Raw genomic sequence first — 142,196 nt, 5'->3', positions numbered from 1 at the left:
TAGATTAGGCAACAGTAGACTGGCTTTTACTTCTCCAAGTCGTAAGGTACCCTCCAAGAAATGTACAATAACCTGTAGTAGACCAACGGTCAACTGTAGATCCTGTCCAATCTTCATTAGAGAAGGCAACCAATTCTATAATCCAATTAAGACGATAAATGAGTTCCTTACCAGGAGCACTCTTGGGATACCGAAGCACTCTCATTGTTGCATCCCAATGGGCTTTCTTAGGAGACTGCATAAATTTGCTGAGCACTCCTACAGAATAAGAGGTATCAGGCTGTTTAACTATGAGATAGATAAGTTTTCCAACAAAACTTCTGTAACAATGGATATCATCCAACAATTCACCATCAACCAGTCCAAATTTTAATTGAGGGTCCATGGGGATGGCAATAGGTTGGAGGCAAGCATTCCAGACTTTCAGTCGTTGTCAAAAGATCTAAAACATACTTTCTCTATGGTAGGCTAATTTCTTTTTTACTACGGATTGCCTCAATTCGAAGAAAGTATTGTAGGCTATCGAATTCTTTAGTCTGGAATTGCTTATGTAATTGTGTCTTTACTACATTAATGGCATCAACATCATTCCATGAAAGAATTATATCGTCAACATACATAGCCATAATAATCATATTGTTGTCTTGCCGTCGAACAAAAATAGAATGGTCAGAATAACATTGAACAAACCCATAAGACTCCATAGTACTACTAAATTTCTCAAACCAAGCCTGCGGAGACTAATTGAGACCTTCAATTGCTTTATGTAACTTGCAAGCATGAGTGCGATCCTCCCCCTAAGCAATATATCCAAGAGGTTGCTCCATAAAAGCCTCCCTATAGAGGTCACCATACAAAACATATTTTTTTATATCTAGCTGAAGAAGAATTTAGTCATGATTTACAAGTAGAGAAATTAGAACTCAAACACAATTGAGCCTAGCGACCGGAGAGAGAGTTTCAAATAGTCAACACCATAAGTTTGAGCATAGCTGGCTACCAAGTGAGCCTTGAGCCTTTCAACGATACCATCAAAGTGATACTTGACAGTGTACACCTAGAGACAACGAACCCAATCCTTTCCAGGGTGTAAATCTACCAGAGACCATGTATTTCGAGATTGTAAAGCATCCATTTTCACATTCATAGTGACTTTCCACCTAGGGATTTTAAGGGCCTTAGGGAAATGAGTTGGAATATGAGTGACAAAAAGGAAACAACAAGATGATGAAAAATAGGAGGTAAATGAGAGACATACACAGTTAGAAATAGGATAAAGGAGACAGTTGAAATGTAGGTATTAATATAGGAAGATGATTCCCCAAGTCTAGCGGGGTCTAGATGTTTAAATTGAAAGACATTAAGGTTATTGTTTTTAGGGTCTTAGGAAATATAAAAATTCAAGAAAATAATTATATTGAATCGGATGATTAGAATGGGGTCAAATTGAGATCCAAGGTCACTACGGTTGAGGGGATGAGGCACCTAAAATTTGGGACAGGCCTAACAGTTGGTTTGGTGTAGATTTGACCTTGAAATTTGGGTCTCAAGAGAAGTCCAAAAATTCAAGAAAGTAAAAGAGAAGGGTGTGAGGGATGGGGAAGGCTAGGGTTGGGGTTGGGAATGTTGTTTTCTTACTTGGGAATTAATGGATGCTGTTGGATTCAAGAACACTTGCTGCAATTGAAGAAGAAAACACTCTAATTCTGCCGTGGCCTTCCCAAGAAGACCACAACCTTACTTGCCTTCAAACTTAGAATTTTATTACTCAATTTCAACTTGTAGTTACATGGTTTGAGGGCTTTAATTATAGCCTCAAATAGTGAAATATAAAAGGACTTTTAAGTTGGAAAACCAATTAGAACTCTAACTAGTCATGCAATTCTAACTTTGATTATTTAATGTATCAAGACTTTCACTCAAACAAGAAAACTCAATAACTAACTCTACAGGACTCCAATCTAAATTCTAGGAGTAGATATGGGGTCCTAAAAATAAGGATAGTTAACATGAACTTAGATTAGGGCATCCCTATGACTAGGAATCTCATGTAGGCAAGGACTTTTAAATTGAAAAATAATAATCAGAAAAATAAATTAAAAATATATCTAAGGTCTAGATAACACCACTTGATGGGACCCAAACCCAGTTGTCACAATTTTGGGCAAAGTTATTAAAATACCCTTGGATCGAATTAGGGATCCTAGGTTTGGGGGATCAACCCTAGGCCTTGTGAACCCCTAGAAATAATTTACATCACATGGAAGCCTTTTAGACACTCGAGGAGGCCATGATGATGGTGTCGGTTGTAGCTATGCGTAATTTTAACAAGGATTTCTTGGTGGAGACCGACACCTTTGGACTTGGTTTAATGGCAGTACTTATGCAGGAAGGGCATCCCATAGCTTACTGGATTCGAGCTTTGTCCCTTCGACTTTACGCCAAATACGTTTATAAGAAGGAGCTGATGGTGATTGTTCTTCTAGTAATGAGACATTATCTACTTGGTTGCCGCTTCAAAGTTAGACCCGTGTAGTTTGAAGAACATCTTGGAGCCAAAAATGGGGGCTGGAGGTCAGCAAAAATGGGTTATGAAATATGGGGCTACTCCTTTGAGATTATATATAAAGCGGTACAGAAAACAAGGCCATCGACGCCTTATCACGGCAGTCCAAGGGGGAAATTCAGTTGGGTGCACTCACAACCATCGTTTGGTGGGAACCAGAGCAGTTGATTGAGGAAGTTAACATCTGTCTTCATTATTGGACCATCAATTAAGATTTATTACAGAGCTCATTGGACCACCTCAAGTACTAGCTAAAGAATGGGATTTTGTACTACAAAGAAAGGTTGGTAGTAGCAGCAGACTCCTTTGATTACCAAGCCATTGACTGAGTCTCACTCCACCCTATATGGAAGACATTTTGGCCTTCTTAGAACCTAAAGCACACATTGGCTGTGGTGTATTGGGTTGGCATGAAAAAAGCAATCTGTGAGTTTGTGGTTGCTTGTGATACTTGCCAGCAAAAAACATCAATCAATGAGTTCCACGGGACTTATCCAACCCTTACCACTCCTGGGCAAGTTTGGGAAGATATCAACATGGATTTCATTGGTGGAATGCCAAAGACTTGGGGAGAGGCGGGTTGATACCATACTAGTTGTGGTGGACTGTTTGATTAAGCATGGACATTTTGTAGCACTACCCTACACTGCCCAAGAAGTCACACTAAATCTTGGTAGAGAAGTTGTCAAGTTGCATGGTTTGCCTTCTTCAATAGTCTGTGATGTAGATTGACTCTTCTTGTGCAATTTTTGGTCCAAACTATTCAAGATTGCAAGTCCACCTTGAATACACTGTGCATATCATCCTCAAATGGATGGCCAAATTGAGGTGGTTAACAGTGCTTGGAAATTTATTGCACTTGTTTTTGCGCCCGACAGCCCAAGGACTGGCCCAATTGGCTCGTATGAGCCGAGTATTGGTACAATACCTGATTGTGTCGTTAAGGCTGCGTTTGTTTGCTGGAATAAAGGTGGGATGGGAAAAAAGGGGTGGGAAAATTCTTGAAAAAAACAAAATTTTCTTACTTTTCCTTTAAATCCTAAAAGTGTATATTGTTTGGTTGCTTGGGGTGGGAAAGTTAGGAAACTTGTCTAGTGAAGTGGCAACCCAACTTTCCCACCCCATCATGCCTTTTCAAAACCCCACAAAAAGTGTGGGATTTTGTGGAAAAGTATGGAAAAGTAAAATGTGGGACCCACAATTAATACTTTTCCACACTTTCTTTTCCTTTCCTTCTCTTCTCCCTCACCTCACTACACATGGGGCCCAAATGTTTTTTTTCCCACCCCTTTTTCCCTACCTCACATTTGCAAACAAATGCAGCCTAACGAACAAGAATAGAATCCTATACTAATCTAGCTAGCAGCAAGTATAGGGTCGAATTACGGGGAACTAGAAGGCTCACTTACCAAGATTGAATTGAGCAAAAAAAAAAGAAAAGAAAAGCAATAATAGTAAATAAGTCCAAGTTTATTTATTTATTTATTATTATTATTATTATTATTATTATTATTATTATTTTTAACTTTAAGGAAAACAAGGAAATTAACTATCAATTAATGCAAAATCTTAGACTATGAATGAAGGAGGTCTTTGGGATTTTGAATACCCACTGCCTTTCACTAACCGACTTCAGTTCTACACTTCAAAATAAAATATAGCCTTCCCTAGATAGGCCCCATCTTTGCAAGACTATTGTCCTTCGCTGAAGCTGGGCACACTTAGTTTGCTTAGGTATAGAGCATCATCGGTTAGACTCATACACAATTAGGAGCATCAACTAGAAGGTATGTAACTATTCTAATTAATGAAAAATAAGCAATGGTTCATCTACATCCCAAAGAGAAAAGAAACTTTGCTACGCATTACAACAAGACTCATACAGCAATTAATAATGGAAATTGAAACTCTGCAGGGACTGCTATTGCTCGTGGACAGCAACTCTGTCGAAGGCTTCAATTTGGGACTGAATACACTGCTGAACCGCTGGATAGAAATGGGGCGGGGCCTGGTTTGTGGGTCTTCTTCTTCAGCAATGAGAGAGAGAGTGATGGGGAGTGAATGTGGGTAATATAAAATCCAATGTCCCACCAAAATCCCCAAGTTTCCTTTTTATAAGGTCTCCCTCTCTGCCCAACAATTCCTATTCTACTACTCAAATTATCTTGTATTTTCATAAAAAGAAAAGGCATCAAATCAAACCAATTCTATATTGGTTCCCAACAAGTAAAGAAAGAGAGAAAAGTGAAAGAGATTGGTGTGTATTGTTTAGAGAAGGAATAAAAAAAATTGGAAAGAAAGAAATAGGAAAGAGACGAAATGAGGAAATGAGAAAATATGAAAGGGAGAAAAGAAATCAACAACTTGCTTTCCTAATACTAAAGGATAAAATCTTATGAAATAAGAAGGAAATTACTGGAGAAAGTTGGAGGAACTTAGGCTGTTAGAGAAGAACCTGGAAGGCAGAAACTAGTCAGGCAATCCACTCTCTCTCCATCGACTTTAGGTGCTTTTGCATCATACTTCCAATTCTGCCCTTGGACCTGAAGATAAACAAAAACAGTGATTTAGCTCATATAAATGGGGAGAGAATATGAAATAAAACCTATATCTATATGATCTTTATGCACTTGTCAATACCACCTGCCATGCTTCTACCAAGATGACTTCCTTGCAGGCCGTATATGGATGTGTGGCCTCCATCCTTACCTCACTGGGAGGGCATCATACCAAGGTTGATGAGGTTGTTCTGCTGGGATGGGCATCCTGCCAAGGTTTACGAGGTTGATTTCTACATTTGGGAGAGAGACAAAGTTTTTGACGAATCAAAAGCCAACATGCAGGTAGCTCAGGACCGAATGCAACATTCTGTAAACCAACACTGGTGAGATGTTGTTCACGGGGAAGGTGTTGATGGGCCTCTGGTTACACGAGTCTATACTCGAGGGGCCAGTAAAGGTTCTGGAAGTTAGGCCAGCAATTGATAGAAATCAAATAAGGAGAATAGATAAGAGAATGAAAAAATAAGAAGAATAAATGGAACACTTGGAGAGCAAAGAGGGGGCCAGTTATGCAAATCGGTTAGGGGTCTCCAGGAGGCTGTTCTGGGGGAGGAGATGGGATTCGAGTAAGGCAAGGAAGATCAGAGGTTTTTCGAGGTAGTGGGCTGCTGCTGGAGAGTACTGGACTCTAGGTTACTCAGACCTGTTTTTGCTGTTTTCATTCTATTTTTTCTGCTGTTGGGAATCATGCTGCTTGTGAGACCTTATCAACATGGAACTACCAGTATTTCTCCTTGCTAATATGTTTAAGATTAGAAGGGTTGTTGTCCTGACTTATGTTCATGGGAGGTACGCTTGTCCTATGTTCCTTTTCTCTTTTATACCATAAGTTACTTTTCAGTATATAAATCTATTTCCATTCAACAATGAACTCTGGTTGGTTGGTACTTCTTGTTTCTTCTGTCCATCTCTCTGTTGATTGTTTACAGCTTTGATACTGGTAGATGGTATTGGAGCTGTGGGCGTTCAATAGCTCTGGTTCTTACTTTTAATTTTGGTCTTTTGAAGATCTTTCCTTAGGGTTTACAGCAACCTATGCTGTCCGTGCTTTGTCTTGAAACCTGGTTTATGATTCATATGACTACGGTTTCCCATGGTGTTGATGACTACTAGAAGAGATGCTGTCACTGATATGGAGAGGAGATAAACTACTAGAAGATGTAACAACAGTTGTAGAAAAGGTGTCATGGTTGGGATAGAATTATATCCTTCTCACAGCATCTTTCAATTTTCTTCTTTTCTCAAAATCCTGGAAATACAGTAGGAAGGGTGGAAAATAATAGAATATGTTGGTTTCCTAGTGGTTTGACTAACTGATAATAAATTCAAGTGATGAATGAGATACATTCCGGACAGACAACAAAGACAATTAAAAATGAGTGAAAAGTACCATGACAAATCAGTTGGGTGGAAGACTCATTAGCAAGAATAACATTTGAGTGTTGGTGAGTTTTTCGAAAGGGAGGATAACAAATCAGGTTCACCGATTATATGATTGTAGCTACTAGAGTTAATAATCCAAGATGGATGAGATGAGGCACTCAAAAGTGCATTGTTACTAGAAGGGGAAAATGCAGCAGGAGAGGAGATGAATGACTTACTGCTGGACATACTTATGTGATTAACAGCATAATGAGATATGGGCTCAGGTTTTTGCTTTCTTTTCCCCCTTTCTTTTCCATGTAGTGGGTTTATATATTCCATTCTACCGAGAGGTCTGGTTTTTGCCTTTGCATAACTTCTTCATTTCTTCTTGTGCCCATCCCTCTTTGATTGTTTGCTCTTTCATATTGTTACAGTATTCACTGTAGCATCTGGGGAGATGTCATACTATTATGTGGCTCTGTGCTTGCTTGTCTCTGAATTCTCTTATTCAGTGATGGTTAAATTGGTTGAAGTTTCTCATGTGCTAAATCCTGGGTTGTTGAGGGAGAGCTTTGTGATCTGTCAGTGCCTTGTCATTTCTTTTTGTTTTTGTTTTTCTTTTCTTTTCTACTTTTAATTCATAATGGGATATTGAATCTAACCAGATTGGAAGGAAGAAAAAAAATGATACTCCAGAACCTGATCAACGGTAATCCTAAGGAAAAACTACCAATAACAGTGTAACCGTACAAGCTTCCACTGTTTGGCTTGGACTTTTCTTGCCTTCTTAACTCTATACAGTAAATTGCAGGTACTCATAAACTGAAAGGTGGTTTAAGTTCATTTGGACAATTCATGGGGAACAACCAGGATGAAAAAGTGGATTCCCTCATTTTATTGAAGCAGGGGGCAGAAGCTGTGAGTGAAGCTACTCAATTTACTTTACTAGTTTAAGCCTCATGTTTCTACATGGCAGTTCTGATGGTGGTTTTGGCATTCTTTCTTAGAGAGTGTTCGAGTCAACATTTGTGGGAAAGCGGTCTGTTGTAAAGGAACGTTTCTCAAAGAAATACAGGCACCCAACTCTAGATGCAAAATTGACCCTGAAACGCTTAAACACTGTCTGTTTCTCTTAGTAAAATTGCTCATTTTCTTTTGGATTCCTACTGCACATGATCCACTGGGATGCCCAGACATTCTTAACATGGTTTGACTTTGATGCAGGAAGCACGTTGTGTGGCAAAAGCAAGATGTCTTGGTGTTCCCACTCCAGTATTGTATGCTTTGGATACTGTGCTGCATACCCTAACATTTGAATATGTTGAGGGCCTGGCTATTAAAGACATTTTTCTAGAGTTTGGGTTGAATGGTGTTAACCAGGAACTAATGAATGACATTGCAGCACAGATTGGTTATACAATTGGAAAGTTGCATGATGGTGGTCTGATTCATGGTGATTTAACAACATCAAATATGTTGCTGCAAAATTCTTCCAACCAGCTGGTGACATCTTTTAGCCCACCTTCCAAATTAAGCTCGTTTCATGCTTTTAATTCTGTTAAACATTGACTTCCAACCATGTTGACTTTTCTCAGGTTCTAATAGATTTCGGTTTGAGCTTTATGTCAACCCTCCCTGAAGATAAAGCTGTTGACTTGTATGTACTCGAGAGAGCTTTACTTGCAATGCATTCTTCTTGTGGGAATGTGGTAAGTCAAGTAGGTACCAATTATTTTTGGTTTTTTTGTTCCTCATAGATCTTATATATATATATACATTTCGGCACAGATGGATCAGATACTAGCTGCATACAGGAAATCATCAAAGCAATGGTCTTCCACATGGAACAAGCTGGCTCAAGGTGCTGCACATACTTGATCCTTTCAGTTTTGTGGATGATTGGTTCTTATGCTCTGTGTAGCTAGTCATTTTCTTTAGAATAAATTACACATCCCTTCCCTCTACTGTGACCGAATGATGCATCCTCCCCCCGTTATTCGGTAATGACATTTACCTCCTCTACTGTTGATAAATACGGCCAAGTGCCAACCATACCCAGTACCCATTCTGTGGGGGAAAAATGGTGACATCAGCCTTAGTATATTCATTTAAACCCAAATATACTTGATCCCTAGCCTCATAGAGGTTGGTGAAGGCATACTCCTCTGCTCATCCCTGATCTCATCAAGGTGGGAGAAGAAACACCCCCTTCACTCAGTTCACCTCCCTATTTTCCAAAACAATGCTCAACCTTTCAGCACCCCTCCTTCCTAGCTCCACCTTGCCCTCATAACCCCCACCACTACCTACCCGGCTATCCCTGCAACCCCGCCTCCACAACCCCTTAAGCACACTACCTGATTTCATCTGGTGAAGGTGAAGCCGCAATCTTCTCCACAGTGACCTTTTTGACCTCTTCATATCCTTATGTGTGATCAAGTCTACTTCTAAATTTTTGTTCAAACTGGAAACTGGTTGTCAGGTTAGATCCAATAGTCACTTGCATCCAGAGTTTTGCAAATCTGCAACCAATTAGCCAAATTGGGTGATTCAGATCCATATTGACCTGGATATTTGATCGAAGCCATTTCTAGGGTTAGGGCAGAGTCTGGTGGATATCTGAATGATCCGAATCAGTCAGATCCCATCTGGATCCCAATTTCAAGTATTGCAACGAAAAATGAACTCGTCTGTGAGGACCATACCTGATTTAAGTCAGAAAATATGATGGGGGGGGGGGGTCTGTCTCCATGTACAAGGGTGGATGATCACTAATTGCGGGCAGGGATTATGAAAATAGGACTTGGATATCAAAGCAACAGATCCTAATCTTTTTAAATTGGTCTAGGAGACCCTAAACATCAAGAATCTGAAATCCGAGCAACTTTGTGAGGAAAGCCTTAAAATCAGCCCCTTCAGAATGTGCATAATTAATTCTATTTTTAAAAAAAATTGATGTTGGGTAGCCCTTTAATTTTGTTTTAGACGCTGAGTTAGGTATTCAATGATATTCAAGTTACAATACAAGATTTCATACATGAAACTCAGTTCACAAGCACCTGGCATGACTGTTCGGATGTTTAGGGGTGGCAGGACCAAAGTCCTGCTGTAATGCTCCGATGGTGAGCAAATTGGCAGGTATTAATCAAGTTTTAGGTTCATTTAACTCTTTCTTACTCCACATTTGGAAAACCTTTTAAGTGATGTGGAGTAAAAGCTTCATATGCTCTCCTAGGGACCAAAAATCACCAGAAAATTGTTCAAATAAAGCCCATTTGTAGGGATAAAAGACTGCAATGAGGTTTTCCTTTTGGATTTGTGTCCCAGGCTAAGAATAACAGCAAGGACTGATCAATAAATCACTAATTTAGAGGATGAATTACCCCTTTTCTGGTAGTCAGTGGCCAATTTGAACTCGCTGATGCTCCAAATGAGCTATCTGACACAGAGCTGGGAAGGGCTGATGGTGGAAGGTTCTGTATTTTGTTCCGGGAAGCAGGGGAAGATGGGTGAAAGCGTTATTTCTTCACCCACCTCTATGAAGTTAGGGATGGGCGTATTCTTAGATACCGTTAATATATTAAGGTTGTATTGCCAAAAAGAATATATTAAGATTGAGTTCATTACTTAAACCATGTTTCTTCATTGAATGGGTAATGGATATGGTTGGTGTCATCTCCGGAATTTTCTTGTCCTTAACGGGATGGTACTGACTTTCATACAGGTGCTGCATGGCTGTCATCAGCTTGTGTTGTGAGATGTTTGGTCCATACAGTTAGGACCTTGGCCAGGTACAACTAACCAACTAGCTGTTCCTATTGGTGGTTTCCAAGTAATAGGAGGTGCTACAGCCTTCATCTCTTTGAGCTGTATGCCCTTCATGAGCGCGCTTTGGAATGCAGAGGAGTTATTATTTCCCAGCTTCCTAACCTGATGCAGTGCTGGGTTGAGGATGTTTTTCTAGAACCGATTCGACAGCAAAGGCTGACATTTCGATTCTATAGATCAAAGGGGTTTCTGGCCTATCTACCTCTTCTCGGGAGGGAGGTAAAAGCTGAGCAAAAGATACACACACCCAGATAACCAATAACATGAAAGGGTTGTGTCATTCAGTCATAGTAGAGGGGTGGAATGAGTTACCTAATCTTTTTTTATTATCGGTTTTTATGTATTGAAATATTGTTTTGATCTTCTTTGCAGTACGACAGAGAGGTCGCAAGCGTACCATGGTTGGATGAGTCTTCTTCAGCAGTACAAGAACTTCCTTATGCAACATTTCAGATGAGATTCTTATAAGCTAGATATTGTTAGGTATGCAAGGATTCACGTCCAAGGGTGTCAATATCATATCGGTATTCTGTTATGTTTAGACACATTCAGATAATGTTTTATCATTTTCACACTGATAAAGTTGTATGGTATTCAGATATTCAGATTCAATTGCAAGTTCTCTCGACTGTCATTGATGTTATTATCATTTTATTGGGGAGTGTGGGTTAGAGTTGACCATTTTATTGGTGGAGTTTTTATCCTTTTATTGGTACATCTTATTGAATTCAGATGGTTTTGAATAATATCCTATTGGTTCTCTCGAGTTGAGAGTCATAGTTGACCATTTAAGTAGTGCAACCTATCTTATTCAGATAGATTGAATAATATCGTGTCGATTTCGGGGTGAGGGTCATAGTTGACATTTAACTAGTTAAGCTTTTACCATTTTATTGGTGCACTTTATTATGTAAAAAGTAAAATCATATTTGGATACTATCATATTGATTTTTGCATGGACTGAGTTACGAAATATTAAAACTTGTTGAGAATGGTGCAACGGGTAATATCTCATCTTACTAGTTTTTTCAAGTGAGGTTAAAGTTGACAATTCAATTAGTAATTTTTACCATTTTATTGATGCATTTTATTATATTCAAACAAATTCAAATATTATTTTATTGTTATAAAATAGAAAAGATATATTAAATATAAAGAAGAAAATTATGACAAGATGAGTTCAAATTTTTTTTTTGAGTTATTCATTAGAACTAGCATTTATATTAGAGTCTACAAAAAAATATAATATATGATTTTACACACAATAAGATGATCTTGATATGGATTGTTAAGATCTTCGGTTAATATGGGAATGTGGATTGTCAAGATGGTATGCTGAGATGTCTGACATCTTTATTTGGAAATTACATCTTTTGATGCGATTTCTTTGGGGGGGGAGGATAATGAATATCCATAAATAAATATTATTTATAACACTTATCTGTTTTTGGATGGAGGGTGCAAAAAATAGATCATGTTGAGAGCAAGGTACAATGTGCGATTTATACATAAAGTCGTCGATGTATCGCCCACGATCAATTTTTCAATAAGACTCGGTGATTAGATGCATAGTCGACGGCGGACCTTGGTTGTTTTGCAATCAACACTCCTCACCCATTCGGTGGGGATGGAATCAAAATCGGATGTTTATCCTCTTCACCCCGTTTTAGTCGCCTCCTTCGCTTCCAGTGTACCATAGCATACTTACCTCCTATTACTCACCCCTCCTTTCTTCAATCCTTACTAATGTTCTGTAGCTTCTGCTACAACACTGACGAAAGACGACAATAGCTCATGAAGGAAGCCATGGAGGATCAAGGAGCGCATGGCAATCCTCGACCTCATCAACGCCACCCAAATTTCCCTCACGGTAGCGGCAGCGGTTGCTGTGGTCTCGCCAGCCACCGATACGGCGACACGGAATAGATTCATCCTATTGTCATTTGGATGGAGAGTTAAAAAAAAATTTTAAGTTGAAAATATAAATTTAATTGTTGAGAGTGGGATTTGAACCCACGCCCTTTCGGACCAGAACCTTAATCTGGCGCCTTAGACCAACTCGGCCATCTCAACAGATGAATTTAAAACTGACCGTTTCATTAAATATTGATTATTTGTTGTTCTATTAACTTTACATGAGTTTAAATGATATCCCGTTGGTTTTCGCGGTGAGAGTCATGTTTGGCCACATCTTATCGATTCAAATAATATCATGTTAATTTGGTGGTGAGTGTCATAGTTGATATTTAACTGGTTAAGTTTCTACCATTTTATTAGTGCACAATGCACCCTATTATATTAGACATATTTGGATGATATCGATTTTCATATAGAAAGTGGTGCAACCTATATTATACTTATACAGATTCGTTTGATATCCTATCAGTTTTCCAAGCGAGAGGTAACATTAATTATTTAATTATTGAAGTTTTTACCATTTTATTGGTGCACTCTATTACATTCAAATATTATCTTCTCAGACTTTTGGATGAAGTGTAGGAAAAAAAAAAAATACAGTATCTTGAGGGTGGGATCTAAACCCACCTCTTTTCAGACCAAGTTAATCATATTGTATTTTTTGTTTTTTTTGTGAGGTTCATTTAGGCCAGTTTGCGCACACTTTGATTACATCCTTAGAGGAAGCTTTGTCGTCTACAATGGTCAAAAGACTCAAACCCATGACTTCTTTACTAAGAAGCATAGATCTTATCACTCTACTAACCTTGCTTTGATATATTGTTATTCAGATAGGGAGTCAAAAACAATTTATTAAGCTAACATAGCCTTTTGGATGAAAACCTTAATCTGGCTCCCTGGGCCAACTCAACGATTTCAACAAATGCTTATGTGGTTGGTTGATCATCAATAAGCTATAGAGGTTTGCTTAACATCATCGCACTAGAACTTGTAAAGGAGGTAATGTTTCAGCGTGCTACACAAACAGGGTATTCTTCTTATGTTCTTAAAAAACGCATCTAGTACAATGCTACAATTGTGGATGGGAAACTAGCCTAGTGACTTACCTAGTTTATTGAGGTGATTTTCGAGATCATTAACTATACCATGCAAAGAAAGAAATGATGGGGCTAAACAATATGCTAGTGTAAATTAAAGAAACAAACACAACTCAGGATGTGTTTTAGGTGTATCTTATTAATTATATCCAATATGGATGCATATCAGCTAATATTCTAACGATGGATACTTTAAACCTTGGTTATTGGTATACATTATTGTGATACCTATTAGGTTTATAGTGCATTTTGAAACCAGATGTTTTTTTTGGCTCAGGATGCATTTTAGGGTGTGGACTCATACAAAGCTATGATCATCTGCCAAGTCCATAAACATTTTGTTGATTTACACCGACCCCAGACAGTGAGTCCATCCATTGGGCAATCCAGCTCCAAGCACACGCTCAGGAACCGTGTGCAGAATATCTCCTAATATTGCAGAAATATTGCTCAGACCATAAGATTGGTAAATTTGACGATAGGTCTCACCCATTGATTGTTAAAATTCCATCTACATGGTGGGTCTGCTTCTCAAGCAGCCATGAACAAATTGTTGCTGCATCAACTACCAAACTCAAGACACTAACCACCTCATAATATGTGCTTCAACATACACCTGGTACCTAATAATTTTGGTCTAATACACAATACAATGATCTAAATACAGTTGCACTGAGAATTCAGTGTTGTTTTTCCACTTTCTTTATTGACTGCCTGAGAATGTGATTGACATGGATCAAATCACCTTTTGGAGGGAGAACCACATAAATAAATACAAGGTTAAACAACATAGAGAGAAAAATGATACAGAATCAACACCAGATAAATCTGGCGTATCCTTGAGAAATATTAAGAATGAATTCCCATGGGGAAGGTGTACATGTGTGTAAATGTTTCCTTCATGTGTTGGGGTTTGGAGATACTATCCTTCATAGATAATTCTTGATTTCTGGTGGAAGTAGCGGTCTTAATTTTTTATGATGGGGTAACCTTCTTGCCCTTGGTCTCTCCCATCCCAGTCTCTCCAAAAACTCTTCTATAAGCCTGTAGATTTGGAGAACACACAGAACTAATTAACTTCTCAAGCAGCATGAAACAAATAAACACCAAGAAAGGCTTTGTTTGCTACTCACAGATTACAAATGGATTTTTGTGACGATGCCAGTTCACTGTCTGGGAATGAATCGTCCAGTCGAAAACTCAACCAGACATAAAGCTCCAATACCTTTGTAGCAAATGCCATGCAAATCAAAATAGCATTAGTGAGATGTCCTACTATCGGGGAGGAAAAAAAAGAAAAAAAAAGTAAATCCCCAAATACATTAATTGCTTGGATGGTTCAAACATTGAGTATTCAAAATAAGATAACATATTCTGAGTCACAATGCTTATGAAGTCCCTAGGTTTATGTCATATAGTGAACTTTGCAATTTCTATCCCTAATTGTACCACTTTCAGTGTAATCAGTTCATATGCTGAAATTTGTTGATATTTTTGGGAGCAACTCCTAGATTACCGAATGCTCAAATCTGGAGATTGATAACAATTTGGAAATACAGCATCTTAGTTTGTTCCAGAGAACATGGATGGCTTAAATAGAAACTCATTACCTTGTGAATTGATTCAAGTTCCTTGAGTGCAGCTTGTGTTTTCGGCACCTGCAGTGTCCCGGGAGTAAATATTTCCCGAAGTCGAACAATGCCCTTCCTTGCATAGGTTTGTGCAAACTGGTCCAGTTTGACAGGCTAATCAAATTAATTCTCAATATAAAAACATTTAACAACCCCATCCCTCCCCCCACCCCACCCCAAAATAAAATAAAAAAGACACAAAAGAAGAAGAAAAAAATATATCACCAAAAGAAAAAGTGTGGGAAATTTAAGAATGTACTATACCTGTGTAAGGCCCTGAGATGAGATGTCATCGTTCATGTCAACTGGGCTGTGATCACGGAATTAAGATCTTAAGATTCAAAAAAAAAATCAAAATATATATTTCACTTGCTCATCATTTCATAGATCAGTTTGCAGTATGTCAATATTCTAGAAAACTTGTCAACCAAGTGTCACCCAGGCCTCAAAATTAGCCTATCTATTTGATAGCAGGACAATCAAATTTGAGACAAATTATGATTCATATATGTTACAGAAATTCACCACTAACAATTCCAGAAGGCCCATTATTCAATAATTGACCCAATGGGGGAAAAAATATGTTTTGTTTCTTGTCAGTTCCAACAATAAAATAAAGTCAACAAACCAATTTAATGTGTTTGAACACTAGTTTTGTGTCAAACAAAGAGATAGGACATTACCTTATGCAGAAAAGGTACTTATCATGCAATCCAAGAGGCAACTCATCAACTACAGCTGCAACTTTCTGTTTTCAGTGAACATGTAGAATTGATGAATATAAACCACCATATAAAAAAAAATGACAAGTAGGATAGGAAAAAAGTATAGGTGTGTATAACCAACAACAGAACTGACCATGAGGTGGTGATAATTGATGATTGAGAGATTAAGTGAATATTTTCAGTAACTAAGCAAAAAGGGAACTTTTAAAAAGTAAAAAAAGGAAGAAGAAAGAGAAGTAGAGGATGATGTTGCACAAAGAATTGAAGTAGGACAAATAAAGTGGAGAGATGCATCTGGAATGTTGTGTGATCGATGCATTCCCTTAGAATTAGAACAAGAATTTTATACAAACATGGAGTTAGAAGCAAAGAAAGAACATATAGATAAGTTTAGTGTAGCTGAGATGGATAACTGGTAAAACTAAGAAGGTTAAGATGAGGAATGAAAAATTAAGAGGTAATTTTGAAGAGGCTAAGCTACATACATGATAACCTATGAGAAAGCTGCCTACGGTGGCACAAACACGCGCAATGGGAGACTTTAGATGCTCTAGTACGGGAGAATGATTCGATTTAACTTGAGGGAGCTGAAAGAGCCAAGGGTAAGCCAAAATGACTCTGGGAGAAGTGAGGAAAGGCATGCATAATTTAGGCCAAGTATGGCTTTTAATAAGAGTTGATTGGAGGGAAATTATCCATGTAGCGACCCAAGCTGAGTTGAGTTGTATAAGAAAAATATAGTCCACCCTTGATTCAAGCAAATTTAAACTGCAACCTTTTAAGTATTTATACAGTATTCAGAAGCATTTGAAATACAAACCATGTGTTAATAGCTATTGCAGTGAACTATACATGGGATAATATTAAGACAAAGAAGAAGGGAGCAAGTCATACCAACATTTCTTCACAGTCAGCAATGAAATAGTTTGAAGATAACTTTGCATTGTCCAGAAACTGTTCCTACATATGGGGAAAAAACAAGAGCAGATAATAAAAGAAAAGCAATGGACCTTCTGACTGTTGCAGCCAGTCATTTGAAAATAGAAGGCTGAAATAGTCACCAAGGAGCATTTACATTTGATTTGGATTTGTCACATTATGGTGGAAGGACAACATTAGTTTTGCTGTGCATGTTAACACATCCCTAGTGTTGTAAGTCATGGATTAATGGGATCAATTAGAGTGGATGCTCCTGATAATCACCAATTAGAATCTATGGAGTCATATGTATTTTTATCTATGAGACTTCTGTCTTTATTACCACAGTAATGGGTAGTTAGGGTTACTGATTTATAAAGGGATATACTGTATACTTACAATTGTTTCTTTTCTTCATTATAAAATCATTTTCCTCATAATTCGGGCATTCAGTCTAACCATAAGCCCATTCTCCCCCTATGGGTTTCATGGTATTAGAGCAGTTACCTTCTTACTGTTGTGAGAAAAGCTTCTTGGGTTTCTTCTGAGGGGTTCAGCCATCTAATGCTGCACGTATGTGGTTCTGACTGATCTGTTGAGATCTGGTCTGCCCTCCTCTCAATTAATAGATCTGTTTTGCCTCAAAGTTCTTGCAAAAGCCTAATTTTGTAAAATTTTCAGGAACCCTGCTTTCACTGGTCAGATCTTTGTGAGATTTGGCGGACTTATTCTCTAGGGACTAGGGGTGCAGCTCAAGATTTTGGCCTTGAGGGCAGGTCAGGGCCAAAGGTGGGCCTGGGATTAGTACTTGTCCCGCTCAACCTATCCCTGATTTTGGCCCTAATCCTAATGGACACGAAATCAACTTGCAAAGAGATTACTAGAGGGATCATTGCCAATAGGTTACTTTGTTTTAGGGTTTATGCTATCTACATTTGTATTTTTTTTTTAGGTTCAAACAATTGACTTTCTATACCAGATTTATTAGGGCCAAATCATGAACAAGGCTAATCAAGGATAGGGACAGGGCCAATTAGGCATAAGGACAGGGCCAAATGGCCGATCACGAATAGGGACACAGCCAACCCGTCCCAACAAGGTCAAATCAGGGACAATTAGGGCCTGATCGAGCTTGGCTTTGGCCCGTCAGGATTTAGGGTCAGGGTTAAGATGGAAATGGGCTTACCTAAGAGCATTAAGGGCTGGGATTAGGTTTTGTAAAGCCCAACCCAGCTCGTCCATGATGCAGCCCTATTATTCTCTATATATTGCTAGCACTTCCAGTAAAGTTTTAGAATTATCCAGGTGCATATGTGATTTTAGGGTTAGTACATGCAATTCTTTATGATTCTTTCTTCTAGTGGATTGGTTGCACTCACTGTTAACAACATTAGATTACGTTAGAGGGGCACTATATCATAGTCCACATGCCTCTTTCCCTTTAGGTGTACTTTCTCTTATAAGATAAACCATAGGTATGCTCAGTGAATATCCACACCGATTTATGCTAGGAACTCAAAAGATAAAGGATCTCTCAGAATATACAAAAGAAAGAAAGTGTTTTTCACTTAGGGAACTGCACATGGGAAGGAGCAAAAAATAACCTACCAGCATCTGGTGGAAGCCCATTGTTGGATATAAACGTGAGTATAAGAACAAGAGATCAAAGGTAGGAAATAAGCCAGCATGCTGCATGGTACACAATTTGGAAGTTTAGAACAGAAGGAAGGAATTTGGGATTAATAAAAAATCAAAGATCAAAAGTAGCAGGTATGATTAATTAGTGACCAACCAATAAAACATTAAAATCAAAGTCGAGAAATTTGACTTGTCAATTGTCATCCCTCTTTTTCCAAAGATAACTACATTTAATAGTGCATGATAATCAAGAGACATGCTTTATGACTCTCACACATTGACAATCACCTCTATTGTTGGAGAAGGTGACTCCAGCGATGAATGAAGTAAAGGTAGGTCATCTGCGTCAATGCACGTCACTTCACCAGAAGGATATTTGGATCCATATCTGCCAGCCCTTCCTAAAAAATTAAAACAAGCAAATCAATCCTACGTACCAGTAAGCTACACGTGTGGAATATCTTCCAATGGAAGGAGGGAAAAATAATAGAATAACCATATAATCCAAATCAGAGCAGGGAGAGGAGCAGACCTATATACAGCAGATCACGTAACTAGCTGAGCTTCAGTATTTTATCACATTGTCAATTACAAAATTGTGCAGTGGCCATCATTATCAAACATAGCTCAAAAACTTGGTGAGATCTTGGAACACAAGAATCTCAACCATCTTGATGAGATGACGTATAGACAAGAAAAATGCAAAATGTCAAATAACACAACCAAATTTTTTTCAAGAATCACGATGATATCTCCGCCTCCTTAGTACACAGTTCAGAGTAATATACTCATAGTATTGTATAGTTAGAATAGGGAATTAAGATGTGGAAGTTTAGAGTAGTAAGGTGTCTAACACTTCTATATTAGTCAATGTACTTGGATTGGTTTCTATGTAATATGCATTGTGAACACTGTATCTTGTGGTTTGTGGTAGAAATTTTTAAGTCTCTAACTACTTCTGAAGTAATTAGCTATCTTTATCTGCACAAATTTTGGCGGCCGAAATTTCACCCTTGGGAAAAACAAGACGAAATGTCCCAACTAAAATAAATGTAACATATCTTGGTTTGTCTCAATTAAAATGGGGACCGAGATTGAACCGATGACTGGAATGGACCATTTCGGTCCATCCTTTAAGTTAGAACTCACTGGCTTCAATGAGATCTGCAGAAAATCGTAAATCTTGTCTCAGTACTGCTGTGGAGATTTTGAACATCTTGCCCTTTTGTTTGATTTTCGCCTCCAAATTCTCAATCTCCCCCCCCCCCCCACCTTCAAATCACTACACTCCTTTGTCAACAAATATCTCCCTTACTGGTTCTTTGGGGATTAAACACACCTTGAAGTTAGGTATTGTTCATTCATCCCAAAATCTTTGATTCCTTAATGGTCGATGGCTTAAAACATGTTTGTTTGTTTTCAAATCAATATATGTTCAGTTTAGAAGCATGATCTATAAATGTGTCTTGCTAAATTTTTTTTTGGTAGTGCTAGTATTTTTTTAATTTTCTGGTTTCAATAAACAGTTTGATTATGCACTTTGAAAGAAGAAAAATAATGAGTATACATCAGATATGACATTTTGAATCTAATATATGTGACCACCATCACCCATGATGGCATTGAATAATTTTTCTGTTTTATTTATTAAAATAAAATTATTTGAAAATTATAAAAGATTTTCTGTAATTATTAAAAAATTGAGAAAAATACCAATTAGTTTCTGTTTTATACTTAAAATAGTGGAATACTAGTACAAGTATTTATCTAATTACTGTTGTGGCTTCTTATAATGATGTTTATGTAATTAGTGGCAGACACATGTCTCTCATGTTGTAGGATATGAATGAGTACTTTCCATTGATTTTTACACAAAATACCTCTCCCATTGTGTTGTTTGTGCTTTAAATAGGGTGTATGCAAAAACCTAGGTCAAAACCATCAACATCAGGCCAAAACTGGCCATCGAAATGGAAAAGAAAAGGTTTCGGCCAAGATGGCCAAAGTTTCGCTGCCATCCAGGTCTCAAGGCTGGCTGAAACCAGCCTCGACCCTGAGATTCTGAACCTTGGTCCTTATATGTGTTGCACGACTATCTCTCGTAGCACTCAAGCAAGGTGTAGAACAAGCAATTTTGGGGACAGACAATTACTACTAACCAAGGATGCAAAACTAAAACACCTAAAACAAAAAAAACAAATTGAATTAAGCCTAAACAAGTTTTCCTTATGGTTTTGGAGCCAACTATAAACTACTGCCATTTGCCCATCAAAACATCATTCCAAAATGAGAGCAAAAAAAATGCACAAAATTGCCAAGATCTCAAAGAACTCGACTTTTCAAGATGAGTTTTGAACCTTGGTATAAGAAAAAACCTAAATACAAGAGGGTCTTGGTAATAGAGTAACTATTACACAAGAAGGGGACCTATGCAACCTACCATAACTAAGAAATGTCAACAATTCCCCATGATGTAACCCTGGTTCTACGGCTTGGGGAGTAGATATTAAACCTTAAAATTTGGGTTCACTCAGGATACTCTTTTTATGAACCAGCTAACAGACAAAATAATTCCTGGGAAACTTTCTTGGTTATGGGAACCCTCCAGGGAAGGAAATTGAGTCAAATAGGGTATAGGAGGGGTGGGAGAATTAAGGTTTCAATCAACTAAGATGGGATAGATTTTGGATGGATTTGGGTACTAACAATTTAGGAAAGGGTTGGGAAAAGTTAGTGTTTTAACTATAGGCAAGATGGGGAGGGACAGGGAAAATCAAGGTTTAACAAAACATAAATGGGAAGGAAGAACTTTGAGGATCAAGATTCACACTCGAAGCTGTAGTGGAAATAGGGTAAAGGTGTCGGAAGGGAAGGGAAGAGTTGGGGGAAGTTTGCAGTTGGTCTTGGGAAGGTTTGGGGGCTTTCTTGATGGATCTTGACTTCTTTCTTGGCTTTTTTTATTTTCTTTCTCTTTCTTTTCCTTTTTTCTTGTTCTTTCTTGATTTTCTTTCCTTCTTCTTTTCTTTTCTTTCTTCCTAAGATGCCGCAAGATCAAGAAAAGGGAAAGAAAAAGAAAAAAGAAAAAAAAGACGAACCCCCCCCCCCCCGGCGCGGGGGGGGGGGGGGGGGGGGGGGCCCCCCCCCCCCCCCCGAGGGGGGGGGGGGGGGGGGGGCCCCCCGGGGGGTGGGGGGGGGGGGGGGGGGGGGGGGGGGGGCGGGGGGTTTTTTGGGGGGGGGGGCCTAAACTGCAGAATATCCTTGAATTTCAGAGCTTTCGCAAGTGTAAGAGAGGGAGAGAAAAGCTTGAAATTGCTGAAAATTGCAGAAACAGTAGCAAGATTTGGGAATCCATGACTACTCTCAAGTCTTCCTTCAATTCAGTTTTTGTATTCATCAAGTCTGATTTACATGAGGGTGTGGCTCTGTTTTATAGCCTTACATCGAAGGAAAATTAACTAAGACTCTAACAACTTGAACTCAAACTAGGGGATCGACTTTGGATTAGGATATCCTTTACAACTCAACACTTATCAACCAATTAAAAGGAATTTTCTAACTAACTAGCAAAAATAAATAAGTTATTATCCAGAAGGAATCTTCTTTAAAATTGATTCCAACTAGGACTTCAATATGGATATTGATTCTTTAATAACTTGACCAAAACAGCACCAAACTCAAAAATAAAAGCAGATACAATACCCCCGGACAGAATTTAGACAGCCCTTGGTGTGCCAATTGGGTCTGGTTATAGGGTCCATCTTCAAGGGATTTTTTTCCTTTTTCCGGGGGGGGGGGGGGGGGGGGGGGGCCTGGGCCTGGTTACATCACCTTATGTCTTACATGACTCACAAATCCACCTGAATCATACTGCTAGTTTCCTGGATGTATCATGTTACTTAATGTTGGCATCTTCTTTTCTAAGCGAAAATGCTACCAAATAAACATACATTCTACGATAGAAATAATAAAAGAATAGTTCCTTTCTCATGCACATGCTATTAACTAAAGGGACTACAAAAATAATATTAGAAGGAAAAAAAAATCTAACAAAATTGTCAAAGTAATAAAAAATTCTCATTCGAAAAGATACTGAAATACCTGCGATTTGTTTGATTTCCGGTATTGTTAGATCCCGCATTTCTATTCCATCGAACTTCTTCAATTTTGAAAATATAATTCTGGAAATGTTTAAGTTTAGCCCCATTCCAATGGCATCACTTGCCACAAGAACATCAAATTCACTACTTTCATCATTGAACATTGTTGCCTGCAGTCCTAAAGAACAGATTTACTCAGCCAGTAGCCAGAACCCATATTTACTGATCCCAAAAAAAATTACTGAAGCTCAACAACCAGAATAGTCTAAGTAATAGCACCAAAAAAATCCAAATATGGGTGTTTACAACCATGGTGGGAGATCTCGCCGAGATCTCGCGAGATATCTTGCCTTTTTAGAAAGGCGAGACGAGATCTCTGGCGAGATCTGCGAGATTGCAAATCTCTCGCCAATATCTCGGCGAGATCTCGCCAACGGGACTTTTTTGGCTGCTTTAGGGGCTTTTTAAAGCCCCTGTCTCGCTCGAGAGAGGCATCTCTCGCCTCTCTCTCCCCTCTATCTCGCTGGAAGCCCATATTTGGCCGGAAAACTTCATTTTTGGCCGGAATTTGTTGGGGATTCAACATAGCAACATCATCAACTCATCTACAACAACAAATTGAAGCATATTTGTAGTGATTCAAGCATATTTCAAGGGATCTTCAAGAAATGTAAGATTTTCCCCCAAATTTGATTTTTTCCAAATACAAGGTTCTACAATGATTGTATGAGTGTGATATAAATATATGTTGATGTTCAAGCTTAGATCTACACTTTCATGGAAAAAAATTTAATTTTCTGTTATTAATTTTTTTTTTTTGAATTTTCGTATTTAAAAAATATATTATCTGAAAAATTAAAATTAAAGATTATAAATAAATACTTATGATATGAATGTGATTATTATTTATGTTAAACTACATTTAGAGGGCTACAATCTCATGTATTAATATTTTGATTATCATGCTTGCTGTATTTTTTTATATTTAAATAGTTAAATAAAATAATTATGAAAAATAATATTTTATTAAAAAATTATCTTTTTTTTTTAAAATGATGCTTATATTATGTAGTTTATTTTAAAAATACAAACATGTCTTATTGAGCATTGTATATATGTTATCTTAGAACAAAGTGTGTGTTTTGTTGTTTTATAAATTATTTTTACATAAAATAATTATAAAAAATAATATGTAATTAAAAATTTATCTGTTTTTTTTTTTAAATGATGCTCATATTATGTAGTTTATTTTAAAAATACTAACATGTTTGTTTGAGCAGTGTATATATGTTATCTTAGAACAAAGTGTGTGTTTTGTTGTTTTATAAATTGTTTTTACATGTTTTTATGTATCTAAAATTATTCTAATGATTATTTGGGAATATTCATGATTCATGTATGTATTTTAGACTTTCAATGCTGTCATTTGAATCTTAAATGGCAACTAGTGGGGTGGCGGCCTGGTAGTGGGACTCAAGACATTGCTTGGCAACATGGGGATTCACCTGACAAGAAGAAATCCCGTGCAGTATTGCCTCAGCTTTGAATTCGTGGTTCAACGTTAAAGCAACATTTGGCTGGTGGTTATAAAGATGTTGCAAGTGTCCCGGGTTCCTTATGAGTCCAAAAAACAATTGCAGCAACTTTAAGGGGAGGGAAACAAAAAAGGAAGAGATGGCAAAAAGCAAAGGGAATTTGAGGATATAGTGCTATCTAGACCTACTCTTGATGTTGATGAGGAATCAAGCGATGATGAGAGAGGAGGGGGTTATGGGTGTTGAGTCACGAGCCGAATGGAAACAGATGAGGCTGCAATGGAAGCTAGCGAGGCATCCTTACATGCATAGTGTGAGGCAATATGAACAAACAAGGGAGCGGTGGTTCGGGGTCGGGGGCATCCATGCCACCTAGACATAGTTTTCGAACCTGAAGGATCGAAAGGAGGAGGAGGAAGACTACACATTATGATTCCACATTTGACCAAGACCCCTCCCTCTTCAACCAACAAGACATCTATCAAAGAAGCATTCCCTATATGTTTTTGGAGGTAGAAGCGTATTGAGGAGGAAACTAGGTTATCAATCAGCAAATTCATGCTCTATAACAACATTGCACCCAATGTAGCCAAAACACCATACTATCGGGGGATGTCAATGCAGTTGCTAGGGCGTGTGGGGTTAAAGGCCCAACGCTTGGGAAGTAATGAATAAATATTTACCCAGATAAAGCGGGAGGTGGATGAATACATTGAATCATTAAAAGAACAATGGGTACATATGGTGTTCTTGATGGTGATGGATGGTGGTCCTACTAGACAGTCCATCATTAATTTCATGGTGAGCTGCATGGAAAGACATCCTTCCTCAAGTCGGTGGATGCCTCGGATAAGATCAAAGATCCACTACCTTTACAAGCTTCTTAGGGAGGTGGTCCTCGAGGTAGGGCCAAAGAATGTTGTCCAAATTGTCACGGATAATGGTGCAAACTTCAAAAAGCTGGTGAAATGTTTATGAGGAAGAAGAGCAGCGGGGATCCACCTCTTTTGGACACCATGTGCTGCTCATTCAATTGATCTTATGTTGAAGGACTTGGGGAAAGAATCAATCATCTTGTGGTTGAGAGGGCTAAGGTAAGTAATTTTATTTATAACCATGGTTATGTTTGAAGATGATGGGAACCCTGGGTGATCTAGTCGATGGATTGACTGATTGCCACCAACTATGTAGCTCAAAGCTTCGAGAAGTGGTGGGTCTTCGGCACATGTTTGCAAGTGGAGTGGTTTGGTTGGCGTGGATCTAGCCATCCCGATGCGTACTAGCCCAACAAACCATTGCTGATGATTCCTTTTGGAGGCGTGAATAAGACACGGGCATTATAGGCCTATTGTGTTTGTTTTAACGATGGTGGATTCGGAGAAGAAGCCCACAATGCCCCACATATATGCTGCCCTCCACAAATGAAAGAGTTAGTTGAGCGCTGCCCCTAGCACCTTCAAATCCTACGAGAGGATCATCGATAATAGATGGGAGATGCACTTGATGCATCCTTTGCACTTGGCTGGTGAGTCACTTTTAAGTCTTTAAGTTTTTGTTGTATACTTTAATTTAGATTCTTTCTTTGTTATAACTTATAACTTATAATTTATAAACAAGTAAGTTAGTAAACAACCAAATCACTAAGTCACTAACCAAATTTTTTATTTCCACAATGCAAGCTTACTACCTCAACCCAAAGTACCATTCAGAATGATCTGGGGCTTGATGTAAAGTTGATGATCACGGTGCAAGAGGTGGTGGGAGCTTGTGTCAAATCCCATCATGCAAGGGACAATTAATGGAGAGGTGAGAACTTATTCAATTGTTTCTTCAACTTCTTGCATTAGTGCATTAGCCATTAAGCATATACATAATACAATAATTGAAGAATTGGTGTACGGTCGGGGGTTCGGGGATGCCTCTGGGAGTTTTGGAAAGCCTTTTGCGGTTGCACTAGGAAAAAACTGATCCTGGTAAATAGTTCACTACTCTATAAGTCATTAAGTCTATAAGTCTATAGACTATAAGTCTATAACTTTATAAATGATAACCGATAAGTTATATAAATATAAAGATTTGCTTGCCTAATGCATTCTTATTTTTGGTTATGCGTGATGGTGGTTTCTATTGGAATTAGTGCGCCAAATCTCGCATAGCAATTAAAGTACTCTCACACTTGCTCATCCTCCGGTTGCGAGAGGCTGGAGCACCTTCTCGCTCATCCATGTAAGGTGCATTGGGGAGTAAGAGGCTCGAGAACTTGGTGTATGTGCATTACAACATGAGATTGAGAGTAGGGCACATACAAGATAATATAGATGACGACAATCGTGACCGATTGAGTTGATCGATATATTCCACGGCCCCCGGAAGATGAGGAAGATGATGTCATATATCGGTGGGTTAGGGATCGGGTGGCCATGATGGGCCGAGGCGCCTGATCCTACCATTTCTGCTCTGTGGGCCTAGATCTTGGGTGAGCACCTATCTTCGATGAGGTCGGTGCTGTAGCGGCATCGGAAGGATCATCTGTACCATTTGTGGAGCCACCCGTCGACTTCAACAACGAGGTGACAACTAGTGTGGGGATTCGGATGATGATGCCGATGATACCACTCATACCAGGCCAAGTGGCCCAATCACATCGAGTTCGAGTCGTGGAGGCGATCGGGCTGTCGTGTTTCGGTGGAAGTCGGCGTCGACAAAGGGAGTCACCCGACTCACCTCCACCAGTCCGAGTCATCCGACACATGTGAGCCACAATTCCCCTATCTCTCGGACTTATAGTAGGAGTCGGAAGAGCGGATCAAGCAGGGCGGGGGCAACCGATGATGATGCGAGCATGCATGATCTTGAATTGAACATGGGAAGCATGAGCCTAGATCGAGTGATTCACAACAGCGAGCCTATCATCGGGGTACCAATACGGGGATCACAACACCGGGTCGATTACATGGGTATTCTTCTTATGGAGGTCATACTATTCCTCAAGACCCTTCACCGGAGAGGTATGCATATGGGGTGAGGTGGGTTGTTAAATGAGTGGTTTAGAAACCCGTACCCAAATACTCAACAACTATATGAACAACAACAACAACAATGGCTCTTTCACCCACCCACGATTGACGGTTATCCCGATCGCTATTCCTCCAAAGATTCGACATGCAAACATATAATGATCATATAAACCGATATGTAACATACTTCAGTGATCAATTGACTTGGGAGTCATATGTGGCCACCGTTCAGAATCAATTGATGCGGAATGTTGAGTGATACTCTTAGTCTTGTAACTTGTAAGTTGTAAGTTGTAATCTTCTTAATTCTTATGGAGTTATGGTTGTAAAATTTTGAAGACATTTAAGTGTTTAACAATTTATTACTTTGAATCTTTGATAGTTTGAAGTTTGAACTTTGATCACTTGTTGACTTGATTCTTGAATACTTGATGTGTAATGTTATTGTATATTTGTATTTGATACTTGATGGTTGATAAATGATAACTCATTAACTTGAAGTCTTGAATTACTTGATATCTTTACATAATTACATTACATGTTGTCTCTAACTCTCTAAGACTCTAACTCTATATCTATAATCTCTATTCTCTAAGACTCTAACTTTGCATTTCACAGAATTTCAGTTTTACACATAGGGTCGACGTAGGAGACATAGTTAGGGTTATTTTCTCACAAATCTAAGGCCACCAATGTGTTCAAAAGGCCTTAAATAGGCTAAATACCAAGTTTCAGCCTAACCAGAGCCCTAAAACTCACCGAGATGGGCTACCGAGACTACCGCCAATTTTCTGGCATATCTCGACCGAGATCTCGCCATCTAGGTCGAGATCTCGGTATTTCTGAGTGGCGAGATCTCGAGCGAGATCTCCCACCATGTTTACAACTACTGCACTAACACGACCTTATCCCAGCCCAATGGTGTTGGCTACATGGATCCTTTCAAAACAAAGTAGGGAAAACTGAGATTCACACAGACATGCAAAATGAGATAAGAAATGTCGAAATGGAAAATGAAAAATGAAAGTGACAGCCCAAGAAATCAGGAAATTTTCAGCTACTTGGGAGTCAACAATATGGATCATTACGCTCCAATGGGCTGTATCTGCGAGCATACTCATCAAAAGACCAGATTATGCATGTTCTTCAAAGCCTAACCTATGGTCATTTCAGGCCTGCCCTTAGCACTTTTAGTTCCTTCATTTGGAAACAGATCACTCTTCCCTGCTGCCTCCATTGGCCTCCAGGATTTAAATGCATTCTACCTTTAATCCATACACAAACATCATGCATATACACAATGGGAGCTTCAAAGCCATTTAAACAAGCACTGATTACTACTGAAGTTGAGTGTATTTGCAGCCCTAACAAAATGAAATACCCATTTGACCATTGCATGGTTACCAAAAGGCGACCTTGACTTGCAAACAACAAACAAATTGAGTATTTATGTCCTCATGAAATGGTGCATATATAAATCATAAAATGTGAAAAGATATTGATGAATTTAACCCTCTAATTATTACTAGTTGATCGCATATGGATAGTGAACCCGATTAGAACTTCAAAAGCTACAAATAGAACTAGACAATCAACAAAAGAAAGCAACAGATAAGAAAAAGATAAACAAAAGCAATCTGTCAGTCTGTTCAGAAAAAGTAAAATCACAAGATTACCATCATCACAACCATAGAGAGGACCATACCATAAACTGAACCAAAACTTGTAAGTCTAAATTACATGCATGCTATGGGCCACAATTAGACTTACAGGAGTTCGAATCAAATTTAAATAACTCTAAAAGAGAGGGGGGGGGGGGAGAGAAAAAGCTACTGCCAAGACTCTCTCTTTATGACTCTATGCAGACACTTAGCAGAAGTAGTCAAATGGACTCATTTATATTTTTTATTTTCGGATGCCTTATGAAAGAAAACTCAGCAATATCTATAAACAGTGAATACAAGATTACTTAAAGAAGAAAATTCCACAATTACTAAACTAGAAAACAAATGAGTTCACCGCTTTTCATAAATTAACAACATTCAAATAAATAATTTTCTTTAATGTTTGAGCCTTGGCACAACAACTAGGTTCTGAATTGCAACCTGTTGGTTATGGGGTTGAAACTTGGACACAACCTCTCCTGCAAATTAGGGGGTAAGGCTGCATATATTTGCCCCTCTACTCTGAAGTAGAGGGAGCCTTGTGAACTGGAACTCTCTTCTTTAATAATAAATGCTCCTGCAGCTCTGCGTTCACTACATTAATTGAAACTTACAGGAAGTAGTAAGCCTGTACTTAGCATACTTTTTACACTTCCTATCAAAAGTTAAATCAGGAATAGAAAAGAGAATTGGATTGCCAAAAATTCTATAACCACAGACATAGCAGAAAACAAATTTATAGAAGAGCATAACTTCACAGTATCAGAATACTGGAAATGGAAATGGACCACCATGAAACTGCACTCTCAATGTAGAATGGAACAAAAGTCATATTTTTCAAAAGGAAACTGTTAAACATTCAAACAACCACATATTATTTTTCTAAGTGTGCAACTAACATTTATGCAATGAAAAGTTGATGAATTTAACTACCTGTCTTGACCGTGTCTCTGGGGGCAGTGAACCATAGACCACGGAGCAGAGATGTCTTCCCCCGCTCTCAATTTCTCTCTAGCGACACAACAGATTAGGAAGATAAATAATCAAAATATATATAAGACAATTTACTAATTGAAGAGATGATATCACTACGAGAAAGATGAACAAAAAAACAACCAAGCACACAGAAAAGCATAAGAAGCATGATAACTTTAAATTGTGGAACAAAACTAGAATTTTGATTAGGAGTAAAACAACAGAACAAAAGCACCCCAACCGCTCTGCTTTCCACCCCGAACCCCCCGTGCGTACATATGGAGGAAAAGCAAAAGTAGTAATTACCTACCTTTTGATTGTATATCTCATGCCTTGAAAAGGATACTATACAATCACCCGTGCGTATATTGGAGAAGGATCCCAAAGGAACCTTTGATGGAACCAAAGGTGATAGCCTCTCATAGGATTGAACCTTAAAAAAAAAAAAAACCACTCATCAGCAAAATGTTATAAGATCACCGTAGAAACAAAATAAGAATCCAAAGTCTTTATTATTGAATAAGAAACAAAAGTATAGCTCCAGTGACAGGATTGGCGACACAAACATTGATCCAGAATTCTAAATTTGACAAATTCATCAAAAAATATTCAGGGGCATTTTATCTGTTACTTGTAAACTACAGCTACCAAATTTACTTGTTTTGGCACAAGGAGAACTCTAACCCTCCACCCATGTCCCTCTCAGAACTCAACAAAGCATCTATTATTAGAAATGACATTTTTAGCAATCCATAGATGAAGGCGAAAATATGTCAAAGAGAAGACCAGCCCTGTTTATCAGAAGATGGGAAGATCTAGTAGGAAAATATTAAAACACTATAATGTAGAGTCTTAAACCCCAAGCAATTAATACCTTGACAACATCTCCAGTTACTTCGAGTATTTCCTGAATAAGAGGGACAGCAGCAGCATCTCCACAAAGGTGAAGTTCATCTGCAGATATCCCTAACAGTGCACGAGTGAATGCAAAACCTCTTGTTCTACATCCTATCATCTGGAGAGAAAAGAGCAAATACAATAATGAAAACAATGACAACATAATCTAATGGAGGGAAACAAAGATAGTCAGGTCATTATTAGTTGACTTTCATCAAGAACACAAACTTGTGAACCACAAAGAAAAGGTAGGGAGAAAGCCTCCTAGCATTGAAGGTAGATAATTATATAGGTGGAGGATAAGGATGACATATCACTGTAGGGATGCGTTGTCAACGGTGTCAACGTACTGTGTATGTGTTGCAATTAATCCATGCCCCCACCCAAAAAAAAACCCCACCCACATACAGAAGCATAATGAAACAGAACCAAAAACCTTGGTTAACACTCCTAATTGTGCTACATACCTTGTTTTAAACATTAAAAAAAAAAAAATTTTTAAAAAAATTAAAATCCCTCTAGTATAGGAACCAAGAAACCCCATCTAATTCCTCAATGTCTCTGCTGCAAGAACCTCAGAATATCACAGAGGTTGACATAGCATAAAAACCAGTACTTTACGTAGCACATAGTGCATGAGGCACCTCATAATGTATCAGCATGTGCATGTGTTTGACTGCACAATATGGTTTAAGAAATTTAAAATGTGTCTTTAATGATCTAATACATTGTCAAGACGCTTAGGTTACTAACTCAAACAGCTCAACTGCTTTAATTGCACTCAGACGTCTGGACCAACATACAGAGGTGAGGCATAAATTATTTGGTATGACTTTGACAAAGTAGGGATTGGAGAATCCTACATAAAACATTCAAAAACAAGTTATGAGCCTTTGAATCAACTGCAGTAGCAAAAGAAAGGCAGTGCATACCAAGATTTTTCCCAACTAAAAAGAAAAAAGGTAAAAGCAGCAAAACTTAAACGCCAATGAGTTGCTCATTCAAAATCCATGAGCTCGATTATTCATGCAAATTTCCATCCTGTGTGCACTGAGAGTACTATGAAGCTTTTTGTTTAACATCCACACCTAAACTTTTCATGTTACTTCTCAGAAGAGTGGGAGGAGAGATGTACTAAGTCTCACACAGCTCAACAGATACGAATTGATTAACTAAGGCTCAAAAGTGACCAATGACATGCCTGAATTTCATCAATAACAGCACAACCGTAATCAGCGGAAACATCAGCCATTTCAACCGTCACAGCCTTGTGCTTTGCACCATCAACCTCCTCTTTCTCTTGTCCTGTAATCAGGTCACATGGAACATTGGCTTTATTTAACCTTTTTGACACCTCCCATGCCAATAGTCTTAAAGGACCACAGTATATTCCTGCAATAGAATAAAAGACTAACATCATAGTAAACACATAGCAATCTGAGTTTTCTAAATCATCTAGATGGTCATATGATTTATTTTTTTTTAAATGTTAGCAGTTATAAGACCTGTTAAGCTTGATTCTAATTGCTTAAGCGCATGGTATGTTTTTCCACTGTTTGTGGGACCCACATGAAGGAAGACATTGCGCTTCTTTTTTCGAGCATTTGGGTACCATGTATGAGGTCGACTGCAATAAAATACAGACTGTAAGGAAAATACTCAAATTTGAAGCAATTCAACTAGACAGCACTGTAACTTAAGGTTTTAATACAAAATGTCAATTATTGAGTACCTGGATTTGCATCCGAAAACAAAAATTAATAAGTGACGGATTGTAATACTCAAACAAATTAAAAACCGCTGCAAATAATAGATAAACCAATCCAGTTCATTTAAACTACTACTGGATCAGAATACTAAATACACAATGGAATGTCTTCATACGTTAAGTCGGTGAAGTCGAACTTTTTTGTACCAGCACTGGAGCTACTAAATCTCCTTGAGCTTGAGCCAAAGCTATCAAACACGAAGCGTACGTGCAGTTTCATCTGCGGCCGAAAAGGCTTCATATTATCTGCGAATATAAACAATGAAATAATAACTCGTTGCAGAATCAAATATTCTATCACTGTAGTTAAAATGAGTACAAGAACAAGAACGAATTTGAAACCTTAACGGATGAAAAGAAAGAGGGCAAACTATAGAACCAAAAGCAAAACTCTCAACTACTCATCTAATCCCCAAAACCAAAAGAACAGACACTGAATGAGAAAAATAACGCCATATGAAATAGAAATAGGATTAAAAGATATTCGACTGACCAAAGAAGATAACCAAGATAATTAACGGAGGGAATTTCCCGGAGAAAAAGCGGAGGCGTCATGTGAGTGATAATGGTCGCCGCCACAGAAAGACATGAATTGCGGCTTCGAAGCGAAACGAATGGATGATTATTGCTGTTCAAAGTGGCGAAATCCAATACAAAAGTTCTGTATCATCATCATTTACTATTGCAGATCGCTTCTCATGCCAAGAATTTCGACTAGTGAAGCAAAGAATCGTGTCCTAAGGAATCATGGATATTCATGCCACAGATTGGCCCGGCCATACTAGGATTGATGAATTCGATTACCGACCCGGGTCGACCGGTATCAACTCAGCTCAGTCAAATATTTTTTGGTAAACCAGGTCAATCAATTTTATCCTTTTTTTTCAGTGAGAAAGAAGAAAATAAATTTAAATCACACAGCAACAGTATCATACATTAGTTGTCGATCTTGGGATTGAACCAAAAAAGAAAAAGAAAAAAAAGTTGTTGATCTTGAGATACAATCGAAGATTGACCCTTTTATATTGCCCGACGGATGGTTTAAGGAAAATTATAAATGGGGAGTTAGAACCAAATTTTATATTCTAATTAAATAGACTAATATAGCTAAGCCTTTATATACATGATTTTAAGTACCTCATGATACAATACAATAGTCAATATATGTCAACATTAGATATAGCCAATACGTTATATATTGATACATATCTCCCTCTTTTTAAAAGATATATAATAGATTGAAATGAAATGTATTGGTTTCGATATATATTTTCTAGAAAATCACATAATTGATACAATATTCCATGTTAATACTTTAAGCCTTGGTATCCACGTGCTTTTTTTTCGAGGGGGTGGGAGATGGGGTTGCGTCTCTACATAGTTTTTTTTGGTCAAACGTCTCTACATAGTTAAGAAAACCATAACGTGGACTTTGCAAAAAAAATTATTTATTGTGAAATAGGGAAGGGATTTTTTTTTGGTTCATAGAGTAACCAAGGGGATCACATACAATGAACTGTCTTAAATTATGTTAATTTTATTTTATTAATAAAATAATATTAGTTTAAACCTTAAGAATGGTGATTTCGAAAAAAATGATTCAATGCTAACTCTAGAAATTGTAGGACCAAATGCAATCTTAAGCGTCCATCATTAGAATCCTGCAGGCTGCATCACACTCCAAAAGAAATTGATATTTTCTAACCCTAAGCATGGAATCGTTTGGGCCTAACTGAACAATACAATGGGCCTCAGATTGGCCTATTCTTAAATTTAAATGTCCATGTCCTTAGAAAATATCACTTTTAAGGATTTTTCCTTCTTCCCACATAGATTTTCCAAAAAAAAATTGGCAAATATTATTTACCATCTCCCTTAGTTGACCAAATGATACTTTACCCCTTTTCAATTGAATTGTATCATTTTACCTCTCATCTTACATCATAAAGATATCAAACACCTTCCTTTTTAATTAATTTATTTCATTTAAATTTAGTATTTTTCTAAAACCCAAAATTTCCTTTAACTGAAAAGATATTTTAGTTTAAACTCCAAAATTACCCTCAATCACCTTAGTAATTAATATAAAAAATTACCCTTAATTATTATTATTGTTAAATTTTTAAAATACCCTCAATTACCTTAGTAATTAAATCCTAAATTATCCTCAATTAATTTTATCCTTATAACCCAAAATACCCATATGCTTTTAAGTCTAGCCATATTTCTTTCGATAAGGGGAAGAAAAATAGAAATTAATTAAAAAACCTAAACGTCTTTCTTATATTTCTTTTTCTTTATTTTATTTATTATTATTTTTATCTATTGTAATGAAAAAAAAAAAAGACAGGATTAAAGAACATAAGGGTATTTTGGGGTTTTAAGGATAAAAATAGTTGAGGGTAATTTGGGTTTTTAAATAATAAGATAATTGTGGGTATTTTGATATTTTAATATAATATTAATTGAAGGTAATTTAGGATTTTAACTACTTGGGTAATTCAAAGCTTAAACTAAAGCATCTTTTCAGTTAAGGATAATTTGGGTTTTAAAAAAATATTAACAGTACAAATAAAATTTAAGTGAAAAAATTAATAGAATAGAAGTGTTCTTTGTCAAATGTCAAGTAAAAGGGAGATATGTGATATTATCCAACTAAAAAGAGGCTAAAAGGGATTTGTCATTGGTCAACTAAGAAGCAAGGTAAGTGACATTTACCCAAGAAAAAAGATTTCGGATATTTCTTGCATTTGATTGTTCCAATGACCATGTCCAAAATAATGGTCTCATAAGCTTTGCTAGAGTAAAACTTTTGATGTCAGGATTTATCCACTTATATTTATATTTTCTTGAACACTAGTCTGTCTATGAAACAAAGTTAATATTAGCTAGAGTTGGAACACACTACTAGGTAGAGCCGGAGGCAAAATCAGGATTTAAAATTTGGGAAGAGGGCATGGGGTGGATTTCATATATGGAAAGAGTGCCAAATGACCAAAATGCAAAAGAAAAAGGAAAACTTTAATAAAATTTGGTGGGCCGGGGGGGGGGGGGGTTCATTGCGCCTGGGGCAACTCTACCTCTCGTTAAAATATAATCCGTTATTCCTTCGACTACTAAAGTTTGGATCCTCTACCTAGAAGAGAATCTTGTTAGTTTTCTTAAATTAAAAAAGACAAACATAATCCTTTGATTACTAAGGATGATCTATCCTGAACATAATAAGATAATCTTGTTAGTTTTTTTAAAATAAAGAAGACAAACATTCTTTGAAACTAATAATATGTTCATCGTAATCATGAATGTTACAAGAAAAAGAGATAGAAGTTAGAAGAATGCGAAGAGAGCTTAGATAAGATGACGAAAACAAGACAGAAGACAACCATCCACATTGTGATTTGATGGCAACATGGAAGTTATTGGGAAGGTGATAGCTGACAAAGATCCCAAAGCAAGAAGATTAATTGAATTGAAATTGACAATGGACAAAATTAAGGTCTTTGCTGTGATTTTTCTCTCCCAATCTTGACCAGACAAAAAAGGTTGAATGCTTTTCAAGTTTTAACATTAATATGTTATAGACTATTCAGATTATGATTTATTATTGTACCTGCCCACTTACCATATAGGTGGCGATGTATCATTTGTCTTATTCTTTATAGTTATCCCGTGATATTTTTGTCCTGCCTCCCAGGTATCATATAAGTGGTGTATCAATTTTTTATCTTTTTCCCTTTTAATAAATGGCCATCCATGCATGCCCATATCTTTTTCTCTGGTTTGGAAAGGGTTGTTTAGACTGGTGCATCAGTTATAGGGTTGTCTCAATTTCAATGTGGTCATGTATAACTGTCTTGAACTCCAGAAAGTTGAAACTTACTCACCAAAGAAAACCAAACCTGTGTGAATGAATTGACATAACCAATTCTACACCTTGTGGGTTTCATACTGATATTTCGTATGTGAAATATCCTTTTTTTTTAGTTGATGTTCATGAAACTGTGACAGCAACTCGGACCCTGAGTTCTAGAAGGATAGTATAGTGATAGATTAGATTTGTAATGGTGAAGTGACATCATCTGAGAGTATATGTCAGAAGCTACAGTGAAGTACCGAAAACAAAAGTGCTTTGGGTATTCTTTTTTAAAGTTCAGAAACCTCACAGGGTATCTCCCATTTCCCAGAAGCTGAGCTGAAAGAAAATGACATAAGAAGAGAGCCCATCTCTCAATTCTCATTCTCAATGCCAAAAAAAAAGAAAGATTTGAGGACCAAAAGCTCTAAGTAAGCAAGAAACGGTCACTTGAGCAAGGGAAGGGTTCTTTCAAAGCTGAAAAAGTAAAAGAAAACACAAAACTGCACAGCCTCCCTTAATACCAAACTCCAAGAGATAATACTTTGCCCCAAAGTACGAATCAAAGATCACCCTTTGACTGCCTTGTTAGTCATCATTTCCCGTTTGATTGGAACAGAGGTATTTTGGGAATTTCATAGAACTCAATGGCCAACAATGGCAAGAACTTGAATGGCTGTTATCCATTTCATTTTTGTTATTAAGAATTGATGATAATCACTATCATCATGAACTACCACTATTGAAACAGCTCTAGGTTGATTTCCTAGCAGTTCAAGAGATTTGAGCCTTGTGCCCCTGGTTTTCAGATTAAAAGGTTCTTAATTATTGGAGTTTGTGGGCTTCAAGCAGCTTATATGAAAGATGAAGAAAGCAATCCATTTGCAAGAGAGAGAAGAATAATTTAATTGATTTGATCAGATCGGATGGTCGAAAGGCGATGACGGCCCACGTGGCATACGGTGTAGGAGATAAAGATTACCAATCATGCACATAAGAGAGAATGAAATCATAAATTCATCATATCTTCATTGAATGCAAACATATGGTGTCCCCCTTAAGAACCCGTTTGAAGAAGGTTTTTTTTATCATGGCTCCATGGAAACAAGAAAAGATTTCAAATGTAGGGACTCTTTGTCTAGCCTCTTTAGATTTCCATTTAACCATATAAGGGACCCAATCTTTCCTCTTTAGTTGATGATGGTTGATAGTTAGATACAACTCTTCACTTTTAAATGCTTTGGTGTGTGTTATTTTAATTCCTGAGACCCACACTGAGGTAAGTAAAACAATCAAAAAGCACATCACCTACTGATTTATATCTGCCAGATTTAATGAATAATAGACAATGCTCATTTGGAAGTCCACTCCTTAGAGACATGAAATAAATAGATTGACAGGAGAAGCATATGTTAGTGGAAGCTTCACTTGAGCTAGTGCTTTTGTGTGTGGTGGTGAAGACTGGAAGAGGATGTCTTGAGCCTTTGAGCTGGGGCTGCTAAGAATTATATCAATTTGGGTAATGAAGATTAGGGCTTCATGGGACCAAGTTTTGATGTGCTTCGCCGTCAATTCTATTAATTTAATTGTTCAACAGATAAACTAATAGCCTACTCGATTGTTTCAGAATTGGGACATTAGAAATATGCAAACTAGAACTAAAGCTAATGGAGCCAGAGTGAGAGACACAGTCTCCCACATAAGGCATGTGTTTTAAGGTTCAGTCAAGGAAGATTTCAAACCCAGAGAGCAAAAACCAAGAATGAACTTTGCTCTACCAAGACAAGAGACCAACTAGGGTGGGGGAAAGGAAGGGGGGGGGGGACAGGTATTGTAGGACACAATTTCCCAGAAGAAAGCATGGGTGAGTACTAGGGCAATTTTGAGCACTTGAGCTTAGGGTAAGGAACCATGGATGGCCCAACATGATCCTAGACTAAGGCCTTTCATGAAGACAACCCCTAAAACCATGCGGACAAAGTTTTGTATTTTATAAGAACAAAATCTAATAAAGAGAACACAAAAGCCTAAATTAGGATAAACTGTTCTTTAAGTTTCTGTGGACATGAATCTAGATTGAGTAAAAAAGAGCTCCAAGATTGCCTAACAAGTTCCCTAAATCCATGTAATCCGAAATCCATTTGCACAGAGAAACCAAATACTTACACATTGCTCCACAAAGGAAAGGTAAGAATTTGAAGGTTTTGAGAAGATACAGTAGTTCTACAGATAAACCCAACCCAAGAAGCCAAGGGAACCAGTAAAAAATTAGAAGAAAGAAATTCCCAAACCCCAACAAAATTGCTTGGAGAATCACATATTCTCCTCCCTCTAAAATTCCCTTTCAAACATTCCTTACAAACATAATAAAGCCTTACCCACAGAAAAACTGGTGATTGGTCTGGATTTTGTTTTCTGGTAAAAAGATATGAAATATAAAAGGAAGGGAGAGGAAAAGAACCAAAGAAAGAGAAACAAACTCTTCTTACATGCCCTTTATCTTTTATTTCTTCTTTAACTGCTTTTTGTCACAGAAGACCAAAATGGGAGGGAAGAGACCAAATGGGAGGAGGGTCCTTAGGATTTAGAAGACCTTAACTTTTCTGACCGCGGGCAAGACTAGTTCAGAGGAAGGAGGAGGGATGGACGCCAGCAGGGCAGTTTTTTGGTTTAGTGTGACCATTATATCCATTGCCCATGTTGGCATGGCCTTGGTTTTGTGCTAAAAAGCCTCGAGACCGAGCTTCCTTGCACTTTATTCTCTTCAAATTCGATACTTCGCTGTTCCAAGAACTAGGTTTCGAAGAGAGAAGACCTCTGCCTTCTCTCTCTCTCTCTTTATGTCAGCTACATTGTCTTGATACACCTCAAGAAGTCAGAATCTCCAATCCTACTTCCACGCGTTACAGTTTTTTTATCTATGTTCTTTCAGAACATATGAATTTGAGACCATCTCCTTTCTATTAGTTTCTTCGTTAGGAGAGAGTACCCATTTAGAGTACCCATTTGTTGTGAAGCAGTTCGTTTGTTTGAGAAAACAAGAAACCCAGGGAATCAGGGAAAAACTGGGTTCTTCTGTTTGATCCTTAATTATCTTTTGGAGATGCATAAGTAGGGGTTCTTTTTCCTCTAATTTTTTCAGCTTAAGCTTTTAGTTTGGTTTGATATTCTTTCATTTTTTGGACTTCCGTGCATCCATATAGTCTGTCACGTCCCCTGTTTTGCCCGTACAACAGTTGCTTGTAGAACTATTTTTCATTTGTTGAGGGTGTACCCCAAACACACCTTCAGACCCATTTCCTTCCATGCCTGCTTTTTCTGTTCTCTTTGTCCGGAGATCGCAGATGTGAGCTCCGAGCTCTGAAGATGCAAATTTGTGAACTAGTTTTTGGATCCATTTTAAACAGAAGTGAAATTACTGAAGTAACAGAAATAACAGAAGAACGAGATTTATAATATTTCTCAGCTGGAGAACTGTATGAAGAATTAGTGAAACAATGAGAGATGGGAACACGAAGAAAAGCAAGGTATTGAGAAAATGATACTAGTACCTCTAGTTCTCTACCCTGTACTCTTCTCCTGCTACTGCATTTTTATTTTCTTTCTCTTTTTAAGTTTTTCAGGCTTCTGATTCTTCCAATTCTTTTTCACCTTCAATGAAGCTCTCATGGTCCAAGACTCTGGTTAGGAAATGGTTCAATATCAAGAGTAAAGCTGAGGACTTTCATGCTGATGACATTGTTTACGACGGTGGGTCCTTCGATTCTATTTGTTATTATTATTTTTCTTTCAAAAATCTGAATCTCATTCATCTTCAGGATCTTTCCGGTGTTGGTTGTTAAATTACGGTTTTTTCTTATGGAATAAAGTTAGGGTTTTGGTGCTGAGAATCTAAGCCTTGACACCAGAATGAAAATTAGTTTTATATCTGCAACCAGTTCCCAGCTTGATTCCTTTCTTCAGTATTCTTTAAACACTTGTCCTTCTTCTCCCGCTTCATTTCACCTCGAATCTTCCCTACAGATTATCTATTTCTGTTCGTGGCTTCTTTGTCTTCTCCCACAAAATTTAAAATTTCCAAATTTTTTTTCTGCAAATTGAGGAGAACGGTGTCTAATGCATGAACAGTGACAAGCACACGACTCTTAACAATTTCACGATTCTTCTTCTTCAGATGGTGATGAAGAACCGAGGCACAGTTTCTCAGAGAGGGAGACATACACGATCAAGAAAAGCAAAACAGGTTCAGTGATCAGTCTTGCACAAACAATGTGGTTTTGGACCAGACCCATATAAAAATAATATGTATTTATCCTTATTTTTTCTCTTTTGGTGCGCAGACAGATTGAACAAGAATTGTGATCGGGTCCGTCGGGGAAAGGTTGATCTCGATGCTGCTCCAGTTACAGATGTGCAGAACTATAGGTTTGTTCTTGCAGTTATAGTGTTTATTCCGTTGATACAATTCTGTTTTTCTTGTTTCTTATTATATTTTTCACTTGATTTGTGGGAATAGGATTTTTGTAGCAACTTGGAATGTGGGTGGAAGATCACCACCTAGTTACTTAAATCTTGAAGATTGGCTTCATACTTCACCCCCTGCAGATATTTACGTTCTTGGGTATGTCCTTTTAACAACTATACAGTTCTCCTTTTCTATAGCTATACTACAGCAAGGTTCACTGAAGCTGTTTTTATCCCATCCTCCAGATTTCAAGAAATTGTTCCCTTGAATGCGGGGAACGTTTTGGGAGCAGAAGACAATGGCCCTGCCAAGAAGTGGCTAGCTCTCATACGGAAGACTCTTAACAATCTTCCTGGAACTAGTGGCAGTGCCGGCTGCTACACGCCATCCCCAATTCCTGATCCAATTGTAGAATTAGATGCTGATTTTGAAGGTTCAACCAGACAGAAGGCCTCTTCTTTCTTCCACCGTCGGTCATTTCAGTCTTTGAGTCGTAGCATGAGAATGGACAATGACATCTCAACCCCGCAACCCCGGCTTGATCGACGATTCAGTGTTTGTGATCGAGTTATTTTTGGCCACAGGCCTAGTGATTATGATCCTAATTTTAGATGGGGTTCATCTGATGATGAGAATGGACCTACAGATTCCCCAAGTACCAATTTTACCAATTTCTCACCAGTTTCCTATGGTGGTTCCACATCCATAGAGGACAGGGAAAGACCATCTGGATACTCAAGGTACTGCCTTGTTGCAAGTAAGCAAATGGTTGGGATATTTCTCACGATATGGGTGAGGAGCGACCTGAGGGATGATGTACACAATCTGAAAGTTTCCTGTGTTGGTAGGGGATTGATGGGTTATCTTGGAAACAAGGTACATTGTTTACATGAATCAGATTACTATTTTATTTATTTTTAATCTATTTGGCGGGATTTATGGAATACCAAGAAGTTTGCATTAGTGGAAATTTTAACCCCTTTTTTTACGGTTTTCCAGGGCTCAATCTCAATCAGCATGTCATTACACCAAACAACCTTCTGCTTTATCTGTAGCCATTTAACCTCTGGACAGAAAGAGGGGGATGAGCTAAGGAGGAACTCTGATGTCATGGAGATTCTGAGGAAGACAAGGTTTCCACATGTTCATGGAGTAGGGGATGAGAAATCCCCTGAAACAATCTTTGATCATGAGTAAGACTCTTATTTTCCAATCCACTAGGCCAGTATGAAGTTTCCTTTTTCTCTGAGATGATATAGTCCTCTTTCTTTTTCCTTTAGTCCCCAGATCATTAAGGTATCCAAAAATGCTTTTTTTTTTTTTTTTTTTTGGTTATTGCACTGGAAGAAATAACTCCAAATCAAATTGTTCAAAGTTTTCCGAAAGTTTGAATTTTCTAATTGTTTGGTCTCTTTTCCAGTCGAATAATATGGCTTGGGGATTTGAATTACCGGATTGCTCTATCTTATCGCTCTGCAAAGGCACTTGTGGAAATGCACAACTGGAGGGCATTATTAGAAAATGATCAGGTATGTTTTCTTCTTCTTTCGTGTTCCCTGCATTCATTGAAAATAGAGCAACATGTCAATCTGAACTTTCCAAAATTTTGTAGCAGCTTCGGATAGAGCAGAGAAGAGGGCGAGTATTTGAAGGATGGAATGAGGGGAAGATATATTTTCCACCCACCTATAAATATTCAACCAATTCAGATAGATATGCAGGGGATGACATGCACCCTAAAGAGAAGCGACGCACTCCGGCGTGGTAAAATCACATTTACTTATTAACCATTGAGGAATTTATGTGAATGAGGGACAATGCAGAAAGCTTTAAATTTGAGTGTTAACAGGACCTAATTAACCTTTTTCTTTTATGCATGTGAAGGTGTGATCGCATATTGTGGTATGGCAGGGGCCTGCATCAATTATCATATGTTCGTGGAGAGTCTAGATTCTCAGATCATAGACCAGTTTATAGCATTTTCTCAGCTGAAGTTGAGTCTATCAACCGTTGTCGTATGAAGAAAAGTATGAGTTGTTCTAGTTCCAGAATTGAGGTAGAAGAGTTGTTACCACACTCACATGGATATACCGAACTTAGTTTCTTTTGACTGCTACAAGGCACTGAAAAAGATCCACATACAAAGTATGCTTTCTTCCCTCTCTTGTTCAAGCTGTCTGTTTGCATCTGTACTTATTTTAATCCAAGGAATCCTGTTCCATTGCCTTATAGGAAATGAAGGAGTTCTCTACATTGAAAATATACAGTTTTCAGCCTAGGAAGACTTCATTTCTAGGAATCATACAATCTTCGAAGAATTGAAGGCTTTAACTATCATTTTTATCCTTCTCAAGGTAAAGAACCAAGCCATAAGAAATGCCAAAAGAATGGATTTATTGTGAGGATTTCTCCCTTATTGGAATTTGTTATCATGTGGCATAACCAGGCTTTGAAGAAATCATCGGATCCAGCTACAATGATTTGTCATAAGTCTTTGACTTTCAAACATGGAATGTCTCAACCAGGTGATCAATAAATCTTCTATCTTGATTCAGCTAGATTTTCTTTTACAGTCTCTCTTGCTTTGGGCAATGCGAACTTGGTAACTAAAGTTGCTAACAAGTGACCACAACATGATGGCTCTTGGGCTGAACACTGTGGACCACAAAACATTCAAGTGCTTGAATCCAAATTGTATCTGTTTTGGTATCTATACTGGTTCAACTGGTACCAAATTGTCTCTTTTTGAGACCTATATATGTATCAATGGGGACTATTCAATAGTAACTTCTCTAATAGAGTTTGTACCATGGCATACTGTCTGAAAGTGCTATTGTAAATTACTTCCTCTTTTCTTGAAAGCTTTGTTTCAATGGGTATCTTTATTCGTGCATGTTAATATTCTCATCTGTTACTTGGTCCCCTTGCAGTCAGTGGCAAAGAAACCCCCTTTGTATCAAAGAGCATCACAATGTTTCTGTCCCCCACAAGCCAGAAAAGGTTGGTCATTTTCATTCTTTGCTTTTTACCATACCTCCACTGTATTTTTCTGTTCATTGAATATTTGATCTTTGACCTCAGGTATTTGTTACAGACTTTAACTATCCTTTGTTCTCTTTCTGCAGATGTACTTCTTTTTGTAGTTTTGCTGGGTATTCAGCCCAGCACATAAGGCAATGCAACATTGTCTTTTGGATCGCATTGAAGATGAGGACAATCAAGTGGGTTTTGAGTTCTTATCAGGTAATGGGTCTTTATTGAGTTAAATGGTGCTTATGTAAGCTTAAAAGTTCTTAAAAGTAAAGACAATATAATGAAAAGGGTGTTTTGATGGTTTTTGCAGGAAAGAGAGAGACAGAGAGAATTTGCTTGCCCAATTGAGATGGTGACAGCACCTAGAGTTTGGTAGAGGATTATTTGAGTTTTGGAAAGCAAGATAAAACTGGAGATAGAGGAGGGTTTATCAAAATAATCATTTTGGGAGGTAGTTTTAATTTTTCTTTTTTCTTTTGGAATCCACAGAGAAAAAGAGAAAGAAAGGACAAGAGTGTGGAGATGTGACAGAGAACATTCATGGACTCATCATGGTTATGCAATAAGAAAGAGGAAGAGGGGATTAGAAAGGAATTTGATGGTTGGCTCTAGTGCTTCTGCAGCTGCTAATGATTTTACTGAAAAAGGCTGTTTTGTTGATTATAAACCTGTGCATGTAGGGTTAAACTTTTCTTATGTGAAAATTTAAAGTTTTTAGCAGTAAAAACTAAAAAGTACAGTAACCACTACACAAAGTTACAAGCATGGGAGGAGGTGATGATTTAAAGAAATGTTAAATCACTTTCAAGTGGAGATGAAAAGAATTAAAAGGAGGAATGCAGAGGAGTGTTGATGGGTTACCTTACCAATGTGTATGTTCTGTTTATTGGGGTGAGGGATTAGCAGTCAAAGTGGCGGGCTTGACTGTGGGAGATTTGGGGTTTTATGGGGTTTTTAATAGAAGAAGCAGCAATGTAAGTTTTTGGCTTGTGTTCACATCGCTTTCGCAGTCTAATTTGTCTTTCTTGTTATGAAAAGATGGACCACTTGGAGTTTGGGACCAGTGTCCAGTGGTGGGTAGATGGAAGAATTACAACAATTGTAGATTCTGTACATAGAGGCCAATGAAGGATTGGAATTTGGAACAGAGACATGAACCAAAAATCAAAACTGGAAATGGGTTTGTCTCCAAATGCTTTTGATTTTCTGGGATTTCTTTTTCTCTTCTTATTTTGAACTTAAATGCTCTTGATCCTCCAACTCCTTCAAGGAATTCAATTTCTGAACTGAATGGATTATGAAATCTCAACTGCTCCAACAACTTCAAAATGAAAAGGATATACAGCCTATTGTAGATTGCTTCTATTCTGTATAACTAATTAATAAGTTTTATAAAAAGTTTTTTTTCTTCTTCTTCTTTATGGGAAGAAAGAAAAAATTCATTCAAACTAAAACATCTCTCTAGATCGCTTGGAGAAATATTTAATTTGCACCCATCTCTTGGGAAGCGAGAATTCCAGTGCTAGTGGTTCTGGTTTCTCTGTTTTAATTTCTTACTTGTTTATTTATTTATATTCTGAGACTCTGTCATAAATAATTATAAATTGAAAACAATGACTTCGAACTTTCCGTACCGATTCTCAGACCTACTGGCCACCGACCATCTTTGATTTGCCAAACCCTACAAATTTCTTCCTTTTATTCAATGGTTTCGTGGTTAAATTTTGATTTTATGATTATTTCTGATGATTATTTGTGCCATTAGAGGGTTGACGATGAAAACTTCATTTCTTTATGCCTTAAAATGTCAAATGACCAATCAAAGGATTATAATTACCTGAAAGCACTTCTTCATCTTTCTCTTTTTGAGAAGTAAAGAGAGAACTGGGGACCATTGGCACAATGGTAGATCATGATCAGGAGGTACAGATGATGATGGTTTTATACTTTTAAGTTTTTAACGTTAAAATACAAAATTAACAGTACAACTTAATGATTAGATTCCAAATTATTGCATGTTTGCAATAGATCTTCTCTTCAACAATTGTATTAAGGACTGTGCAAGAAAATTACACCCAAAAAAAAAAAAAAAAGGACTGTGCAAGAAAATGACTAACTAGATTGCATGGTTGATGAAAAAGGTCATAATGCGCATGAAATACGTAGAACAGAAAAGTGGGATTTACAAACAGTTTGAGAACCACAAGAAGTCATTTTGAAGAATTCAAAGTTTTAACTAACACTGACTCCTATCCAATTATAAAGAAAATTAATAAACATCATTCGTTTAAACCCCAAAACAATTCCTGAAATATCATTCAAAGATGAAAATTTACCTTCACCATATAATACAATAACCATTCTGGAATAGGCCAAGTACGTACTGCAAGTTCCATTTTATGGATTCTTACTCTCTCTTTCTCTCTCTTCTATGATGGCTTTTATATGGAAGAAGTACGCGAAGAAGACAAAGGATACAAAGTGGGGCAAGCCTCGGTTTCCATTTTGTTAAGCAATGCCTTCCACTTTTGAGGAATACAGTACAAATATACAAGCAAAAACCAGAAAAGCAGCGCGATTTCCCATATACGAATTTAAGTTAAACCATTCAAACCCAAAAAACTCAAAAACTATTTGACTGTTCACTGTACAGCAGTGGCTGTTCACCACCCATCTAAAAGAAACTGAGTGGCTAAGCTAATAATCATCATCAGACAAAAAAAGGGGGAAAAACTGTTTCATTTGTTCTTGCAACATTTTGATTTAGAGATGTATCTTTAACTTTAATTTAAAAGAGGGAGAGAAAAACCTGCAAGCTTCAGCTTGTCTTATCTAACATGTCTCAGCACAATTTGAGTATAGAAGCAAACCATTTCGGGAAAAATAGAAAGCAGAATCCAGTGGTTGAGGGAATTGCACAAGGGTTTGTAAGAAGAGTGCAACAGATTTTCCCTTTCCCTGATTACCAAAAATAGAAGAAGAAAAATCATCTCATTTCCTTTTGTAGGTGATTTAATTCTCTGATAAGAAAAACGAACTGTAGTTGCATAGGCTGATAGGCTTAGAGGGATAAAGAAAAGGGAATCCAAGAGAAGTAAAAGATTGGTTTTCCCCTTTGTAGGTGGGTAGCTAGCTACAGTAGCACCCACAAATGGCAATGGCAAAACTGAGTTTGAATGAGGGAATTCATCAATGGACCAGTCCTCACTCTCGGTTAATGTCTAGTTTTTAAATTCTTTTGTCATCAACAGTCACTTCATCTCTTAACTTAGAGTTCAAACTTCAAAGTGATATTCTTTACTTACCCTGTACATCTTGAAGTCATGAAAAAGAAGATACACAGTTTACTGTTAATTCTGAAAAATTTTCCCTTCTGAGTTTTATGTTGGGAACCGTAGGAATTACTACTTTGACTTAATAGTCATGGATATTGAGTTGGGTTTTTTTTTTTTTTTTTCCCAGATAGGAAGAGTTGGGTTCAAATGCTTACCTATATACATTTATTTATTTGATTGCAATGGATAAGGCTTGTAAAGATTACTAAAGAAGGAAATTTATCTGTCGTTGTGGATGATGTTTTTGATTTATCATTATTTTCTTAGACTTATAATTGGAATTTTTTCTGCTAAATAATTAATTTCTGGAAAGTAAAATAGCTTTGTCAACACTCTCTGACTAAGAAGACTATTAATTACATATTCAATTTTCAGATGTGGTCGTTTTTTCCATTAAGACTGCATTTGGTGGCTAAGAAAAGAAAATTTTGAAATTAGTGCATCATCATTGCTTTTATCAAGTGCCAAACATAACCTAAGTGGAGCAACCCTTTAAGTTCATCATTTCTCATCAATAGTTTATGGTGCACGTGACTACGTGAGTCTCAATTATAAATCGATTACTAGAGAGGAATTTAAATATCTCCTTCACAGAGAGAGAGAGAGAGAGAGAGAGAGAGAGAGGAACATTTGAATTACTAGGTTTATTCTCATCATGATCACCTTAAGTGGTTTTTCTGACGTCATTCACAAAACACGAACGGTGGAGGAGACAGAAACGAGCCTGCAGCCTTATTAGGCCATGCATGCATAGTCATAGTGCAACAGTGTCTTTAAAGCTTTATTTATTGACTGCAGCCTTGCATTGCGTTTGCAGGAGAGCTGCTCTGCTCTGCTCATCTCATCTATGTCTATGTCCTTGGTAAAGCTACAGTAATAGCTCTTAAAACCATAGATAGACAGCTAAAGTAGGGACTGAGAGTCTGAGACTACCAAGAAAGTGAGAGAGAGCTAGAGAGAGTATCAATGGACATTGATTGGCTTGGGAGCAAGAGCCCAGCCATTATTACTGATTACTCTTACTGTTGCTGCCATCAACGATGTCTGTTAATTGATAGGAGATGGCCAGAGAATTTCGATTATTTATCCCTGAGTTTTAAACTTTTAATGGAAGTACTCTTGATGTCTCTGCCTGTTTGGTGTCTAATTAAGTGATGACTGAAAGGGTGAATTTGTGTGTTAGCTAGTCTCATTTGAGCTATATGCAATGATCGATGCCTCGCCTAATAGAGTAACAGAAGTTACCAACTAATACTCAATTATTTCTCTCTGCTTTCTCGATCTTATATTTGCTCTCCCATAAAGTGTGGCAGTACACTACCCTCTACCACTGCAACTACTGGAGAGACTAGAATTTAAAGAGCATGAGGGTGGAGAAATCGAGAAGAGAGCTTGCTACTTTCTTACCTTCTAATTGTAATAAGAGGTGCAATTTTGATTTTGATTCAAATTGTGAAGAGTTTAAGTTGAGAATTGAAGTATTTCGATCAGTTTAGCATAGCATAGATTAAAAAACTCATTAGGTTTGAAGTTTAGAATATTAACAAGTAACTTACATTTGGCAGTAGAATTGACATCACCAAAAGGAAAAGGAGAAGAAGAGAGAGGGTAGCTGGGTAGGGTAGAGGTAGACACAGGAGGAGAAGGTCATGGTTTTTTTGTTTTTTAACCATTTACAGCAACTTCTGACGTTTGCTACATCAATTGCCGAGGAATGATTCCGTCACGCTGCCCTCACGTGTCCATCACCCTTGTCCAGAGACAGAGAGATGAGATTTGGGTTTCTGCATTGGCTATTTGGCGAGTCGAGACTCGACAAAGTTCTCACTCCTCTGACCATCTGACACTCCCTCCTCCATTGCCTATTTGGCTTAAATAAAGTACGTAATGGCCTCTGCACAGAGAGAGAGAGAGAGAGAGAGAGAGAGGGCCACGAATTCCAGTTCCACCCAACCCAACCCTGCGTGCCTAAACTCTCCTCAAACATCCATGCCCAACCGTTTAGAGCTGAGGGTTGAGAGTTTTACAAGATTGCAATAAATTAAGAGAAAGAGAGAGCGAGATAATGAGATATATTATGTGCCTTCACTTTGCCCAAGTTCCATTCGCCCTTACTTCTCCAATAAGGCGTCAGAGCTCAGAAACCTCAACCTTTATCTAATTTATATCGATATTGCTCGACGTCAGCTTTTTTTTTTATCTTCGCCACTTGTTGAGCGTCTCTCTCTCTCTCTGTGTGTGCAGGGTTCGGTTGGGTGAGCATAGGGACCAGGTGACGCTTAAAATTCTCATCTGAAGCCACGTGAAGGCGTGTACGAGATTCTCAAGATGATGATGTTACTGCACCCAGTCCCTTCATGGGTCAACCCCTTGTTTTCATCACTGCAATCCTACCTCAGGATTGGACGAACCAATGAGGTTACCTGACCACCCCCACAAAACTGCTATGAGGTTACTAACTACCTACTCATGTCAATGCGCCTTCAAAATTTTTGCTTAATCTGGGCCTCAAGCACTACCATATGGGCTAATAGGGTTGAACCCATCTGATGAAGAACCCAACCAAATGTCCAATCTCCTATCTCTTGCCATTAAAAACTCAGGTTCCTCCCTACCAAGACAATTTGTGAAGCTGCATCAAAATTTATGGGAATGTTAGAATTTGAATTCCCCAACTCCATTCTCATAACTACTGTTCACATCCAAAAATGAAAATGCTAACTGAAGGTTGGACCCAACACACAGCCCACTTAAGGAGGCAACACGGGCAGAACCCCAACTTCTCAACTGTGATTATAATTTCAATGCTTTAGAATTAAGACAATCAAAATGATGATCAGACATCATATGCGATCAGAATATTTTCTAGGCATGGCCAAATTCACCTACTTTATGGCAATCATGTCTGCCAATATGCCAACCCCCTATCTCAAACTGAACTACTGATTGATTCATGGTCTAGCAGCTGATCTGAGTCCTTTTGCTGAATAAGCAGATTTCTCCAAGAAGTGCAGTTTTGTTAATGGAGATGCTACTTACAAATAAGGAATTGCACCACAAGCATATGACTTTGAATCCCTTTTTGTTCAACCTTGGGTTCTATCTGTGTGGGATAAATGATCTGAAATCCATCAAATACCTGCAGACCAAGGACAAAGAGTGTAGTGGAGAAGGTTTCTCAAGTAATTATCATCTGCAGTCTGAATTTGAATAAAAGCACACTATCGAAAGTGAATGCTGCAAGTCAATTAACCACCAAGAATTCGTGAAATGTATTAGGACTTGCACTAGAGAAAATTTTCAATATTATCTGTAAAATTTTATGTCACTTTTCAACTTGCAAAGAATTCCAAATTGAGATCCAGGAAACCATGTTTGACATCATCACAGTTATTTGTTTCCCAAGTCTCTGTCCATCACATTTAGACAATTCATGCGCCAAAGGTTCACAGTTTCTATTGATTCAGCTTGGATTGGTACAAACCCATTTACCTTGTCCTGTTTAAGAATCCTCTGGAGAATTGCAGGATTTATATTAAATTTCAAGATACCAGCAAGGCAGCTTCCAGTTGAGGAATCTACCTTGTGCTTCATGAATCATAGTTAGTGATGAAAACAAAGATTGGATGTTATTATTTAAGAAGTCTAGCATGGCAGCACTAGATGATGTCCCTGTTTCCTAGTGGATATTCCAAATCATGATTCATGTTACATGTAGAGAAGTTGCAAAATACTCAGTAGGTGTATTGCCACTTGGATCTCAATAATGTATAGATGAAAATGCCAGCTTATTATACTACAAAGAGCAATATCAAGAACCCTTAAATGACATGTTCTTTTACCATCTCTCAAGTTTCAATGTCCACATTTCTGGCTGATTTTAAAATGCCTAGACAACATTTGAAGGCATGTGAAATGAAGTCTTAAAGAGAACACAATGACTAGAAGGACTTAGGTTAAAGTGGTGACAACAGGTTTTTAACAGAAAACTGAAGATGTGAACTTACAAGGTATTGAATGGCAGAAGAGAATTCATGTATCTCGGATAAAGCTTTAGTTGAATTGAATATATTAGTGGGCATCATCAGCTGGAAGGATAAATGCTTTCAGTTTCAGCCATTAATATGTGGTGGAGTGCTTCCCACAGGCTAAAAAGAATTTGTCAGAACAGGCGAGTTACCCTGGGCCATGCTAAGCTATCATTGACTGATGAACAAACCTCATAAACAGAAAATTCAGATATGGATAAGCATCAATCAGTAAGCCACAGTAAGCTTTTGAATATGAATTTTGGGCCAGAAGGTTTAGATGCACAATAAGAAAGCAGTAATCAAGGTGGTGAGCCATAGCTTATTGGTACAGGGAGCAAAGTGTACCTACCAAATAACAAACCCATAACAATGCCCTGCACCCCCACCCCCCTCAAAAAAAAAAAAAAAAAAAAAAGGGGGGGGGGGGAGTACCGACTGAACATCTTGCAAGATAAGTTAATATTAAGTGGTTAAGACAAAGCAGCAATATCTGCTGGCCCAACCTGGAAAGATGAGGTGTGCAGTACTACAAGTGAGTGCTCAAAAATAAACATAATGCCATTCAAACTAGGAGGAGTTGATTCATCCAAAAAAGAAACTAGTGAGTAGTTGGAAGTAATGATGTGCTCAAGTAGACAAAAGAAAGATTGATATATAAGAGAATCCTTCATATCTGGCTGTGTTTTTATTTGGAAGATAGAGACAAGAGCTATAAAATCTCATCGTTTTACAATGTTTTCTTTCGTCAACTATTCTCTGACAAAAGGTGGTCATGCAAATAGCACAGACAGTTTCTTTCATGAACATTATCCTATTTAATTTACAACGCAAAGTATAAAAATTAAAAGACATCGTTTGGCATACGGAAAACATTGATGCAGTATCGGAAGCTAGCACACTTGCCACCAATCAAAATAAAGCTGAAATCAGAGAAAAGAGGGTATGATAAAATGACTATGAAGAGTCAAAGCACTCGAAACGTATGGAAAACATTGATGCAGTATCGGAAGCTAGCACACTTACCACCAATCAAAATAAAGCTGAAATCACAGAAAAGAGGGTATGATAAAATGACTAAAAAGAGTCAAAGCACTAGAAATGAGTATAAATACAAATACTCCCAATTGTTCGCTAATGCTACAAGGCTCAACATTATAGAGGATTCACTGGTCATCTAGTAATACAATATGCAGTTGTAGTCATCGCCAATAAGTACAATCAGTAGAATCTTACCAGGACTGTCAAAATGCCGACTGACAAGGTATAGAATTAACCATGAAGTTGCATTGCAAAAATTTCCAGGCTGACATCTGAAATCTTTTCAAAAGCAATGAAATCAATTCTAGTCCTGATTAAACCATTTGGTATATTTAACAGAGCACCTACACAGACAATATCCTTTGGGTGGTTGAACAAATGCATAACCTGAAAATTATTAGTTGAAATATCACACAATCACAGACTCTTCCAATGCTTAACAATAAATGGAATGTAAAAGACCAATTTACAAGTTAATGGTGAGAAGAAGTATTTTCCATCCGTAAAAATTCCATCTAGAAGATAAAATTTCTGTTAAACATGCAACTACTGGATCATATCCTTTTCATTTGAGGTTTTGAAGCACCAGAAACGCTCTTCACCCTCTTCTTCTGAACTCTTTCTGTTGAATCTAAAGCGGGTGTCATAATTCCTCCATCCAAAACAATTTGTTGATCTCGACATTCGCAGGAACAAAATGCACGAAGGTAACTGCATAATCAAGCATCAAGTGTTGCTGAGTTTTAAATCACCAGCTATAAAGAACTACTGAGTAACTGCAATTCTCCTTTTGGGCTCATAAATTGAATGTCATCAATGTAATTAATCATTTCATTGATTGATTTAATGACCTGAAGAGTGTATAACATTGAAATCAGGAACTCTATGAACTTCTATTCATGTTGATAATAAAAAAGTCCCTGGAAAAGAATAACAGCTCGAACAACTTTGTCTTATATCTGATGTTACGGAGGCTAAAGAAAGAAAAATGAATGATTAAATAGACAAGGAAACATGACATGTTTAACAAGTATGCAATTTCATGAAATAATAGGCTCATGCGCCCCCCAAAAAAATTGTGTTTAGACATCAAATAATGTCAAAGAAATTGTGTTTCTTGTTGCTCATAAGGAAAAATGGATAGATGTGTACATTTATTGACCAAGTGACATCATTCTACTGATGACACTAAAGAAATAAAAAATGGTGCTAATGATTTAATATCCCCCCTCACTCCCCCAAACAAACCACACACACTCCTGCCCCCTCTCCCACCCCCCCCCCCCCCCCAAGACCTTTCGGGTGGCACCTCAACTCTTCTCAGCTCTGGGGATACGACTAACGTGGCCTATGACAGGAATTGGGTTTCCTCTTGTTGAGTATTGCTCATGCTTTACATTGTGTTGCAGACGGACACAGGGTCCCACTTAGCCTATAAAGAGTCCATTTTTCTGTGGGCCTCAGAGTTTCTTTACAGTTTGAACTTGGGCCTAGGCCCATGAACAGTGAAAAACCTAATGTTGAACGAAACCTGAACCTGGGTAAAATCTTTGTCTCCTTCTTACTTGTTTTCTATTCAATTGTGTGTGATTGATCGCTCTAATCCTAACACCTTTGTAAAGTAGGCAGACCCCACAAGAAAAAAGTCGATTTAAAGTAATGAACAAACTTCAATGAAATTTTTAAATGTCATGGAAATGAAAAAGGAGAGATCTTCCATCGCTTAAATGAAAAATAATTCAAGAGGTAGAGATAGGTCGACAGCCCTATGTTATGAGGTTGTAATGAATGCAATACCTGTACATGAAAACTTCATCACTTTCGCTAATCTTCTTATTGCAGAAGTAGCAAGCCTCAAGAAAACCCGCCGACATTAGCGTGAACAGAATTCAAATGACTATCCTTCACGTCCCACTCCCGAACAGGCGAAGAAATTCTCAAAATCCTTCCACGAGGTTTCGTTGATTTCACATTCGACGGCTTCGAGAATTTCCGAACTGGTCTTGCAAAGGCTGCTGAAGAAGCACCCTTTCTCCATAGAGCTTCCGGAAAATCAATCGTGCTTACCTGACGGAAAAAATCGCTCTCTCCCACGCTTGAAGACCTTCCATCGCGCGAACGTTTACCCGGCATTGCATTAAGGTTTCAGGAAAAGGGAAGTTCGACAAAGAAAAAGGCCAATCACCGGGTACGAGCATTTAGGGATGGATGGGTACAAATCACTGCTAGGGTTTATGATGAAATAGTCTAAACTGCAACTGCTGCTGGTGACTGATCTTACCAGCTCTCCAGAAGTATCACTAACAACACAACTAGTTTCCAAACTGCGCGCGGCATTGTCGGAGAGCGCGGTGAAGAGAGAGAGGAAGCAAAGGCAGTCAAACTCTAGTCAAAATCAAACTGCCATAAACTAAATTTCGGAACCACGGTTGGGCCTTTTACTTGCACTTTTGTCGTCTGTTGCACTGACCAACGGTTTGGCAGTTAAACTTCGTCACCGAAATTTTGGACCGTCAGATCTAAAATTTAACAGTTCAGGATTTTGCTGATTTTGATTGTTTCCTTAATTTGCTCGTTTCCGAACCAGACATGAAGCAATGGGGCTTATATGAAGCAACAAAGAAAACCACGCAAATACTGTCATAACACAGAAGGGAAAAGATCAGCCAGTATTCGTTCCTTTGAATTGAAAATTCTCGTATGAAAATGCAATGAAGATTTGTTCACATAAAATAAAACATCGAGTGCTCAAAACTAAGTCACTTTAAATTCTCAATCAAGAACACGTATTTAAATTCCATGAACTAACTCGTGGAACTACCTTGATGTCAAATCTCTTTCACTTGTTTCTCCTCTTTCTAAAACTGTCCACTAATGGTGGGTTATTTTGGGAAAGAGGAAAGGGTTGGTGAAACACAAAATATTTTTCTTTTGTAGGCTTTTAAATGGAGGGTTAGAGGTTAAATCTATTGTCTATAAATGGATGGATATAGACTCTAATTGTTGTTTTTTACAATTGCCATGAAGAGACCATATGACACTTGTTCTTTGGTTGTTATTGGGTTGCAGGTCCAGTGATTACGGTGTGAGTATTTTGTAGCAAAATTTAATCTTGGATCCATGTGTGCGTATGCATATTTCTTACAACTGCATGGGACACAACAGTCCTATGTTGAGATGCATATAATCTCCATGCTTACTTGTTGTCTTGTGTAGTTTTCCCATAGCATGGAATCTTTTTACTAATCAAATAAAAACATTCCCACAATTGCTGCATATGATCCGATGTTAGACTTCTCAATCCACCCAGTAAATCATACACAAATAGTAAATGTGATCACACTAGATCAAACATCGGTTTCTCCATCATCAGTCTCCTCAACTGAGGAATTGGATTGGTAACGAGAGGAAAATACTCTGAAGAGGTTTACTGCACACTTTTTACACATAAAAACAAATGCATTGTTCCAGATGTTTCTATTAAGTGTTCTTATTTTGGATTGTTGATGCTAGAGACCACTTAGGTTCTTACTAATAAACAAGTTTTGCTTCTCTTGATTCCGGATGAAAGAAGGAAAAGACTATTGGCCCTTCATTTCAAACAGTGGGATAGAGAGGATGATGACATGGGACTAGCACCAATTTCGTTCTTTTGTATAGATTTATAGGTGTTTGGAGGCATATGAACCTCTAAGCAGCTTCAAACCCTTGCCACTGTTGATACGAAATCTTGCTCGTCCTTCCCTATCAAGTACTTGCAAAACACAGCCCTTGCCACTGTTGATACGAAATCCTGCTTGTCCTTCCCTATCAAGTACTTGCAAAACACGTGCTCGACCTTGAATGGCCGGTACCAATGTTCTGTGATTTTAACTACATAGTAGAGAATTCAAGTAATTGATCACAGAGAGTATGAATGCTTATTTTCTTATGCTTGCTTGAGGTGTTTATATAGTTTTTAGATATCAAAGTTAGACTTGGAATATAAGTCTAAGAAGAGTTGTGTTTGGAATGCAACACCCAGAATAGAGATGTACCTGTCTTATCCTTCTAGGTGATTGACATCAAATAGAGTTTTACCCTGATCAGGTATTCTCAATATGGTGGTCAGCTCTACCATAGACCGTATGGTCGGACCAAATCATATAAATAGATGGTCGGATCATCCAAACCTGAGGTCAGGCCGGATATCATAGAATGACTATTTTAGTCATTTGCAGGAAAGGTGTGGCATTTATACGATAACAAATACGATTAAGAGGGAAGGTAAGTGGTATTTATATGTTGCCTTGTTTTGACCATTTTTCGTTTAATTATATTTTCTTTATGCATTCTCTGTTCGTGGTGAACCAGTTGGATGTTCATATCTTACATGAACAGTGATTACTTGGGCAACAACTAGTAATCCTTGTTATATAATCTTTGCTGCGCATGTATTTTGTCAAACACTTATGTCTGGTTGGGTTTTGAAAATGATTTGTACTGTATTTGTGCATGTAGATGGATACAAGATAGCCGGGATGAATACACAAAAGAGCATTTGGATGCAATATGCGATGAGTTTAAGCTTTATCGGTGCCACAATTATGAACTGCCTGCATGCCTATACCAAGGGTTGAGTCCTGGCAAGGAGATTATTCGTATCAAGCAGCTCCAACTCTCCACTGGGGGATTTAGGTTTTACAAGACAAATATGTGGAAAGTAATGTCTAAGCAGGGTGATTTTTCAGCGTTCATCAGACTGGAATTACTTAATGGATTGAATAAGCACTTTAAATTTTTGCCCAATTTATCATAATGTTGTAAATTTTGGTATGGGCTGGATTTTTCATCTCTTCGTTTGCAAAAATAAGTGTTCATACAGTGGGCATTTTAATGCGATATTATACTGATGCAGAGGTTTTCGAATCGAGTTCTTTTAATTTGGGTATGAAGTTTGTGTATTTTGGATGCCGCTTTCCCTTGATTGGTAGCTCGGAACGCCTTCATATCACTGTTTTGATTAGTTTAGACTAGACACTTGATAATTTCAACTGCGGGTTAGGCCGTTAGGGCTTAAAATTGAAGTTCAAATTCATTATTTTATGTCTTAAGAGGCATGAGCGTCTACATATTTAGGGCAATGAAATGTTAGTACCTGAAACCACAGATCATTTATGGCCAACCACAGAAACCAACAGACTGAATATAGTGAGAGTTTGATTGTGTGTGGAGAGAGGGTATCATCAGCAGTGTACAAATGGTCCAAGATTTTCTAATATACACTCTTTGTAGGCCAAATTACGGGGGAAAGATTTGTATTTTTGTTTTTTTTGTTTTTTGTTTTGTTTTTTTTTTGGTAAGTAGTACTTCATTCATTAAAGAAAGAAAAGTACGGACACATAGCTGCATGAAAACACAAGGTTCACACCGAACTAAGGAGCGGCAAACAAATTGTCATCATGCTAGGGTTGTGGACATCAGTAGGGGATGGGTCAAGCCCAATATACCCTTAGAAATAAAACTGCAACAAATGCAGCACCAAATAAGCACCGGCACCCACAAAGGGGAACAAAAAACACGCCACAAAGGCGGACACATAACACGCCTCAAGGGCGGACAGACAACACACGCCTCAAGGGCGGACACAAACACACAACACGCCTCAAGGGCGGACACAAAAGTCGTTTGGTTGTTGCAGTGGTAACATCAAAAGTGCGGAGGAGGGTAACATCAAAAGATTTGTACTTTTTGATAATCAAGTTGATTGTAATCAATCCACCCCTTTTGATGAACTTGTGTATTTCCACAAAATGCCATTGATAAGATTGTTCAATGAATGAGATGCCATTGGCACCATGCCGTCTTAAAATTTAAAGGACCTTTACATTCAGTGAAACGGCACCATGCCATTTTAAATACTTGCAAAACGGTACCATGTCGTTTAGTCACTGTGATCACAATGATGAAATGGCATGGTGCCGTTTCAAATACCTGATAACGGCACCATTCCAGTTTATCACGGTGCCATGCCTTTTAAAATTTAAAGGGGAACCTCTACATTTAGTGAAACGGCATGGTGCCGTTTAAAATACCTGCAAAACGGCACCATGCCGTTTCATCATCGTGATGAAACGGCATGGTGTTGTTCTGTGCAGATGTGAAATGGCACCATGCCGTTTTAAAATTTAAAAGGAAACCTCTACATTTAGTGAAACGGCATGATGCCGTTTTGCAGGTATTTGAAATGGCACCATGCTGTTTTAAAATTTAAAGGGGATTTGTGAAACGGCATTGTGCTGTTTTGCAGGTCTTTGAAACAGCACCATGCCATTCAAATTTTAAAAGGACAACAATTAGTGAAATGGCATGGAGGAAGTCTCACAACTTCAACCTTGATTAGATATTGTAGTAATTAAAGCTTCTAATTTGTACAAGAGAGTGCATTTGAGCGGGTGAAACAGTAACGACCAGTTCTGTTGTGTATGAAGAGTTTACAGGGTTCAACCTTGTTATGAATCCAAGTTCCAGTGCCCATGAAGACTCTTAATTTCATTGTAAGATAAGTTGATTAGCTGTGTATTCTACAGATTTCCGAATATCTATACTTTATGCTAGACAACTGAGTCCCACTTCTTTCCCAGTACTAATTTTTTCATCCATTGGTAAAGGGGCAGGGTTAGGGTCGTTTGCCCTCTCCCATTCGGCCATTCTCTTTCTCTTTACCTACCTGTCCCCTCCATCTACTGTTCTTCCTAACGTCCATCAGAGAATGAAGCTGAAATAGAAGAAGCTCGACACCTACTGGAGTTATTGGATAGAGTTTATTTGATGATGATGATACCTTCTCTGAGGGGTTTATGGCAGCCCAAGAAAAACTTGATTAGAGGAAATAAGCTAGGATTCAGTTGATCTTGCGAGTTTCTGCAAGCCGATTGCAGGAATAAGCTAGGTTTCAGTTGATATTTGTGTTTCTGATCCACAACAAAGAATTTGTGGAATCTCGAACTTTTAATATTGAATTTCTACAAGTTAAGCATCACATTGACTCCAGGCATAATCATGGAGAAAATGCCAGTGTTAGTGGTACTACTATATCAATCAACCTAAACCAATCCCATCAGACATGATTTCAGTAACATTCCAAATTCGGTTTGTAATTCTGAATGCCAATTCACCAAAACAGATTTCATGGATAAACTGTGACAAAGGTGAAATTACTGAATCTAAGACGCACAACAACAACAAAAGGATGAGTTGCAACTTGCAAGTACATGATATTTGATAAATAGCATTTCATTTTGGTGCTACAATAAACCTTACCATCAACCCAGTCCCTTCAAAACTTGTAGCCTGAGAATACCTCGCATTCAAAATTCAGATTCCACGACACCCATTGAATAATTATTACCAAATGCTCAGAATAACAGAGGACAAAAATGCATAAAAAATAAGCCTCGCTATCATTAAAAAAAATTCTTATGATATTTATTGATACAATTCTCACAGGATGCCTGCTCAGTCCCTCTAGGATCTTGCTGGATAACTCATAGCAAGGTTGCTGCTAGTGAAGGTCATTTGTGTGTCACATAGATGCTTTGCCACCGCCTACTGCAATATACCCTCTTTCTCAAGATTAAGCTTCAATGCCTAGCTCTCGGATCTGAATGCTTGCTTCTAGCTCATTCAACTCATCCATGTCCAATTCATCATCATCATCGTAATCAGGAAAAACTTCAGCATCAGCAGCGGCAGCTGTTGAAGTGCTTGGTGCCTGGGAGGCAGATTCATCTTTAACCTGAATTCAACTCAGACAATAACCTAATGGCTAAAAGTGAAGGTTGTACATGCCGACTCTTAATTTATGGTCACGTAGATCATATAAGTGGGCTCATAAATGGAAAGCTGGTGTGCATGATGCCACACCTTAACAGGCTAATGACATTTCCATCACCCTTCCAGAAATAAGTAAAAAGAATTTCAAGCTGTACACAAACGTCAGACATCCAAATGCCTCAAGAGGATCACATCAAGTGCAATTCCAATCCATTCAATTACCCTGCCTTATAGGGGTGGTATGTATTTGGCACTACAGACATGCTCCAAAAAGCTAATAATATTAATTAGGTGTAAAATATCCAGCCAAAAAGAAAAGGAGAGGAAAAAGGAAAACATTAACAAAGTCAGAGCATAAAAATACATACTACCACAAAAATAACAGAAATCAAGGGTAAAATAGACAAGATAACCTAAGAAATGATAAATTTTCCAGCATTGGGATTAATAAATAACTATAATACAAAACTAAGTGATTTTTTTTTTTAAATATAAGCAGATCCCGTGATTTACTCTCTTATTTAAGTAGATCCCTGTCTGACTACCATTCCAGCATCACATACCATTAAAAAAGCCATATAATTATAGAAAAAAGAATGTCAGGATATTTCAACCAGTGGAGTCGATGCATCTAAGTAATTCCTAGGCATTTTGGGCTTACCAAGGCCAATGATACAGTGCTAGTAATTCGAAGGAACTTGGGATTAACTGGCTGGAGGGTAGGGTTGCAGCAGCTTCACAGAAAAGATTGCTACACTAATACTCACTGGGAAGGAAAAACAGAACAATCTACCCAAAGGCTAATATAGAAAAGATTGCTATACTAATAATCATTGGAAAGGAAAAACAGTAAAATCTACCCAAGGCTAATGCAGTGACACTGGAGACGGATGAGACATGTGGATAGCATGCTAGAGAAAAGGAAGGGGGGGGGGGGAGCCTCCCCCCTTTCTGCCTCCCTTTCTCAGTTTCTCCTATCAAGGGCTCACCAGCCACTACGTGAAACATAACTGGCTAGTACTGCATAAGTGATTGACAATACCCCAGTTATTGAAAAAAAGAAGGGAAAAATCCCATACTACTACACTTTCATCATGCTCCATTATTTTTGGAGGAAAAAACCATGTATTGAGAAAATTTTACGTGGAAATGAAGCAAGCCTGAACAACGTTAATCAATCATGTTCCTAAGGTACATATTAGGGAAGTTGAAATGTCCTGTAACTGCTATTTGAACACATAAGAAAGTCATCTTAAAGTACATAAATGTATTCAACAAGCAGTGGTTCAGTGATAGTCAAAAATATATTAGCCAACCATCAATGTAGGAACCAAAGAACTGAAGAAATAATTTCCCACCAATCTAGCAGAATTGAATATCCAACTTGGTTCCTTTTGAATGTATAATCTCCCTAAATTTCCCTAGCACAAGCAAAATTAGGTACCTTAAAAGGTGCTAGATAATAAGCATTAACAATTTTCTAAATCTAGGCACTTCATTTATAACATTTAAGGAAAGAGTAAATGATTACCTTCTGTTCTGCAGCTTTTGATTCTTCTTATCTCTGGTAATTCTCAAAGGTCTCCACATCATCCACAAACAAGCTAGAGTCTGAGAGGAACAACTCACGGCCACTGAAACAGATGAAAATTTCAGATTATTGCTAGCTTCTTATTAGATGAAATGCATTCAATGTTTTCAGATAAATAAAGAAAACAATACCTCATACAGTCATTCTTAGCTCTCTCAGCCCTTTGTGCAGCAAGAGTTCAAGAGTCAACGGGGTTGAAGTTGCTACTTTTGAACGCTACCACCAAAATATCACACTAGTTGGAACTAGTTTACTAAAATCCAAATTTTAGGATAGAACAATAGAACTAGTTGCAAAAAGAAAATTCCATCTACTTGATTCTCTATCTCTTCCTCAATCGATATCTTCTCAGCCTCTTCCTCTAACAAAGCTTTCATTTGAGATTTTAATACATATCCAGGAGGAAGATCATGTTAGTAATTACACTCTTTACCACCACTAGGACAAACCCGGAAGCAACCATATTGTTTCTTCTCCACTACTTGTAGAAAATGTTTACAAACCTGCATGTAACCATGACTTTGAGAATAGAGATCATGCTTTCTAATTGCAACCAACTACTATCACCATTGAAAGAACTACTAATCAAGGGGAAAAAAAAAAAAATCAAAAGCCTAAAATGTTGAACAAGTATATGGACTAGTGATAAAATACATGCTGATTTGAGGTTGATTATGTTTTGTTTGGCAGTAGGTTAGCATGCTTTAGGAGGTTATAGGATCAACTAAAAAGAAGGAACCAAGCAAATGATGTATAGCATGTTAATAAACAAACAAAGGTGGTGATTACTAACCTCTTATTGCACAACAAACAAAGCAGAACAAAACCAGTAAGCAAGGCTCGTTGTCTTAGAGGCCTCAGATTCGATCTTTGAAGACATCTACTCGTTGCTCAATGGAAATTCTTCAAAGAATCATCAATGTAACTTTAAAAAAAATGCAGTTTTTACACAAAACAGATTTTTATTCAAGGAATCCCTTAACTTTCAACCCCAAGTTAAAAAAGAAAAATCAAGAGAAAAAAACCCTTTTGAAAAGATCATCGATACACATGAAAAATAAGCCCAGAGCAAATAGTAAATACCTATAAGAATGTGCCACTGATTCGCAAAACAAGAAAGGGTAAAACAGCACTTGGTTGAGCGAATATACTAAAAGAGAGCTCTAAGAACGATCCAATGGAACAGCAAGGCGTTTGCAGAGAAAAAAACTCACAAGAATGGGTGTATCACCAACAATGTCAGTCGAGAACAGAGCTGCGGATGTGTCACATTGCTTGCGGCTGAATCTTTCCCCATGTATCGGGACCTAAAAACTTCATTCACAGAAGCACCACATAACATTCGAATGAAAAAAAGAAAAGCGTTTAGAGATAAGAAGAGATGAAGTTTGGTACTTTTGGGTGAATTTCAAAGAGAATAATAGAGAAAACCTTCTACAAGTCATAATGCGAAGCGACATCGCCGGCTGCTACGAAGGTAAATACACTAAACGAGAGCTCTCCGAACAGAAAATATCGATCCAACGAGATTCTAATCTCTGGAAAATAGATGAGGATGATGGAAGGAGAGGGGATAAAGGTTCATAGTCGTTAATTTTGCGAGAAAACTGCAAAAGATCTCTGAGTTGAGGGTTGTAAGAGCCAGAAGAACGTTTATGGCGTTGAAGGGAGAGGACAGAGCGTTTAGGCTTAGAGGCATTAACCCAAGTGGAATTGGGCTTGGAATGGAGTTGGGATTGTCTATTTTTCTTGGATTCAGAGAGTAGATTCGAAGAGAGGGGCTTGAGTTGGTCAGATAAGGAAGGAGGTTTTGCTTCTGAGTCAGTTTCAGGAGTAGATTTGGGGGTAGTGGAGGAGACGCAGAAAATGGTGAATCTTTTAGTGGGTAGTTGTCTGGAAGGTGAGGAGAGAAAAAAGGGTGTCCTTGAATCGGATGGATATGTCATGGTGAAATGAAAATCCATAACCGTGGAGATACTACTAGCAGTCATTGTTCTCTGTTCACGACAGGAGTGCTCTGTTTCAGAAAACCATATTCTCTGCTCAAAGGAAAGATATTTTGCTCTGTCGCTTTTGCCTCTACATATTTTGGACAAAGGTTCACGTTCACCACGACTTCTTCTTCAAAATTATTTTTTCTCCCATAGCTTCCTCTGAAATCAGGGTGGAAAACGAAACATCGATTATGCTCCGGTTTTGTGTATTTCAAACGATTTTGAAAACCCTATATTTTGAAACGTATACTTGGATCGAAATTTTGAAAACGTATAACCCGAGCGATTTGTAGACGGTCCAGCGGACCGTGCGAATAAACCGCTCGGTTTGTTGGACCAACTACACTTAACCTCTTATAAGTGGACGAACGATTGAGATCGTTTGGATTTTGATCCAACGGCTAATGGCTGGCTTGATCGTGTATAAGTATAATTCAATTACTCAGTTTAAAGTGTCGGTATCGGAGTCGCTCTGGTGATTTCTTTTTTTAAATTTTTTGGTAAGTCTGGTGATTTACGAGACGTATTATCTTGCATCTGAGTATTGTATCTAAAGACTAATGCATTTTAGGTTTAAAATTATCTCACACGAAATTAACCGACATGTATTCATATATAATACAAAGCACCATATCGATAAATACATCTCTCAGCAAAATCCGCTCGAAGCAGTGCCTACACCCAAGGAAAATCCCGCAGTGTACCACCAAGCTATTTAATTAACAGAAGTTAGAACTCACCAGACTACTTCGGACTCGAAGTTGAACAGTAACGTTATTAGACCGAGTGACCGATTCAGAACACCGATTTCGTGTTTCTGAAAATTTTCTGGACTATAAACACTATTTTTTTCGGTGATACCGTTTTCCCAAAATACCCTCGTATTAACTTTCTGCTTCCTTCTGCACAGCACAACCCAAGTCGGTACACCTTTTTTTTTTCCGGTCCAAAAGGGCGCACCGATTCAATTCTCTTTTGCTATTTCTTCCGTTGGCTTCTCCAGCCCGATAAGCTTGGCTACAACAGAGGAAGCAGCAAAGAAGTAAGCGTCTTCCTTTCTCATCTATAACCCTAAAACGTTTTCATCCTAAGACTTCAGTCAAACAAAGAAAGGTAAAAGCTCAGGAAAACCTATAGACAACTTAGTTGGGGCGCGCCTACATGAAAATTGCCATAGAGCCCTTTCATTCATATTTCAGTGGGCGGGCACCCTATCGTACATCGACCTTGTGCCCTTTCCCCCAGCTTCAGAGCTTTGAAAGTCTCAGTAATCATCTGCTGTAGAGCCTCTGGAATAAGTGTCGTTGGCTGTGTTGCAGGAGCAGTGGGGGCACGCCTTATTCCTTTAAACCAAGTAATAAGTATGGTTTTTTTATTATTTTACTGGCTTCCGACTAGCTTATTGACATTATAAAGAATACCTTTCAGTCTTCTACAGCTCGAGTTGGAGTTTTCAGGGAACATTCTTGCCCTTTGGTCTTTCTTCTTCGAAAACAAGTCTTCTTGAAGAAACTCTTCAATGGCGAGTACCTCGGCTGTCAAGTCTCTCAATAAGTCATCTGGTTCTAGGCGCTTTGTGGTATGCTTTAAAAATTGTATTTTAATGGAAGATAGTATTTATTCTGTTCTGTTTCTTAGTTTTTATTATACTATTTGAATTTTAATGCATGCTTTTTTTCTTCAGTTCAAGAGTTTCTCTCAGAGATTAGAAGAAATTGATATCAATGTCTTTCGAAGTTTCGACCCGGTTAAAGTGGAGCCTTCTGAGGGGTCTTCTTTTTTCCGAGACTGCCTCATTGAATGGCGGGTAAATTCTTTTTCTTTCTTTACTTACCAATATTACAGTGCCGTTATGAAATAGTACTGCAGACTGAATTATCGTCCTGGTGAGGCATGCTGTTAGTCTACTATTTTTTTCTGTTATGGAAACTTAGTGCAACATATAGCTGTAAAAAATGGTGAAGTTTGGAGTTCCAATTGCCAGCAGTTGTTATATTACGAATTAGGAATTATCAGTTTGTTTATTTTCCTTAAGCCCTAAAGCTAAAATTACTAGTTTCTAGTATACTTGGTGTACTAAATTAATCAACCTGTTCTGAGAAATCTAGGAAAGGTCATGCGATGGGTTTGGGGTGATTGATTAGAGAATTGTATTCTTGTTGTTAGAAACCTTTGTGCTGAATGATTAGTTGGGGTTTCAGTACACTACTTTTGTTGGTTGTATATCCTCAAGTCTTGTAGCATGATAACATAGAGACAGCTTTTGTGCATTAATGATTTGATTGATCACTTCACCTGTTCTTCTTTGGGTAATGTTCAGGAATTGAATACTGCAGAGGACTTCATTTCATTTTATGAAGAAATAATGCCATGGGTACAAACATTGCCACAAGTTCTACTCCACCGGGAGACAATAGTTGTAAAACTTCTCTCCAGATTGCAGATAAAGGCACGGTTGTCACTTGAGCCTTTACTCAGGTATGCTGGTTTCACTTTAAATGCCTTTTGGTTTGAAACATTGGTTTCCATATATTTCATGTATCAGGTATGTGCTGTTCTTCTTTGTTTACCTCTTCATTGACCGAAAAAAGGGGAAACTTATTGGTTAGAAACAAAACAAATAGGAAAAGCCTGACATACTTGGCTAAGATGGAGCCTATTTTTGCCATGCACAGTACAACCTAAATTTGTTTGGCCATTTCAGGTGCTAGAATCTGGAGAGTTGGGAATTAGGGAAGAAGGGCTTGTATTGAATATAATTTTTGAACAGTCAGCAAGAGTAAAGTGAAACCTAGTTTGAGACTTTGGACAAGAGGACTGGCGAAACTTGTCATTAAGTCTTTATATTGTAATAAATTGTGGTATCCCTGTCCCCCCACCCTTCCCCTTCTGGTTCTTGGTTTTTGTGACCTCACTCATCATCCTTTCTGACTCTGATCTCAGCCCAAACTTCACAGACAACCCACACTATGACAGAATAAATGCAATCTACGATAGGCTTTGAAAGATAAAAATTTGCGATGACACCTCCTCAGCAATGATATAGTCTAGTCGGAGTAGTATGGAAAAAAGGGGAGGGGTGTTTTGCATGAAAAAAAAATCATTTGTAGAAGGAAAGCTTCTTGGTTTAATGGGCTTGGGTTGGAGAGGTGTTCTTTGTCTATTTATCAATCAGGAAGGAGGCTTAAGCTGCTCCAGGACCTGTTAGCCCTTGCTTAGCCTGGTCAAATACACTTGGTGGTCTTCCATAATTGTAGATTTCTAAATTTTTTCAGTAGAGGAGCATGAATATAGAAAGTAGGGTTCCAGATACAGAACAAGGATGCAAATGCCAGTTTCAACAGTCTAGATATGAGACATCGTCAAAACTTGTTATCTAAGTCAAGTACTTTATGCCAGCCATCTCTAGCTCGAAATGGGTTTATTTTCATTGCCTTCAAAGATTGATGCATGGACTATTTTTCTCAAAAAACAAAAATAAACATAAAAATCACTCCAATTGTTACTTGTAGTTTTGACCCAAGTTTGATGGTGTATATTGTTCTTGGATATTGACTGAAAACCAGTTGTCACAGACTTCTTTATGCTTAATGTAATTTAAGAATGTGGTTGTATTCCATTTACTTAAGACATTTTATTAGAAAATAAAAAAAGGGTAAAAGAAAAGAAGAAAAAGTTGAACCCAATAAAATTAGTTCAAAGAATATCAAATTCTGATAGATAGAAGTCAAATACCCAGCTCAAGAACAAAAGTTGGATTTTTGATGGCAGGTGCGATTTTCAACTTTCAGATGCTGGGGATGGGTGACACTTTCCAGCTAGCAGTGGGGACTAGTAAACCTTATATAGGTCCTTCAGTTGAAACCATCAAAATATGGTCAAAACTAGTGAATCCTGGCCGAAACCATGCCTTTCTCCTAGTGCATCCTGAATCGTAGGTAAACTGACAAAAACTGAGATATCTTGACCAAGGTTTCCTTCGATGATCACAGAAGCACACAGATGTAGAGCATGACAGATTCAATTGTTTGCTTGTTGTGGGATTATGACTAGTCTTTCTTGAGCAGCTTCTTTTATACTGTTTTTTGCAGGTTATATGAACAATTTTTCATACTATAGAAGATTTATTTTTCTTCAAGTTGTGTTGATTTTATTAATTATTAGCATATTTAGATCTGCCAACACCTGATTTCCTCTCAAGCAAATTAAAATATTATATGTACAAAGTCTGTTCCGTTACATCTATTCTTTTAAGGTTACCTTATTTGATAAATTAACTAACCCCATCCCCCACAAAACAGGTTGACTGCAGCTTTGTCCAGAGATCTCCTGGAGGAATTTTGCCCGTAAGTTGCCTATTTCTTTGTGGAATTTCTCGTATTTAGTCAAAAATTCATGGTCTCCATCTTGCTTTTATGATTATGTATTGCACTTTTATTTTTAATGTGCCTGAATGTTGGGTGCATTTGGATTGTGTTGATCCTTTGGCCTTTCACCACCCTCCTGTCCCCGTGCTGGATGTGAAATCAAGTGCTGTTTTTCTGCTTATAATGGGCTTCCTACAAACATCTGGATCATCTGATAGACTATGACTACTGTTGATGGGGAATGATTTGAAATTCATATGCATTTTATCCTTCCATTATGTGCTTGTTCCAAGTTTCATTAGGGAAATGGTTATCCCTGCAATTTAAAAAAAAAAGGATTCTCATGAAAAGTTGCATTAGTGTTCCTTATCATGTGACAGTTTTTTCTGTTGATTGTTAGCCAACTTATATTGTTGATGGTAAGTTGATGATCCTTAAATACATGCATAATCAAGAATGTATGCACTTAACTTACTTTCCTAGTCTATTCAAAGTTTTTTTTTTGGTTCTTTGTAGTCTATTCAGAGTTGCGTTGGCCTTATCAGCAGTGCCATATTTTGTTAACTAATATCCGTGGCCAATTCAGAGGCTTGCCAACTATTTGAACTGATCTGACTTATTAGAAATCCCTGTATGAGACTGAAGACTTTGGATGTTAGATCTGGAAGACACGTAGATACTTTTTGTTTTCTTCATTTGGATGGCTTTTGATCACAAATATTTTGCAGCTTCCTGCCAAGGATTATTGATGCTTTAGTGACTCTGCTCAAAACTGGTGCTGAGAAGGAACCAGATATACTTGAGCAGGTCTGAGTTATTGTCACTTCACAGATTTGTGTTTTTCCCTTAGATTTTCTCTCTCCAGTATTCTGAAGTGAGATTCCTCTTTTGCAGATTTTTACATCTTGTTCCTGCCTTATGATGTGCTTGCAGAAGTATCTTGTTCGAAATGTTGTCCATGTCCTGAAGTAAGTAAATTTCAGTGCGATGGCTACCTTGTCCATTATTCCTTGAATATGATTTCTAATCTAAATGATTCAAAAACATGAAATATTGAAACAATTGTTAGGAATTATATATGAACATCATCTCAATGAAAATGTAAGAAATTTACAAGTTACATCAGTATAGGAAGGGTAATATTGCCCCAGATTGAAATGGTTCAACTAGGGGGCCAATAAACCAGAATCTATCTGAACCAGCAAAGTCTTGGTAGTTCAGAATTGAGTGTCAGGCCACTTGAAGGCTAGGGTAAGGTTGAAGTTGGGAAAGCTAATCGGTGAAGGGTTGGGGTTTTCACAAAATGCGTTTAAAGGCTGAGTTTGGTATTTAAGGAAAATCAGGATTTTCCTTGGGATTGAGAGGTGCAAATTGAAGAGATCTAGGATTTGGCTTTGAAATTTGTAGATGAGATTTTGATCGAGTCTCTAACCATGGGAGAAGATGAATCCATTCAAATTTGGGAGACACAGCAGATGGGTGGTTAGGACTGGTGAATTTCGAGCTTTCCTTGGAAGACCCAAAGATAGGACCCGGCCTTGGTGCAATGGTCGGTGGACCACAGTTGTAGCATGAGGTCAAGGCATTGAAACAACCCCTCAGCAAAAATTGCTAGGATAGGGGGGGGGGGGCACAGAGTTCACCCTAGGAAGACCCAAAGATTTTTAATTAGTGCAAGGGGCTTTAATGTAGATATGCTACCTTGGACAGACCCAAAGACATCGGATATTCGGACGGACATGCACCAGGCATGGTTCAAGATGTCAATCTTACTGCCCATCTTGTACGTTCAAAAAGCTGAGTTGGGGCGAGATCTCAGTGAGTTGGTCTATTTTTCCCCCTTCTGCTGGACTCGATTGGCAATTTGATGGGTTTTAAATGTAGGATGTCTCTAAAACTTGGTGCATGGCCTATTTTAAGCCTTTGAACTCACTGACACTTGTCACAATTTAAAAAGAAGTACATTAAATCTAAATTGAAGCTTGATTGAGGACCATAGGTTGTTGCTGGTATGATGAACGGTGATCTAATAGTCTAAAATACCTGATTCTGTGCTTAATCTTTCATAAAAAGTAACATCATACATTTCATGTAAAACAACTTCAATAAACTATAGAAATATAAAAATAACAATAAATTCTGTACAGTCAAAGAAACATCTTTTAAATGTGAGACTTCAAGGGCTAGTAGTTAATTAGTTGATTCACTGGCTAGAGAGGGGTGAGGATAATTGCTATATACCAACGTTTTGGAATCCAGGCAGCTGATGGATCCATGATGTGGCCTCAACTGAATGGCCAGCAACCAGGTTCTAGGGCAGAACCAGCTTGAGGTTCAAATGAGGGTTTCTATGAGTATACTTCAGGTAGGGATTAGGAATGGGTTTTGGTGGGGGGTTTTGGGCTATATTGGCTTTAACGGGGCTAGGAATGCAATAGTGAAAGTTTTGTTCAGTTTTAGTAAAGGGGGACAAAGTTTCGATTGAGACTTTTGTAGAGAAAACTTCTTGAGTTAGGTTCTGGGAAGAGTTAGGGTCCTCAGTTTGGGCTGCAACTGGAATCAAACCTAGGTTCTTTTCGCTAGGAGATGCTCACCAAGTTCAGTTTTCAATTGTTGAATCTTAAGTATTCGAATTTAAGACGCTAGGGTTTGAGAATTATAGCGTCATGTTTCCAGGGTGGAATGAAGGGAAGCTTGGGACAAGTGCCACTGATGGTGATGGACTGATGTGGCTGTGATTTGATGGAATTCAAAAGGCTGGTTATGGAGATAGGTTAGGTCAAGGAAGGGGAAGAGGAATCAAAAAGAAATTAAAGGGGAAGAGAGAAGAGGGATGAGGGAACACTGGCTGCTACTTAAAGGAGAGGGGAGCCTTCTCTTCGGATTTTTATAGTGGCTGCTGCCGACGGTCCTGATGGAGCCACATAAACAAAATGAAATCCAGCGGTTAAGAATCATATGTTAATTTTTAGCTTTTACATTTAAGGGTTAAAATTTTATTAATTATAAATTTACACCCCTCATTTGCCCGACTCGATTTCTTTCTTTATTTCATCTGAAAAATCAAGTTCAGGCCCAAGAGCATGGATGTAGGACGCAGACCCATCAGCTAGAAACTTGACATGCTCCTTCTCTGGGAATGTCTTTGCCCATGCCTTCATCACAAATGGGTCATTAACTGCAAAATCGAAGATCAGAGATTATGCGTCAAAACCCTTCACCAGTTCCTCTCCAAAATCATGGTTTCAGGGGACAAGACAAACAAGCTCAAATGAAATTACCACTAATAATCAGAATCTCATCGATGCCTTTTGCCTTTAATTCTCCTGCTTTTTCAATGAAACCTGGAACATGCTTCTTGCTGCAGACACAAGGGATCGTAGCAGTGAAATTAGAACCAAAATAGATAGGACGAAAGGGTTCTAGACAGACCTGCAAGTAGGGGTGAAGGCGCCAGGAACTCCAACGACGATGACCTTCTTACCTGCGGTGAGGGAGTGTACAGAGACATTCTGTAGCTGATCAGAATCATCGATGTTAGCCAGAGTTCCATATGGCAAATGAGGGGTGTAAATTTGTAAATTAACAAAATTTTAACCCTTAAATGCAAAAGTTAAAAATTAACATATGATTCTTAACCGTAGGATTTCATCTTGCTTATGTGGCTCCATCAGGCTGGCTGCTGCCGCAAATAAAAATCCCCTTCTCTTCTTGATCTGTGGAAGGGAGTTAGGGCCCTAGGATCACAACACTTGGAGGAGAGAGGAGTTGCCATAACCACTTGCTGGTTGGTGGGTTATAAATAGGGGAAAATTGTGAGGGAAGGTATCAATTATGTGAGTAGTTTTGGGCAGCCTTTGGCTGAGGGCAGCTTATGCTGTGGGGGAGAGTGGCACCATTTTAACCAGATTTTTCTTGCTCATTGTTCTTGCTTATTATTCCAGTAAGTCAGTTTGATATTTAGAGTAGTCGATTAGCGAGTTCCTAACAAATTGGTATCAGAGTGCGTCTCGATCTGATAGGAGGAAGTTTGAGACCAGATTGTCCATGCTTTTTGGTGAAGGGAATGTGAGTGCATGGTCATGGAGGTTATACTCTTTTGTTTGGAACAAGAGATTGGATATGAATATCAATTGGTAGTGGCTCTCCAACACATAGAAGGGGATTCCTTAGATTGGGTTACCGGAGAAAGTGGTCAGAATTTAACTGGACAAGTTTCAAGGAGGCCCTACAATTCGATTTGGTCAGGGGACGGATGAAGGAAGACTAGACAAATCAACAATGGCGCACAACACAAACGAGGAAGAAGATTGTTACTAAAAAGAAGAGGAGGATGATTAGATCAAGGAGGCGGGGAGGCATTGTTGGATTGAAGGAAATGTTTAAATGGGGGGGGGGGCAAGAACCTTTGCAAACCCCCCATGGGTAGGGGCAATAGTGAGGGAAAGGAGTCGTTATACCCATAGTAAAGGGGCATTGGTTGCTCCAGGTATGGCGGCAGTTAAGTTTTACAACAAAGAGAGGGTGGAGCAGGTGGTGGTTGAACACCTTACCCAGGTCCTGTCAACACTCTTGACCCTTCAAATTAAAACAATGAAGTTTTCAACAACAACCCCCCCCCCCCCAAAAAAAAAAAAAAAAAAAAAAAGAAAAAAAAAAGGTTAAAACGATGGAGTGGGCATTTAAAGCCCAACTCTTAAAGATATTGCTTTTGGTCTATTTCTTAGGTAACTGGGCTCTAAAGAGAAGCAGTTGCTCAACCCAATGGGTATGTTTTTGTTTTGGCAAACAGGGGCCCAGTCCATACCATTTACCCAAAGTCTTACCCAACGATATATTAAACTGGTCCCAGCTCTTATAACTAGGCCAAGGTCTGACTTGGGACCAGTTTGACTTAGGGAATCAATCAGTCCATGGCAGTCCAACTGAGCCGACAAATGAGGGGACCACCATTTTCTACCTCCAAAACTTGCACATGAACTTTGGGCGCAACCTAGAGGCTTGTCAGATCTGCGAATCGGGATGACCGTGGCTCTGACAACGGCGAACGGTGGTGCCTCCATTCTGACGGAAGAAGTTATGCATCTTGCCGTTGAAAATTACCCCAGAGGGATGATTGGTGACACTGATTTCCCCAAGACAGTATGTGATGGGGTGTACCTATGATTTTCTTTTTGGGTGTGTTTTAGGTGGTATTTCTTCTTTCTTCCCCTTTTGGTTTTTTTTTTCCGGGGGGGGGTGTTCTGGGGCACCGTTTATAACCTTACTAATGAGTTCTAGTAGAAATAGGACTTGGATAACCAACGAAAGAACTTGACTTGACATGGGTTTCACAACTAACCCTTACATGGACTCCCTTCATCCCCATCATGGGTTTCTCTTTACAATTCTACTGATATAAAATTCATCAACTCTAATAAGGACTAGGCTGTCCTATCATGGTTTGGTAGAATTACTAGACTGCCCTTATCCAGCTGAAATTACTAAACATTTGGGGGGGGGGGGGGAGGAACTAATTATGGGGCTACTCGAGCCCCTTAATATGCTGACGTGCTGCTGGGCCTGGGAAGCAGGCCTAGAGTTTGCCTTGGGCCTAAGCCTTTGGTGTAGACCTTTGGACCTGCATCTATGCGTAAATGGTGCTGAGTGACAGTCAGCCAGTTCAAATAGTTGGTTGACAAAATGAGTTTTGGTTTTCAGAAACCAGAAGTTTGAAGTCTGTCAATGAATTCATTGTTAAATGCAGTTGATGAAGTACTGGTAGGTGAAAGGATGCTCTAACATGTTTAAGGTTAAAAGCAAAATGAGTTTTTGTTATCAGAAACCAAAGGTTTGAAGTCTGCTAATGAATTTTAGTGTCAAATGCAGTTGATTAAGTACTGGTAGGTGAAAGGATGCTCTAACATGTTTACCGTTCAGCTTTTTTTATTTTATTTCAGAAACCGATGTTTAACAGTTTTCTAAACCTACTGAATGAGCTAATGGATAAGTGAGCTATAGGGGTTAATCTTTCATTTGCTTGTTCTGATGATGGTGATGGTTCAACTGGTGTGATTAGCTGTGCTGGTCCAGGTCGCAGAACATTTATATTCTATCTTGTTCTAGCACATGAAATATCTTGGCTGCAATCTCACTTGTGGCCTTTTAGGATGTCTTAATGCTGAATAGGTTTCTACTTGTCATTTTTTTTTTTGGATGAATGAAGAATTCATTACCAAAAGGAAATACAAAGTTGGTTTTTTTTTTGGGGGGGGGGGGGGGTTAGGGGGAAGAGTACAATGAGAAAGGAAAGGGCAAAGCCCTACTGAAGTGATGCAGAATTGGCAGCATATACAAAAAAGAGAAAAGCCCAATGGTCAAACCCATCAAAGCCTAAGGATATGATCCAAAACAGCCCATGGCTTGCATGGGTTAGGACTATTGTAGTGGGATAAAATGAGCCCATGGTTTCATGGGCTTGGATTACTTTAGTGGGAGAATATCAGCCCACTATTTTGAACTAAGCCCAAGTCTAGCTTTGAAAAGTCAACAAAAGGAGCTAGTAGGTGTTGTTGGTTAGTGGTGGGGTGTAGTAGGTGGATGTTTCAATTATTATTTTGACTAGTGGTGTTGGGTAGTAGTTGGACGTTTTCATTAATGTTTGTAGTTGGTTGTGTTAACTAGTGGTTGGATGTTACCATTAATGTTTATGTCTCTTTAGAATGCTATATAAAGAGACTTATGTAAGTGGTGAAAAAAACAACTTATGAATTGAAATCAAATTGCTTGCTAGCATTCCTCCTCTTTGGATAACCCTTGTGTTTGATCAAAGTAAGTTGGTGTTCGATCCAATCGATCCACTTTGCGGTGTGAAGCCCGGGTGTTACATGTTACATTGTTATTGTCACTTTCTTCATTATAGTTTTGCCCCTATTTGAAGATCTATTCAGCTCGTTATAACTTATAATACCATTATAGTTTCAGCCCTCTTTCCCATCTAAACTCTGTTTCACCTCAAGTCCATCAAATTTGCAATTGACTCCCTGTGAAAAGGTCCTATTTGGGTACTGTTTTGATCAATCAAATTCGGTATCTACATTACGAAGCCAACAAGGTCCTAGCAAAGCGACGCAAAGAAATGGAACTAGGCACTAATGGCCAAGACCAAACGCCAAAACATCAAGGAACTGAGTTATCTTTTCTTTTTCTTCTTCCTAGAAGACTGAGCTTCACGAAGAGGTCTTGGTTGATGATGTTTTACCTAATGCTTTGAGGGTGCATTTGAGGTCTTCAAATCCATTGTAACAGAGCTCTTCCTCTCCAGCACCACCTCCTACCCCCAGACATAGCCTCTTGTGTAAACCGAGGATGGGATCCATGAAGGGCGGGCTTGGCGCAATGGTGGAGTCTTTCCATTGTGTGCTGGAGGTCGCGGGTTCGAATCAGCCTCTCTGCAAAAAGCAGGGGTAAGGCTGCCTAGAAAGTCCCTTCCTTAGACCCCACAGTGTGGGAGCTTCGGCACTGGGTACGCCCTAGGGTTTTGCATTTGGATTGGGTAATTTTGAATGATAAGCCATGGGAGCTTCCAAAGGAGTTAGAATTAGGTCTAAAGGATCTGGGGATATGTGGGAAGGGTCTAAAACTCCTATGGGATGAGAAGGAAATAGTTGAAAGGGGTTGGTTCTGATTTTAGGGAAGGATGGGGAACTTCGCCAAAAGTCTCTCTAGCCCCCTTCCTTTTCTTTTGATTTTTCTTATAAAGTGAAACTGCTGAAATAGATGAAGAATGTCTTATATCATAAAGAGAAATTGATTACATTTTTGTTTTACTTTAGGAATACAGCTCGTATAAGGTATTATCCCAAGGTTTACATTCAAGAGTTTATGGCTGAGGCTGTTTCTTTTTTGTTGAGGAATGCACCTGAAGAGCAACTTAAGCAAGGTAATATACTTTATGCTCTCTGCCTCTCTATCTCTCTCTCACACACACACATGCACGACACATGCACACACACGACATATGCACGCTCACACACGACGCATGCATGCACACGCTATGGTGTCATATCTTCGTGGTAGAAGTATGTTGTAGGTGTGATTGTGTGAAACATGAATTATTTGATTGAGATAATTACTGTTGCCCCCTTGTACCATAGCCTAAAAAGGACCTTACTTTTCATGAAATTACTGTTGCCCCCTCAGTTCTTACTATGTTTAGAGACCATTAGTGTTGAATGTTTAGTGTCTATTGGGGGGGGGTGACGCGATAAAGAGATTCCTCGGGATGTGGCGGCACAGAGAGGGATTTAGAGGAGGTTCCCAGATGGGTGGATGGTGAGGGTGCACCGGCGGGGCCAGCTAGATTTGCCGTGTCCCCGCGGCGGTGCCGTGACGCCGGGGCGATGTCTGTGGTGGGGCACGGTGGGCGTCTGGTGGTCGGGAGTTGCCCCGGGCGGTCGGGGGCCGCCGGGCCCCGGTGTCCATGGGGGCGGGGCCAGATCCTGGGGGGGGGGCGGCCGCCTGGCCTGCGGGGGCCCTGTGGGGGGCGTGTTGTTGTTGTGTTGTGTTGTTCCCTTCTATAATTAAGAAGCCATTAGACAATATTATTCTCATTTAGAAAAAAAATCAGATGAAATACCAATTTGCAGTTGTATTCTTATCATTTTGGACTCCCCCCCCCCCCCCAAAAAAAAAAAAAAAAAAAAAGCTGAAAAAAGGAACCATAGTGGTAGTAGGAACTGCCTATGATTGATAACATCACATTACACAATAAACAAATAAAAACCTGTTGGAAGTAGGAACTTCCTAAAATTGATGTTATCAATTTGAAAAGTAAATAATAAAAACTAAAAAATAACACCAAATTGAAAAGTAAATATATAAAAACTAAAAAATAAAGAGTTACCATTTTTTTTATTACCTTATATTTTGAGTCTCGGTTTTGGGTTTTGTCTAGTGAGAGGAAGGAGTTGGGTTGGGTGTTGTTGAGAGGAAGAGGAAGAAAATGCCCCCCCCCCCCCCTTTTTCTTGGTAGGGTGAGAGAAAACGATGGGTTTTTCTCTCTTTATTTTGATTAGAGAAGAAGATCGTTTAATTAGGATCAATTCCCCCCCCCCCCCCCCAATTACTGAGGGTAGTAGTGCAGTTTAATGTAAAGGGTAAATAAGTAATACAAAAACCTTAGGGTTATTTTGGGATTTTTAGATAAATAAAAACTGCCATGTCATCAATCAACTATCAGAGTTTAATAGTAGGGAGGCAACAATAAATGTGAGTAAAGTCCAAGGTTGAATTAGTATTTTCAAAAAGTATTGGGGATGAAGCAATAATTAAGCTATAGTACAATGGGGTAACAATAATTATTTCCTATTTGATTTTATATTTTGAACTTAGAAAATAGAAACTTAAGCTTACTTTTTACATAGAAAAATTATAAACTAAACCCTCCTAAATCTCCATGCATGGATAAAATTGACCCTTCTAGTCTTCATATGATTTGGTCTCATGCGCTACAAAACCTTTTAGTATCATTCACACCAAGGCAAAACAAGGGGCCGTGAACTTTGTTATTTTGGGGCCTCTTCCCCATCCCCCTTCACACATGACACGTGCACGCACACACTATGGTGTCATATCTTCATGGCAGAAGTATATTGTAGGTGTGATTGTGTGAAACATGAATTATTTGATTGGGATAATTACTGTTGCCCCCATGTACTATAGCCTAATTACTAAAAGGACCTTACTTTTTATGAAATTACTGCTGCCTCCTCAGTTCTAACACTGTTAAGAGACCGTTACTGTTGAATGTTTAATGTCTATTGTGCCCGCCCTTCTATAATTAAGAAGCCACTAGACAATATTATCCTCATTTAGAGAAAAAAAATCAGATGAAATACCAATTTTACAGTTGTATTCTCATCATTTTGGACTCCCAAAAAGAAGAAGAAGAAGAGAAGAAAAGAAAAGAAAAAAGGAACCATATTCACAGTAGGAACTGCCTAAGATTGATAACATCACATTGCACAATAAATAAATAAAAACCCATTGGAAGTAGGAACTTCCTAAAATTGATGTTATCAATTTGAAAAGTAAATAATAAAAACTAATAAATAACACCAAATTGAAAAGTAAATATATAAAAGCTAAAAAATAAGGAGTTACCATTTTTTTTATTACCTTATATTTTGAGTCTCGGTTTTGGGTTTTGTCTAGTGAGAGGAAGGAGTTGGGTTGGGTGTCGTTGAGAGGAAGAGGAAGAAAATGCCCCCCCCCTTTTTTCTTGGTAGGGTAAGAGAAGACGATGAGTTTTTTCCCCTCTTTTCTTTTCTCTCTTTATTTTGATTAGAGAAGAAAATCGTTTAATTAGGATTAACCCTTTTCCCTAATTACTATGGGTAGTAGTGTAGTTTAATGTAAAGGGTAAATAAGTAATACAAAAACCTTAGGGTTATTTTGGAATTTTTAGATAAATAAAAACTGCCATGTCATCACTTAACTAATAGAGTTTAATAGTAGGGAGGCAACAGTAAATACAAGTAAAGTCCAAGGTTGGAGTAGTAATTTCAAAAAGTATTGGGGATGAAGCAGTACTTAAGCTATAGTACAAGGGGGCAACAATAATTATCCTTGTTTGATTTTATATTTTGAACTTAGAAAATAGAAACTTAAGCCTACTTGTTACATAGAAAAATTAGAAACTAAAGCCTTCTAAATCTCTGTGCATGGATAAAATTGACCCTTCTAGTCTTCATATGATTTGGTCTCATGCGCTACAAAACCTTTTAGTATTATTCACGCCAAGGCAAAGCAAGGGGCTGTGAAACTGGAATTCTGTTAGTTTGGGGCCTCTTCCACCCCCCCAAACCCCCCTCCCCTCCCCCCGGCCGCCGCCGCTGCTTTGTCTGATAGCCATCAGTCTTCAGCTGGTTCTGTTTCTGTTGTCATAATGTTGGAGAAGAGAAGAAATCCTAGTATTTACCTAAGCCTTGTCTCATATTCTACTCCATAACCTCTGATTCATAATCTTTAATTCTGTTTTTTTGTCTTCATTACTTTACTGAACTATCCTCTCCTTTTTTAGGTTAATTCTGTATTTGTCCTAATTAAAAGGGCGAACACCAGCAAATTTTGCTTAGAGGCTGTTTCGATGCCTTGACTTGGGGATACAAATTCAGTGTTTGTCCTTATTCTATTGCATTATTCCTAGCTGTCTGATTTGTCCATTATTAAAATATTGCCACAACTGTTGCCATGTGTGTGGCTTATCTTTTGGGTGGGTCCAGTAATTCCTAATGAGGGTTATATTACCCTGGCTTTGCATTTCACACAACCAAAAAAAGGAGGGTGGGTGTAATGTTTGCATCAGCTTTCCTCTTCCAATTTCAGAGTACAGTTCCCTGCCATGGCTGTTATCATTTTATTTTAATCAATCCACTGTGGAGCTGATTCCCTCTTCAATCTTGTATTCTTCTCGCAACTGAAGCACTATTGCTCATAATCTCTTTTCAGCCACCTTGTGCATGTGGAAGATGGAGATCTGTGTAATAGTTTGTCAGCTCTTAATCGAATGGTTATGCTTGTTCTAAATTATATGTAAACATGAGGGTGGATAAGCTGTCTTCCAAAGATCTTTCAGAAGCTGGGATTCTGAAGTTGTATACACCAACTAGTCATTCTTTCCGTATGATTCACATGATAACCCACCAGCCTAAGATCCTTGGGACCCCCGCCCCAAACAAAAACCCAAAAATAAAATAAAATAAAGAAACAAAAAAGAAAGAAAGAAAGAAAAGAGAAATACCATGGATGATTGTATTCTGTAGTACCTACTCTTTTGAGGGCTTCTGTGTGTGCCTTTTTCTTTCTAAGGTGAAAGCCTCGCATTCCTTCTTTTAACCACTGCTACGTCGAGTAGGTTCTTCAATTGGTCTAGACTTTGTAAAACCTTTGATATGCTGTTTCTAACCCCCTATTAGTAATTACTATTATTGTTAAACTTTTGTTGTGCGATCTTGTTGAATTATTATTTTTCTTAAAATGATTAATACTGTCATGATGCCGTTTATTTTCTAGTTTTACTTTAGACATAATCATTCATAATGCTGTATTCATTCGACCATCTGCTCTGTGCCCACCAGTTTCCTTCAATTCCATGTAATTTGGTTAGATCACCTGATATATCTTTGAGCGGTGTATGTAAAATCTGCTTAAATATGTAATAATTTTTAGATATTTTAATTTTGGTGGGCTGTTGAAGCTCATATTCTTCCTGTAGTAATTATTCTACAATATGAGCATTTTCTGTGTTTCTCTAGATTTTTTTTTGGAACCATGCATGCACGTGCTATTTGTGTAGCTGGTTCTGCGCACACTTTTTCCTGAGTTGTGCTCCTGGAACTGATGTTCTAAGCACATTTAGAAGAATATGTATACCTATCTGGCATACATCATAGAATTTTTTTTACAATGCTTTGTACTGATAGAATCCCTTGACTTTCCATTTGAACCTTTTGGTGTCACTGCTTGTTGCATAGTTCTGTGATTGCACTACTGTTTAAATGCATTTCAAACATATTTTTAGAAAGCAAAAAAGTAATACTGAATACTGATTGCTAAATTATACAGGTATTAGGCAGATCATATATGAAATTGTAAAGAAACCGACAGGTTCAAGAAAATCTGGGGCTAGTGCATTACTGTTTTATATAATGAGAGGGACACCATCAAGGCTTCATTCAAGGGCAGAGAAAGTACTTATGTTTTTGTTTCATAAATCAACTTTCACCATTGGTGATAAGTTTACTCAAGGCAAGCTCTTCTTCTCCACAGAAATCCAATTGTCCATTGATTTTTCTCTTTGTTGTTTATGCTCAAGTGCCTCTTTAGTTCTACTTTCCAATGGAACATTAAAATAATTGGCTTATGGTCTCTGCTTTTTTCTTTACTTGTATTGAGGTGTTTGACATTCTGAATCACCTTTTACATTTGGGCTTCTTTATTTTTTTTGGTGAGACTGTAAACTTTTTCTTTCATTTAGAAAAAAATAATTTGTTAGGCAGAAAAATTATATGCTATTTAGATAAAGATCATATTGTAATTATACAGCGAAATTAGCATCTGGAGTTTGGATTGCCTTGCTTGAACTTGCCTTATTATTTAAAGGGATGGGAAGGGCATGCCTTAGTTCATACATGCTCTGATTTGTGGGTTTGCTGGTTTAGGCTGGATGCCGAATGATAAAAGTTACCCAGAATGTGTCAATTTTAAATATTGCATCTCATATTGTTCAAAAATTTACAGGTATGCTAGTTGACCTGTTTAGTGACTTCTATCAAATTTTAAGAAATATTCAACTAGATATAAATTTATGATGAGTGATTCATCTATTGCAACCTTTTGGTTGTGGAAGATTTGGATTTAGTAGCCTCTCCTGCAAGGCTATGAAGCAGGGGTAAGGCTGCGTACATCACCCCTCCAGACCCTGTAATGGTGGCATCCTCGTTCTCTGAGTTGCTCCTATTTTTGTTTAAGGGAAAAAAAATTAAACATAAATTTATTACGGATTTTTGTATATTTTTATATAAATTTTTGCTGACAGTGAAAATGTTGTTTTATTAGAAACCTGTTTCTAAGGCACCCAAAAAAAAGAACTGTTAGCTCTAGGTCACACTTTCTAAATATAGAATACTAAGTACTTTTGATCAGGTTAATTAGCGAATAGTGACTATAATGGTTCAGTTTGGATCTATGATTGAACCTTGATTGATTTATAATTAGGCTGCCATCTCCATGCCAAAGCATGGAGCGGCTTGGGGCAGGTTGGGCAGTGCAGCTTCAGAGTAATCATCCTTGTGACCAAGATTAGAAGATGATGCATGAGTACGTATTTCAAAGGGATTTGAAAAGTTATTTCATAGAACACCAGTATGAGTAGGTTCAGAGTATGGTTCTACTTTTTTCTTAATATTCATGGTACCATAACCTTGTATTCTACGTCCAACACAGGGCAGATATGGGGCTGATGGAAGAGGGGCAAAAAAGGCATTTCTTCATCTCTTCGCTTCAGCAAGCGCAGTCTTGGCATTCAACTAAAAAAGAAAGCTAATCGTAGAGTAGTATCCATGGATATAAAACCCCTGGCCAGTGGAGGATGATAATGAACATAATGAACAGGCGCCAAGCCGCCAACACTTTTGGGTTGAATGGGACGTAGAAGTTTTGGTAGATAGGAGTCAATTGAATATCTAAGAAGCAGTGTGAGTAAAATTTCTGTCCAAAATGGTTCTAGTTGTATGTAATCTCTATTCTCTAGAATGCGAGTGTGACTCTTTTGTTTGAGGCCTTCTGGCTTTGACGACAAAAAAGTTTATCACATTATCAGCAAAGAAGAATCTTAATATTGGTTCAATTCTTAAATATGTACATAACTACTAAGGCCTAGTGATGCAGATTGTGTGGCAAGCAATGGGCCCACTAATTGAATAATAGAGATGCCAATGAGATGATGCAATTTATGGGCAGATTTGATATCTATATCATGATTTAATATGATGATTGCAATATTTCAATGACTAATTTCCAGAGTTCAAATCAGTCATTAATATGTAAATTTTCAAATATAATGAACTGAAATAGGGAAGAGACAAAAAGTGATTGGTGGATGTTATTTTGGATCATGTAAATTGCTACTGATGGGAGATGCGGATGAAGATCATAGTTATTAAGGCTTTCCTTAGGCATTCAAGCTCCTTTGTCCCCTTAAGCGGCTTTGGTACCTAGTGGGGCGCCTTGTCCCTTGTCCATGTCGCCTGTAGTAGGATTTCTAGAAGTTTTGGGGCCTAATTTGGTCATCTGGACCTCAAAACCAACTACAAAACCTTACAGGTTTCAGTTGAAACTAGGCTTGAGATTGAGACCTGGACTAAGATCAAGAGAGAAAGGGGAGGAGACAGGGAGAGTCAGATTGTAAGTTTCCAAGTAAACTTCCAAATCTTGGATAGATATACAAGGTTTGTTCGACTGAAATGACAAGTAGTAAAAAACCTCTGTGGGAATCAAAAACCAGAACTAAAATTCAATCATTATATGGCAGAAACATAAGTAGAGAGAATCTCAGTCCTGCAACCAGTGAGGCTGAAACTTGGACTTTATGAAGTAGCTGTTTCTCTTTTGTTTTCTTTCTATTCTTATGTGATAGATATGGATCCTAATTCTAGAAGATCCTCACTTTGTGCTTCTATCAAAATTTCCAGCAAACTTTTCTCTCTCCTGCTGTGGCCATCAATAACTTCCATCTTTCTTTATTCTCTGTTATATCAATTATATTCCTTTTGGCTATTTACTGTTTGGGCAGGTGATTGTTAGTTTTCATCCTTTGTGAGATTTCTGGTTTAACTTCATTGACACGAGTACCATTATGGCAACAACAACAACAACAACAAATTCAACCTTATCTCAACTTAAGTGGGTAGGGCCAGTTGGCTACATGAATGTGAAAACCAACCAGAAAAATAATTAGTATAGGCAATACGTAATAGGAAATAATGGGGAAGATAGAAGGGTTAGGGAAAGGAGTGCAGCCCAGTGGATCCAGAAACCTTATCTAAATGCTATCAGTTACATGAATGCTTGCCCTCCAGTTGGCTTATCAGGGTGTACCCGGAGTCGGGACAACTGTGAGGCTCAGTGTGCCATTTCTCACAACTTCCCTGATGGTCATTTTAGGTCTTTCTCTAGTTCTTTTGGCTTCTTTAATCGGAATCAGATCACTTTTCATTACTGAGGCATCCATAGGGATTTGTCAGAAATGGCAAGACCACCTTAGACGAGCTTTATGAAGCTTGCAATTTCTTGGTGCAACTCTTTGTCCTGGATCAGCTCTAACTCATGCATTCCTCACTTTATGCTTCCTAGTGTTGCTTTTGCCGCACTCCGTCTTTGCATTCCTCATCTCTGTTACACAACTTTTCTACATGACACTTCTTAACTGCCTGAAGTTCCACATACATCTTACCCGGCCTCACAGCAGTCCCATAGAATTTGTGTCTGAGCTTTAAGGACCTATGTGGATCACACAACACTCAGGATGCCCCTCTCCACTTTAATGTCACCTTTGACCCCAAACTTCTAAAGTATTCACTTTGTGGGATCTCTTTTTCCTCAATTTTGACCACCTCATTATGACTAAAATTACACATCATTTACCCATTGTTTATCCCCACTTTGTTTCATCTACCCATTGTTTATCCCCACTTTGTTTCATCCGTAAAACAATATTGTTGGAGGGGTTAGAGAAGATTCAGTTGGGATGCTTTACTTTTATATGCATTGTGGGAAGAAGAATCACGTGGTGGACTGTTTGCGATTGTGGGTGGATACTTTTAATATTTTGATACTGAACAAAATAACATGATCACTTTGTTGTTTGTTTTTGAAAATTATAAATATGAAGAGAAACCTTATTTGATCTGTTAGTTCATGAATGATTTGCCTCAACTGCTATTATACCTATTTTGCTCTTTTAGGTGGACGTTTCTCATTTACAATCCTGAACCTGGTTGCTTTGCAGGTTCCGACACTATTCTTGTGGTTTTAAGTGCTTCCTTGGGGAGGTTAGCTGAGGATCTCCAACCCAAAGAGTTGAACTTGATCTTCAGTTGCTTATTGAATAAGCTATATGGCTGTCTCAGTGATGAATCTAACAAGCACCTGGGTTACCTCTTGCACCTACTAAACTTAACTGTCGAGTTTGTTCATGGATGCAAAATTTTGGGTGAGTGCCTATATATCAGTAATGGCATATCTGTTCTCCATTTTATCGTATTTCTCATGTTGCGTGTGATTTATTTGTCGTAATTCATATTTTCACCTCTAATTGTGCTTGATACAATTTTGCAACATGTCATAGACTACAAACAAATGCTTGAACTTGTGGAATTACTTGTGAAGACATATGTGGTGCCTTCAGATGGTGTGAAGATAGAAGTGACTTCTGGTGAAATTACTGATAGGGTTCTGCAGTTAATGCTAGGCCTTCTTGATGTGATCCACAATTGTAACGATGAGACAGCCATGTCGGGTGTGCTGTTGCAATGGGCTCCTGTTTTTGAGTTGAGAAACATGAGGTAATGCCTTTAGACCGAGTCATCATCATTGTTTATCTAGGTAGGGTTTGGATGTTATCCATTTCAAGTAGAGTTTCTTGAGGCTGACCAACCTGAACAGTTCAAAAAACTAGACCACTTGTGTAAATTGGTACTTAATGCCAAAGTGAATAAAATAAAGGCAGGTCGTTGGGTCAGTTGAGTAGTGACCCTGTGTCTGTTCCTTTGGTAGTTTAATTTATTGTTTTATGTGTTGGATTTTTCAGTTTGCTGGACTTCATTGGAGAACTGCTTTGCAAAGATCCTTGTGTAACATATCCCTTTGGAAGTTGTATTCTGAGGTACCATCAGGGTTATTTTTATTGCTCAAATGGTTATTGTAGAAATACCTTTCTGATTGTTTGGGTTCTTATATATTCTTTTAATTTTTTAATGTACCAGTGCTTTGAGTGATATGACTGAAGCTTATCCACTTGAAGTTTTGTATTTGATGCTCCGGTTTGTTGAGAGACTTAAAGCAAGACTGCAGTCTTCTGAATCTTTAGGTGTAATTTTTGACAAGGAGTCTCTGAAGGTGCGCACATACTTGCAGAAGAATATCTGTGATTGGATCAACAAGATAAATGATCTTGCTTGTGGGGATTCGCCAAGTCAATTCCATGAGTATGAGTTAGCTGCATTATGGGGAACCCTGAGATGCTACCCTGATTTTACCGTTGTCAATGAAGACGCATCCTTAGTAGTGGGTTTAATAGATGCGCTTGATCAGCTTTTGACAGTTGAATCTGGTAAGATATGATTCTGATTATGTCATTCTGTGTACAAAGAAATCTGGTAAAGCTGTTGGCTTTGGATCACCAGTACAATGCAGCGAAAAACATGATGCACAATATGTGGTTGGGGCCCTTTATTTGTTGTTTTCTGTGAGAGATCTCCTCAACCAGAACATCCATTGGTCTGAGTTGATCATACCTTCCGCTCCCTCTCTCTTTATAGTTGGTAGCCTTATTCATGGTTAATGTACTCGATAATGGCTATGATTCATTATAGTATTGATAGTTTAAAATAGAAAATCTGCTACCTGCTTTTAATGTTTTTCTTCTTTTTTTTTGTGCTTTGTGCCACCTAATTTGGTTGACGTTCTTTCAGACAGCATTGCAGGTGTTCCAAAACACATTTGGCATGTCCTAGTTGGTGCCGCCTTAGCTTCCTATTATAAGTTACTTTTGGGCAGTAAGTCAGCACATGCTGAAACAGGAAAATGCTTACTTTTTGCAAAAAGATATAGGTTGTGTTTCCAAGTGTTATCTGCTGTTGCTGATTTTATGGATTCTGTATATGGGTAAGGCAATAGATGCACTAAAAGCTATCTTTTTTTCTTCTTCTTCTTCTTCTTCTTCTTCTTCTTCTCTCTCTCTCTCTCTTTTGACCTTTCTCATTTCCAACATTTCAGTTTTCATGATTATATCATGTTGACCAAAAAAAAAAAAGACTCATGTAAAGTGATCTGCAGTTTGATTGATCCTGTAATTTCCTGTTGTGTAGGCTGCCATGTCAAGCAGATTCAAACAAAATATTTCATCCTGAACTTTCTGCTGAGAGAGCTATCGATGCTATCAACATATTTGCTGAGAACTTGTGCCATTCAGATAAGGAAGTTCGAATTTCAACTCTAAGAATATTGAGTCACTATGAATCTCTGGACAGTCAATTTTCAATCAATGATCAGCCTGCTCACAAAAAGTTGAAAATTGAAGGTTCTCAGTCTGGCTATGATGTTACAAAGTGCAGTAATGTATGTTTGTTTGTTCTTCTGCCCTTTTCTGATTTGTTTCCTTTGCTTGTTGATGTTGGTCTGAATTTATGTATTCCTTTCCCCATCCAAATTGAAAAATGGCAGGTTCTTCAGCTTCTCCTTTCAATTGAGGCAACTCCTATATCAATTTCCTCAAGCAGAAGAGTTATTGTGTTGTTATCTAGAATACAGATGTGCCTATCTTCTGATAGAATCTCTGAAGAATATGTGCCCCTTTTATTGAATGGGATTATTGGCATCTTTCATAACCGTTTTAGCCATATATGGGAGCCTGCAATGGAGTGCCTTGCCCTTCTAATCAAGAAATATATGAGGCTTGTATGGGACAGGTTCGTTTGTTATCTTGGAGAGTGTCAGTTGGGGTTTCTCAGCCCTCATGATGTGCTTGAGAGAGCAGCCACTGAGTCTTCTGGCAAGTCAAAAGGTAGGAACATTTTTACCTATTTTAGTAACCATTCTGGTTAAAAACCTAGGGGGAGGTGGGGAAGGAGCATCTCTTTCCTTTTCTTCCTTTTAGTTGCAATTCTGTTGAATGCCTTTCTCTTATATATATTTATTTTTCCCATTTTGTTTTTTGAGACACTATGGAGGCTAGGCTACTTTCTCTCTATCAAGAAGCCAGCTCTTGATGGTTTTACAATATGGAAAATTACATCTTGGCTCATCCACGATTGTGTATCCTGTCCAAGTTGAAAGATATGATTGATTCAACTGGAGGGCTCTGTTTTTGTTAACTTTCACATTATGTTGTATTTACTTTGGCTATTTCTTCTTCTTCCTTTCTTTCATTCTTTTTTTTCTTTCTTTTTCTTTCTTTCTTCTTCTTCTTCTTTTTATTTTTTTTATTAAGTACCCCTAGGTTCTTAAAACGAGATACTTCTCTACAGAAGAGGGTTAACAAAAGAAAAGATCATGAGAAATAAGAGTGTGTTTTAGTATTAACCTATTTATTATTAAATAAAATCTGCGTGAACTAATGATCATATGATTATTTCATTGAGACTAATTTATTTTGAATCTGTTCTGCAGATATGCTTGATTGCTTCAATTCCTTTGTTATGCCCGACTCTGATAGCACACCTTGCACGACCATATTAACTTTGTTGCTCAAGTCACTCCAAAAAGTTTCAGCTATTGCGGAGTCTCGGTCTCGACAACTTATTCCTTTATTTTTTAAGTTTTTGGGCTATAGCAATGATAATTTTGATAGGTGTGTGCTCACTAATTCTTATGCCTTTGAATTATAGTTTGTTTCATTTTTATGTGCATACTTATTGGCAACTGACAATTTTGACATCCATGTACGTGGGGTTGCAGTGTTGGTTCTTTCATCTCACATGCTTGTAAAGGCAAAGAATGGGCAGAAGTTCTCAAAGAATGGTTGAACTTGTTGAAGCTGATGCGGAATGCTAGATCTTTGTATCGCAGTGATGTTCTTCATGATGTCTTAGTAAATAGGTTTGTGGTACATGGATATTCCAGTTTATCAATTTGTATACCCTTTATGATTTTCTTCGTCATATCTTAGTAAATAGGTTTGGGGTACATATTACTCTTTCTGCCATTCCCTTTCAGCTGTTCCCATTGAAAACTGGAAATGCCATGTTACTAGTTCTTTCCATAATAATCCTTTGAATTTACTGATGGTTTTTCTAGGCTTCTTGATGAAAACGATTCCGACATTCAGATGAAGGTTCTTGACTGTCTATTGAATTGGAAAGATGCTTTTTTGCTCCCATATGATCAGCATCTGAAAAATCTGATTGCTTCAAAAAATTTAAGGGAAGAGCTTGCTACATGGAGTTTGTCTAGAGATTCTCATGGTATTCAAGAACAGCATAGAGTGGATCTAATACCTTTAGTTATCCGACTACTGATACCTAAAGTCAGAAAATTGAAGACACTAGCCTCACGGAAGGTATAGTTTATTAATAATCTGTGGCTTTTCCTTCCTCATTATTTAGGGAATTATGGAATTGTTGCTGAACATATTTGTTTTAGGGTATTAGGATCCTGAACTTTTCTGAGCTACTTTGTTTTTCAGAATGCAAGTATACAACATCGAAGGGCAGTACTTAGTTTCCTGGCACAACTTGATGTTGATGAGCTTCCACCATTGTTCACCCTTCTAGTCAAGCCTTTACGGCCTCTTCCTGAAGGGAATAAGGATATAATTCCTCTGTTTTGGAGCCAGAAAATTTCCATGGACAGGTTACAAGAATCCAATCTTTTAGAGTGTTTCACTGCAGATAACATGGCAAAATTTTCTTGGAAGAAGAGATATGGGTTTTTGCATGTCATTGAAGATATTGTTAAGGTCTTTGATGAATTGCATGTTGGACCGTTTCTTAGTTTATTGATGGGTTGTGTTGTCCGGATTTTGGGGAGCTGCACGTCGAATCTTGTAGCCTATACCGAGTCCTCTCTCGAAAATGATCATTCTATTGATGAGACAGTTGGTGAAGCTGTCAATACAGTTATGGTAAGACTTCATCTATGCTGATTCTCTAATGAGCTTAGTACCTGAAAATTATTAATTTGATTCTCTTGGATATTTGTTGGCTTTGCAAAAGTTAGGAAATTTATAAGTAAAGTTATAAAGTGGACTAATTACAATTTTATTATCTCGTCTTTGGTTCTATATATAAATTTGTCTCCTTTTGAATCCTTTTTTTCCGTGACATGCTGAAAATGCCCTTGTTTGAAACTTGAAGATTCTCTCTCGATTTGTTGCCTCATGTTAACCATTGAAGGAGTCCCTTGTATAGACTTGGATAGATTTCTCAGCATGCATAATCTTCTTCTTAAATAGACCTACTATGGGAAGAATTAAAATGTACTATGCTTTTTGAGCAAGCAGGCTGTCTTCTCATGAACATAATTGCATTGCTGAGGAGAATTATTACTTTCTAACATAGTCTTCACATAGTCTTTGTTTCTTTGTGCAGACTCGTACAGCCATGGAGCAATTTAAGGATGTAAGATCTTTATGCCTAAAGATTATTTCATTCACTCTGAATAAATATGGGGATCACGATTTTGGCAGTGAGTTCTGGGAGATTTTCTTCACAGCGGTCAAACCTTTGATTGATGGTTTCAAGCAAGAAGGTTCTAGTAGTGAGAGGCCAAGTGCATTGTTCTCATGCTTTGTTGCTATGAGTAAAAGCAGCACTCTTGTTTCACTCCTATATAGGGAGGAGAGTCTTGTCCCAACAATATTTTCGATTCTTACTGTCAAGACAGCATCTTATGCTATTATAACATGTGTTCTTAGCTTCATTGAGAACCTTCTGAATCTTGATAATGAGTTGGGTAGTAATGAAGATTCCTCGGTAAAAAGGGTGCTGCTCCCGAACCTTGAAGCACTCATCTTCAGTTTGCACCATCTTTTTCAGCGCCATAATGGAACAAGAAGGTTGTTCTTCTAATAGTGTGTTTCCATGCATTTTTCTTGGTGTTAAATAGCATAAGTTCCATATTTTTTTCCAAGTAAAAGTTCTGTGGTGTTAAATAGCGTAGGCTCCATTTGTTTCCAAGTAAAAGCATTGTAAGAGGAAAATATCCCATTAAAATCAATTCAAAATTTTGGATTTTACTGGTTAATTTTCCTGTTATGCCCCTTTTTATCCAGAAGCAAATGGAGCCATAACATCTCTTACCTCTTTGTGCTATCTAGAGCCATAACATCTGTCTACCTATTTGTGGTTTGTGCCCGGTTCATTTAGTTTATCTGCCTATGAGCAAAGGAGGTGGATTTTTTTTCCTTCACAAATTTAAGTAGCATATACTTATTGCAAACCGCATTTGCTTTCAGAATCAGTACTTCCTTTTTTTCAGCATCATGGATCTTTTCTATTTTGCCCAGTTAATGATTTAGAATTAGTATCATTATGCCTGAGTAATGATTTATGACTTGTTCATCTCACTACAGTTGTATTCAGTTTCTTCTTTTGGGAGACGGGGGATGGTTGGAATGCTAGAAACAAGTCCCCTAAACAGGAGTAAGATGGAAATGGTGATGTGAACCCAATTGTAGTTCAGGATTCACCCAGAATCTTCCAGTAAATAATTGTAACATATTATGGGAATTTATGAGATGTCTAAGAATTTATGGGAAGATCCAAGAGGCTAGTTAGGAATTAACTAATTTTGTATGAGTTGGGTCTTGGGTGATTAGGGTTTTGCTCAAATCCTTATGGGATGATTTTGAGATATCCAAAATCACCCAGGGGCTGATGGGGAATAATCTGAACCACTATGGGTTGGTTCTTGGAACCTTGGAGGGAAAATAATTTAATTCATGGGGTGGGATGGGATAAGGAATTGAAGGTCTTGGGCAACTTCTCTTGTTTCTTCCTTCTTTCTGTCTTTCTTTTTTTTATTCTCTTTCTTTTCTTTTGTATTTTCTTCTTTTTTTTTTTCTTCTGTTTTTCTACTGCCGCAAGTCAGAGAGGGGAGGGAAAGAGTCCGAGAGAGTGGGGAGGGCGTGGGGGCTATTGCAAGCTCTAGGGAATGTGGGAGATGGGTTGGGGACGGTCATGAGGGTCGGGGCTGAGAGAGTTGTGGGGGTGGGGATGCTGCTGTGATGCAGCAGCAGGGGAGAGGCGACTTTGGAGGTGTGAAGAAACAAGGGAAGGACAGAGGTGTACTTGCAGGGGTCTAGGGGTCTGGGAAGGGGTAGGGGGCCTGCTGTAATTGCAGGGGGGGGAAGGGGCTGCCTAGGGTTTGTAGTGGGGTTGGGAGACAAGGGAAGGTGGATCTGCTGTACTTGATTAGGGCTGTTGTTGCTATCAATGGCTGCTGGAATTTGTTGAAGAAGAGTGCTAGATGGGTTGCTGATTATTGAAGAAGAGTGCTTTCTCAAGATCCGCCATAGCCCCCTTAAAGGCGCCATGGTCCTCCAAACTATTCAAATAATCAGACTTAAACTTACAAAGAAAGAGTAGGCCTTAATTTATAGCCTACTAAAAAAACTTAACACAAAGTGGGTTCTTTTATGGATTAGGATCCGACCACATAATCTTGATCATTTGAATAAATATTAAGGCATCTAAGGTTTCCTAATGGACACATGTTGAAATAACTTAAAAACTCTAACAAGCACATGCTAATTCTATTTAATTAAGACTCTAATTATCACATGTACTAGACTTTGAAAGAACTAAGGACTCAAATACTAACTCAACTATTCACTCAAATTAAGTCTTAACCAATTTGACTCTAGAATTAAACTGGAATTAAATTAGAGCAACTAAATAGGGCTTAAAATGCCCAAAGTATCCCTCCTAGAGGTTTTGCCTAGCCTAGGGAGACTTCTTAGGTGCATCTTGTGGGCCCCATTAAGGGTTTTGGGCAAGGGACAATTTCATGTTCACATCAGTTCTCTCCTTCTTGAAAGCATTCATCTCTTGATGAATGTGCTGATGGAATGCCCTCGGTTTGATGCGTTGGAAATCCCTGGTGTGAACTCGCCCTTGCATCTTGTTGTGGGGAGGAAGTAGTAGACACCTTGCTGCTAGTACTGCTCCAAGACAGTAAGTCTTGTATGGACTGTATGGAAGGACTGGTGGGGATGAAGTCCTCAATCTAGGGGCTTGTTTGTCAAAACCCCAAGGAGGAAAGATGAAGTTAATGCTCTGAGTCCTTCGTGGTCATTACCTTTGTCAGTATTGTAGCTAGAGCTTGGAGAATCTTGCTAGCAGATCCCATCTAAATGAGATTCTCCTGTTGCTTTGTCTTCCATCTTTTATTTCCTTTTTATTCTCAATTTTGGCTTTGTAATTTTCTTTTTTGTTTTTCTTCTCTTACTCCTTGTTTTTTATTATTTTCTGTTCATACCTTGTTTTGTTTGGGATAATGTAGCTGTTCCCATTGGGTTGGGAACTTGGGATAAGGCTGAGTTCCTTGTTTATTTTATGCTAGAGTGAGCACACCAGCTAACATTTTTGTTTTAACTGTTGTAGGAGACTCTTCAAGTGTCCTGGAAAAAGGGAGCTTCAGATTTTCAAACTACTTTCAAAATATATTAAGGATCCTTTGAAAGCAAAGCCATTCCTTGATATTTTGCTTCCTTTCTTGGCGAGAAAGACACAAAAATTTGGTGACAAGCATTTCTTAGATTTTCCTATAATGATTGCCATTGGATTGCTTTACATACCTAACTAATAATTATTTTTCTGTTTGCAGATGAATATATGGATGGTTTGGAAATCATTCATCGGATTGCACCAGCGTTAGGAAGTGAAACTACAGGAAAAATTCTGAATGCTATCCCTTCACTTCTTATATATGCTAGACTGGATGTACGCCTGTCAATTTGCAATCTTCTTGATGGTCTTGCTGCGAATGATTCTTCTATAGTCTCGCTGGTACCACTTCTTCTGTTCCTATTTTCCTTAAGATTTGGCAGAAAGGAATTATCTTTGAATTAGCAAGTTTTTTAATGTATTTAATCTTCATACTTTCTGACTGGGATACAGGCAGAAATTGTGCGTGCATTGAATTCACTGTCTTACTCAGAAATCGATGAAGTTGATTATGACACTAGAGTCAGTGCTTATGAGAAGATCAACCTTGAGTACTTTGAAATTGTCAGAGAGGAACATGCAATGGTCATCTTGTCACAGTGTGTCTTTGATATGTCATCAGAAGACCTGATCCTGAGGCAATGCGGAACCAGGTCATTGCTCTCTTTTATTCAATTTGCTTCCAAAGTTTTATGCTCAGGGGATAAGAATTGGCAAGGAGAGCCTGAATCAGGTGCAGCACTTGCTTCTGATGTTTGTTGGACTAAAGAATCAATTCAATGCATTGTAAAGAAGTTCATTTTGAAGCATATGGGTGATGCAATGGTCAAAGAAATTTCAATTCAAAGGGTAACTAACTATCCTGGAATTCAGTAATTTGATTCTCAAGAGAATATTTTAAGGTGTCTATGACTAAAAAGTGAACAGAACATGATCTCTGTATTGAATGGGTGTATGGATTTCAGGAATGGATTGCTGTGCTACAAGAAATGGTCTTGAAGCTTCCAGAAGTCTCAGCTCTAAATTCGCTTAAATCTCTGTGCAGTGAAGATGCAGAAGTAGATTTTTTCAACAATATTCTTCACTTGCAGGTGCGTGTCTTGTCACATCCTGTCTTGATGAGCATTCAACAAGATACTTTGTAACCTAGCCCATTGATTTATTTATGTTCATTCTTTCAGAAACATAGAAGAGCAAGAGCATTGGTGCGTTTTAGAAATGTTATCAGGGCAGGAGACGTATCAGAGGTAAAACTTTTTCCCGTTTTATATTTAAATGGCTCCAAATTTGCCAGCTAACCTTCTAAAAACTTTTTCTATAACATGCAGATTATTTTAAATAAAATTTTTCTCCCACTCTTCTTCAATATGTTATTTGATGTCCAAGATGGAAAAGGAGAACATGTCAGAAATGCATGTGTGGAGACACTTGCCTCTATTACTGGACACATGCAATGGAACTCATACCATGAGTTCTTACTTAGATGCTTTAAGGAGATAACCATGAAGCCAGACAAGGAAAAGGCTTTATTACGGCTAATATGTTCCGTTCTGGATCAATTTCATTTCTCAGACAACTGTGACAGCCAAAAGATAGAACATAGTGCGTCTGAGGTTTCAAATCCAGGTATCACTGGAATGGGATACTGTTCTGACTCAACTAGGTCAAGTGATATACAGTCTTGTCTTCATAAAACAGTACTTCCAAAGATACAGAAACTGCTGGATGTTGATACTGGTAAAGTCAATGTTACTATTAACCTAATTGCACTGAAGTTATTAAAGTTGTTACCGGTGGACACCTTGGAATCTCAGCTTCCAAGCATCATTCATCGTATTTCTAACTTCCTGAAGAATCGTTTGGAAAGTATACGAGATGAAGCAAGGTCTGCATTGGCTGCCTGCTGCAAGGAACTAGGAGTGGAATATTTTCAGTTCATAGTGAAAGTCTTGCGAGCTACCCTGAAGAGAGGGTATGAGCTCCATATATTGGGATACACACTCAATTTTTTGTTGTCAAAAAGTCTCTCTAGTCCTGTTATTGGAAAGTTAGACTACTGTTTTGAAGAGCTGCTGACAGTCGCAGAGAATGATATTCTTGGGGATGTTGCTGAAGAAAAAGAAGTTGAAAAGATTGCTTCAAAAATGAAAGAGACAAGGAAGCGCAAATCCTTTGAAACACTGAAGCTGATTGCCCAGAACATTACATTCAAAACTCATGCTTTGAAGCTGCTCTCACCTGTCAAAGCTCACTTGCATAAGCATCTCACTCCAAAAGTGAAAGCAAAACTTGAAACAATGTTAAATCACATAGCTGAAGGAATTGAATGCAATCCCTCTGTTGAGCAAACTGAACTATTTATATTTGTGTATGGCCTAATTGAAGACGGGATTGGAGGAGAAAATCTGCTAGGTAAAGATTCATCGGCAATCAATTCCAGTAAACAGTTTGGTAATGAGGTTGGAAGCAAAAGTTCCTCTGAAGGGTTTATAGCTGATATCTCCCAAAATTCATACCTTATTACCATATTTGCACTTGGAGTACTGCAAAATCGCTTGAAGAACATGAAGCTTGACAAGAAAGATGAAGAATTGCTATCCTTGTTGGATCCATTTGTGAAATTGCTCGGTAAATGCCTGAGTTCCAAGTATGAAGAGATCTTGTCTCGAGCGCTGAGGTGTCTTACTCCATTGATTAGGTTGCCTTTACCATCCCTTGACTCGCAAGCTGACAATATCAAGACCTTGCTTTTGGACATTGCCCAGAAATCTGGAGATAGTAGCAGTCCTCTAACTGAGTCCTGTCTAAGATTGTTAACGGTGCTTCTGCAAAGTACTAGCATGACGCTCTCCAGTGTTCAGCTACACATGTTGGTTCAATTTCCACTGTTTGTTGATCTTGAAAGGAATCCTTCCTTTTTGGCCCTTTCACTTTTGAAGGCAATCATTGGGAGGAAGCTGGTTGTCCATGAGATATATGATCTTGTTACTCAAGTTTCTGAACTGATGGTAACAAGTACGGTAGAACCAATCCGTAAGAAGTGCAGCCAAATTCTATTGCAATTCTTGCTTGATTATCATCTCTCTAAGAAACGGTTGCAGCAGCATCTGGACTTTGTGCTTGCAAATCTGAGGTGAGGATCTTAAATCGGCACATCTTAATTATTATCTTATTCATTTATTTGAATTTCATTCCTTACACTGGTTTGATCTCTTCCACTTCCCCAGATATGAGCATCCTACTGGAAGAGAAGCAGCACTTGAAATGCTTCATGCAATTATAGTCAAGTTTCCTAAAAGCACCATTGACGAGCAGGCCAATGTGTTTTTTCTTCAATTAGTGGTTTGTTTGGCTAATGACGATGATTATAAAGTTCGGTCCATGGTTGGTGCAGTGATAAAGCTATTAATTGGACGAGTTAGCCAGCAGTCACTTCGTCCTATTTTGGAGTATACTCTGTCATGGTATATGGGTGAAAAGAATAATCTATGGAGTGCAGCAGCACAGGTAAAATCTCAGTAACAGGCATAAGTGGGTAGGATTTATTGAATCTTATACTGTTTTAGTTGCAACTCACAAGCCTACACCAACATCTCAGCCTTATCCAGCTTTGATGGGGTTCGCTACATTGGTCCTTTCAAAATAAAGTAGGGAAGTCTAGATCCATAAAAAGGAAAATGCAAGTAGGATGACTGATAACTAACTATGGAGCAATGAGATAAAAAGGAGGAGCAACAGATTAAAAATTAAAGTGTGGAAAGAGGATAGCCCAGGAAACTTGGAAAATCTTAGCTATGCAGTGTTGATTATCCTAATCTTATGTGCTAATAGTCTCTTGAGACATAGTAATCAAGGTGGCAAAGGGATGATGGCATCTAAGGGCCCTTAATGCCTTGATGATGAGACGGTCGTCAGGCGTAACCATGGCAGATGGAACATTTTCGTCCCTTTCCCCATTTTCTTCAATATTATCATTGTATCTGCCCGCAATACCATGATAGAATCATATAGTTCTACTTAGATGCTAAATAAATACTACAATACCAATACAGGATATCTATCATGAAAAGCAAACAAACTATGTTTATCATCAAGTTTTATCAGGTTTGGGTTGTGCAGTATGAAGTTATGATGGATCTTGTATTTGGAGGGGAAAATGGGGGTGGGTGTGCCTAAATCAAGAATGGAAAGATCTAGGTTTTAGCAGGGTAGTTTGGGCTGTAATGGGGGTTTAAGGTGAGGCCTATGATGATGATATACTAGAATTTAAGAGGAATTTAATGGTTGGCTGATGAGATGTGAGGATTCTTGATATGGAATGAAAGAAGGGCTCGAACCAAGGGCAGGAAATTCCAAACAGGTAGGCTGCCAGATACGCCTTGCAGATGCTTGAATCAAGTGGATATTTCGATGGTAAAAGGCTGTACTTTCAGCCACTGGAAAGATCTAAGCTTGGCCTCGCCCTAGAATGTTAAGTCTCTCTTCAACTTGGACCTTCATTGACCAAATTGAACAAAACCAATTACCAGTATTCAGTGGCAAAACACAAAAGGATACTCAGACTGAGAAGTTCTATTAATCATATCAAAGTTGGGTGCCTCCACATTGAGTGAGGGGTTTATTTATACATCATATACTGGAGTCGTAATCTGACTCCTGTATATGATGTATAAATAAACCCTAATATGTCTGTATTTTCAGACCTGTACATAGACTAGGATCCTGAGTCGCGGGCTACTTAGTGACTTAAGATCTAAATAATAGATCTACTGATATGCCCCTCAGGCTGGGCAGAGTTACAAGTTTGCCACAGCCAAATCGAACTAAGCTAGAAAACTGAGAAGAAAAAAAGATGATTGAGCCACTGAGCAGAAACCCTAGGGGCTTCTCCTAGTCTTGAACTTCCACTTGGTGTGGTTGCTTCTTACATCAAATGGGGTTGACTACATGGATCCTTTTAAAGTAGGGAAAACTAAGATCCACCCAAAGGGAAGTGCTAATGAGAGGAAAGAGAAATAAAAAAGGAGCAATAAGATAAGAGAAGTGAGGAATGGAAAATAAAAAATTAAAGTAAGAAGAAAGAGGTACAGCCCAGGAAATCAGAAAAATCTCAACTATACAGCGTCTACCATGTTGCTCTTGCCATCCAGTAGGCTCTATCTGTGGTCATACTCAGCACTAAACCTGTACTGTGCGTGTAATTATTCATAATCTTACAAATGGTCGTTTTTTGGCTGCCCCTCGCGCTTTTAGATCCTTCAATCAGAACAGATATTCCCTTTTGCCAGGCTATCCCAAAATGCCTCTGTTGCATATGGCCAAATCACCTTAGTCAACGTTCTCCCAGCTTGCTGTTGATTTGGGCATTTTCTACATCACCTCTAACACATCCATTCCTCGCCTTATCCTACCTGGTTTTGCTAGACAATTAGGATCCATCTTAACATCATCTGTGCTACAGATAGCTTCACTATATGGCACTTCTTAAATGGCCAGCATTCTGCCCCCCCCCCCCCCCAGCACACACACACAAACTCTCTTTAACATGAATGAGAATTGTCAGAAAATGGACTTAAGATTGGAGCTTGTGTATCAACATGGTTGAGAAATTTGGATGGTCTTGAAATTGGATGAGTTTTTGGGGTCTCACTTGGGGTCTCACACACGTACACATGAACTTACTGAAATCATAGATTAGCATCGATGAGAAATATTATAAGAATGAACTTCAAATTGGAGAGTGTTAATGGGCTTGATGCCTTACCGTGCCAATGTTGGTTAATGTGACATAAGCCTTGTGCCTTTTCAATTCAATTTCCAGATATAAGATCCGGAGCATCAAGCCATGTTTTTTTGCTGCAGGGATTGCAGAAAAGTAGCTACATTTCAAGACCAGTTGAGCATTGCTTTCCTCATTTAACATATTTACATTGTTTTTTGCAGGTGCTAGGTTTACTGGTTGAAGTGTTGAAGAAGGGGTTTCAGAGACACATCAGCAATATATTGCCCGTGGTCAAAAAAATTTTGAAGTCTGCATTTGACATTGTTAGAGATAAACAGATGAATTATTCTGATGAGGCGACAATTCCATTCTGGAAAGAAGCTTACTATTCTCTTGTCATGTTGGAGAAGATGCTACTTCAGTTTCCAGAATTGCATTTGGATAGGGATCTCGAGGTTTGTTTGTTTTGATCAAAGCATTACAATTCCTGTCTGATCTAGATGATTATTATCTTTTATTTTTTAATTTCTTTATTAATCTTCCACTTTCATACTACAATATTTTAACCCTTAGGGATCCTAGTAGCCAACCCCATTGAGTTGGGAGAAGGTTACGGTTGTTCTATTCATACTACATATTTGTTTGTGGTTCAGAATTTATTCTGAAAATTCCAAATTTTTGCAAGATGCTGTTTTCGTTTTTCTGTGCTCCCCAACCCTCTCTTGAATCGCAGTACATCTGCCATTTAATTATATAAGATGAGTCAATTTCTGGTTACAAGATCCACAAATCATCTTATTTTTCACAAGAAATTTTGTTAAGTTTTCAATTTCAGATACTCTGAGAAAGAAAAATAGTTGCAGGAAAAAAAGAAGAAGGGCATTTGCACCAAATGATCTTCTCCTGTTTCACTTACTTTCTTGAGTTTCATGAAATCCAATTCAAAATGAGCCCCTAGATATTTCATAATTATAAGATGTTGCACTGGATGCCCATTAAGGTGGGACCACTCTTCTGTGAGGTTGATATAATAACGTTCTGTTTTGGTGTCAAAGGGCTAGCATTCCTTCGTCCCCCCCCCCCTCCCCCTCAACCAAAAAGAAAAAGAAAAAGAAAAGAAAAAAAACCCAGAAAACCCAAAAAACAAACACAACTGTTAAACCAATATGCTTGTTGGCCATTGGATAGCTGATAGCATACAAATTTTGAATGGCTAGTTTCTAGGATTCGTTGTTTTAACTTAATTTGTTGTGTAAGATATTTTCGATGCTTCTCAATTTCAGTGACTATTAAATTGATTTATCTTGATTGATTCTCATTATGTAAATGTCTAGTTGACAATGTTCTTCTCTGCAATGATCTTGTCAGAGATTTTGACTGAAATTCCCTCCACTGCTGCTATTATGAAAATTTGATATTCCCAAAATTGGATTCTCTTTCTTGGAATCTAGTATCAGTTTTTGCATTGAACTTTCTTTTCCCCTGCCTTTATCAATTGGGTCGCCATAGCATCCCTCTTCCCACTCCTTTGTTATGATCAATGGTAGCCTGCTGCCTTCTTTGCCTTGTATATTGCTATTTTCCAGGGTGTGTCTTCTCATTAGACCATTGAAGTGCTTTCCAGGGACAATAAGTCTTCTATGGACCTACAGATCATCTCCGCTATATCTAAATGTACAATCCCCAAACTCTCCCATTCCGCCTTTGCTAGCGCTTTCGTGATCTCATCCAAAGCTGATATCACTTTAGTGGAGACCATTTTGTTATATTAGGCCTTTGTATAAATCATACAAATCTTTTGTTCTTAGTGGCATTTCTGAGCTTTCTATGCATTGTCTGGAAGAGAATGTTGTATTCTGGTAAAGTATCATGCCTTGCCTTTGATTCCCTTTAGGTCATAGTTGTCAAAGCGTCCGCATAGGCACGCCTAGACGGCCGCCTTGGTTTTCATTGGCCACTATCACCTAGCGTCACCTTGACAGCCATGCTGTAGGTTGGCTACATAACATTGCTCCGTAGATTTGGATCTCACACACGAGGCTCCAATTTTGGAAGGGCAGATTGCTTTCTTCTGCTAGACATTTTGATGACCTCTTTGCATCGGTGTTCTTACATTTACTGCTCTGATATAGTTGTTTCTCCTTGGTCTATCCATAGTATGAAATTTCGTGAGATTTCAGTGAAATTTCCAAATCTTGCCATTTTGGTACTCAGCAAAACAAAACCATGGCCGATATTCAAGTTTGAAAAGTTGTGATGGAATTTTGCCAAAATCTCGGGAATTTTGCCAAAATATCAGTAATTTGACAATAAGTCTATCTTTGCCTGCTATTTAAGTTGATCTTTGTCAAGTTTTTAGAGAATCCTAGTCTAGTTAGGAGTCCTAATTAGAGAAGGATTCCTTTAGTTGGATCAAGTGTATTAGTAGCATGGTAGAAGGATTCCACTATGGTTGGTAGGATTTCAAATCTATTTTTGTTTTTGAATTTGGTCTTGTTTTGATACTCCCAATTAAGTTGGGAGTCCCAGTTAGAAAGGGATTCCCTTAGTTGCAGTCTACTTCTTACAGGGAGTCTAGATCTACACTTGTTTTGTAATTTGGACCATTCTAGGAGAAGTTATGACAGAGTCCTTGTTAAAGTGCGAGTCTCAGGTCTTGTTAGAGCCCAAATTTGAGTCCCCTTCTTATGTTTGGTCCTAATATGATTTCACTCATGTAGGGCTATAAATAAAGCCTTAGGGTTGGAGTCATGGGTACCCTAAGAGGGGACCTGCGGCTGCTGTTGTGTGTTGACTTTTTGCTGTTTTTAAGTTCTGCAAGCCCCATGATCTCTTTTATGGAAGTACAAGAAGCCTTACTTGCAGCCCTACCCTCTCCCTTCTTCTCCAATCTGCAGCCTTGCCCCATCCCCAACCCTAATTCTTCAATTACCGGCCCCCTCCCCTTCGCACATCACCCCTACCTTCCCTAATACCGTGGCAGCATCCCCTCACTTTCCTCGCCCCTATTCCTTTTTCACCTCCCTTCCCCAGCCTTAGACCTTTCTTCCCCAGCCCCTCTCTATTTCTTCTTCTTTCTCCCTTGCGACGGTTTTGGATTTTTTTCAGTAGCTAAAACCAGAATTTCCAAAACTTCTCCAACTCCTTACCCAACATCCACCCCCTTTAGGGGACAAGCCCCTTTCCCTCCCCCACCTTGGATCCCCATCTCAGCCCTCTCTCTTCCTTCCTAAACCCTTGTAAAACCTAATTTCAACTTCTTCTTCAAACCTAGGAACCTTACCCTACTTTGAACTATAACTTTCAAACCACTCATCCAAACGCTAAACCCTAATTAGGAGCATCCTTTGTGGATCCTCCTTGACCTTTGACTATAACCCCAGGCCTAACTATCTCCTTAAAACCCTAATTTCTATCAAAGCCTAAAATTCAGAACCCTAAACTTATAGATTGAATTCTGAAGTTAACAGGACAGCAAGGTTCAGGATTGAAATTCCAGTAACCCTAATTCCCAGCTAGCTGAACCTAGCCCTACCCCATTCCTAGCCCTAGAACCTCCCTATTCAGCGCTATCCCTACAACCACAGGGTATTATACCCTAACTTTACTGCTGGTTCAATTGGGTAAGATCCTGAGGGTGAACCTTAGATTTAGGGCTTGCATCCAATATTAAACCGTAGATCCTTCGTTCACATCAAGTGCACTTGACGAAAGACTATCTGGTCCATTACTAAATTCTTACTAATTCTACTAACTGTATTCCATCATATACAGAAAAAAAGTGTAAAATGTAATCCTAGTCTAGGTTTGCGAAGCTGGAAATAAATGTAAAGCATTTGAGGCTAATTGTGCTAGCTATGGAGGGTTGTGTGTAGGCTAGCATCTTAAGCATGGAAAACATGGTACGTAGTTTACAACCTTGTTGTCACATGCTAACCTTAACATGTTATATATAGTCAACTGGATATTAATACGTTATTTATGTACAATATGTATATGGTATGTACATTAAGTTATACCCAACCTAATTGAAAGTTACACTTGGTGCAGTTGCCAAGTGCGCACTTGCTAAAAGCTTGATCATGAGTTTTAAGTCCTGAAAACAGCCTCTTTGAGCACAGGAATACGACATCATACATATGACTGTCCCTAGGTCGTTAGACCTAGTTTACCACCTTTATTTAATGAATTAACATAGTTTTTTAGATTAATAGTGTGAAGAAAATAAATGATTTAAGCTATCCCTATTTATACTATACTAGTTCAAACCTATGAAAACTGATAGTTGGTATGTTAGTTTTTTTAGTTTTAAGTTGATTACGGCTAAGTAATAATAGTTGTGGAAAACAAACCCTATAACATTGCAATACAAAATGAAAATCATAGACACAAAATCGAGCGCAGGGATTTATGGGATTTGTAAGATTGCATACAACCACAGTGAGATCTGCTTCCCAAAAAATGGGAAATAGATTTACGGTTTTGTGTCGTCACACCTCTCTTAGGTTGCATTATTAGAAAGAACCTTCACCACAAATTTATGGCGAAACCTTATACAGGAAAATATACCCTTATAGTGCTAAAGAAATTTCTCGGGGACTGCCATTTTTGAACCCCCAAGAGGGAAAAAAACAGCTAGTTCATTGAGGCCCAATTATAGTAGGTCAATGCTGAAGGTGGGCTGATTCGTCTGGGCCTTGAGGCCAATGGCTTCTTAGCAGCCTTCTGAAATCAACCCAAAAACCCAAGCCCTGGAATATAAGACATCATACCTGCAACAATAAACCTCCAGAAGGTTACAAATAAAACTTGTATCTATGCATTTTTTAACTGCTAGAAAACAATGTCCTCCAAAGGGGAATTGTTAAAACACCAATTCTGAGGGACGTGCACTGTAGGCATAGAGTACTAGGGTGTTGTAGGGGTCCAACCCCAAATTAGGGAATTAGTTGGTTATGTGTCAGGATTGTGTTGAGGGTATAAAAATGGAAAGAGTGTGTTTGTGTGTGTTGGGGGGGGGGGAATTTTGGTGTTCATGTTGGGGTTAGCTAGACTTGTAACTCGTAAGAGAGGGAAATACCCTCTGGTTCTGGGGCAAGTAGAATAGGATCTGCAGGATGTATGTGGGAAATATTGTATCCTTTTTGGCCTTAATTAAGAGTTAATTGTAGTATTTCCCTTGTTCAGATCTCGGTTCATCCATTTATTTGCAGTATGTGTGAGTCAAGTGTGGATTGTGAGGTAATTGCAGGTTTAGTTCAGCAAGAGAGGAGCTTGGTTGCAGGGTTTGATTGAGGGAATAGAGGGATCTTATCAGGGTTAAAATGTGGTTTTCTACTCATTCTCTGCCCCTGTTTTCCTCTCAGTATATACTCTCATAGGAATTGGTGGATCAATCCTATGCATGTGAACCTATCCCCTTCCTTTGCAAGTCCCTAACGACTGTCCACATCAATGCAAGTGTAAATCCATGGAAACCAGGGGAAAGCGACTGTCCACATCAATGCAAGCCTCAATCCATGGAAACCAGGGGAAGTAGATTGGAGTATGATCATTATAATAAAATTTATATATTTTTTGAATAACTGAGAACACAATATTCTTTGTTGCTCTTTCCTACTTATTACAAACTAGTGGTGGTTGAACTTAAAAAGTAATTGGAAATACAACCTGCTAAAAAAGCTTTATGATTCAGCTTTTTAGACAAGCATGGTCAGCTAAATTAGAAACTAATAACTGAGAATTCTGAAATGCAAAGAATCACAGAAATCCTCCTGTAAGCCAGTTGTCAAAGTGGGTGCAGTACTTTTGAGTGTCACAGAACAGTAAGACACTTTACACAAGAACAGCAGCTTTTGAGTTGTTTTTGCAATTTTATTATATTTGCTTTGGACTGCATGTCACTGAGTCCCAGTCCACTGAACACGATGGATTGCCATGGTGGTTTTACCTACATGAGAACCATATGAAGAATCTTAATCTCTGCAACTGATCAATGGAAGAAGCTGTGTGGTTTTGCCCTGATCTCAAGGGAAGCAATCAAATTTAAAACAAGGGCAGTAAGGAGGAGCCTGCTTGGAGTGGAAAGGCATGGATGTTCTTAGCAAAACTGATAGAACAATCACCACTTATCCAATTCCTTATCTCCTCTGTCTCCACTGATTCAATGGCAGATACTCTGGTTACAATAGTTGGATGCTTGTAATCCTTTTGCTGCCTAAGAGAGATCCTGACTCAACCATCACACTGATCCAGCAATGCCTTCTGTTTCAATGTGGTTAGTCCTACCCCTGCTTGACTCCCTTACATGAAACCATCACCACCTTGGTGGCCCGATGGTGAAAGCCATAGGATCTTTGATCCTGTTCTCTCGAACTTAATATCTTAAATCCTACTGTCATTAGAGGTACATCTTTTTCTTGACCAAAATACTACTCGTGAGGGGTAAGCCAAGTTCTAGGGTGGATACTGTGATATACTGAAGCCACATTCACCAGTCTACCAGGAGCCTGCGACTACAAAATTGTGCCGCAAGCCTTGTCACTCTTTCTTCCTTGCATTGAGCTGCAATGACATAAACCACTGATAGCTTCCTTACCTTGTACGATGTTGTTCCACACGCTGAAATAACTAACTTCTCCCAATTTTTCATTATTGTGACTATCATCTAGATTTTTCAGATATAAATTGGTTGCTTGATGTAGTCATGACCTGAGCTAATTCCCATTGAAACACTTGACAATGCTAGCTTCTGCAACCCCAGAGCAACCACACATAATGGTGGTGAAGATTTTTTTTTTAAAACTTGTCTACCTTTTAGACCTCAAGTTTCTGGGGATGGATCAAACAGGAACTCTCCATCTCATGGAATCACTATATGCTATGCCATAAGAAGAGACTATGTCAATGTATGTTTTCCAACTAGCAGCTGCAGAATCAGATGTTGCCAATTAGCTTGTTTTCTTGCCAATGAATGAGTGACGTTGATTTGCAAGCATTCAACCTTGTTTTCTAGGTTGAATATTCTTGATTGAACTTTGTATGTTTTTGGTGCTTCTTGATTGAATTCTATATGGTTTAGATGCTTCTTGGAAGATTTGGGTTGTGATTTTTCTAATACCATCCAGGTTGCAAAGAACAATTAGGTCATACTGCTATTAATGTATCAGGTTATGTTGATTATCATAATATAAATAGGAATCTCTTCATGCATCTTGCTGGTTAACTATCACATGCATTTCCTAGGATTTTCCATTATTTCCTTACGATTCTCATGATGCTTTTCTCAAGTTGCCTTGTTGATGGTCCCCTGATTGCAGTTCTACTTTCAGGACAGTCTGTTATTTTGGAACTATGTTAGTGCTTTAAGAAACATCTTTCTAAATGAGGAAAAATGTAATTCAAGTCAACAGACCCACTAAATGGGTTTTGGTTAGAAATCTTGTTTCACCCTCTCTGTGTATTGAGGCCATATCCACATGAATTTTTTAGCTCCAGAAACCGGTCCGAACTAGCCGGACTCCAGTTTGCTCCTATCACTTCCTTGCTGGTATATTTGATATTCTTTCTGTTGCAATCAACTTCCTAACAAATAATGATCTGATCTCTAATTGGCTTTCTGTTCCATGGTTATTTCTTTATCTAGTACCAAGAACAATTATACTGAAAGAGAGTGAATTGGTCTTAGATCTGGTTAAAAAGTTCAAAATTTCATCTTCTCTCCTCATCACCTAGAAGTATTATTCATGGATCATGTGCATTAAAAACCTGAAACTTGTAAAAGAACTTCTGGTGGTATCTTTTCTGAATCCTTCTGCTTCTTTTTTGCATTTTCAGGAGATATGGGATGCAATTTGTGAATTCCTTTTGCATCCACATATGTGGTTACGCAACATATCATGCCGCCTAGTAGCCTTATATTTTGCAGCAGCATCAGAGGCTAGTCAAGCAAACAAAGAAAAATCTAAGCAACTGAATTTGCTACTATTGAAGCCAAATAAACTTTTTGGAATAGCTGTTTCCCTCTGTTGTCAACTCAAGGCTCGGCTAACGGATGATTCTGCGAACAATATTCTCACCCAAAATCTTGTGTTCACAATATGTGGTGTGCATTATTCTGTGGGACAGGATTGCATGGATCTTCAGAGTTTCTGGTCTTCCCTTCAACAGCCAGAGCAAGGTCAATTTCTGAAAGATTTGGACTTGCTTGGTTCGAGAAAAGGAAGAGATATATTTGTCTCTCTTACTTCTAAGCATCAAGATGATCACGGCAGCATTGAGGATCTCCAATCATTGCTTGTTGTTCCTTTGCTTAAGAGAATGGGAAAGATTGCACTTCAGATGGAAGATGTTCAGGTATTCTGCTTGAGAAATGATTATTACTTATAAAGTGACTGGGCTTTTTTGAAGAAAATATCTTAAGTAACAGTCACTGGACCATATGTAGCCTGAGGTCAAGGCATTGAAACAGCCTCCCAGGCTTAGGAAAATTGCCCCCTGCCGACTGGGACTCTGCTTATGCAGAAGCCTTTAGCACCAGGTTTGCCTTTTACAAGTATTCCCTTGCAGTTGCAGAAACTTTGGTGAGCCTAGGTAGTGACCAAAGGCCTTAAGCAACTGATAGATAGCCCAGTCACCCAGGCACTTGCCTAATATATGGGATTTACCATTCCACGGAAAGGCAACCTAGTTCAGAATCTTCACCTGACTGCATCTAGCCAATGACTTACAGACCAATATTTCTATCTTTGTAGTATTACCATTACGAATTTTAATTATAACAAATAATACTTTATGTAGAAATCCTAAGTTTTTACACATCTGACCGTTCTATACTGTGGATGCAGATGAAGATTGTCTTCAATGTCTTCAGAATGATCTCATCTCAGATTGGTCAAGAAGGAAACCAACACTATGCATATCACATGCTACTCCCGTTGTATAAAGTGTGTGGAGGATTTGCTGGCAAGGTTATTACAGGTGAGTTCCTAGGTTCATTGATTTCTCAACCTAATCCATATTTAATTTAGGAGCTGAGTTGTGCCATGATAACTAGGTGGTGACTTTTGCTTCTCGTAAGATTGGGGAAAGTTATAAAATAAGTTCTGGTATATGAATTGTGTAGGCTGTTGCAAGTGATATATCACGTTAAGATCTAGTATAATCTGTATTGGGAAACTCGAGCAATATTTTTTATGGAATGTGTTTGAAGTGTTGGAAAATGAAAGCCTTTGCTGCCTAATTTACTTTCAGGTTTTGAGATCTTTTGTTTGTCATTACTTCTGATGAATTTGAGTTCTCTTTGATGTATGTATAGTCTTCACTCGCAGTCATAAAATGAAAACCATGTGACTTTTGGGTCTAGGTATGTCAGGCATTTTCTTTATTTTTTAGCATGAAAAGGTCATCCATTATGTGCTTGCTTTAATTCTTTTCACTCATTGTCTTTCCCTTTTTACAATGGCGACGGACGGAAGCCGCGCCTAGTCATCGAACTTCGCCGCACCTCCTCCATCTCAAATCATACATTTGTTTAATTCTCTACCAGACCTCCTGCACCTGGCATCATGTTACAGTTTTTTTTTCTCTTTCTTTTTTTTTTTTTTTTTTTGGTTGGGGGGGGGGGGGGGGTGTTCTTCCCCAGTCCCCTCCTTTTGAGGCATCTTTTTTCTCTTCTCTCTCTATATTCACTCTCTTTACAGGTTTGCCCAATCTTCCCAGCATTATAGGAATACTTATCCAAAATGAGGCAACAAGGAAAAAAATCCATTAAAAAAAATCTCGTAACAAAAGGGTTAATCCATATGGGATTCCACTTTGGTAGGAGTTTTCTTGCTGCCCCAATCCTGAGTATGTTGTTTTGGAAAACAATAAAACCTAAGAGGGTATTTTTTTAGTTAAGGGACTACTCCAAATCAATGTATTCAATAGGGGTAGTTGAGCCAAATTTTTATTTGGTTTTGAGTCCCCGTCTTTTTAAGTAACACAGTGTGGATCATATGATCCGTATTAATCTTAACAGAGAAGGCATTAAACCCCCCATCCCCACCAAAAAAAAACAGAAAAAAGAAAAGGAAAAAAGGAAAACTGTTGCTTAGTTGCTAGTGTCGCTTTGCACATTTCCCCCACCATTATGGTGGGGAGACCGGGTAAAATCATAAAGGGATTGAATATGGAGAGGAGGGAGCAAATAGGAGAATGTGATGAAGAGAGTAGAGACTAGAGGGAGAAGAGGAGAAATAGAAAATGCCCAAGAATGATGTTGGAGACCGGCTGTGAGGGGTAAGAATCTGTTAAATCTTTAAAGGTAGGTAAGTTCAATTATCCGTTATGATTAAAATTGCATACATCTGTGGTTTGAGGTGGGGGTTCTGAGAAGTTCTCTGAGCCTAGCTCTGTCTACTTTCTGGCAGTATTTTAATTATGAGAGAAGAGAGACTGATTTTAGGACAGGGAAACGTCTAGAAAACCCTTTTTCGTTTTCTTCTTCTTCTTTTCTTTCTTTCTTTCTTTCCTCTTTATTTTTTTTTTTTGGGGGGGGGGGGTGGAGAGATGGGGAGGTTAGAGTTACCAAGCCTATCACTTCAGAATTTGATTTGATTGATTTGGTAATCTGCAAGCTATCTATCACCTTATTTACTTCTTACTTAGCTACAGACTCAAAAATAAATACAGTGAGAGGAATTACTGTTTGTGCATGTATACTGGCTCAGCAAGAATGTCGAGTACTTTTAACCCTTGTTATTCCACCATGTGTAATATTTTGCTGGTTTCATTTCACAGATGATGTAAAGCAATTAGCAGAAGAGGTTCGTGCCGATATACAAAGCCAACCAGGAAATGAGAGCTCTATACGGGTCTACAGTGAAATTGGGAGGACTCTCAAAGCAAAGAGGGACAAGAGGAAGCAGGAAGTAAAGCTTATGGCAGTCATCAATCCCATGCGAAATGCCAAGAGGAAGCTTAGAATTCAAGAGAAGCATAGTGCCCATAAGAAGAGGAAGATAATGTCTATGAAGTTAGGGACATGGAGACATTAGAAAAGGTCTCTCAACAGTGATTAGAATTGGTTCCTTTGGAGAGAAGTGTATATAGTCTTCGTGTACAGGCGCTCATTTCAATTTCTTATGTGTTCCTTTCTGAAATCAGTAGGGATGCCTCGTGATCCTTCACCAAATATCTATGCTAGATGTTGTCAACTACCCAATCTTGATTCAGGCCATTCATCTATTGTGAGGATATTGTCTGCCTATAGCGCCCCGTAACAAGGATGAGATCTCTATGTATTACCTTGCTTCCCTTAGCAGAGTTGCTAATTTAACTGTAACGCCAAATTCTGTCTATATGGGAAGAAATTTTGTCTAGTGAGACTATCTCATCGCTTACTGTTGAGTGTACCATTTACTTATATTGGAAAATAAAATTTTTCTTAAATGTTTCCTTTGTGACTGCCCTGCTGCCATACTCTAGTCTTGTTACTGCAGCTGTGAGAGCTTTTTAATCAACTAGAGGAGCAGTCCTACTTGAGAGATTTTGATGCATGTAAGAAGTGCTTTTTTTTTGATAAAACTGTGTCAGAAGGCCAATGAAGCCATTCACTGTACAGCTTCAGAGACCGTCCATGTGAATCGTTCATCCATCTCTGGCTCTTCTTATTAGCGTGCTCCACAGGCCCTGCTCTCGCAGTTCATAGGAAAAAGTGCAGTCACATGACAAAATTGATGCCCTAATTCGGCCTTTAATGATTATACGAACAATGAAACTCCATGAAATTTGTGGCCTAAGGTCTGAAGTTGGATCAAAATATGGAATCTCCTGAAGTTCCTACTTTGGAGCTTCGTGGCATGTATTCCACGAGTTGCTTTACTTTTGTTTTCTTCTGCTTATGAATTATGATCTCTTTATGTGGCAAGTCCTTTTTCATGAATTAAAAGTGAAAATCGATGCGTGGTATCGATTATTGATGGTTGAAACACGAAGAGTTACCTTTTCTTGGACATTTGAAGGTTAACACTAAATTTTAATAGAAGTATGTATTCATTTTACGTAAGCTTCTTTTGTCACGAAGGATTATATGCTACAAAAAAAGGTGGTAGTCATTTATTACCTTAAAAACTTCTTACTGGACTCCTAAAATTCTTGAGAAAAGTTTTCTGTAAATCTTTTAAATTGGGTCTTCAAGACCGAGATGAGTAGAGCCTTTTTAGGTGAGTGGATGCGTAGTTTCAAACCAGGTGATATTAATAAAAACCACTTGAGTGAAATCAATGCTATATTAGTTTACTTATTGCTCTTTTGCTAATGTGGGTGTTATCATAGAATAATCAAACAATTTGTGTGAAAATGATTGTATTCTCCATACAATAAGAATGCAATTTACACATGAATGTTCCCTAATCTACTCCTACTAGTTAGGAAATTACAATCAGCTCCTACTAGTTAGGAAATTACAATCAGGATGACTTACAAAATAATATACAATAATACAAGATAGGCAAAATGAAGTGGAAGGATAATGATGTGATGAGGAGAATTTTGGTACATATGGAAAGATGAGGGGGGCGGGGTGATAGTGTGATGAGGATGGTGATATGGAAGATATTGATGATGTGGAGAATCCTGGTAGAGAATACTCCCCCTCAAGTAGGAGCGTGAATATTTCGAACGCCCGACTTGGAAATTAAATAATGGAATTGCTCATGGTATAGTGCTTTAGTAAATAGATCAATAAGTGATGTCTGGACGTATAACCGAGAAACCCAACAAGGCGTTGATATATAAAGGGGTCCGGCAATAAGGCACCATCATCAGTAGATAACTTTAAAATTTTGTTTCATAGGCGTATCGGCAGAATGGGCACGAGTGTAACTAAAGTCGGTCAAAATATCAAGGACATATTTATGTCGACATAAGAATAGACCGTGTTTGGAATGGACAACTTCAATTCCCAAAAAAATATTTGAGTTAACCAAGATCCTTGATCTAAAAGGTGTTAATGAAACATGTTCTGAACATCTTGTAACAATGAAGCATTAGAGCCAGTAATGACAATATCATCAATATCTAATAAAAGAAATATGATTGCAGAACCTCGATGAAAGATAAAGAGTGAGGAATCAACAGTTGATTGGCTAAAGTCATAATTACATTAAGCTGTTGAAAATTTCGAATGCCATTGATGGGGGGGGGGGATAATGTGATAAGGATGGGGATATCCTTCTGTTATCGATATCCTGAGGGTGGAGTCACCATGTAAAAAAGCAGTTTTGACATCCATTTGTTGGAAGGGCCAACCACGAGCAGCAACAATAGTCAATATGATCAAAACAATGACAAGTTTGGCTGCCGGAGCAAACGTATGATGAAAGTCAACACCCTCAATATGTGTATATCCCTTGGCAACAAGGTGAGCCTTGTAAAATTCAATACTGCCATTAGAGCAATGCTTGATTTTGTAAACCCATAGAACCAATAACACATTTCCTAGTAGGAAGTGGGAAAAGTGACCAAGTTTGATTTTGAGATATTGCAAAGCAGAATCTTTCTTTTCCAATCTTCTTATCCCCTCATAGAAGCCTGATCTCCACTGCACTGTTGTATCCACTCAGCCACTCTCACTTTTGAATTACTTTGTATAGTGACTGATAGAGGGCATTGAAATATGGTATGAACCATAGTTTCAATCTTGTTTCACATGGGCTGATCTATCTTCATGTTTCTTTCTTTGAAATGTCTCTCTAATCCATTTCCTGTAACTCTCCAAATGAAGCTCCTAATCTTTGCAAGGGTGTACCTGCTCCAGATCTTCTTCCACACTTCCTCATGGATCAATATGTGATGAAGAGGGCTAGTGAATAAGAATAGATGGCCCAGAGCTGGATTTCCAAAATTACCCCTCCCTCTCTCTCTTTTAAACCCGGTGGAAAAAATGAACCAGTTGGTTGTTCTTCACATTTTTATGTTTGCCTACACGTACGTGGTGAGCAACTGACATCTATTTTACACGTTTCTTGCCTCAGGGGTCGCCACTCCAACGTCTAAATAAATACCCTTTGGCCTTAGCTAGTCATTCTTGGTTGCAGGCTCATAGGTCATACTCTGAAGTGTGAAGAACAGCGAGAAGAGTTGAGGGAAGAGAGAAAGACGAAGATGGAGTGTGTTTTTGGACTTGTTGGGGATGGGTTTGCACTAGTGGTGTCGGATACATCAGCAGTAAACAGCATATTAGTTCATAAATCGAACGAAGACAAGATAATGGTCCTCGACTCTCACAAGCTTATGGGCGCCAGCGGTGAGCACGGTGACAGGTTTATCCTCCTCTCCTCTCTTTTCTTTGTCATTCATCTTCTGGGAAGAATTTATCGTTGACGATTCTCTTTTACGAACTATTGTAAATTGTGAATTTCGTCTTTCATGACCATACAATACATGCAGAATCCAATTCACGGAGTATATACAGAAGAACGTAGCTTTGTATCAGTTCCGTAACGGGATCCCATTGACTACGGCAGCCGCTGCAAATTTTACCCGCAATGAGCTTGCCACCGCCTTGCGAAAGGTGCTTTTCCCCACTCATACTTGTTGCTTTTTATTGCTTGATTGATGTAGGGTTTCATGATTATTTTAAATTTATACTTTTCGGGGTTTTAGGCTTTCATCCTTTCTCTTTAGGGATTTTCCTATGCAATTTTGAATATTGGGATCTGCGGGATCGTGATATCTGGTTGCTTGGCGTATCTAACTTTAAACATCTTGGCATTGTTCTGTGATAAAGGTGATTTTTTTTGGTGGGGGGTGGGGGGCAACAGTTCTGGCTAATTGACAGTTATATCATGTTTGGCTTTAAGGTGCCATTTTCAGAGGTGCAAATAAACAGCTTTTACTTCAAAGTTGAATTTCTTCTGTTGCAATTGCTTGATTCTTCTGGCATAGGTTATAGGAGAGATGTTTGGGTTAGTGTTCTTTCATGCTTTCCATCATATCAACTGGTGAGGTCATCCATGTTGTGTTGGATTCTCTCCTCAGCCAAGCAACCCCTATTGTCCTACACCCACACCTAAGAAGCCATCCGCTCTAGTTTCTGAACCTATTTTTATCATGTTGTGAGAGTTATTTTAGAGATGTGTTTCTTGAAAAGGGTAGGTTTGGAGGTTAAGAGTAATTCAGGAGGATGAATGGTATTCTGGATTGTTATGGGATGAAACTTTGGAGGATGTTTGATTGTTTTTCACATGCCTTCACATGCCTTCAATACTGATCTCGAATATCGTTCTTGAATCCACTAGGACTGTATGTTGGGAACCATTAGCATATCGTAGGTCATGGGATTGAAATAAATTAATATTTGTCAAAATCAACAAAAATATCTGGATTTTTTTTCAGGATTAAAATTCCAATATTTAATTAATTTCAGTTTTAATCAGCTTAATTTCTCCAAAATTTACATATTTTCAACCAATATTGAAATTGAATCCCCTTAAAATATTGTCAGCCATGACCAAAGTCATGTTTGATACTAAAGCTTTATCCATGTATCAGCTAAAAGTTGCAATCCATCTTTGTCTGCAGAACACTAGATGCAAACACTTTATTTACTTATCCACTGTCTTGCAAGACCTAGACTTATCACATCACATATTTTTTGAAAGTGGTGAGTCTTGCTTCCTAATTTTCTATCTATTGCTGGTCAGTCGGAAGCTCCTTTTTTTACTGTGTTATTGGTAGTAAAATTCGACATTAATGCCTCAAACTATTGGAACAAGATGAATCATGTAATGTATCAGTCAATTTTTGCAGCGTTTTTGATTTGATGGCCATGTGCGTCCTTATTATAATACATGAGCATTTGGGGAGGGACAAAACCAAAAAAAAGAAAGAAAGAGAGTTTTAATGTTTGTGGTTCTGTCACCATTTTGAAGATCTCAAGGAAGACTAAGGTGAAGATGGTCTCTTATCACCAAGAAGGCCCTTTAAAACATTGAAATATTTTATGGCTGTAAATTTTGCATATCATCAATTAGAAGTTTGTGCCTAATAAAGTTAAGTGGGAAATTCATTTGATATAAATCTAGGATGACTTCACACTTGGTAAAGCAAACGGGAGCTTCATTTGAGGCATTGTAAAGGTTTTAAATGAAGTATCCTTTGAATCTAAAGGAATTGAGCTTTGAGAGTGCAAGAAGAAGAAGTTGTAGTAGCAGTAGAAGTAATAGTATTTTAGTAACCAGTTATTTAGTTCTATGCTCTGTTCCCCCCTTAATGTGTTCCATTGGATCGGTTGAACCAGTGATTTAGCTGAGTTCTCTTCAATCTAATTTTTGGTTCAGTCAAGTTAGAATTTGACAAGCACATGACTAACTATAAGAATGTGATTAGGACCATACCTGCCCATGGTGAGAAAGGGAGGGATACTTCTTCCAATTATAAGTAGGAATAGGATTGAAGGCCTATGACCATATTATAGACCAATTTGTGGGAGCTGAGTAAGAAATTTGATTATCAAAAATTTCTATTGCAAGCTTGCTGCTGTCTTCTCCATTATTGAGATTATTTTAGTTGGTGACTGATCCAGCTCCAGTATGATTGGTTGGATTAATCAACTCTTTGATGGTGTGAAGTCTGGGAGGTTCAGATTGAAGCTCTTCTTCAACTAAGTTGAAGATTTGTTCCATTATCAAGGTCCAAGTTCGAAAAGTAGACTCAATTAAGCTGCTGCCATAGGACTGCAGCTACTGTGAGTACAATTCTAGGAGTGCTTCAATTCTTCTCCAGACCTTTTGCATGATCACAAGCAAGGTTTTTCTTGAAGAGAATCATACCAAGCCTAGTCCAGACATCTGATCATCATCATTACTGAACCACAGCCTCCATTCATCAACCCTAGCCTTTGGTCCTTAGTTGATGATCAGCTGTCTGGAATTGAGTGTAGCGAATGTAGTGGTGATGCTGTAGTGAATGTAGTGGTGATGCTGTGGTCAACATTTGAACAAAAGTTGATGGCTGGATGGACTGAAAATCAGGTCTGAAGATCTAGTGTTTTGGTTTTTGAATTCCAGTCTTTTGGTCAAATCCTAGGGTTTAAGTGAGCTATTAGGCAGGGATTTGGATTAAGCGCTAGTAGGACTGTGACCTGAGTTCAATCCAAGTATTATGAAGGTTTGATGGTGGGGTTGCAAGTAATGAAAAAATGAGGGTTTTGGGGAAATTAGGTAAGTTAAAAAACTAGGTTTCAATGGTGTGATGGGGCTGGGATTGGGACCAAAGGCTAGGGTTTATGAATGGAGGCTTCCCAGATCCTGTTTCACTTTAGCTGAATCTCTTCAATCTAAGGCTAAATCAATTTGGTATGTGATTTCCCCTCTCCCCTACTACTCATATCCACTTTTTGTTGGATTTCTTCCCCACTCCTAGGTGGCCCTTCGCCAATTTTATATTATAGCCCGAAAGTTATCCATTTATTTCTTCTCTCCCTGTTCTACCTTCTCACTTTTTAAATTGCTTTCTTCACTCCACCCACTATAAACCCTTTCCCCTCCCTCCTCCAAGATTAATAAAAGGGCGTATACTTTTCCTTCACCGATTAGGATATTGCAGTTGTAGGGAGAGGGGAAATCATACAAGAAGAGACACTGAGAGGTTTTTTTTTTTTTGGGGGGGGGGGTTGTGTGTGGAGGAAGAAGATCACACTATCACTCAGGCCATGTAGGCACTCACAAAAATGTCACTATTCTATTCTATTCAGTGAATTGAATATGTTAGTTACATGTGTATAAAGAAGAAAAATAAGAGAAGCCTCAGAGGAAAGCAAAATGGACTAGTGAAGAATGTTAAGAAGAAAAATATGAGAAAACTTTAAGAAGGAAACGACTGATGGATCGGTGAAGTGTTTGTGAGTACTTGGGTGACCAAACTTATCATGCATTCTTCTCCCTCCCCCCTACTTATGTGGTTTAACCGTCTCTTTTATAAATCTGACATCTTCTTATCACAGTTCTAGATAGGCAGGACACAAACTAGAAGCCAATTTCAGGGTTTGATCTGAACAAGTAGTTTGGCTTGCTCATAGGTGATTTTGGTCATAAGGTTAGGGTTAAGGTTTGATGGTTATGTCGAATTGATGTAGTGGCCTCTATCAATGAGGGTTACATTAAGTTTTTGATGGTGGGAAGTGGACTAGAACGATCTGTGGTAGAGTTAGGTTTCTGGGATTTTGAAGGAGGAAGATGAGGGAATCTAGGGCTAAGCTAGTAGATGGGGATGCATCCTGGGTTGAATTTCCTGCATAGGGAGAGGAGGGTATTGATCTGTGATTAATTTAGGGTTTGAGGATGAAGTTTGAGGATGGTGGAATTCTAGGGTTGGGTGTATGTAAGATTAGCAGAAGATTAAATGGGGTTGGGATGATTCAAACTTACAGTTGTGGAACGAAATCTGGAACAACAGTTTGTTTGAATATAAAATCTTGAATAAAAATCGAATCGTGCATGAAAGAATTGAAAAGAGAACTTCTAAAGAACCACCCCGCTTCACAGTGCAAGATGTCAATTGAATCAAACATCGATTTCTTCAAATGATCCACCTGAGCTTTGTACCACAAGTTGTTGATTGGATGAAAGACCAATGCCATCACCCTTGTTCAAACAGAAGACAAAAATCCATAATGGAAGTGAGCAGGAAAAAGGCTTTTCATTATCAAATTTTTTGTTCAATGCTTGGCCCCTTCCAGCCTTACATGGAAGTTTGGAAAATAGATTATTACTCTAAAGAGGAAATACCTAATCCATTCCTTAACCTATTAGTCGCTTAAATTGAATAAGAAACTGAAACACTGAAGGATATAATAGACTCAAAACATGGCTGGACGTACTGTGCCCTAATCCAGCCCAAGTAAACACTTAAAAGAAAAACTACTAATATCGCTTACTGAACCCTTGCTTGTACCAGTTCAAGTTAGGGAAGGAAGCAACAAAACCAAAAGTAAATATGGAACTAAAAACCGTTTAATCCCATATGCAGCCTTATTATCCATACTTTAGGTCCATAAAGTGATCTATTATGTAAAAAACCCATGGGATCAAAGGTCCAACATATGGGCAAACCATAGATTTCTTCCTAATAAGACAAGCCTATTCTGATAATGAATCGACTTAGTTGTCTCAGACATTGGCACAATAATAAGGTACTTCATTTTGACCCAGTGGCTGTAGGTTATAGTCAGGAAAGAGCCTCTGCATGAAGTGATTGTAATGACCCTCCCCTAGACCCCCCCCCCCCGGTGCCTCACCCCTTTTAAGCTCTAGTGACTGTTGCTCACATTATTCTGATTGGTTCACTCAAGTAGTAACCTGTTATATGAGATATGCTATTTGAATTTCCTTTTTTGGTAAACATACTATTTAAATGTCAATGAATTATTAAATAACACTTGAATAATTAGTGGTACACTATAAGAGTGTTCCCCCCCCCCCCCCTCTTTTGTGGGGTGTGGTCACACATGGTATGGTACAAGATCTCTGATTTGTGGTTTTTTGACTCGAGACACAGGCGATATGGAAGTAGTACATTATCGGGTCAAGTTTCGATCTTGACTTAGACTCAGTTGAACCAGGCCATGACCTTTGTTATAAAAGCACTGTTTTGGTTGAATTCTTGATGTTATCTTGCTGTTTGTTCTACAGTGAATAAAAGCACATGTAGCTTGGATAGCATTTATACTTTAATTATGTGTTCTAAATATTGTGTGGGATAGCCTAGGGTAAGGGTCACTTGTGCCATAGATGAAATACCTAAGGTCTGACTTCAGATTAACATTTTGGGTTTTGAATATGTAAAAACTAATGTTTCCGTTTTGTTTAGAAAGCCTAAAATAAGGAGGATTCGAGTTTCAGAACCTATGGCAATATAGCCACCGAAACCCACCAAAAAGTCTTGACTGAAAAAATACATTAACTTGCTGAGATTTCGGAGTTACTCAGGGGTCGTGGCTGGGTGAAACCAAGTCCTAAAACCTTGACCTGCAGGCTGTTATGGTGATATGCTGTGCGCTGAGCTATGTAAATCGTAGACTGATGGAAAACAATGCTTCCAGTTTTTAAATGGTTGCAATTGGGAATTGAATTCCATTAAGCTACTATTCCCAGTTGTTTACCAGCGTCATCTGCTCACTGTCCTTTGAGATGAACTTTTCTTGATGTTTAAGAGTATGTAAACATATCTTTGGGATGATCCATCTGTCCAATTTCAGGTTGAAATTCAGTCAACCAATTTATGTACATGCATGCCTGCATTTGTCAGCTGTTTGTGTGTATATGGAGTTATGAACCCCCTCCATTACTCTCTAGACTCCATTACAGGCTGTGACATGATTGCAGGGTATCGGGGGTGTGTAACCCTTAACAAAATCTGAGCCCAATCTGATCTGCCACATCACTGATATTTGGGTTCTTGTGAAAACATTTCCCCTGGAGTGGAAATTTATTTATTTATATTTCTAAAAATGTTCCCCAAATTGACTCACCTCTTTTCCTACATTGCACTCTTTATCCTCCAGAATCCATACTCTGTCAACATACTGTTGGCTGGCTATGATAAGGATATTGGCCCATCATTGTACTACATTGACTACATTGCAACACTGCACAAGATCGAGAAAGGGGCATTTGGTTATGGATCCTTTTTCTCTCTGTCCATGATGGACAGACACTACCATAGTGGGATGTCATTAGAAGAAGCAATTGATTTGGTTGACAAATGCATACTGGAGATCAAGACCCGGTTGGTTATAGCACCACCAAATTTTGTGATCAAAATAGTTGACAAGGATGGAGCAAGGGAGCATGCATGGCGTGAATCCATTAAAGATGCTGGTATTTCATCAGCCTGAGCACATTTTTCTACTTTCGCTTTTTCTATCTTCCCTAGTTTCTGGTTCCTCCAATATGGAGTTTTATACTGCTAATGGAAAAGAATTATTTTATGTTTTTCTTTTCCTCCTTTTTGGTAAGTTTTATCATATATTTGTTGGGACTAAGAAAGCTATGTTACATTTTAAGCCCTTACGTCCTTGATGGTGGGACTGGTGACTTAGTCCTTCGAACCAGCTACTCCATATGATCAACTTCCGAAAATGGGCAAAGCATAAATGCTTGGAGATCCTGGGATTCATCCATCTAGTGGAAGCTCCCAAATGACATGCAATTTGCTGATTTGGTTCTCTTACTACACACACAAAAATTTGCTGATTTGGTTCTCTTACTACACACACATCTATCATTTGAAGGCTGAAGTTCCATGTTTATTTGTTATTATTATTATTATTTTTGATAATAAAAGAAAAGATTCATTCATTGGTGGGAGTTGTTATAGTTACATTTTATGTTGGAGAGATTTATATATCTCTCTTCAAAATGGGGTGGGGTTACTTCTAACAGCAAGTTTTCTAGAGGGTGAGATCGAATATTACAAATTATGATGTTCTTTTGCTTTCAAAAAGTTCTGTCGTTGGTGGGTCAAATTCAAGAGCCATATGCTGTTGTTGTGTATAGACATGGCTTGGAATTTGTATTTGCAATACTAATTTTTTTTTTATATTTATGCCCATAAATTTCTTTGATATTTACGCCCATGTCCTATGTCTTGCCCAATTCTTTTATGATGCCTCGAGCCATTGCTTCCTTCATTGTTTCCACCTCTGTTTTTCTTGTGCTTACAAAAAGTATTTTCTATTCCAAAAGAAGCCCACCTTCCACGTTATCTTGTTTAGAAGTTCATTAGGTAGCCTTGCACACAATAAAGTTGGTGAGCAAAAGGTTTTTACATAATCACATATGCATTGATTTGTATTATTATATGAATTGGCTCAGTGTTCGTGCTATTTGGAATTAGCTTATGGTAGAGATGTTGGTTGGTTATCCATTTGTTTACATTATGCATCACTCTAACTGGGTTCATATCCTTATTGTTATAGACCTTGGAGTTTCTTTCATGCCATAGGAAATAACAAATTATTATGAAGATAGAAAAGAACCATTTCTTGGATTGTGTATCCAAATGGGTTCATATCCTTATTGTTATAGACCTTGGAGTTTCTTTCATGCCATAGGAAATAAGAAATTATTATGAAGATAGAAAAGAACCATTTCTTGGATTGTGTATCCAAGTTTGAGTTTAAAAGAAAGCAATTGCAAAGATGGACGAGGGAGTTATAAGAAATAAACTCCGTCTGAAGTCCTAATGGTCCCATCGCCGAAATCCTCTTTGTCCATTCACAAGAAAGGAAGAGATGCTATTATGATTTATTAAAAGCACCACAAAGTTCGCATACTGGGTCGATTGCCGTCCGTTTTGAAAGAGCTGTCATAACAATGAGCCTTGCATTCAATAGATGCCAAAAAAAAGTCTTTAAACTTAGGATGAAGTGGTAATTTTCAAAAGAATTTCCACCATTGTAAGTAAATATCTTGCGTGTAGTTGTTCTTTAATTTTGCCAAGGCTTTTCTTGCTATTTTAATAGGGAAATCTCCATTAGTCGATATTAAAGATAACCAAGCATCTTTGTTTCTAAGCTTTGTTTAACCACTCACAACCCCTCAAAACACAAACCACACAACACCCACACCTTTTCTCACTCTCTCTTTCTACTCATTTTCTTATGTCAAACTTTCACCTGGCTTCCTGTGGAGGTCGTCAAGCACCGATGAGGGATCGTGCACAGGAGCCCCAAATGTCATTTCTCAATAAGTCAGAGGAGGCGGAGCAACTCTATTCTACCCGCTTCGGGCATGCACCCCATCAAATACAAAAGATCCGTCACCGTTGAGGTGGGAGCGGCATTGAGGCTCGCCGATGGATTTGATGCACGAAGATAGGGTTGCATGCTTCATCTCAAAGAGCCCCTTTGTCTAGAGCTGGTCAAGTATTTTTATAGCAACCTAACTTACCATGAGGAGTAATTCGGTGAAGAGGATAGATGGTCAGTGATAGAGAGCAAGGTGAGACATTGACATCCCCTTCTCCACACAGATGCTAGCACAATACTAGACATCCCTTATGTCACATCCACCCAACCAGTACCCTAACCATGATACTCGGATGTGTGATCCATAGTCTCAAAGATATCTCGTAATTCAAAGAGATTACAAGAATTATCAGAGAACGGAAATAAAATATGTCAATAAAAGATTCCAAGTACAAAGTAGAGCAGAAATAAACTCTATATAATCAAAGCAGAGAAGTTGATCAAACTAATGTATTACAACTGAACAAACTAAGGAAATGAAGAGGTCTGAGAATCAATCTAAGTCTAATCATACATCTCCATAAACTCAAATAAGGTATGTCTAAACTCAAAGACTTCCATATCCAAATACGGGCGCTCTAGCTCCAAAATGGGACTAATCCTAGTACGCACCATCATCACACTGTTAATCTTTACTGTTATGTTCATAACAACCAAAATCTTGTATGAAATACGAGTCACTTGTCGTGGCCTTGTAGTCCTGGCTCTCGCTGTCATCAGTACCTGCAACAAGGTCTAAGAAACATTGGCTCTGAAGGGTGAGCTCAAAAGAACTCAGCAAGTAGTTCAATCACAATAAACAACTACAAGCAATTCAGAACAAGCATGATGCAATGATATGAGACAATGATGCAAAGATGCTTCTAACTCTATGTATGCTAGTCTCTAGTGGTAGACACACATTAAGATAGAACACCATACTCCTCTGGGCAGTCTCAGTAACTCTCCCTCACGACTCTTAAGCATGTCTTTTGGGTTCTCTATAGTAATTGGGTCAAGGCATCCCTCCGACATTCTATAGCTAGCGTTTAGGTCACCACTCTCTCACTCTACCGTTGGTTGGAGTACTGGCGCATGTCAGGGTTAAACCTAGCCCAATGCAAGTCATCTACTAAGTCATATCAATCTCAGAGTCGGATACTTCCCTTCTATGCACTAGACAGTCCATTCCGGTCTCATTACCTCCCTTCCATTTTTAGGCAGTCCATTCCAGTATCTCCCTCCTTAGAGTCATCATATCCTATGGCACCCAACCAATATGACTACTGACTCTTAACCCTATTGGTCATACACATATAATAAACAGGAAGCTCTCATGTCCTTTCATGGGTTACCTACTGGTCTTAAATGCCCATGAGCCCAGGTTCATTATTTGCAACCCTACCAATGAATGGTCTCCAACAATGTGATTATGTCCTCTCACGAATCGGATACCGGTCTTGAGCACCCATAATCCCCATTGTTGTCACGGGTCACTCGGCATCAATACCCTTGTTGATGGGGTGAGATATGATGGGATTTCCTAGCTAAACACATCTAGACAATACCTAAGTATGTCATCCAATAATCATGGAAAGCATCAAGGGGCAACATAGGAAAGCGTCCCATACCACCTCCATTGATGTCCCAAGACAGAAACGTCAAGAGGGCATTCCCCCATTCCATAATTATAACTTAGGCAACCTCATCACAATATGATTGCATAAAATATCATATCAAGGTCCAATCACAATAGAATCATTCAAAATCATACAAGTATGCAAGTTAACATTATTAAACACATTTTGAAATTATAGAAGTATGACAAATATTAATAAGTCCTATACCAATAGCTAACACTTGCATTCAAGTTCTATCAATATGATGAATGTAAGTATGCCAATTGTGAGTGAACGTACTCACCTTATATTCAATTCGTAAACTTTGAAGAAAGAGATCTGAGGGTAAGTCCAGAATCACCAAAGAAAGTGTAAACAAACAAGTAATGAACATAAGAAACAAACCCTAATGATTGGAGACAAAACGGAGAAAGTTGTTGTCACAAACACCTCTTTGGTTGCTTGGGGCGACCAAGCCTGCTGTGTACGGACATAAAACATAAGTTTTGATCAGAAACTCCTAGTTTGGGTTCAATCACTCTAAAATTAATAGGAAAATTCTAAAATAGTATATGGAGACTATCTATTATGATCTAAGCATCAAACATGGTCATCGGAAAGAAGATCTAACAATTCGCATAATAGGCCTAATCCACAGATTCTCATGGATAGATTAGAGTGAGTGGGGATTCACTCTAGAGATAAGAAATTAGTAGATCATGATCATAAATCAACCTAGGAATTGTACTAGAAATCAAACAACTCATGTAAGAATAAGGTCATGAAGATCATGCTAGGTTAAACACCAAAATCATACCGTGTTGTTCACGGAAGGAATAGAGTGGATGGGGATTCACTTTAAGACTATGAGGATGAAGAATTATGTCATTACAGTAGCATAAGACCTTCCTCGCAATCACAAAAATGAGTTGAAACAGTAGAAAGAATAGATCTAGAGAGAATGAGATCGATTACTAACCTTGTATAAGAAGATTTGACGAAGGAATATCTCACGGATGATTGGGGATCTTCCTTGGCCTTGAAGAGAGAACTCTAGGGTTCTTCTCACGTTCTCCAACAGCTTAGAGGCAAAATGGTATGAATTAGATCAACGTTTGTATATATAGAGCTTCGAAAACCTAAATTTCCAAAAATATCCAATTCAGTCCCGAGGGATGCGTTGGTCGCTTAGGGCGACCAATTAATGCCAGAAGGTCAAGAACAGGCTTTTGGAGACCAAAAGCCTTAAGCTTCACTTGGGTCCTTCACCAACTTAAGAAATGGTCTTACCTGACTTTATAGGACCTTTCAAGGGTGTCAACGCTGCACTCAAAGTTCACCTCCCAAGTGCATCATCATTCAATTTACATTTTCTTCCAAAGTTAGTCAGGGTTTTCATACTAAGATCTTCATCATCAACCTCCATTGGTTCTAGGTTAGATCCAATGGGTTCCAAAGGGATGGCCCACAACCGTCTTCTACCTTGACTTCGAGTCTTCGGACCTACAACATAGATTTTTGGATTAGGTTTCGTGAGGGATTTCACATATTACGTCCCTAGTGAGAGGAGATGGATTGCGCCAAACAATGAGTTCGACAGCATACTATATTGGATTCAGCGCCATCTGATCTTATCCGTTCTTTGTGATAAGGAGTGCACTGGTGTTTGGAGCGCCAAGTGCATGCTTCAATCTGCCATAGTCATCTCACGCATTGATAGTAGAAACATCTTACCTATGGGAGGGCACCAACACAAGATCTCACTACCACAACTTCCGTTAAGTTTAATTGAGAATGATGCAGAGGAGGTCAAGGCACGAATCAAGTAACACCATGTATCAAAGCCCCATTTTTATGTTGCTCAAAATGAAACAGCTATTGAACCCGACACATAGAATTAACCGTTTTCCTTTTAATAGTTGGGTACTGTTAAATTTTGAGTAAATTGGAAATGGACATGGTATGCCACTTCACTTACTCCAAACAGAAAACCTTGTATACAGTACACTAACGCATGGGAATTCCAAGGTTTCCCCCTTCTTCTACATGACATCCTTATGCTTCTTATCCAATTCTAGCAGTTCCAACACAGAACCCGAAGTTCAATAAAAAGCATTTTGGGTTTCCTGGGCAAAATCATACAAGAAAGAAATTTAGGTGTTAAAGAAACTAAGCTATAAAATGCATTTTTTTTTGTTGATGTTGATGATGCTTCATTTTGGGTGATGAAAGTATAAGCTCAAAGTACACTAGATTCCAAAATAAATTATCCCAAGTGCTTTGCAAGGCGAGCATTTGGATATTCATAAAATGGCTTACGCTTGCGGATTAGTTTCTTACGGTGAGTATCCCAGGCTTCTTTCAAATTGGGGTTTTGTGAATGAGTTAAACAAGGTGCCGTTGATTAGATAATCAAGGGCTAACAATCCAACATCCCATCATATCTTTGACATGCAACAGCTTGTAATAGAGATAACATTTGTAAGGTGAGAGAGGAATCGTGTTGAATCAATTCAAATACTGGGTGATCTTGAACGGTACACCTACAATTTCATATATTGGTTCGGTATTGATTTTCTAAAGACGTTATTAGACTCGTTCAGGGAAATTTCACTACCCAGATCCTATCATATCTGATGACCGGCAGCTTGATCTATGGTGGCAGCAAAGTTGCTCTAACCTATTTCCACAGCACTGAGGAGTCTATGAATGAAAAATGAATCGAGTACCACACACAGGTGAAGATGGGAAGAAAGAAGAGCAAAATTTCAGGTTGCAGCAGAGGGGCACTGTTGTTAACTGTTATCATTTTAGGGTCGTCTGCTTCAAGTGTTGTTGGTGCAGGGGAAACACCATCTGATTCTGGCGGCAAGTTCATAAAAGGGGCTGAAGAATTATCAGAGCCTGCAGGTGAATGCGAGTAAGTTCAGCAAATGAGACAGGAAAGGAACAGGGGGATTTAGATTTCCCAGTCATACCTGTTGTGTTCTGAAGAGGAGGCAAGACAGGAGACACTGTAAGACATCAACAATTATAATTAAACCGATATTAGCATGTACACATTCAATTCCATAAGAACAAAAACATGCATCGCTAGTTTAGCAAGGGCTGTTGTCACTGGACAATTTTCCCTCCCCCAGTCATTCCCATCAATTCAGAATTCAAAAATGGGAAAGGCCAAAAAGATCCTTCCAAAGAAATTAGCGCCTAATTCAAGATCCACAATTCAGAATTCAAAAACATTTATCTGTTCGAATCAATGGCGCTTAATTCAGGATTCTTAAAAGCACATTTATTCGAATTTCGAACAGATGCCTGGTGGTGAAGTAACGATTCTAAAAAGGTATGGAAGAACTCTAACGAAGTTCTGTCGTGTTATCTGAACCAAAATTGTGGATCCTCTAGAGATGCTTTTGTCGTCTTAGATCGTTATCAGTGGTGGCTCAGGGTTTGTCGGACGATGCTAAATGCATCGAAGGTGTTGGAGGGGTGGGGATGCTCAGTCAGGCCATCACACAGTGACTTGTACACACATAATGCGATCCGATCGAGTGAGATCTCTTCGAATAAACGGAGAAACAAGAAATCTCACACATTAACAATCAGGAATCTAAATGGAAAAAGCATACACCAGAAACCAAAAGAAACGAAAGACGGAGGAGGAACTAGCAAATCCAGATATGAAACTGACTTTAAACTCGAAATTTTACCTGCGCAGAGATGTTCCAGAGGTGCGGTGGTTGTCCTGGTTGAATTAGTGGAGTTGGAGCTGTTAGAAGAACAAAGAGATGACAGCGACAGTATCCTCGAAGTGTCGAGAGGGAAGCCGAGGAGCAAAGGCTGGCGGAGGAGGTAACAATAACAGACGCGGCCGGTGGTGTTAAAGGTGGAAGAGAAAGCATCGCAGCAGCGAGGAGGGATCGACGATGATAGATTGTTAGGCGTCGATGAGATAAAAGGCAAGCAAGGAGACAATGCCGTTAGCTCGTTAACACAGCCTTCGGCTGGGGACGCCGGCACAATCACCAGCAAGAACAGAAACAGAGCTAGTATGGCCGCTGCCAGATCTCTCGCCGGTATCCGAACCAGTACGACATCCACCATTTCTTCCATCTGGAGAGAACCTCTCTGAGTCTGTTACAGACTCTCTCAGATAGTTTCTTTCCTTCCTTCGTTCCTTCTCAGAGCTTTTCACTTCCTTCCTTAGGCAGTGCTGTTTGAGTGTTTGCTCAACACCGAAATCTCGGAGATCGAACCTGACAAATGTTTATATAGCCCTAATGGCGGGAGGATCTTCTGTTTGTTTTTGGGTCTTGCAGAGATCGCTATATGGTCATGTAGCCTCTGCGCTAGCATGGCTCATTGAGGGTAATTGACCCCTGGATCCTAGATACTCTATCCATGAGGGTAAAAGATTAGGATTCAAACCCTGAGGGGTGGCTCAGTTGGCAAAGTCCAACGTTTTCACATAGGAGGTCAAAGTTCGAATCCCTTTGGGGCCAAGGGCGAAGCTCTCACCTATATTAAATTATATAAAAAGCGCCTTGAGGATGTAGTCGGTGCGCGCAAGCCAGTCCAGATGAACCTCATCCAAAAAAAGAAATAAAAATTAGGATTCAAATCTTATGTAACGCCCGAGCAAACAGATTCAAATCCTCTACAATGCCCAAGTGAGCGACCGTAGCTAATTCTCATTGAGCACCACGTGTTCCCTATGAATTTCCAACAATTGGATAAAATTTAAGAGGCTACCGGGCACACGCCAACCGTGCCGTGGTGGAACACGAGGTCACGAAAGTTGGCTGCTAGATGGTCATTCACATGGGCACTACAGAGGATTTGAATATGGATAATTAATGCTATCTTCACACCATTTTGCCACCATTGGTGTAAAATCTTCCACTAGGGTTGAATCGGCTTAATCGACACTTGAATGATCGAACTGGCTGAACATGAAATCTGCTTCAAGATCTTCCTCCAGGAAAAGTAATCATTACAAACACTCAACACAAACCTTAGACATAGTTGATCAGTGTGACCGGTGATCCGCCTCTGACAATCAAGTCAGTAAATGATCGATCGAAAATATGCTAAGGTTGCAGAAAACTCTAGCTACTAATTGAAAACCAAGTCAATCTATGTTTGTGATTGCCTTACCTTCGTTTTCAGTACGGAACCTCATTTATATTACCTTGCATGTGCATTCATGTCACCAATCCTTTCTTTAGATCGTGTGGTTCAGATTGCCTCTTTTATTTGATCCTTGGGTCATGATGAACAAACGGTTGAACCGTCAGTTGGGGCAGGCTTGGACCTCCGACAGTTAGCCGTAATAACCACATACTTAGTAGGAGCCCACCTCTAACTTTATTTTTTATTTTTGGTAAGGGAAACACACATCTAATCAAGATTTAAAGTATCTGTATCAAGTATCGTATCGGTCAGGTGATTTAAAGAGACGTATCGTCCTGTATCGAGTATTGTATCACTCTGGCTAATGTATTTGAGTGTAATTCAATGGAAACATGTATCGAGATGTATCGTATCAGTTTGGTCAAATATTGATACGTATCAACTAGTATCGTATGGTATCGTGGAATACTTTAAACCTTGCTTCTAATTCTGTTACTGGTTTTATTTGAAGAACCCGTGATAAAAAAATGAGTTCATTAAGAGAATATAATACAACCGCCAATACATGCCAATACACAAAGGATACACTCTTCAGGAAGAAAAAAAAAAGATAATAAAAAAGAAAAGATGTAGAGGACAAACTGACTAAACCAAATCAATACATAGAATCCTGGACTCAATTGTAAATCAAAACTAAAACTCCGACTACAGACAATAGAAGAGATGGTGAGAAACTCATAGAGGGATTGGCAGCTGATGGGGACACGACCGGATGGATCCCTGCAGTCTCCGGAGTTTCTGCGGTTGTTGGAGTTTCTGAGCTCACAGGTGTGGTTGCTGGAGATAATGCTGCAGGAGTTTCTGGTTGTGGTGCCAGAGCTGGAGTTGTCAATTTGGGGACTACAGGAGCTGCTCATCAAGAAAACCATTAGCACAGTTAAGTGGTGTTATTGACACAAACCAGGAAAATTGCTAATGGTGACCTCAGCTAGCCCAGTGCACAAGGTAAACTAAATACTATATGCATATGAATAGATTACCTGCAGGAGACAGAGTAGGCCCAAAAGCTACGGGACCTGCAGAAAGCAATTATTGTTAGTGTAAACATTTAAGTTATTTAATTAGTAGCTCAATTTAGAACAATTCTATAGGTGTTGATTCATGATTCTCTTGGTACCTGGAGCAGGAAGAGGAGAACCAGTTGCTGCAAGCAGAAGGAACAGACAATTAGTACTCTTGGCAAATTAAACTAAGTAAATGCAGTGGAAACCATAAGAAGCTAGCAAGCCTAGCTAGCTACCTTTGCACTGAACCGGCACACGGGTCTTGTTACACGCACGGGGTAGCGAGACGGCAAGGGTTCGATTGATGGGTATCCGGAAGGGAACATTTCCATTGACTAGAAGACATGCGCAATCCATGCTAGTGTTCATGACTGACCCAAGAGATCTGCAACAATCTGCAGTTGGAGAAGGAGAAGAAGAAGAAGACCCATTTGCTGCACTTCCTGTGATGTAATTCAAGCATGGGGTGAAGCTAGTGATCATAGAGGTTGTGCATCCTGCATTTATCTGCCCATTTAGGACTGGAATCACTGACATTACTAATGCCATTGAAGAGATCACTAGGAAGCAGCAATGGAAACCCTTGAGACCCTCCATATTTGTGATCCTATTAAAAACTTCAGACAATTGTATAGCTAGGAGTTTTTAGAGACACAATGTGGAGAAAGAAACTAAGTATGGAATTGAATGGGTTAAAGGAGAAATTGGGTCGCAATTAATATAGATGAGAAAAGTGGTACTCTGGATGGAAAAAGAGAATTGGTAGATTTGAAGTGGTTCTTGGAGTTTACCAACCTTAGCTAACTTTTGTTTATTGGATGGATGATTGGATAATTGGATGAACTAACGTTAACCTACGATAACTATTTCCTTCTAGTCATTTCTCCTAGGCAACAATTATATAATGTGGGGTCCAATGGATACCTTGAATCGTTGCTTCGGTCACCCATCTATCATTGTAGATTTCATTTAAAATTGTTTACCGGGGAAAAAAATTTCCATTAAAAACCGATTTTTAAGCCCAGAAAACATAAAAAGATGCAAAAAAATAGTTGCGCGCCAGGTAGGGGTCGAACCTACGACTTTCTGCTTAGGAAACAGACGCTCTATCCACTGAGCTACAGGCGCATTTTGTGTTATATTTGTTATATGGAATAATAATAACTCTATAAGTTTGTTCTCTCTACTAGTAATTAAAACCTTCACGCCCTAAACATTGTATGGGCTAAGGAAACTGTTCCATTAAGGGCAGGTCAAGGTCGAGATTTTTCTTCACTAAATTAAGATTAGGGTTGAATGGTTGATCTAGCCTGATTTTACCATATTATCTTATCGTATACAATATTTCTAATATTCATAGACATCAACATGGAATTATGGATTGTGTTTATATTTTGACGTTAAAGTTAGGATCTAAGTGATTTAATCTATAAGATTCATTTCGGTCAAGATTTAAAAAGAAACTCCAATCTTAAGTTCCTTTGTTTTTAAGTAATCATGGATTTGTGTTATCATACGAGCCAATGGGAGAACACATCTTATTTTCTCCTTCCTTTATGTTTAGATGATGTGTGCTATGTTACTTGAGGTTTAGCAAATGGATTGATTTCTCTTCATGTATGATGGGAGAAGAATTTGTTTAAGTATAACTTGATTAAGAATTCAAAATCAAGGTAAAAACTCGAGATTGTTCATCGCCGTATAATGATTCTAGTTCTTCAAGCTATCAACCTTTGACTTCTTCCATGTTTCATTTGCTTTGAGGAAAAAGAAAAGAAAATTGAGGAGGTAAAATGGCATTTTAATTTTTAGCCTTAATAATCTTTGTGTTTTCTACCCAAAAAATATATATTTGTCTTTGTGTCTTAATACTAATTATTCTAACAGAGAAGAGAATAAATGTTTTTTAAACTAAGAAGGAAGTGTTCAGTGCATTAAGAATTTTGTTATAAGGTGTTGGAGCTATTTACTCATTAAAATAGAAGATTGTTTTCAGTTGCAATAATATTTTCTCAAAGTTATGGATTGTTGAATTAAAATATTTGAATTATAATGATCCCCTTAATTCCGTTTCGTTAACCTTGAATCTTCTGTGGTATTGATCCAGGGGAAAAAACTATTAAACAAGGCAAATATTACAAATTTAAAAACACTGATGTTTGGCATTCATTGCTAGCATGAAATTGAAATTTGATCAAGGAATTGCCTACCCCCACCTACCTATGACAAAGCAATTTGTTCATCAAAATTTACAAAGCAGCTAGAATCAATCTCAGTCTGGAATTTTCTTAGTCACTTTCAGCCCATTTGGTTGAGTAGGCTAGCCAACCAAACGCCTCTTCTTGTGTTCCTCTCAACTACTCTGTGTGTTCTCTTACTCTCACTTCTACACTCAACAAAACAAAACGAAAAAAAAAATGTTATTGTTCAAGAATCCAAGCATTTTGCAAAGATTTTTCTGTTTTACTGGTAGACTGCTAATATATTACTAAGGAAGCCGAGTTACACACCCAGCTAACAGAAACTGCTGCAGCCGGGGAGAGGAATGTGGCCAGAATGTCCTACTCGACATGAACACGACCTTCGAGGTCAGGGCTCAACAAGAATTTGACACCCTTGAAACATACAGAAAAGAACAAACATCAAGTTCCACTACCATAACACGAAATGGTAATAGAAAGGCTAGAAAAGATTGAAATCTGGGTTCCATTGAATTGGCTATTGCATTAGCCATAAAACAATTAAAAAAATATATAGTATATTATAGAAACAATGGTAATAGAAATGGTAAGAACCCCTTTTCACTTCGGCTTTTGAAATTAAATATCTGAACTACTGTAGGAAGGCATGGGAAGAAGAACATCAAATGTGGGTTTCAAAACCCCAACTACCTTATGAACATCATCAACCTAATATAATATGAAAAAAAAAATGTAAAAAATCCTTTTAATTGATTTCTGGTCGAAAACCAGAATAGAAGGAGTTTTAACAATTTACTTATTAAAATAAAAGATTGCTTTCAGTTACAACAAGATTTTCCCAAAGTTATGGAGTATTCAATAAAAATATTTGAATTATAAATAATGGACCCTTTTTGACACACAAGTTTAAAAGTTAATCAACTCAAAGTCTAACTATTAAACAAGGAATTACCCGGAATAAACTTTTGAACAAGGCAAATCTTGTAAATTTGCAAACCCTGATGCTTGGCATTCATAATTGTTTGGATGAAATAAAAATTTGATCAAGGAATTGCCTACCCCTTCCTACCTATGACATAGTTGTTTGTTCATTACAATTAGAAAAACAGATGGAGAAGTGTTCTTCAATCAATAATAATCTCAATGTGGAGTTCTCTTAATACGCCTGGGTTACTTGCAGAGGCCATTTGGTTGAGTTCTTCACCAAAAGTTTTCCCATAATTTAGGAGTTGGCCAGCCAACCAAACGCCTCTTCTTGTTTTCCTCTCAACTACTCTGCATTTTCTTACTCTCTGTTCTACACTAAACAAAAAACGTTCAATTTAAATAGTTGGGAACCCATCTCCCAACTCCAACCCAATCACTGCGTTCTTGTCTTCATATCTCATCAAAGGAAACCGCATAAAAAAATGGCTGCAATGGGAGGAACTGAAAAGGGTTTTATAGTTGCATCACTAGCTGCTGTGACAATGATGCTTTGGGTGGGAGCAGCCGCTCAATCGTCGAGTTGCACAAATGTGGTCGTTGGCATGGCACCTTGTCTCACGTACATTACGGGTAGTTCTTCAAAACCATCTTCTTCTTGCTGCCAACAGCTTGCGAGCGTTGTTAAATCTCAGCCACAATGCCTTTGCCAAGTGCTCAATGGTGGTAGTGGTGTGGTTGCAGCACTGGGCATTTCTATTAATCAAACACTTGCTCTTGCACTCCCTGGAGCTTGTAATGTCAAGACCCCACCAGTTAGTGCCTGCAATGGTAAGTAATTAAGCTCAACACAACTGATTTCCTCTGTATAAAAAAGCTCAAAAGGCTTCGTTTAATGCTTCCCATCAGCAAGACTTCACAAAAGTATATTTATTTAGTGCTTCAAGGTCTCAATCATGGCCAACTAGCTACTGATATGTTGTTTGACTTGGAACCATTTGTTTGCAGCTGCCAATGGACCATCTACTTCTCCTGCAACAGAATCTCCGGTGGGTTCTCCGACAGCTAGTACTGTTCCAGAGGAATCCTCAAATGGATTGGATGCAGGAACTGGGTCAAATGCAAAGGCAGAACCATCGATAGGGATAGATGCATCTGAGGGAACTAGAATGATTACCACTTCACCACTTCATCTTGGCTGCTTGCTTCTGGTCATCATGGCTTCATATGCTTCGACTCTCACTAGCCTCTGAGTTTTCCTTTGGCTCTGAGGACTAGTTCCACTTCGTAGAGTTCTTCAACATCCATGTGTGGCTGTATTAGTTACCTGTTCTGTAACTTTATGAGAGAGTTTATTTTTGTTTGATTCATGTGGTTAGTGTTAAGTGTCATGTTGTTCAAATAGTCTGGAATGTACCGCTTATGGGATAACCTTCCCACATTCTCTCTTCTAAACTTCAAATTCTCAAAAATCAGTTAATTGGAACAAGACAGTGGTTGGAGACCTATACGACCGAGAACAACATATTATAAATTGAAAAAACAATGGAGATTCACTAATTGGGCTCTCATTAGGAGATTTTTCAAGGAGAAGATCCAAACTCCACTTAGAGAGTGATGGGAGGCCAAACAATATGCTAATGTAAATTAAAGCAACAAACATAGCAATAATTGATCAAATATTCAATAAACAAACCACAGTAGACACAAGATTTTTAACTTGGAAAAACCCGCAAAGAAAAAAACAACTAGATTATTATCGAAGTCCACCCAAACTTCCACTATCACAAATGATAATAATAATGGGTATAAAATCAACATTCCATCTTTAGATAATACTAGAAGAACACGAAGTCACAACCATGTCATCAAAGAAATGGAAATCCGAGAGAATGGAGAAAAGTCAACAGATAAACTTCTTGGGAATTATGGTAGAATGATATTCTGACCGTTGGATATGAAGAGCTAAGTGTCACGACCATTCCATTCAAATTTCAGTTCATTCCGATAGTGTTTCACCGTTGGATTTGCCGGAGAAAACAAAAAAGGCCTCTTCTTCTTCCTCCCGTTTCTACTCTCTCTCTCTCTCTATTCTGCATTTTTACTGTTGTGCGGCTACTGTAGCTATATTCAAAAACCCTATGCTTTTGTTCCTTTTAAAAAACCTTGAATCCCCCATATGGGTTATTAGGCCGGACCCAACACAGAGCTTAGAAATGTGAGGTTCATATTAACTTTTTCACAATTTGCAAAGATGATTTGGCAACAAAAATCTCAAATCAATGGGGTTTACAAGGAAACAAAAGTACCCTTTGTTCATGTTACCACCATGAAAAGAAGAGCAAGGAACAAATTTAAATGTCTTAATGGTTGTGATATGAGTGATCATTCTTACCAAAAAAAAAACATATCAGTGATCAGAAAGATATTGAAGGGGCCTCTTACCTCCCACTTTAAGTCATTTTACTCTTCCTCCAATCCTCACATTGTCGACAATTACTTCAATCTAATTAGAAGCAGACTTTCACAAGCTAATCTTGACACTCTATTAATATCATTCTTGGATGAAGAAATTCATCCAACCTTACTTAGTATCAGTAGTTTCAAATCCCCAGATCCTAATATATTTTAAAGTGCATTCTACCATTCTTATTGGGATACATATAAACATGAAGTCACCGATCATGTCAAAAGTTTTTTCAGCCATGCCTCTTTCTCTTCCCAGATTAATCAAACCTACATATCCCTCATTCCTAAAATGGACATCACTTCATCTTTGTTGAAATTTTTTTAAAACTTATGCATATTACTTTAATATAATATATGTTTTATTTATATTGTTTTATCTTATGATTTCTGTGACGTGACGGGAACCTTAGTCCCACATTGGGCCAAAAGGAGGTAGTTATTTAGTTTAAATATGGTAAGGACCTATGTAATATATTTTTGGGGTTAAGGATCGCACACACGTAGTACAATGCGAACCCATGTGCGACACGAACCAAGCTTGAACCCTAGTCTGACCCAACCATGGTTATATAACTATATATTAATTATTAGGAATAATTACTATTGCCCCCTTGTACTTTGGTTTTATTACTAATCAAACCTCTTTCTTTATGAAATTACTGTTGCCCCCCTCACTTCTAACGGTGTTAAGTGGTTGTTAACATCAAATATGTAATGTCTATTTTGCCCTTCATTAAAATTAAGAAATTAAAAATATGACATTACCCTCATTTTTAGAAACTATATTGAATATCAATTATATCCTTAAAATCTTATATTTCACAATAAATTTTGGCTTTGGTGGGACCACACACTTTGTACAATGGTTAGCATATATTAGGAGATTTTCAATTTTCAATTTTCAACTTTGAATTACATTTGATATTTCCTAATATTTTAGTTTCTATCTTAAGTTTTATTTAATCACATATTTCCTTTATTCGGCGAATTCTTTTTAGAGAAGAAAAATCTAAGTCTTTTCTTTATTCGGTAGTTTCTTTTTAGAAAAGAAAATTTAACTTAAAGTTAACTTTTCTCCATAGTTAATTAAGGATAATATTATAACTTGCAAAAGAGTAAATAAGTAAAAAGATAATTGTAGGGTTATTTTTGGGTTTTTAAAAAAATATATAGATGCCACATCATCAATAAACTAACTGAGCTTAACGGAATGGGGCATTAGTAATTTTAAACAAAGTTAAAGGTTGGATTAGCAATTTTAAAAAGTAGAGGGGATAAAGTAGTAATAAAATCAGAGTACAATGGGGCAACAGTAATTATCCCTAATTATTATTAATATTTTAGATGATATATGACTTGGGAATTGGGTCGTAGGTCCAAGGCCTTGATTCGGAAAGTCCATTTTGTCATGGGCCCTTATTTGAAATGCTCATTGTTGGGTGGAAGTGTAGAGATGCCATTGGAGAGACACTTTCCCTTAGGGAGGTCAGCTGAATAGGTATATTCTTTTAGGGAGGTGAGCTAAATAGGTACCTTCACAAAGGGAGGTGACTTACCCTTTCACCCACAGTTTTTGGGGATCTATATAAACCCATTTTCAAACTCAATTTTTATATGAATTTTCCTCCTCCTCTCTCTCCCTATTGTCGTTCTGTTAAGAAGTGAATACCAACATGATTACACCTGAAATAACATTTTGAGGTGCAACCTTAAAGATTTAAGCTAACTGATCTTAGGGGTGAAGACACACTTAAAACATGTGTCGCACAAATCAGGGTGTCTAAATACCTTAAAGAAAGTATTTCTTGTGCATTTGAGTTCTATCAAAGTTCACGATTTTACAAATGTTTGTGCATATTCCTTAGCAAGTTCCAACAATCTTCAATGAGTTTAGACCTATTAGCTTATGCAATGTGATCTATAATGTCATTACAAAACTTATGGTGAGCAGAATCAAAGCCATCCTCCCCAACTTTTTCACTTTTTAATCAACATGACTACATAAAAATAAGACATATTCAAGACAAAATCTAGATTGGTCACGAGATCATGCACAAAGTCGACCAATGCAGAAAGAACAAAAGATGAATTATGGCCATCAAATTGGACATGAGTAAAGCCTATGACAGACTAGAGTGAGGATTTGTAGGAAAAACCCTTTTGAGCATAGGATTTCCTATGAGCCATATAAGATGTACCATGTTTTGTATGACTACCCCCTAACTCCATATTTGGTCAATGGAAAGCCTTCCCCCTTTTTCAGACCTTCCTAAGGCTTGAAACAAGGGGATCCATTGTCATCGTACCTATTTGTCCTTTGTAGTGAAATATTATCCAATCATATTGACAAGGTTAGGTTGGATAAAAAAAAATAAGGGTATCAAATTATGTACATAAAAGTGCAGAAAGTATCTCTCAGCTAACATTTATTGATGATCTTATCATATTAAGCTATACAACTCACAAATAAGTAAAACATTTCTAAAAAATCATCCACTAATATTATCTATACTCAGGACAACAATTAACTTCATAGAAAACTAGAGTCCATTATAGCAAGAGTACACCAAATCCAACAAGAAGACTGCTCTCAAATCACCTTAACATTACTTGATCCCACCTCTGAACTGGGGATACCGAGACCTTTGTGTTTATTGTTGTATTATTTTCACAAAGAACTTCCAGCTAGATATGTTGCTTCAAAAACGAAGAGAGTCCACCTTCAATGCCTTATGGAGGAATGTGAATTGATGAGTGTGTTCGAAACTTTTTACCAATTTTTCTGTTTGTTTTTTGTCTCCATAAGAAATATAATGTCACATTCTTTAAGAAATTTACTAGTGCCTTGGATGTTCAAGATCTCCCAATTCCATGAACAATCCAACATTCTAATGGGGAATATTACTTGTGTGGTGAGTCTAACGTGGTGGTGCTTGTGGCGCCCACCATTGAATGCATGTCACGTGATTCTATTAAATTCCAACTGCTCAAAACAAGGTTCGATGCATTTAAAGAACAACCGATTTTGTTACATTTTTTTTAATAACCGATTTTATTTCATTTAAGTTGGTTAAATGTGTACATAGTGTTTTGAGCAACTGGGATTTAATAAAATCATGTGGCATACATCCAACGGTGGGCACCCCAAGCACCACCACGTCAAACACACCACTAAAGCTTAGTTACATTTTTATGTTAACATAGCTTAATCTGTAATACCTTCAAATATGCAAAATCTAAATAAGCATTGTTTTTTTATTTGAACACTGAGTCCAACTAACCTAAATGGGCAATAGTTGTCTTTTAGGAGGCTAATTTAGTGGCTAACAGATATGCCTTAAGGGAAGATATGTTTTTGGAGATAACTCTTGTTAGTGTCTGTTACTCTCTTATAAAGGTGTAAGGAATTGTTTATTTTTGTTCGAATATAGTTTCAGAAATTTTTTTTTTAAATAATGTCATCAAAAATGGATTAATGTATGTAGCTTTTGGATCCCTTAATCCATCAATTGCAAAATACGTTGTCTGTGATGGAGGGATCGATTGATCTTGGGGGTAAAAATGCAACAAAAACCCATGTGCACTATTCAGGGACATTTAAATACCTTAATTAAGGCATCATTAGTTTGCAAAAGTAGGGGGAAAATAAACATGTAAGACTCATATATAGTGGGTTAGGGGAATAGGAAAGGAAATAAAATGATTTTGTAAAAAAAGTTACAAATGTGGGTCTCATTTTTGTTGTACCCTATACATGTTTACAAAGTCCCACTTATTTAGTGGGACTTTGAAGCAAGATAGGGTGGGAAAAGTAACAAGCTACATCAGCCGACAAGTTTCCTCACGTTTCACCTTAATGAACCAAATAAGTCATGCTTTACGAAAAATTTTACTTTTTCTCACCCCACTTCAGATTAGACATCGTTAATTTGTTAAATAAAAAGAGATAAGAAAAAATAAACATATGAGACCCATATGTAATAAAGTAGGGGAACAGAAAATGATTTTGGGGAAAAAATGTAATTCTGGGTCCCACTTTTGTTATATCCCTCACTTTTCTACAAAACTTCACTAATTTAATGGAACTTCTATTTTTATTTTATATATTGTCTGAGGTTCATCCGGGCTAGTTTTTGCGCACCTCGATTACATCCTCAGAGGGAGCTTTGTCGTCTGCAAGAGTTGAACCCATGACCTCTTCATTGAGAAGTATGGATCTTACCCCTCTACCAACCATGCATGCCAAATTTAGTGGAACTTTAAAAGGGGAAGGGGTGGAAAAAGTGGCATGACACATCAGTAGACATGCTTTCTTAATTTAAATAAGCTTGTTTGCCCACTTTTCCGCCCCATTAAACCAAACAAAACGTGCTTTGGGATTTCATGAAAAAAGTTTGTTTTTTTTCTCACCCCCTTCCCCCCCCCCTTTTATTTAGCAAATAAAAGACACTTAAAAAAAGGCCGGCCACCACCCGCATGCCACAACTTTGCCAATTTTTTGTTCATATATCACTAGATGGGCGTGTGTAACTATGCTTTTGACAAGGAGATTTTATTCATACTTTTGAATAGATAAGTTCTCATACTTACTATTTGTTTTATTTGTCTTATACTATTTTCCTTGAAACATTATATTTCTAGTAGTTTTAATAAAATAACGTTGTGTGTAGTCAATGAAATAATTTGCCTAGAAGTTGATTAGACCCTTAAAATCACTAATTAAATATGATGTTTTTGGAAGAATGAGCTATGAAAGCCTATCCAATGTCATGTAATGAACACCCAACCTATATGAAAATGTTTTAATCTTAAATTAAGTTCAAAGGGTAAACAACAAAATCATCAGATGACTTGAAAAATACTATTAAAGTTTATTCATATTATGGTAATGTAGTACCACTACAATGAAAGAAGTTGAGAAATAGGCTTTTAATTAGCCGAAACTTATGAAATATGAGGGTATGTTAATAATGGTGCACATTGGCTGACTTAAGTGCATGTAAGAAGTAAAACCTCTTTATGATGAAAATTGTAGAATTCTCTAAACATCCATAAGCTGATTTTAAAAGACACCTAAAAAAAGGCCGGCCACCACCCGCATGCCCCCGGAAACTAAAAAAGTAACCCATATTTAGTGTCGGTTTTTTAAAACTGCTGGTAGTTAATATATAATTAGTGGCGGTTTATATATAAACGTCACTAAATAAAACAATATCAATTTTGCCTTTACATTATTTATAAATTCAAGTAAATTAGTGGCGGTTTTGTAGAAAACGACACTAAATTCAAGTAAATCAGTGGTGGTTCTGTAGAGAACACCACTAAAATCAAGTAACTTAGTGGCGATGTTGTAGAAAAAGCCACTAAATTCTTGTAATTGAATGTCTAATGATAATATAATGTTATACATCTTGCATGAGTTGATTTCAGAGATGCTAGTGGAAGAGGGTTCCATTTGAGGATTTGGAGCTTGATTTGACAACTATTTTGAGGCAGGAATTTAATGTATTGAATATTGATGTCTTGGTTATTAAACTCTTTCTTTGACTTTTTTGATTTGGTTCTTCAATTTTGTATGTTTCTACACAAGTTGACTTCATTAATATGTATTTGGTATTATTTTTCTTAAATTTTGTCCTTTAAAAAATGTTTAGCTTTCTTGAATTTTCTTTCTATTTATGTATTTGTACTGTCATACAAGAATAAATGCCAAAACATGGGACATTTAAAAAATATATATTAACGTATTTGGTGGCGGTAAAGAGAAAACGGCCACCATTTGGAAGCAATTTACCACAAGTAACGTCACTAAGTATGACTTAGTACACACTAAATATGTTGAATTAGTGGCGGTTTATTCTATACCCGCCACTAAATAGAAGCTAATTCGTGGCTGGTTTTCAGTGCTACCGCCACTAAATATACATCATTAGTGGCAGTTATTAATCTACCGCCACTAAATATACTTAATTCATTAGTGGCGGTTATTAATCTACCGCCACTAAATATACTTAATTCATACCTTGGCATATTCATATTATTAGTGGCGGTTTTATAAAACCGCCACGAATCAAATGGTGGCAGATTTTTCCACTTTTAGTGGTGGAAAAAACCGCCACTAAAACCAATTTTTTTTGTAGTGTTTGTTCTCTTTGAAAAGAAATAGTCCAAAAGAAAATTTGAGGAAATATTCAAAATGTTTGACTTCACTCATACTCTATAACAAGGCTTATTAGACCTAGTGTAAGTTCAAGTCCGAAAAACATTTATAACAACATATCCTATTGCGTCTAACATTTTCACTAGTTTAGTGTTTTGTTTTCTTAAAATTTTTGAATTTTGTGGGGGATTGTTGTAATTTTATGATTTTTTTTTTAAATTGCCAATAGGTGTCTTTTAAGAGGCTAGTTTGGCTAACAAACATGTTTAAAGGGAAGATATATGTTTTTGGAGACAACTTTGGCATTGTCTATTACTCTTCAATACAAAGGTGAGAGCATTGGGGTTGTGTATTCTTGTGTGAATACTAATTCAGAGATTTTTTTTTTCTTTCAAATTGTGTCATCAAAAATGGATTAGTGAATGCAGCTTTCGAATTCTTTGGTCCATTAGTTATGGAGTGCACAGCCTGTGATGTAGGGGTTGATTGATTTTGGGGGTGAAAATTCACTAAAATCCTGTGTGCACTAGTTGGGGCGTTTAACCACCTGGTATAGTCATACTTTGAGCATTCCTCCACCATCAACTCGACATAATTCCACTGTTAACCACCCTCAAGTGAACCCACACTCAGTTTGGCCCACGTGGATTGGTTGGTTCATTGATGATCCTCGTTAACTGGACCCTAGTTAATCCCTTCAATGTAGGGCTACATCAATTCTAAAATCTGCAAAACCTAAAACCTTCATTAACAACCTTCCCTACACTCACCTGACATAACCTTGCCATCAAACCCTAGGTTTTATTAACTCTAAACCCTAGTTTTGAACTCAAAACCTTAAGCTGACCAATTTGAGCTGCCTGTTCATTTAAGTTCCCGGTTATTGGACCCTGCCTTCTAGTTGATTTCCCATCAAACGAAGCCAATATCACCCCATTTATCTAGGAAAATGTTAAGTTCTCAAGTGCAGAAGTAGTCATTATTTAGCTACATAATGAAGTCATAGAGAAAAGGGGAAATTGAAATAATAAAATAGAAAACATAAGAACCACAATATAAGAATCCATTATAACTATACTTGTATCCAGAGGTAGTATGCACTAGAAGTATGCGCAACTTGTTTTCTATGATAGGTCACAACTGCCTTCTTTCAGCCTCTAGTAGACTATGAATATAGAGGCAAGTGGAGAAAAGGCATTCGTCCTCTAGATTCTTTACAATGGCTCTTTAACCATGGATGAAAGAGAAGAGTATTTATTATTGATAAACATGTGCTTGAACTTTCCACATTGTTGCTTTGATATAAAAACTCAGGTAGCATGTCAAAGCAAATTGTTGTATGTTTAAATGACTGGTCCCAAATTGCTATATGTTTGAATGACTGATAAGAGGACATCTGATAGTATGTGCAAGGGGTGAAGCCGAGAGATTTGTTTTGTACTCTTCTATGGTTTCAAGAACATATAGCTACCTACTAGTTTCT

The 142,196-nt window shown here is 38.1% G+C and overlaps 8 protein-coding genes, 1 long non-coding RNA gene and 2 other non-coding genes across 25 annotated transcripts in view; 5 read left to right on the top strand and 6 right to left on the bottom strand.

Annotated features, from left to right (window-relative positions):
- LOC149028614 (uncharacterized) overlaps positions 1 to 11,103 on the top strand; it is a 17,103-nt gene extending 6,000 nt beyond the window's left edge. For 2 of the 5 annotated variants that reach the window (XM_089138264.1, XM_089138245.1), the window contains exons 2-7: positions 7,294 to 7,410; positions 7,500 to 7,613; positions 7,717 to 7,995; positions 8,088 to 8,201; positions 8,281 to 8,353; positions 10,693 to 11,103. In XM_089138264.1, the coding sequence (XP_088994390.1) occupies positions 7,348 to 7,410; positions 7,500 to 7,613; positions 7,717 to 7,995; positions 8,088 to 8,201; positions 8,281 to 8,353; positions 10,693 to 10,730 (681 nt within the window). In that variant the 5' untranslated portion in view covers positions 7,294 to 7,347 and the 3' untranslated portion in view covers positions 10,731 to 11,103. Of the gene's footprint in view, positions 1 to 7,157; positions 7,202 to 7,293; positions 7,411 to 7,499; positions 7,614 to 7,716; positions 7,996 to 8,087; positions 8,202 to 8,280; positions 8,354 to 10,692 lie in introns of all 5 variants that reach the window. The other 3 variants (XM_089138232.1, XM_089138256.1, XM_089138238.1) reach the window with 3 other exon arrangements.
- A 1,209-nt stretch (positions 11,104 to 12,312) lies between these two features.
- On the bottom strand, positions 12,313 to 12,393 carry TRNAL-AAG (transfer RNA leucine (anticodon AAG)). The gene has a single exon. It is a non-coding gene; the product is annotated as a tRNA-Leu (tRNA).
- Positions 12,394 to 13,368: 975 nt separating this feature from the next.
- ATSUV3 (ATP-dependent RNA helicase) lies at positions 13,369 to 32,935 on the bottom strand. Of its 2 annotated transcripts, XM_089138204.1 has the most exons (16): positions 32,693 to 32,935; positions 32,316 to 32,445; positions 31,937 to 32,058; positions 31,633 to 31,823; positions 30,409 to 30,549; positions 29,845 to 29,967; positions 29,493 to 29,570; positions 22,345 to 22,513; positions 18,535 to 18,647; positions 18,217 to 18,297; positions 16,585 to 16,650; positions 15,649 to 15,713; positions 15,230 to 15,275; positions 14,945 to 15,061; positions 14,468 to 14,559; positions 13,369 to 14,378 (listed from the first exon to the last, which is right to left on the bottom strand). In XM_089138204.1, the coding sequence occupies exons 2-16, from the start codon at positions 32,438 to 32,440 to the stop codon at positions 14,264 to 14,266; spliced, it is 1,644 nt and encodes a 547-aa protein (XP_088994330.1). In that variant the 5' UTR covers positions 32,441 to 32,445; positions 32,693 to 32,935; the 3' UTR covers positions 13,369 to 14,263. The 2 variants fall into 2 exon arrangements, with proteins under 2 accessions (XP_088994330.1, XP_088994335.1); XM_089138209.1 differs by having other exon boundaries at positions 32,316 to 32,935.
- Positions 32,936 to 38,769: 5,834 nt separating this feature from the next.
- Positions 38,770 to 44,688, top strand: LOC149028611 (type IV inositol polyphosphate 5-phosphatase 7-like). Of its 5 annotated transcripts, none has more exons than XM_089138185.1 (15): positions 38,770 to 39,579; positions 39,715 to 39,802; positions 40,227 to 40,295; positions 40,393 to 40,477; positions 40,569 to 40,673; positions 40,763 to 41,393; positions 41,517 to 41,710; positions 41,938 to 42,046; positions 42,133 to 42,281; positions 42,402 to 42,662; positions 42,750 to 42,871; positions 42,964 to 43,042; positions 43,448 to 43,517; positions 43,643 to 43,760; positions 43,861 to 44,688. In XM_089138185.1, exons 1-10 carry the CDS (start codon positions 39,550 to 39,552, stop codon positions 42,625 to 42,627), a joined length of 1,686 nt encoding a protein of 561 aa, XP_088994311.1. In that variant the 5' UTR covers positions 38,770 to 39,549; the 3' UTR covers positions 42,628 to 42,662; positions 42,750 to 42,871; positions 42,964 to 43,042; positions 43,448 to 43,517; positions 43,643 to 43,760; positions 43,861 to 44,688. The 5 variants fall into 5 exon arrangements, with proteins under 5 accessions (XP_088994311.1, XP_088994303.1, XP_088994296.1 ...); XM_089138177.1 differs by having other exon boundaries at positions 42,130 to 42,281; XM_089138170.1 differs by having other exon boundaries at positions 39,676 to 39,802.
- A 13,946-nt stretch (positions 44,689 to 58,634) lies between these two features.
- On the bottom strand, positions 58,635 to 63,546 carry LOC149028610 (uncharacterized). 3 transcript variants are annotated; one of them, XR_016170357.1, is made up of 3 exons: positions 61,675 to 63,546; positions 61,492 to 61,576; positions 58,635 to 61,403 (listed from the first exon to the last, which is right to left on the bottom strand). It is a non-coding gene; the product is annotated as an uncharacterized LOC149028610 (long non-coding RNA). The 3 variants fall into 3 exon arrangements; XR_016170356.1 differs by having other exon boundaries at positions 58,636 to 61,403; positions 61,492 to 61,863; positions 62,154 to 63,546; XR_016170355.1 differs by having other exon boundaries at positions 58,636 to 61,403; positions 61,492 to 62,674; positions 62,792 to 63,546.
- A 746-nt stretch (positions 63,547 to 64,292) lies between these two features.
- On the top strand, positions 64,293 to 110,090 carry LOC149028609 (ARM repeat superfamily protein). Of its 4 annotated transcripts, none has more exons than XM_089138130.1 (32): positions 64,293 to 64,396; positions 64,783 to 64,933; positions 65,039 to 65,161; positions 65,675 to 65,832; positions 67,656 to 67,700; positions 68,450 to 68,528; positions 68,616 to 68,689; positions 75,536 to 75,642; positions 80,328 to 80,510; positions 84,271 to 84,474; positions 84,610 to 84,826; positions 85,072 to 85,146; positions 85,247 to 85,593; positions 85,955 to 86,147; positions 86,351 to 86,600; positions 86,706 to 87,045; positions 87,651 to 87,831; positions 87,939 to 88,079; positions 88,278 to 88,539; positions 88,666 to 89,103; positions 89,570 to 90,036; positions 92,585 to 92,721; positions 92,808 to 92,989; positions 93,101 to 93,496; positions 93,613 to 93,738; positions 93,829 to 93,894; positions 93,976 to 95,780; positions 95,875 to 96,154; positions 98,591 to 98,824; positions 106,206 to 106,724; positions 107,216 to 107,348; positions 109,152 to 110,090. In XM_089138130.1, exons 2-32 carry the CDS (start codon positions 64,874 to 64,876, stop codon positions 109,406 to 109,408), a joined length of 8,079 nt encoding a protein of 2,692 aa, XP_088994256.1. In that variant the 5' UTR covers positions 64,293 to 64,396; positions 64,783 to 64,873; the 3' UTR covers positions 109,409 to 110,090. The 4 variants fall into 4 exon arrangements, with proteins under 4 accessions (XP_088994256.1, XP_088994265.1, XP_088994246.1 ...); XM_089138139.1 differs by having other exon boundaries at positions 64,312 to 64,708; positions 64,793 to 64,933; XM_089138120.1 differs by having other exon boundaries at positions 64,312 to 64,708.
- A 2,321-nt stretch (positions 110,091 to 112,411) lies between these two features.
- On the top strand, positions 112,412 to 120,102 carry LOC149028608 (proteasome subunit beta type-2-B-like). The gene is made up of 3 exons (XM_089138100.1): positions 112,412 to 112,675; positions 112,803 to 112,926; positions 118,918 to 120,102. Exons 1-3 carry the CDS (start codon positions 112,518 to 112,520, stop codon positions 119,248 to 119,250), a joined length of 615 nt encoding a protein of 204 aa, XP_088994226.1. The 5' UTR covers positions 112,412 to 112,517; the 3' UTR covers positions 119,251 to 120,102.
- Positions 120,103 to 125,105: 5,003 nt separating this feature from the next.
- On the bottom strand, positions 125,106 to 126,980 carry LOC149028607 (Bifunctional inhibitor/lipid-transfer protein/seed storage 2S albumin superfamily protein). Its single transcript, XM_089148888.1, has 3 exons — positions 126,473 to 126,980; positions 125,741 to 125,776; positions 125,106 to 125,666 (listed from the first exon to the last, which is right to left on the bottom strand). The coding sequence occupies exons 1-3, from the start codon at positions 126,873 to 126,875 to the stop codon at positions 125,443 to 125,445; spliced, it is 663 nt and encodes a 220-aa protein (XP_089005014.1). The 5' UTR covers positions 126,876 to 126,980; the 3' UTR covers positions 125,106 to 125,442.
- Positions 126,981 to 128,387: 1,407 nt separating this feature from the next.
- On the bottom strand, positions 128,388 to 129,630 carry LOC149028606 (non-specific lipid transfer protein GPI-anchored 16-like). Its single transcript, XM_089148881.1, has 4 exons — positions 129,196 to 129,630; positions 129,073 to 129,099; positions 128,936 to 128,971; positions 128,388 to 128,804 (listed from the first exon to the last, which is right to left on the bottom strand). Exons 1-4 carry the CDS (start codon positions 129,554 to 129,556, stop codon positions 128,572 to 128,574), a joined length of 657 nt encoding a protein of 218 aa, XP_089005007.1. The 5' UTR covers positions 129,557 to 129,630; the 3' UTR covers positions 128,388 to 128,571.
- A 384-nt stretch (positions 129,631 to 130,014) lies between these two features.
- TRNAR-CCU (transfer RNA arginine (anticodon CCU)) lies at positions 130,015 to 130,087 on the bottom strand. The gene has a single exon. It is a non-coding gene; the product is annotated as a tRNA-Arg (tRNA).
- Positions 130,088 to 132,529: 2,442 nt separating this feature from the next.
- LOC149028604 (non-specific lipid transfer protein GPI-anchored 15-like) lies at positions 132,530 to 133,581 on the top strand. Its single transcript, XM_089148869.1, has 2 exons — positions 132,530 to 132,915; positions 133,093 to 133,581. The coding sequence occupies exons 1-2, from the start codon at positions 132,570 to 132,572 to the stop codon at positions 133,335 to 133,337; spliced, it is 591 nt and encodes a 196-aa protein (XP_089004995.1). The 5' UTR covers positions 132,530 to 132,569; the 3' UTR covers positions 133,338 to 133,581.
- The last annotated feature ends 8,615 nt before the right edge of the window (positions 133,582 to 142,196 follow it).

The sequence above is a fragment of the Hakea prostrata genome, chromosome 1 (genome assembly GCF_041222555.1).
Source record: "Hakea prostrata isolate BN-2017 chromosome 1, UWA_Hpros_2, whole genome shotgun sequence".
Lineage (NCBI taxonomy): Eukaryota > Viridiplantae > Streptophyta > Magnoliopsida > Proteales > Proteaceae > Hakea > Hakea prostrata.
This window is presented reverse-complemented; position numbering and strand designations above follow the sequence as displayed.

What these genes read in the sequence shown, in the direction of transcription:
- ATSUV3 (XM_089138209.1), bottom strand. Translation starts at nt 32,440, where the DNA reads ATGAAGCCTTTTCGGCCGCAGATGAAACTGCACGTACGCTTCGTGTTT. An exon ending in TAACTGGAGATGTTGTCAAG is followed by an intron (nt 29,968 to 30,408) that starts GTATTAATTGCT and finishes TTTTTTTTTAAG; the next exon opens with GTTCAATCCTATGAGAGGCT. An exon ending in AACTTGAATCAATTCACAAG is followed by an intron (nt 14,560 to 14,944) that starts GTAATGAGTTTC and finishes TTTGCTACAAAG; the next exon opens with GTATTGGAGCTTTATGTCTG.
- LOC149028611 (XM_089138161.1), top strand. Translation starts at nt 39,550, where the DNA reads ATGAGAGATGGGAACACGAAGAAAAGCAAG. An exon ending in GCAGATATTTACGTTCTTGG is followed by an intron (nt 40,674 to 40,762) that starts GTATGTCCTTTT and finishes CCCATCCTCCAG; the next exon opens with ATTTCAAGAAATTGTTCCCT. An exon ending in AAGCGACGCACTCCGGCGTG is followed by an intron (nt 42,282 to 42,401) that starts GTAAAATCACAT and finishes ATGCATGTGAAG; the next exon opens with GTGTGATCGCATATTGTGGT.
- LOC149028609 (XM_089138130.1), top strand. Translation starts at nt 64,874, where the DNA reads ATGGCGAGTACCTCGGCTGTCAAGTCTCTCAATAAGTCATCTGGTTCT. An exon ending in CTCCTGGAGGAATTTTGCCC is followed by an intron (nt 67,701 to 68,449) that starts GTAAGTTGCCTA and finishes AATATTTTGCAG; the next exon opens with CTTCCTGCCAAGGATTATTG. An exon ending in ATTCTTCTATAGTCTCGCTG is followed by an intron (nt 92,990 to 93,100) that starts GTACCACTTCTT and finishes ACTGGGATACAG; the next exon opens with GCAGAAATTGTGCGTGCATT.
- LOC149028608 (XM_089138100.1), top strand. Translation starts at nt 112,518, where the DNA reads ATGGAGTGTGTTTTTGGACTTGTTGGGGATGGGTTTGCACTAGTGGTG. An exon ending in AGCGGTGAGCACGGTGACAG is followed by an intron (nt 112,676 to 112,802) that starts GTTTATCCTCCT and finishes CAATACATGCAG; the next exon opens with AATCCAATTCACGGAGTATA. An exon ending in TTGCCACCGCCTTGCGAAAG is followed by an intron (nt 112,927 to 118,917) that starts GTGCTTTTCCCC and finishes TTTATCCTCCAG; the next exon opens with AATCCATACTCTGTCAACAT.
- LOC149028607 (XM_089148888.1), bottom strand. Translation starts at nt 126,875, where the DNA reads ATGGAAGAAATGGTGGATGTCGTACTGGTTCGGATACCGGCGAGAGAT. An exon ending in TCTGGAACATCTCTGCGCAG is followed by an intron (nt 125,777 to 126,472) that starts GTAAAATTTCGA and finishes GATGTCTTACAG; the next exon opens with TGTCTCCTGTCTTGCCTCCT. An exon ending in TCCTCTTCAGAACACAACAG is followed by an intron (nt 125,667 to 125,740) that starts GTATGACTGGGA and finishes ATTCACCTGCAG; the next exon opens with GCTCTGATAATTCTTCAGCC.
- LOC149028606 (XM_089148881.1), bottom strand. Translation starts at nt 129,556, where the DNA reads ATGGAGGGTCTCAAGGGTTTCCATTGCTGCTTCCTAGTGATCTCTTCA. An exon ending in TGTGCCGGTTCAGTGCAAAG is followed by an intron (nt 129,100 to 129,195) that starts GTAGCTAGCTAG and finishes TTCTGCTTGCAG; the next exon opens with CAACTGGTTCTCCTCTTCCT. An exon ending in GCCTACTCTGTCTCCTGCAG is followed by an intron (nt 128,805 to 128,935) that starts GTAATCTATTCA and finishes CTTGATGAGCAG; the next exon opens with CTCCTGTAGTCCCCAAATTG.
- LOC149028604 (XM_089148869.1), top strand. Translation starts at nt 132,570, where the DNA reads ATGGCTGCAATGGGAGGAACTGAAAAGGGTTTTATAGTTGCATCACTA. An exon ending in ACCAGTTAGTGCCTGCAATG is followed by an intron (nt 132,916 to 133,092) that starts GTAAGTAATTAA and finishes ATTTGTTTGCAG; the next exon opens with CTGCCAATGGACCATCTACT.